We start from the raw sequence: 133,945 nt of genomic DNA, 5'->3' as shown, positions 1-133,945 counted from the left end.
GAAATGATTCAAGGGTGATGTAACGCCTGTTCATTCGAGAGAGAGCACAAAGGCGTTTAGTGACGCTGCTCTACTACACACTCGGCAAGTGACTTTCATCAATAATTGATCAAATGATCTCCTTTGAATTGTGATGTACAAATGTCAGATTGGAGAACACGTGGAAAGGCCACCAGACCGCATGTCCTCTTTTTCCGGGACGTGTCCAATGTTTCTGGATGCGCAAAAAAGAAATAGTCAAATAAGATGCTCAAGTATTTCACTCACTGAGACATTACCTGCGCTCTTCTGCTGTATGAGGCTTGCTTTTCTGTTTAAGTGATTTTCAAGAAAAAAAAAAAAAACATTGCATGAAAGATAGTTTTGTATACTTGTCTATTAGATGGAAAATAATAGATTAAAAGAAAATATTAATCAGAAAGTACATAACTATTAGAAGAAAAAACATTGCAAATTACAAAAAAGATGGATGAAAAAAATATTGGATGAAAAATACGTAAACATTCTATGAAAAATCTACAAATATTGGAATGTATGTAATGTGAAAATAGGAAAATTACAAAAATTACAGTCGTGATGGTGTAGTGGTACACTCGCCTGACTTGGGTGCGGGCAGCCTGAGATCGGTTCCTGCTCAGTGATGGTGTCTGTATGTGCTTTGCAACTGGCTGGCAACCAGTTCAGAGTGTAGTCCGCCTTTCACCTGAGGTCAGCTATAATAGGCTCCAGCACACGACCCTGTACAGGGTTAGTTACAATCATTATTTTGATAAAAATTACAAAATATATTGGACAGATGCATAAAAATGTCAAATTATAAACATATTAAAAATTATTTCAAAAAATAGACAAAAGAATACACAAGTGAAAATATACATCTATGACTGGTGTCGGGCCAAAACCTCGAAGTCACATTTTGGTGAATTTCATTTTTTTTTTTTTAAATTATACTATTGGCCAGGCCACACGTGTGAGTGTTACCTTTAAACATATTGCATATTGAGCAATCTAACGTGTTGAAAATGGCTTGCTCTCTTTCACAATGCAATGCTAATGGCTCAACAAACTTGCCGTGTTTGGGGTCTCCTGAAAAGTGACGAATTTGGAGATGTAAGGTTTTGGCCCGATGGCAGCGATATATATATATATAGTAGACAAAAATATAACTACCGAATGTTGTCAAATGTTGGAAAACAAATATAAAATAAAAAATTAAAAGTTATAGGGAAAAAATTAATGCCATGAAAAAAAATCTGCCTCATGTGGGCTGCCTTCCTCCATGTTTTGTAGCATTGTAAATATGTAAGCTGCGTCTATGATTCCTGTCTTTTTCTCTCTCTATTTGTCAGCTGAGGTATGAAAGTAGTCCAAAACTCCTACTCCCAGTGATGCTAAAAACAGTAGTAACGATAACTGTAATTTGAAATTGTAATACAACAGTATGGAATTGTATCACAGTTTACGGCTAAACCATTTCATATCTACTTTCAAGATGGTTTATTTATATATTTCTTTACATTATTCTATTTCTTCTTCTATTTTTCTATTTCTTCTATTTATTTATATATTATGTACTGGCTGCAGTTCCAATACTGCGATTGAACTGCAATGCCGCGTGGATGGCGAGGTTTCGCTTGTGCGGCGGGGCGTCACGCTATCAGTATTCTTGTAATGTAAACACTGCCTAAGGCATGCTTTACCCCCACCGCTCTGCAGCCTCTCTAATGACCCGAGTCTGCCGGCTGAGCGCTCCGCTACGCTTTGGCGCTAACGCTCCTGTCACACAAAAAGGCAAAAAGAACGTCTCCCCTTAAGACACCTCCTCACCGTAATCTGACTGTTCCTGTCTCAGCACGAGAGATGAAAGGCGGCGACAAGAAATTTGGACTGCAGCCGTGGAGAGACATGGATCTATCCATGGACTAGATAAAGTAAGTGGGAGCAGCTAAAGCAGGGGTACTCCTATTCAAATCTTAAAGGGCCACAGTTATATTTTCAATGAGTCCAAGGTCCATTTGTTGAGGTTGGTCAAGCCACACGCGGTGATACTCTATGACAGCTGTGTACGAAAACAACCACATCACCTTAGAATCCCCTATCTTAATGGCTAGCACATAAAGGGAAATGCAATAGACGGGCTGAAGAATTGCCTCGGTTTTGCAGTTTACCCTTTACACAACGGATATTTGAACACAGACAATGGATCAACACAAGTAGACAGGTACTTTAGCAATACTCAAGGCATAGTCTTTATACTCTGTGAAAACCAACTAATGATGCTGCTGCTTACTGAGGAAATTGCATCCCTCCAGTTCATCAAATAGAGCACGTTGGCCTCTCTCGCTTCAATTTGCACTGCCACCGCCTCACCTTCGGACATCCCTTCCTGTTTCCCTGTCCCCTTCCTCAGGTAACTCATAAATGCTAATGGTTAGCACACACCAAAAGATTTCTCCCTCTCTCATGCTCACCTTTGGACACACTACCACTCCCTTCTCTGATTCTAACCCCAACCCCATATACACCCCAGAACAAACAATTATACCACCGATTACAATGTTTTCCCACGCTACTCTGCCCCATGCAGCACACCTTCAAACAAACCTTTCCCAGACAATTCACACCCACTTGCAACCATACAGAATAATCTCGGCACACCGTAGGAATAAAAATCTCAAGGACATGCTCAGCAGATCCAAATTCTCAAGACTACCACCAACTAAGTAGACCCTTCAGATTTCATCATTTCATAATAATAAATTGTGTCAACACTGGACCAACCCAAAACAAAGGTTGGCACTGTCCTCCTAACCTAAGAAAAGACAACAATCTGTTAAAAAATACACAACAAATTAATGAGGCTAAACAAGAAAAGCTTCAGGATGCTATTCATGCGTGGAGCTGGGCAGCTGTGGAGAAAAACAGACAAAGGTTATACAACGAAAAAAGAATTGGCCTCAACACCAACTTCGTGCCAGGTGGTGGGTGTCTGTGAAAAGAAAAGCACCACTACACTTCTACATCCCTCTTCTATATCTTCTCCTCCCGCTCAGGTCCTGCACCTACTAGGTAGGAAAAGGGGAAGCTCCTTTTGGTGGCCAGAAGAAGTGTCAGTAGACTATCATGGCACATCTAACAGGTCATTAATATTCTGTACCTTCAGTCTAAAGTTAAAGCTATTAAAGAGTTATTATTCATGTGCATTTGTATTTATGTGTATACACAGTATGTATGTAGTAGTGCGGCACGGTGGCCGACTGATTAACACATGGCATCGGTGTGTTTGGAGCTGTTCATAGTGAGACGCATCCTGTCCAAATGCGATATGAAACTACCTCCCAAATGTGGTTTCAATCCGTCTCGCAAAAATCCGATTTCATGTGCTTTGTTACTGTTCAGACTACAAAAGAGCTATCAATTTTCAGTCTGGATGGGATAAAAATTTGATTTTGTCCGGCAATCGGAACATGGCCTTTCGTCTTTTAAATTCGGCAATTCCCATCCCTACTTGTTAATTTACTAACAACTTCCTTTCTTCGGGTTCCTCAATGTGATATATATCATCACATGTAACTCATGCCGTATACAGGACAAAGAAGAAACCAGACACATGATCTAAACACGACTCTATAACACTTCTAGAAATATACTTACCACAAAATTTTCAGATACACACCATAACATACCTTGACATCTGTCGTTTAGAAGCCTATCCAGGCTTGACGCAGTTGCACTGACAGTTAAAGTTCATCATTTCTAAAAAAAAAAAAAAAAAAAAAAAAACATTTTTAAATTCCCTAAATGATACTCCAAATTTAAGACAAACCGTAACAGTGACATTGGCTGATTGACTGGAACACTATCACAAACCAGAATCCCAAAGCCCAAACCCAACACCTCAGCCTTAACCCTATCCCAAAATCAAAATCCAAACCCTACCCCAACATGCAATCTTATGCCAACACCAACCCTAACCTTAAACCTTCTCCAAACCACTAACCCTTACTGCTAATCCTCACCCTAAACCCCTCACCCTTATCCCAAACCTTTCTCTCACCCATCCAACCCCTAAACCTACTCCTCACTTATAATGGAACCACTTTTTTTATTTTTACTAACACAAGTGAACTCAATTAGCATTTTGACTTGGGGCAAGCGGTATTAAAAATACCCTCCCTTCCCAAAAATCAGCCAGTTGATTTTCATACTGCCGCCCTGCGTTTTGATTTCCTCCTTTGGGCCGTCACATTCGGAGCCTCTAAAGGGCATCTGTCACTTCAGTTAAGGTTGTTTTGTTTGAATGCCCGTGTTTCCGAGCCCATCATTTTTCTTCAAGAACAGCCGCTGCTGTGCATAAAAAGCACCAGTGTCAGACTGGGGGCGGGGAACGGCAAACGCAGTGTGATGGGTTCACAAGTCGAGATAGGAGGGACAAGTCCTCTGTTACTACACGTCGCCGCATCTCTAGCACTGTGTATTAAGATCTCTCTGATGAAAAGAGTCCAAATGATCTGATCCTCAGAAAAGCGCTTCATCGCGCGCTCTAGCTATCGCCTCATCACCCTCGTTACTCCCTCTTGAAGTCGTTTGTGCTTGTGCGCTTTGATGCTTGACAGAGGGCCGCGCTCCTTAAATGCAAGACGGCGGAGGAATTTGCATTAATGGCCAACATTTTCATGTACTTAACACCGGTTTTGAATTTTGGGGCGCTTTTCATGTTTTCCAAGACATGATTGAGATTATCATCTGGTACAGACATTACTCGAGGAAAATGAATAATTAAACCAGATTCCTACGTTTACAGTAGCACTGTGGTTTCTGCATCCGTTTGACTGTTTTTATCGCATCATTCTTGTGGAGGGTTGGGGCTTAGGGGGGTCTAATCATCAAAAAATGACGGTGCCCCGCCGAGCGTGGCGAACCGGTGCCGGCGTGAACACGAGTGACAGCTCCGAGGCCAAGAGTCTCTTCTCGCCGCCAGCTGATTAGCATCATCCTTACAGCGAGAGGCCGAGCAGCTGCCCGTGACTCACGGGGACACGTTTAACAAGGTGGCACTGTTCTTCACGGGTGATGATTTGCCATTGGCGACCAATCACCCTTTCCAACCTGCGTCGCCCTCCTCACTATCACAACCTTTTTTTTTGGAGCCAGGGAACCATTGTTTCATGGTGAGTTAACTTGGATAGCACACTTGATGCATTTATTGAATCAGTTGCAGATGAATGGAGGCGTTTATTATGGAGGCATTTATTTCTATGCATTTTTATAGAATAGTAAACAATATTACATTTACCTCAAGTGAAACTGGAGGTTGGCAAATGGTAAATAAAGTTAGTGGCTTGCATCACCGCCCCACCATTCTGAGGTTCTGTATTTGAATCTTGGCTCCTGTCTTCTGCTGTCGACTTTGCATGTTCTCTTTGAGCTCACTTTCTGCAGTGTCCTCTGGGTTCCTCCCACATCACATAAGCATACAGTACATGTTGGAAGTGGCTAAATTGTCCATAGGTGGAATGTGAGTGTGAATGCTTGTTTGTCTACATGGACTCTGTGCACTCTGGCAACCAATCCAAGGTGTACCCTTGCCCCAAACACCGCTTTAGGCTTTTTAGGCATTTTTCAAGCTTTCCGAGACACAATCGAGACACGAGAAAAACTGATTATTAAACCAAACCCCAACATAGGTCAAATAGCGGTTTGGTAGATTGCATGTCTGCCTCACAGTCAGGAGACCCAAGTTTGAATCTCTCTTGGAACAATACATCCCTTTGAGAGGAGTTTACACATCTTTGTAGGTTTTGTCTGGCTACTCAAGTTTTTTTCCCCTGTCCCCAAAACATGCTTGTCAATTGAAGACTCTAAATTGTACATACTGAATGTGTAGATGTGGGTCTGAACCCTGCCTCTCACCCAAAATCAGCTCAAGCTAAGCCTTTGCCCTAATGAGACAAACGCTAGATGGATGGACAATTATACGTTATAACATACACAGATGGAAGATTGTGGAGTGACTTCATATCACAGCCTACTGGATGTCGTTACCATATAATTTAAGATTATCTTTAATACTGCTAGGCACGCTTTAATAAATCATGAGACTTGTTGTCATAGTACATTCTGCTGTTTTTCTTAGCAACAACTAATGGCCTCACCCTCTCTAAAATCTGTGTGTGAACAATAGTCTGTGAACTGAGGTCATCGGGTTAGGAAATGGGAAGTAAATATTTGAGGCAGGTATTTATTTCTCCGTGACAGGTTACCTTATCCATATCAGAATGTTGCTTATTTACTCACTTCCCTTCGAGGTCACTATCATTGAAACTAAACATGGATACACATTAATTCTGACCACTGAACATTTCCTGTATATCATCAACTGTCAGTGTAGTTATTTTTCTTCTTCTAGCATTGATTAATAAAAGGTAATTGGGCTACTTTACCCAAGGGTCCACAAGTGGCTCGGAGCATCAATGTCGTGAGATGATGCAATATAGCATGTTGGCAACAATCAAATATCAGCAATCAATTATTTATCACTTTCCCCACTAGGGGGATTGCCTATATGAATAGTTCAAACCCTAAATAATCCCCAAACAATAATCCCAAAACATTTCAAACTCACTTTATATTACCCTTCATTGAAATGAATTGAAATGCCATTAATCGGTTGCAGACACCCAAAACACATCACCATTGCTTTTTATGTGTTTTATTAATGACTCAGCTTTAGAAAACAGGTCAGCCGTGGTTGGTCGTCACCTGAGCAGTTGTGATGTCATTTTCAGTCGACAGAAGTGACAAAATGGCCGCCCCCGGAGATGGCTGAAAACGGGTGGATTGACTTATTCCACAAACGCAATTTTATCAGAATGCCTTCTTTCAACTAGTGTGCTTGCAACATATTATTGGAAAAAAATATGTTTGGTTGACTTCCCATTCAGAGAGGGCATTATTAGATTTATGTCTGCAGGTTTACCTAAAATGTTAGTTTTAAAGTTATTTAAAGATGTGTTTTCATAAAAAAATAAATAAAAAAAATGCACTCATATATAGGTTGTACATCCCAAAAAACACTGTGGGCAAGGTGCTTGGAACACTCTTTTTGTACATTTTACAGGTACAGATGTGTCATTTTAGTTCCATACCCCCCATTGCTTCCCCTTCCCAGTTCAACTTGTTAAGGCACAGGCAAAGGGACCATTAAAGCTCACCACCATCGCCACATGAAATAAATGAGGACAAACGGATTTCTTTCCGAGCTGTGGGAGGCGAGCAGACAGACTCGCTCTTTTATTTATGAACGCCGTCAGGAGCAGATACACATATGATTCCTTTGACGGGCCAGGGTGTCGGCAATCTCAGCCGAGGCTGATTTGCAATTGGGGTGGAAAGATTTGATGGCGTTGAAGGATAACAGACAAGAGCTGCGATGGTGACACTGAACAGGATTACCATCTGTAGCTGGGGAGCTGATTGTATTAAAATGAGGAGACATGCGATTTGGTTGCGGTCGTGATGAGAAAGCAGATTTTTTTTTTTTTCTGGAGGGGTCAACTTCCTCGCCTGAAGCTAAATTGAAAATACGCATCATGACTTATTCCCTTTAGTTGTTGTGTAAGACATGTATTACAACTCAAGAGGTTATGATTGCGTCATATTTCATCGCACCGCATTGCAATGCATCATATTGCACTACGTCGCATTGTAATGCATTGTATCCCTTCTCTTCGATGATAAACTAATATATCATCCCATTGTCTTACATTATGTCTTCGGCAAGCTAAAATAAAGAGGGAGAAACGAACAGCAATAGTTATAACATATCCCATTGTATTGTCGTACCATAGCTTGCGACATCACATCATTTCACAGTGTTTTGCACCCTCATCGTATCATATTATATTATGAAAAAACGTATCCCATCGTATTGTGTCATTGAAGCTTGAGGCATTGTATTGTATCACACAGTATGGCAGATTGTATCACATTAAATTGCATCATATTATATTATGGATCACATAATATTCGGATCACATTGCCTTTGCTCCGGAATAGAAATCCACACGAGCCTTTTGTCTTATGTTTACGGCATTTCTAGATACAGACAAAGAAACGGTCACAAATCGATTTAGCATATTGTATCGTATTTGTATTGTTTCATTGTATTGTAGGTCATGGCAACATATCGTATGCCTTAGAATATCACGCCGCTTTTTATTGCATCACATGTTATAGCATTTTGTTGTATTGGAAACCATCATATTGCACCGTATCACATCGTCCGCCTCACAGTTCAGAGGTCGTGGGTTCGATCCCGGCTCCGGCCTCCCTGTGTGGAGTTTGCATGTTCTCCCCGTGCCTGCGTGGGTTTCCTCCGGGTACTCCGGTTTCCTCCCACATTCCAAAAACATGCATGGTAAGTTGATTGGACTCTCTAAATTGCCCCTAGGTGTGATTGTGAGTGCGGATGTTTGTCTCTGTGTGCCCTGCGATTGGCTGGCAACCAATTCCGGGTGTCCCCCGCCTACTGCCCAAAGACAGCTGGGATAGGCTCCAGCACGCCCGCGACCCTTGTGAGGATAAGCGGTATGGATAATGAATGAATGAATGAATGTATCGTATTGTAGTATATCACAAGAGATCTCTCTGCTCTTGAATAAAAATGGTATGATCACAAATTCCATACTTTATCGTATTTTATCACATGGTGACACATAGGATTGTATTGTAGAATAACGTCATGTTGTACTCTACCATGTCATATCATTTCACCTCGTTGCATATCATCGTATTGATAGAAATGGTTGTCCCTTATACAGATGGTAAAATACTGATGGAGAAACAACCACATTGTTTCATATTGTATCACGGTGTCATCAAATAGTTTCCCATTGTAATTAATCACATCACATCGTATTATATCGTACTTTTTTTTCCATCATAGTTGAGGGGTCACAACCTGCGTTAGAAAAAGGTTGCTGTCAGTGATGCTTAACACATTTTGCAATGCTTCTTGAAGCCACCTACGGTACGGACTGACGGACATGTTTAGACACGCTCGGCCTATAGATGGAGGTCTTTTATAATTTCCCGGATAATAACCCCAACCTCTTCATGTGTCATGCTCGTCTTACAATACAAAGCAGACAGCCTCCGTCTCGGTATGTCAGCAGTGATATGTGTCACCTTGCTGGAGCCAGTGAATGAAAAGATGTTTACACTTTGACTTGGCTCTGTGTCCCATTTATTGATTTCTACTGTACACCATCGCTAGCCAGCTATCTGCCCTCCTTGCCATTCCTGTACTCATGTGTTGCCAACTAAACACTGTCGATACACTTTTTAATTGTGGAGTTGGGAAAAATGAAATAAGAGGCTCTTATAGACACTGCTTACAATATGCACAGTTCACATGAAAGTACATGGACTTCAATTGAAGTTCAGTTCAAATCCCCAAACGTCAAGACTGCTAACAATACTAACAAACAACAGTGGAGGAAATATTTATTTCCCGTACCTCTTGGTGAGGAGACACATTTTATCCAAAAGGAAACTGAGGGCAGTGAGGAAATGGGCAGCGTCATGCAGATGGTGGAATATAAGAATTGAGCTCAGTAATGACTTGAAATTGTGACCACATGTGTAAAATGCATCAGTCGGTACGAACGGTTAGGACACAAATTTCATCCAAGAGGGGACTTAAGTGCAGCACTGCACCAAAGTGGTGAATTTGGAGCATAAAATAAAGAATTATGTGGCATTGAATCAGTCGGCATGAGATACGGTGTTGACCAGAGTAAGGAGACAAATTTTATCCAAGAAGAGATTGAGGGCAGTAAGAAATTAAACCGCAACAGCAAAATGGAGATGATGGAATACAAAATGAAAAATTCAGATCAGTAGTGACAGAAACCATTGAGCAAGGGGCATTTAACGCATCAATCCCAATGAGACTAAGTTTATCCAAGATGAGATTGTGGGCAGAAAGATAATGGCCCTCTGCAGGAAAGTGGAGATGATGGAAGATGAAAAATTAAGAATTGTGGTGGGATATCGCGACCATGCGGGAGTGAGCACATCAGTTGGAAGGAGACTTGTTGACCATGTTGATAATGGGCCACTGCAACAGAATGGAGACTATGGAGTATAAGACAAACAATTCTAATCAGTCATGACGGGAATCTGTGACTACGCGTCATTGAATGTATCAATTGGAAAGATGCAAAAGGTGTTGAGATGAGATTTTTAGAAGGGGCAGCAGAAAAATGGGCTACTACAGCACAGTGGAGACTGTGGAGTATAAGATGAAGAATTGTGCAACGCTTGAGTCAACTCTAAGAAAGAGCAAACATTGGGGACAATGAGGTTCTCCTGTCTGCATGACCATGGTAAGGCTTAGTGGAGATTGTGACGAAACCCCTGCTAGAGTATACTGCACATCAATCAATACGACATGTTTCTCAGTACTTTTGTCTCCATACACAGTATTGTAGTTTCTTTGCTTCCTCATCTTCACTGTAGTATTCATAAATGCTCTCGAGCAAAGACATAGACACAGATAGACAATCTGAACTTGCGCCCTGGAAAGCAAATAAATAGGCAGAGCATCTTTTGTCAGGAAGTAGATGGCTTCTGAGCATTGTTCTCAAAGGCTCTTCATGCGAGTTGCCAGCCTCTGCTAAAGTCACACTTTTCTTTCCGAGATAATGGCGCGGCAATGGTGACGGGTCAAGGATGATTTATTCTTCATAACCACGCGTCACACTTGAGCTCGGCACCCGCTGCTTTGATTCTCCGGATTCTCTTAGCTCGACTGTAAACATCCCTGAAAGTCGGGAACACCACCGAAGTTTGGGAGCTTTTAATTTCAAGTTTAAAAAGCCGGGAAAGAAGTCAGGGCTCGGTGTTACCATTTTTAGCTGGGGCTCCATTAATATTCAAAGAGTTTTGGAATAAAATGCGGAGCTGCGGATATGGAGGGATCATCATATATACATGCTGATAGTGTTATTTACATTGTTGACTGACAGAAAAGTTTACTCCATCCCAGTGTGACACAGCGTTTGCTTTTGTGTCCTTTGAGAGAATGTAAGAATACATATGTGATCACGTCGCACAAGAACCGCCTCACCTACTGTTTTTCATTTTATTCTTTTATATAACTTTTATATTATAAATACTTTTATATTTATATATATAAAGCGTATGTATGTAACGTGTGAACAAATTCAGGTTTAGTTCATTTTCAAACTACACCTTGCGGCGCCACTATCACATCAAAGTCAAAAGATAAGCAGAGCTGCAATGTTGTTAGATGTGCGCATTAGCAGCATTATCTGCTGACCGACACATATTGGTACAGTAAATTAAGCCCATATTTCACTGAGAGGCGAATACTTGCGAGCATGAGTTAACGTGCCGAATGTTGTTTTTTCATCCGGGTTTGTTAAAGGTTGCAAACAGTTTTTCTTGTCGCCATGACATTTGGAACATTCAGGCCGTGCACAAGCACTCACAAACCTTCGCTGATCATTGACATGGGTTTAAGTTTAGCTTATTTTAGCATGCTAGCCACTAAAACCTGTATCTCCCTGATCGGCAAAGGTTGGCGAGTGTTTGTGCACATTGCGAAAGTTGGTTTTTCGTCAGAGTTCGTTCAAGGTTTAATAAGATTGCAAAGATGTTCGTCAGCCAGTCGTAAACAGTTTTTGAACATGTTCAATATGAAAAACAACGTTCGCTACGTGCACAAACAATCGCAGGCCTTCGCCAGTCAGCGAGATACCACCTTAGGAGATGTACGGCAGAATTTCGTTCCTTTGGCGGAGACGTCACCTGAATTTGTACGCAATTCTCAATATGTCAGAGTCTAACATGAACTTCAGTGGCAGTGGGTTTAAAGAGGCACCTGTGTGTTGGCAGCCTTTAACAAGAGCTCAGCTAAATTTCACTTTTATTTGTATGTTTCCACCCTTTTTTACTATTTAGTGTTTGATTTACGTCCTGCTGAACCATTTTGCACTATTTACAGTGTTTTAGCCATGACATTGTTTGGTGGAGAATATCGGCGCTTGTGCCCACCTTATTTACATCAGCTCTGTTCACTTTATTTGTACTTTCTGCCCAATATTCTTTTTGCATCATTCTAAACCTTTTGCACTTTTCCAACATCTATGCCATGACATTAATTTTAATAGAGGAGAATATTGTCACTATTGAAGGACTTTTGTTGGTTTACGTGAGGGGCTGCGCTCCAACATTGAGAGGGACTACAGCCAGTGCTCAAATTAAGTAAAGTGAAGTGGGAGATAGGAATAAATGGGCTATGATATTTTTTAATTCCGTCTGTTTGTGTGTTACTCGTCAAAAATTGTAGTTGTAGGTTTACATTCAAACTTCATTTTTTAGCAAATGTGGGTGAAATGTTCACTTTGGTTTGCTTTACCACATTTTTTGTGTGCACCATGGGTTTCTTATTTGGGCAGACCTGCAAAACTCTATAAGCCTTTTTCGATGACATCTGGTCTTGACAGATTTTTAGCCACCAAAAGTACTGATTGTGATCTGGGTGAATCTGTTTTTTTTTTTTTCACGCTGCCCCGTGACTCATCTATTTTTGAATAAATATGCAGTGTTGACAGTACATTGTACATACTTTGGAGGACAGCGGAGTTGCACGAGACTCACATTTAATATCACATTAACAGCGATTCATCCCAAAAAGCCTGGGGTATCAAGTACCATAAAAGACATGTCATAAATGAAACTTTCGGCCCTTAAACACCGCCGCAGTCGCTAATGTGCCACTTCCCATTCCGTGGTGGCCACTTCATGCGGCGAGGCCTCAAGCTAAACTGTTAAAGCACCGAAGAGTCTACAATGATTTCGGATTGATGCAGTTTTATAGCATGCGCTTTACGACTAGCAAGTTTGCTGATTCTGTTTGCTCTGAATTCTAAACCAAGTAACTAAAACAAAGTAATACTAGCAACCATCTACTCAGTGTTAAAATCTTGGTTTGTCAGAGTGTTAATACAACTATCAGTCTTTCTGCGGATTTTATAAGGCCATCTTTGGTAGTTGTGTCTCTAGCCTAGAAAACGGAGCTACAGTATGGCCAATAATTTGCTGCAGAACACTATCTGTGAAAGTCATGTTAGCTGGCATTACTAGCTACCAAAAGTTCAAGGTTTAACATATCTATCAAATGATATCCAAAACTGTGAGGAAATAACAACATGTCTGACGCTTACATTGCATGTGAAATATTGAGAATATTGTCGTATTTAAATGGACTTATGTAGCTTGTGGTCAAAAATGTGCAAAAAGTTTTGCGGTTAACTGTGACTTAGTTTGAATATTATGTGTAAAGACTGTGGCTAACCTTTCGGAGATTTCTTGTCTACATTCCCACACTGTGCGCATGGGTGGGCTATTCTTAGTTTTGCTGTTTTCGCAGATTCACACAGATTTGCAACCAATGGATCGGCTCCTTCCCTTTAAAAAAGAGGCGCATAGTCCTTGACATTTATGAGGAACTGCAAGCAGACCTCCGCGGGCAGATGATATAAATTTGGTCAGTTCACCGCTGTGATGTGAGCACTTGGAGACTGCCTTCCACCCCAGTCAGGGGCGGAGCTACATGTTGGTCAGGGGTGGCACTCTCTATGCTCGATGCTAATGTTTATATTTTAGCTACTATGCTAATATGCTAAAACAAACATTTTCTTTCACAGCGGTGTTCACGACTCCAAGAAGTAGATCAGTTTCAAAAAGGTTGATGGCTGCTGCTTTAGAATAGTGCCCTTCTACGATGCAGGGCACTGAGATTCTGTTTTTGTTTTTTTAAGTCAAAAAATGAAAGGGTTTCAGATTATGCTTTTTGTTTGTCATTTTGTATAAAGATTAAGTCATAAAATTTTAAAAACACAGGCTCCAAAATCTGTCTTTCAAAGTTTGACAGTTTGAAGTGGTTTTATTTATGCAAAACGGAAGTTTGTACTCTTAGATCATTCAACTTTTCAAGGACTTAGAAAGTTGCAGCTACACTTTTTTCCCCCCAATTCAAATTAAAACAATGCTAATGACACTCCTGTCTCAAGAAACATAAAACGCTCCACTGAATTAATATCCGATCCTGCTCTGCTTTAAGTGCCTTTTTTTCCATTTTTTTTTCTAAATTGGCTCCTCACAATCATTATTTTAGAATTCCAAAAACAGCCTATTCTGCTCTATTCTTTTGCCGACAATATGATTTAATGAGAGGCACTTACAGTAGACTCCAACACAGTAAGGTGTTTCAAGACAACCCTCGGGAGGGAAATTAATCCCTCAAATAAAATTGGTCTCAGCATTCAATATGCCACCCAATGGGTTGCGACTTCATTTTTATTCATTGACCCTCCGTGAATTAAAGCTAATTTTCCCTCAGCACGTCGCTGACATGAAGGCTCCCGCAGCAGGATGCCGACTTTCCAGCGGATTCCCCCCCTTCTCCCATTTTGATTCAAGGATTAGTCATGATCCCAGATGGAAGCTCGTCACTGACCAATCCTCTTTTGCATTAGAGGTCCTTCTTGGGTCGCATTAACATCCACCGATGGAATTTTTAAATTTATTTTTTAGGCCTGAGGTTCCACCGCTTCCTAACGAGGATGAAGTGCGTCACAGAGCAAAAAAACAACTCCAGTGTCTGAGCAAGAAGATTGTCGTCCACAGCAGAAGCTTGAGTACAGTGAAACCTACAAAATCGAACAACTTAAAACTCATTTCATGAAACGTAGTACACATTTTGGACAACAGTGCACTTCTCCAGACCTTATTTCAGCTAGCTTTGTCATGACGCTGAATGTAGCTTGAAATGATACCAGTCATAACTGATATTGACCAGCGTTTTGTGAAAAACTGTTTTGGCTGTGACGTGTCGTGCATTTGAGTCCATCTTTATGCACTGTTGTTGTTGGCTTTATTTGTTGTCGGTTTGTGCTTAAATTTTTTGCTTCCATTCCTGCTTTTATAGGACTCCCATTTGGGGCCAGTATTGGCCAGTTTATTGTGTACAAAGGGCTTTCTTTTGGCACTTGTGGCAATGGTTTAATTCCATCTGTTTGTGCTGTTTTGGCAAGTATCCGTTGCCTGTTTTTCTTGTGATTGATAGGGCTCTCAGTCACAGCTGGTATTGAACAGCATTTTGTGAACAAAGGAGTTTATTTGGCTCTTATGTGACTGGTGTCTACATTTGAGTCCATCTGTTTGTGCTGTTTGGCAATAAAGAGCATTAAGTGAAGACGTAGATTGCTACGTTAGCTTTGCGAGCTAGCCACACACAAATAAAGTGCTGTGTGTGTTCTTTTATGTCCAATAGGGATGGGTCACGGAATGGAGTGTGGTTGACATTGGAGGTACGACTGTCACTTTGAAAATAAAGCACTTACACATATAACTACACACTCTCAATGTTCAACAACAACAAGACAAGACAGTTTTTCCTTTTTCCCCTTTGGTGGAAGTGTATTCTGTGAGTGTGTAAACAGTTTTTTTCAAAGAGAGCTGTGTGCGCACATAAGCAAACAAACGATACAACCAAACTCGTTACGAAGTCCACGTCTGCCTGCCGCAATAGAAAACAAGCAACACATCTTGGCAAATTCATGAAAATATCTGTTTTTGTACAAAAATTAAATACACTTATTTTATGATACAACTTCTTTAGCCAGCCCCGCACTCTGACATGAATACGAAGTGAAATTAAACACATTATAGATTTTGTCGATGGTCTCCATTGTAGCACGTGTGCAGCACTTGGCAAAAACAATTCAGGGAAATAAAATCACCAGAGTCACCAGAAGCACAGGAAGTAAGGAAGGCAAAGGAGTGAAGAGACAAGAAATGAAAGGAAGCAAGTGAGGCAATATGTTTGAAGATATCCCCGTCCACATATTGAGTTTCTATATATTACTCTCAACCGTTAGCATTTTCCCGGAAGGTGAAAATCACAAGTCTCGAGATAGACATCTAATCGCTTCTTCCGATTTACACGGGTCATACAATTAATGCCCAGTGGGAGTGCGCCATTAGTCCAAAACATACAGTATGCTAGCAAGATCTTGTCTTGCCAGAGAACACATGGAGATGCGAGCAGATAATTCAAGAGGCATTCTGGACTCAGAGGGATCTCTTTTCATGCCAAGCTGGTGCCAGTGCTGGTGGGCTACTGGTTTTAGTACCATTGCTCACTTTAGTTCAGCATTTGGCTTCACACTGGCAGAGAACCAATCCACATAAACATCATTAAGTCACCAATATACAGTAACGTCCATACATGTCACGAAGTTCTTTCTCACAGGCCATCGAATCCGCAGCTTTTACCCTACCCACAACCAGTGTGAAGTTGAACATCCCAAACTGGTTGCCTACACCCCTTTGTGTTGAATGCAAGTGTCTCTGTCACACTGATGTCGCCACACATGTAATTATGTAAATGGAAGTTTTGTCTGAAAGGCACAGGCGATAAAATGACAGCTCTACTTTTACGCCTGTGATATGACAATTTACTGTAAAGGCAGTGTGACAGTGGTTAGCGGCAGAAGGCAAAACCACAGGGGCATCATTGAGTCACTAATATACATAGAGCCCATATGTCACTACTTATCATAAAAGCCGCGACTTTATCCCGTGTCACTGCCTAGTGTGTGTTACGGTACCAGTGTCGGTAGGGCCGATCGACCGCAAACGTGACAGTTTCTGACGTTATATCAAAGGCGGCATAATGCCAGTGTGTAAATCCAATATAAAGTCCATTTCACAGTTGTGTCTCTAGCCCCTTCCACATACATGTACGTATCGAGTCCACCCGTGAATTTAATGCCTCACGACGTATTATGGCGTGCTCTGTCTGGCTCTACTGTTATGCCAATTTGCTGGGAAAAGTGTAAAAGGGGCTTCTATTTACAAAACAATTGGAGTTTGCTGGCTTCTTGCTGTAAATTGGCAGTTGAAAGTTTTCACTTGGGACCTGTGTGTAAAAACAAAGAACAGGAGCTAATTTTATTTTGTTTTTCTTTTTAAACATCAGTGGTTATTGTGGTGGTGTCTTCTGGCTCTTTCCTGTGGGGTTTTTTCTGGACTTAATCTGCGTTACTTCCAAGGTCTGAAAGGCATATAATCTGATTCAAATTGTCTTGCATTATGTCATGGTTGTTTAACTATAACGGCGGAGGGACAAGCTTTAAGAAGGTGGGCAATTGAGAGCTTTGTCTGTTGCCATGACAGACATATGAGGTGTGTCAGAAAAGGTCAAGGACTGACATCACCGCCTGGAGTCGAAGGCACTTTCCCAGCGTTCTCTGCCATGCCTTCAAGCACTCGTGGAAGGATCAGCTATCCTCCGAAGCTCCATCTTAACCGCAATCTTGATGTCATCCAAACATGTCTCTTTGATGACAATGATAGATTTCTGACTGACTATACAGTATTTGTAAGTGTGGCATAGTTATTGTTTGATCTGTAATAGAGGACCATCTTCTGGGATGTTACAAGACATTGGTAGTCAAAATGGTGACAACGACACAGTTGCGGAGGATCATGGAAGAATCTTTCCAGGAGTGCAGGAACACATGGAAGAGAAGACTGGGAAAGCATGTTAGATTCCAGGAGTATTACTTCTATGGGGACAACTTAATTTTTAATTGACTATCATTGTCACCGTAACCTTTCTGACACACCACCTAATATCACCCACTTATTTTCATCCAGTCATTTTAACTCTAACATGGCTCATTTGAAGGAGCTACCTTAAAATAAAGTCCATATTTTGGCTGAGGCACTGACACCAGCTCGTGAAAGGGAAATTAAACCTCCATAACATGAAGATTTGCAGATTTTCATCTTACTGTGCACTTGGGGAAAATAGAGGGTTGGCACCTCTTTACAGTATTAGTTCTGATAATTCTAAGAAATGTGTAGCTTTATACAGTTTGCAGGTAGTTCTGACTGGTCTCTTCATCAAAGTATCCACCAATTACCTCATATAACAGTTTCCTGTGTGAGATTACAAGACAGCAGTGAAGTTTCATCAGTCCATCTAGCATACTATTCCGCGACGGCGTCTTGAGACGTACAAAAGAGTCGCTAGGTTGCTGAGGTCCACGCTGTCCAGAGGTCCGCCTCATTGTGCGCATGTCCTTTTCAGGAGTTTTGGTTACTCAGCAAAGAGAAACAATCAATAACAGTGAGGCAAGAACAAAACGGTGAGCGGCGAGATGGCAGCGGGTGGCCCGTCCCGACAGTTGGTCGTCACACTCGCCGGGGCCCTGGCAGCGGGCCCTCTCACATAGGACACCGGTGAAGCCTGGGGAGCAGTGGCAGCGTTGGTGGTGGTGGCACGTGCCACCGTTCTGACAGCGTAGCATTGCGTTGTCACACACGCGGGCTGTGGACACACACACACACGCACACCGACACACACACACACACACACACACACACACACACACACAAGATAGGGCGTGTCAGTCGAGAATTTGTCAACATTGAGGGTCCGCAGGGTCATGAGCTGCCTCTTCTCGTCTTGTCTTGTGTCATCCGCACTCTTGAGGGAGGTCGGGCCAAGGACATTTACGAGACATTTTTAGAGTGGCAAAGCGGGAACAAATAAACCTAGCAACACAAAAGAGCAGCAAAGCAGGGCAGCCATGAGGTGAAATTAATGAATCAAACAGTGTGTGTACTGTGAGGCAGCCCTTTGTGTTCATTTTAAGCGCTGGGAGGTGGAAAAGACAAAAATACTCATTCTGAACAACCCCCTAAAACGACTGCCTTTTAATCAGAAGTGGGGAAAATACTATATATATATATATACTGTATATATATATATACATACACACAGTATATATACCATTTATACACACACACATATTGTATAACAACCGTGTAACTGTTTTTGAAAACTTGGCAAAATGAAATAAAAATATCCACACAAAATAATTGATCTATTTCACATAGTGCTCCTACTGAGAAGAAGGGGGAAAAAAGTCATGTTAAATTTTGCCTGTCATTCTTTACGCGCTATCGAGCTAGCTTCAGCTTGACTTTCATGCTATCAAACAACTTGTTCCCATACCTTTGTTGACGTAATGTAGTGAGTAACAAAAAATGCGAAATCAGCTGATGATAAGCACTGAAAAAATTTTCGAGATTAGATGGGAAATTTTTCAACACCTAAAGCTGCTGGCAAAAGACACAACGCATTCACCACAAATCATTCTTATGGCCAACAACATCAAACGATTCTCTTTAATATGGCCATGGATGGGAAATCCAAACTCTGAATTTGTTGCTGCCGTAGCTAATCTTGGCTGCTTCATCTGCCTCTATGTCACTGATGTCCCTGGTTTCTCTTCCATATAGCTACCAATAACTCAATCAATCTTTTCATCAATATCTCAACTGTGGTTGACTTTAGTACTTTCAAATTATTTCTTTTTCGCTGTGTTGTCTTATGAAGAGGTTGCTAAAAGTAAAAAACCTATTTTGACAAAGTAAGTTCTAGAAATTGAAGATTTGTTTACAAATGTTGGGAGTAAAAATAAAGTGTAAAAAAAATACTCAAGTAAAGTACAGACACCTGAGAAATCTACTTGAGTACAATAACAAAGCATTTGGCCTTAATTATCTCCTGATAAAATTTTCTAGCATTGAATGTTTTCTCACTGACAGATGAGGAGCACATAAAGCTACGATTCACCATTCTGCAGCTAATCAACTCACAAGTTCACTATCCTCGAGCAGCCTTGCTGTTGGCAGAAGTGCAAATCCTATAAAAGGTAATATTTACCCAGATATTTCCAAGTAATTGGATAGCCCCCACGGCATAATCACTTTTTTTTCAGGGGTGCACTAACATGGCCCATGCCTCAGCTTTTTGTAAACTGAACAAATAAGACATCGCTCCTGACAAAAGCAATTTAAAAAGGTAGTTAACATGAGCGTTTTTATCCATCCATCCATTATCCGAAGCGCTTGTCCTCAAGAGGGACGGACACGGGCGTGCTGGAGCCTTTCTCAGCTGCCTTCGTGCAGTAGGCGTGTACGCGATCAACTGGTTGTAAAACCAATCGCAGAGCGAGTTTATCATTTGTCTTAATTGATTTTGAAGGAGGTACATTGTTTTGGCAATGTATTGTGAATACAAAAATCTGCCCTTACGTGGTAGATTGGAACAGGTAACTGACAAAAAGACAGGTTTTAGTGTGTCACAGTATGTATTTTATGCTCATATCAATGCCACGTTTACGCCGAATGGTCCAGTTCCATTCGATACACCATGGCACAGTTCCTCCTGACCAGATTGATAATGTTAGCTGCATTGACTAACTTTCTGGTAATCTGTGAGTCTCCACCAAACACAGGAGTGCTATAATATCACACTTTTAGAATTGGCTACTCACGTATTTCAAGTTGGAACACTTACATTTGTATTTACAAATTCCCTAGCAATGTCTCGGATCCCATAGCCTACCATCACATCCGGTATTGTGTTTGAGTTTTATTCTTCTAAAGAGCTGTATATCCTTAAACTATCATATATTCACTAAATAAGTACTCTTTATTTGTGTTTCTGTCTGGAATGTGTTTAACCCATTAAGGCCGGGAGCGCATAACCACATTTCTGCCACTAGAGCCGGTAGCATTGTTGTGTTTTTCTCCTTTTAAAGCCGGGAGAGCGGATACTTCTTTTTCTTTTTTTTTTTAATCCAATTACCTGTCTCTTAGCCAATGAAATGCATCAGAATATACATGTGACGGTGTCGTGAGACCGCGGAGGATGTTCGGGAATTTTTTCGGGCATTAATGGCGATGCAGACGATTGCGGGATCTCTGAAATAAGTGACGGCAGTGAAAAAGACGACGCACTTGTGGACTTTGAACCAGTGGAACCAGTCGAACGTGATGTATGATAAATGTATATGTTTGTAGGCAATGACGATAGCAACGTCTTTGTAACAGAATACAGGATAGTAATCACCACTCAATTTTTTAAAATTAAAAATAGTGCTTCTCTTGCACTGACACTTTATTTTTAAATCTTCGATTGAAACAGTAAATAATAATAAACTCGGGCCTGTGTGAAAGCCACATGTCTAAGATCTCAAATTCTTTTGGAATTATGTTTCTTTCTGATACAGGGTCTGAAATATCAACTATTTTGTAGGTGTTCAATTTCTGGGAGAACCTCAGGATTCTATAGTCGCGTTTAGGTTTGTTGAGCCAGGTGTTTTAGGCCTTAATGGGTTAAAAGGTCTGGAAGGGTATAAGCTATAGAAATTAGATTTTCAGTTTTTGTAGCAGTTTTTGGAACATATTTGCAGGAGATTACTGTATTATTGCGTACCTCAACAAAAGTATACTGAAAACTGGTACAGAGGTAGTCAGATATGTTAAGACACTACGAAGGGAACTGAACCAGAAAGTACCACTACTGTCGGTAAAAACAAGACTGTAGGTTGCGTTGTGCTAGACATACTGCAGTACTCTGATTAGTCGGTAATGGGATACAAATAAGACAAAATGGTGGAAAGAGGATTTGAAAGCATTTGTGTGTCTTCCCCTTAAATACCAGCGAACCGGGTCAAGTTCCTCATAGTTGAATTTATGGTATGATGCTATTTCTGGAGCACGATCAAGAGTGTAGCTTTCCAAACCCTACAGTGGCTAACTGAAGCTAACCATATCCCTTGATAGCTAAAGTCGTAGCCAGACACTGTCTTGAAATCTTCTAGTTACATGTTTTTTCTACCATGAAAGTCAGATGAGTTCCATCTTAGAGCTTACTATATTACCAGGCCTATCTTAAATGCTTCTGTTATTCCTCTTAAAGGCATATCAATGCTAACATGATCATTTTCACTCTGGACCCATCAGGGTGCCCTTGGGGAAAATTTAGATCAGGCAGACTATATATAAACCACTGGGTGTATTTGCAGAGTGGGAGGAGCATCCTCCCTACCGATTCTCTTACTTATGTTAGGATTTTCCGCTCATGCTTTGGTAAAGATCTGATATAAGAATTTACATTTTCAAAGTCATGAAAAAACGCAACTGATAACCTGTCACAGCCCTGTCAGGAGTCGCGTAGTTAAAACCCAAGCTATAATCTTTCCTCTTACCATTTTATTTGTCGTGCTCTGGCTTTGACAGGTACACCAGTTAGGGTTTAATTAATGAACACCTGTCGTTTTTCACAACATCCACAGATTTTGATTTTTGCAGCCAGGAATAATACGGGAGTTCACAATGTGTTTTTGCAATTCCTGACAGCAAGTGAGAAACCGCCCTTAATGTTTTGCCGTGCATATGGTTCCATTGTTCTTTGGTGTCTGCTACAAGAATAATTTGTCCTCTCCTCATCCTCTTTGGGCGACATATGTCCACCTTCCACGGCGAGATGTGCGACAGTTTTACTGGTAAAACTGTTTGGACAGATCTGTCCTTCAGGCTACGAGGAGCAAAGTCGCCACATTAACACAACAAGGATAGAAAGGACAACAAGCAAGTTGTGTCGCAGTAAAAAAGATGCTATACTGAAATGAATACATCAATGTTTCACTGTGCTAACAGCTTTGAACATTTCAGGTCAACTAAAAGGTGCCCTTTCCTAACGATGGAGTTTTGTTCCTAACGATGGCAACACTACACCAGTGTGTCTGAAAATCAGAACACCATTCCAAATCTGCGCAGTCGTGACATAATCACAAACAATGAACCGGTTTGCACAGAGGCGTAAGAATATATCATCATGCAGAGATACAATGCCCGGTATTCATGATTCGCTATTCACAACCTCACTTCTTCATGTTCTTTGTGCTCTTTTTGTAATGTAAATGTGTAACGTGTCCTGTGTAAGTAAATAATGAGAGACAGTTTTCAGATACAGGATCTTCTAATTGTATGCCGTTTGCTTCAATTCCGTCAGATCGATAACTTTCGCCATGATGGCAGGGTAAGCCGAGACCCCGGGCTCTCGGCTGCGCCTCCCCTGTTATCATATTAACATGAAAGCGTCGCCATTAATCACGCCTGCTGGGACCGACATTGATTATTAATTGCACGCTCCACCCCTCGCAGTGAGTCCTGACAGCTACCGTTCAACAACATTCAAAGGCAAACAACGGTGCTACTCGTTTGTTAAACAATTCATTTTTTTCATGGGAGAAGTTCTCTCAATATTTTAAATTCCTTTCGTGGTTATTGGTGTTGTATTGAGCGTACTACCGTACGGGCGTAGTGCAACTTCCCGTTGCTATTGTCACGTTGGGCTTCTGGAGATAACATAGTTGAGCACGCTTATACTGATCACAGCCAATTAGTGCACTCCACTGAATGCGTGACGATAAATGAAGTGTTACTCGGTTTACAACTGAGTTACATTCATAAGGAAGCAATGTTATACATATATTTTTATGTGTAAATCGGAACGTGTTGTGATCGAATGCTAATCCAAGCTAACACAGTTGTAATGTCAATATTATTTACCGGTATATGAAAAGCACTTCTAGGCCACAGAGTACAGTATTGGGTGAATTTCATCAAAAATGATTTCAAACTCATCTAACAACATTCGAAGAAATGTGATTTAACGTTGAACGGCATCATGCATAAATGTTTTACCAGTAACTTCACTCATCATGTTATTTATGCACTGAATCTGTGGCCTAATCTAAACATACATTTGTTAGGTTTTTTTTCTGTTATAAAGTTATTAAACAAATACGAAAGGATAAAATTTTGTAAGGCAGTCAAATGTTCTACCTGCAATTCATCTTTGTTTTTGTAAGTGTTAAGTGACAAAAAAATAACAAATTTTAGAAATGATATATTTATGTGATATATTAAATCGGCCTGACTAATCAGTTATCAGAATTTGTTTCTGCAGAATATCAGAAGATCTATATCGGTCGGGCAGTACATAAAACCCTGCCTGAAATCACAAACTCTAACTTAAAACCCAAATTCCTGTTTAAAAGCCTAACTCAGGCTTGGAACTATGGAAGGGAATCAAAAAACAGTTCTTGTTGAGAACCGATTCCCATTAATTTGATTCTTAGGAATCGTCCGTCTGCTTGCCTGATGATGCCGCTTATTGATTCCTCTTAGACCGGAACTCGGCCGCTGGTGAGAGCACTTAAAGCATCCCTGTTCTCAGCCATGATTGAGCTCACAGCAAGAATGAGTGAAGAGCAAGGAGAACAAATTGTTGAGAAGCGACCATCACGCTGCTGGTGAGACTGATGCTCATCTCTCTCCTGTGAGCCTCTGGGGAGGCTCCCCCGACTCTCTCTGGAAGTGGCGGTTTCTAAAAAGTGGGATTTTGTACTTGTTCGGAAAGTATTTTTGCTAAATGTTGTTTTGACAGAACAATTGTTTTTGTCTGAATTACTTTAGGACCAAGTTGGAACGGAGCTGTGCAGCCAAAGTGTCACATTGGGAAGCTTGTTATCCTAAAAAAAAAAAAAAAAAAAAATCTATATCAAGTGGATTAAAAGATATCTGGTATCCTGGCAGGAATAATGAATTGTTCTCCTTTGGCTGATTTCAGTTTCAATGTTAAAAATGTTGTATGAGTTAGTCTTAAAACATCAAATATTTCATTTTCTCTGGACAAGTAACAGTTAAACTGGACAATTTCCGCAATCACTCTGTTGGCTTGTTAAGTACACAAAATGCTTTTTTGGGCTCTCGTCACACTTTGAGAAGTAGATCACTTACTTATTTTCCCCTTCAGGATACATTACAGATTATGAGTGCATACTGGATCAAATGTACCTTCTGTCCAAAGTTGAAGATATAAAAGAGTAAACAAAGCCATTTGTATTATTTCATTCCCTCACCCAATGAGAATTGATAACCGGATCAACAAAGAATCGGATCAATAAGCAGTATCAATAATGGACTTTGTATTGCTAAATTGCCATCCTATATTGAAACCATGCTTTGAAACACTAATCCTGGTTTGAAATTAAAAGTGTTATTTTCTATCAAACAGTTAATGAATCTTAAGGATAAAACATTAAAAAAAACAAAAAACAATCAATCTTTTATACGGCATTGTTATCCAATATGTATATAACTGTATGTATTCTTCCTAATCCACGAATCGGTGTGCTGCCGCCATGGTTGCAAGTGTGTCAAGGTTTGCTTTACATCGAGCTCATATGGAGCAGATATGACTTAGCACACGATGCACAGGATATGTGAACCCGAGGACTAAGGCTAGATCTATCCAGGCTCGTCTACATAATAACCTCACGCCCACGGGGTCTCGGCTCTCCTTTCGTCACCTTCCCCCTCTTGTACGTGGTTGTCCCGTAGAGAGCATTGTGGGTAATTAACCAGAGGGCGTAGCTGCGGAGGTGTTGAAGGCTACGGACGAACACGCTCATGCGTCCGTTGCGGTAACAGAAGGCCGCGCCTTTTCACCAGCTGCGGGAGTTGCACGTGTGATGAAAGCAGCCAGGCAACACAGTCTCCTGCACGCTGAAAGCTTCTTTCACACAAGGATCACACGCAACTGACAGGCATCTATGCAATCAGCGTGGCTTGAAACCCTAACTCTTAATAGAAACTCTTGCCTGAATCCATATTTTGAAACCCTAACTGTGGCTTGAAACCCTAACTTGAAACTCAAACTCTGGCTTGACCCCTTAACTCTGTCTTGAAACTGTAATTTGAAACTCTAATCACATTTGAAACACTAACTCATACTAAAAACTTTAAACTAACAAGTCTTGAAACATTACTTTAAAACCCTAACCATGTCTTGACACCACAACCAACACTTGAAACCATAATTTGAAACACTAACTAATGTTTAAAAACTTAAACCTGGCTGAAAACCCTATTTTTAAACCTTAACCCTGGCTTGAAACCCCAATTTGAAACACTAATTCACCATGTTTAAAACCTTAACCTTGACTTGACACCCTACCTTGAAACCCTAACACTGGCTTGAAACCCTACCTTGAAACAATAACCATGGCTTGAAACCGTAATTTGAAACCCGAATCAAGGTATAAAACCTCAATCCTAGTTTGAAACCCAATTTTGAGACCCTATTCCTACCTTGAAACCCTACTTCCAACCCCTAACCATAGCTGGAATCCATAAACCTGGTTGGAAACTTTAACCCAGTGCCAAAACTGTAACCCAGTCCCAAAACCCTACTTCAAAACAGTCAAACCTTAAACCAAGCTTGAAACGCTACTATGCTACTAATATGGGGGAAGTCAACAACACGGTCCTGGTTCACCTGTACTGTTAAAAGTGGAAAATTGCCAGGCCACCCTTTCCAAGTCGATACCATTTATACAATACGGGCAAGCTGAAATTGAATTAATTTTCCGCCCTCAGATACAGAAAAAGGCGTGAAATACCAACATTACAGGCAAGGGGGCGTTGCAGGTTTTTTTGGTCATCGGCATGCTGAAGTCACAAAGCCTCTAAGCCTACCTTGGTTACGATTCGCGACGCCAAGCGATGACGCATTTGCTCGATCTGCGTAAAGACGGGGGAAATGTTACGCATCACTCTGAGTCGTCACAATAGTCATGCCAGTTGAAGCACAGGGACAGCATGCATGTTCCCATGGACGTGAATCAAGAACATTTGCATAGCGCTTTGGAGTAGAATGATGTGATTTAGTCACGTCCGCATGCGTTGTAGATGAATAACAAAGTTAAAGCCATCTCCATGTGGCGGCTGCTCTGTCACCCGCTACAAAAGAGTCACCTTCAGGCATCAGCATGCAAGGTGGGGAATGCATGGTAGGAGCCACATCCTTAAAAAAATAGACTTCTCTTCTCTGGCTGCGGGCAAATATTAGTCTGTGCTCTAGTGTGGGAGGCAGAAAAGATTTTCTCTACTAACTGCTGATAGAACAACCCAAACGTACCAGAAACTAGTATATCTGATACTAGTGTATCTTTCTATCTTGACACTAGTGTGTCTATCTATCTATCTATCTATCTATCTATCTATCTATCTATCTATCTATCTATCTATCTATCTATCTATCTATCTATCTATCTATCTATCTATCAGTATGAACTTTTGCTCCATGGCAAAAATAACAAGCATGAGAGGAAGGAAGCGCATCTGGCATGCTGACATCACTAGCATCACAAATGATGAAGGGGTCAGTCCCAATCATGCGGATTGATAAGGAAATGCTCAACTTACGCGCAGGTCCGTGACTGCTGGGAATACCTGTGAAAAGAATGCAAGAGCAACGTTTCAGTATAAAACATGCAACATGCACAATTTATTGAAAAGTGGTTCTATTAAGTTAAAGAGGGGCCAATCTAATCATGAAGTGTTGGTTCGTAAAGGCTACAGTACTCTAGGTACCGGCCTCAATTCCAACAAGCAGGTGTGGTTTGTTTATGTTGGTAGCACTTTTTTTTTTCCACTTTTGTGCACTTTTTTTCAGGGTTTCCAATAGGTTGACCCATGCCACCCCACGTTTCAGTGCGCTTTTGCTCAGACACTGGTCGCTTTCGTGTGGAACAGTTCAAGTCCAGCTGCTGTACTTTGATTGGTCATTTCTTTAGCTCGTTTTAAACTGTTGTTCAGTCTCTGTGCCATCTATACAACAGCAACGCGGATGGGAGTTAGGAGAGGGGGGAGACAATGTTGACCCGGCAATTTTCTGTCTTTGGAGGTAGCATCAGAACCGTAACAGACAACACCTCTCCACTGTGATAGTGAAGATATTCTGCAATGCATGGAACAGAGTGTGGAATCTAACACGCGACACTTGATTCTCCCGTCTTGTTGTGTTGAAAGCAATTGTCGGAAAAATGTTCATCACCCTGCCTTTGCTGAGTTCTGTGTTAAAGGCACAGGTGAGTAAACATTCGCTTTTCGAATGCGACTGATGTGGCAATTTTGAGGGATCCTATGCAAAACAGGCTTGTGTGAAACTGTAAAAACTGAAAGAAAATGTGCATTTAAAAATACCATTGGTTATCATGAAGAATAGAATTTACACTATCAGTACTAGCCTATGGTATCACGGCCTGATCAAGTATTGCAGACATTTGAACCGACCCTCTTGGTGGAAACGTGGGTAGTTTTTCAAGATTCCCCTTTAACAACCATTTGTTCTGGTTACTTACCATCAGTGTTTGGCTGCTGGATGTCATTATCATCAGGGAAAGCGCAAAAAAACCCTACCTTCTGTGATTATTTTTCTATGCCATTTGATTTACACGCCATCATCTTCACTGTAAGTGTAGCAAGCGAAATGAAGCCCAAATGCATTCAGCGGCGCCCATCAAACTCCTCCTAACCTGTGAACCTCTTTTGCAACAAACAGATGAGACGGCGCTCTCCACAAACTGGACTGTCAAAGTCATTCTTGAAGCCATTCTTCAAGAATCCTCTGTTGTCTTTTAGGCAAAACTGAGTTGAAATTTTAGGATTTTTTTCCCCCCTATGTGTCTAAATATGTTTCTGTGACATTCTTTAAACAAAATACCCCAATAATCAAGAATTATAGTATGTATAGCATGTTTGAGGGGTTGGTCCTGTGTCTTGCAAATGAACAACAGTTTTCCCCATCCCACATATTGCTGCGCGGGTGGTGTGTTCAGATGTTCTTGCAAAGTACTAGGGGTGGTTCAGTCCAATTCACTGGATCGGTATCAAGTCCGATACAGGTCAAAAGGCAGACAGAGCTCTAACAGGGTGTCCAGTAATTATTGAGCAGTTTTTTGTGATAATAAGTAGGTGAGTCATATTGCACCTATTAATACTGTAAGCCTAATGGTCCCCAAAATACGGTACACAACTTCTGTGTATTTTCCTTCTTCCTTTAGAGGACCAGAATAGTTGTTGTACAGTGAACGTGGTGTTTTTAATTGTCAGTATCAAGCAAATTACATCCACATATTATTAACAACTTTTAGAGTGACAAAACGTATCGGATCAGTATAGAATTGGTATCCGCCGATCCTTGAGGCTGCATTATTGGTATTAAATATGAAAAAGTGGTGTTGAGCCACTTCCTTACCATGAGGACTAGGTTAATGCCTTTTTTTAAACTAATGCCTTATGATTTTGGTACAAGAAATGTTAAGTTTAAACTGAAATGTACAGTATATTCGTGTTTGAAATAGCCCCATGGAAAATGTTTCTAGACAAGAAAATAGTTTGTTCCTGACAGAGCTGGGCATTCCGTCTATGTGACACACCGGTCCGTTTATCCGCCTATGACGGACTCCCGTTTTGCTGACGGTAGACTAATGACGGGTAATATTTTAAAATATTTAAACAATTTTCAGTAGGATACTCGTATACTAAATTATTCTATAGCTGCAGTCGTACAGCTCTCCCGTTATATTGTCACATTTTTATTGTTTAGTAAAAAACCTCCTTCAGGTCCCCATTATTTTGAAAAAGATTGCACCTCAAAATTGCAAATGTACTCCACAAATGAAATGATTGATTATTATAAGTGCCCTCAAAGAAAAAAAAGTATTTCAAGACCTGAACTTGATGGGTGGGCAGCCATTCCAGAGACACAAACATTTTATACAAGCTATTAAAAAGTGACACTCCTCACAAAATGTCCCTTTTTAAAAGCTAAAGAGTCACGTACATTCTAATAATTGAATCAAATAACCCCCATTGCGTAACCCACCTCCAAGACGAACAACGGCTGTGGTTAAAGAGGAAGACCTTAATGACAAATGAGAGCTATTAAAGCCTAATTATATTCTGCACGCTCAGCGTATTTGTCTTCATACGAGGCCACTATATGTTTAATATTCCGGTCAGAAACACTAACGAGTAAAGGCATGGGGAATAAGAATAATCCTAGACAAAAATAAGTTCATTCGGCACCTCAGGGGGAGCAATATTGTTTCGTCACTTCCATGTGTGACATTATTTCATTTTATGCGGCTGCCAAATAAGCACTAATATTGCTTTTGAAGCAGCTAGACCCGGGTTTCATCAGTTCACTACAGATGTGGCCATGCATTGGGATTTTTTTTTTTTTTTTTTTTTAATAACGGCCTGTCAATCCATGGTGCAGTGAGTGCAAGGTGAACCCGGCAATATCTCCTCATATTTCCACTGGTGCATCACATGATGTCGCATGTACAACAACAAAGAGACGTGATCTCATTGAGAGAAAACTGCAGCAGAGGACGTGCTTGCATTTCCTTCCATTAAAACTGCAGATCGATTGGGAATGCGATATGACCAAGCGAGGATGATCAAACAGTGTCTGGCGTCGCCATGAGTGTCATGATGGCAAGGCTGAGTCAGTGTGAACACATGAGAAGAGGGCTGGATCTTCCCTCCATCTGGCCTTGCCTGCCTGTCCACCAGCAGCACATCCCTGAGTGACTGTATTAGATTTATAGAGGCAATGAGACCCCCCGCTGAAGGCATGGAATTTGATGAATGTGACTCAACTCCCATCCAAGATCATAATGTGGATAATGCAAAAAAGCACCTTCTGCCTGCGAACGGGCAGAAAAATAGACAGCATTTCAAGTGGACTCTTGACAGTGAAATTGGCGTTCAATTGCTCGTGAACGAATGAAAGAATGAAGATTAATGAATTCAACAGGCAGAATGGCAGGTATGGGAATTAAGTTACAGCTAAACCAAAATGCCTAATGGCGATTTTTGAGAGGGAGAACTCAACAAATGAATATGACAACAACAAAAAACACATTTTTTTCAAAGGATATGTGTCTCAGTGGTGGGATAATGAATGGTGGTAGAGTGATTAGCACATCTGCCTCACACTGCGTCATTGATGCCAATGCAATAGCCTTAGCAGACTCTTACTTTGAAGTTGACCTCCGTGGTGGCCTAACAGCTAATTTGACTTTTCTAGTCTCATCTTGCCACCTACATCAACACAACGCCATACCGAAGTCATATTCAGTCGCTAATTTAAGATGCTAACAAACCGCTAGTTAATTACGCTGTCATTGTATGTTATGGTACAAGTCTCTGGCGTTAGTGGCTAGCAGCTGTTCTTACAGTACTTTTTTTTTTTTTTAACTTTTTCAATATTGTTGACCAAGATTACTTTGTATTGCGTTGTTCATGTTGAAAGGAAGGTGCCTTAAATTGCACTTCAAGGTCTTTTTCCTTATGAAAAAAAAATCAAACAAAAATCTAACTTTGTCTTCATTTATTTTATAGAAACACTTTTGCTCAGTAAATAATTCAAAGAAAACATTCAGCTCAAAATGTCTGGCAGGATACTTTGGAATTCATACACTGTACACCTTGCAAAATAAGAACGTATCCTGCCTTATATTGCGTTAAGTTGTGTTCGTAAATCCTAAATGGCCATTTTAGACATTAGGAGTTGATTTTTTTTATGGGAAAAACCTTTCATAGAATAAATGAAGACAAAGTTATATTTATCTTTTATTTATTTATTTATTTTTCTGATCCAAAAAAAACGGTCCGATACGTGACTCAAAATCCGTGACCGATCCGAACCGTGATCCGTTGGATCACTAGTGAGTACCAAAGACTATTTCCTGGTACTCATGTGAGAACCCCATGAAAAAAATTATGTGCACCCCTGAACATTAAGCAACAAGCAGTTCATATTTGGTTCTGTGGCACAAACCTATCTTAAAAACTTAAGCACAAACCACAACATATACATCATAAATGTCCGAAAACTGAGCAACTTTTAGCCTTTCATTTGGTCTCATGCCCAGCCATGAGTTGGTTCCTGTTGAACAGCACATGCTTGTCGGCGTCACCACGACCCACTAGGGGGTAAGGCAGGAGGTTACTTGGACATGACTAGATGGCCCATATTGGTTGTGACTCAGCACAACAACAACAACAGCAACAAGAATGACTAAACAGGGATTTGAAACCCAGATCAGATGGTTATGCTTTCCACAAAGATTGCCATGGTAACGCCAGGAACAGCTGCTAGCTGTAACCAGACAGTATCCACCGTGAAGGATGGCAATGCACTCACATATATTTGCGGTTCCTTTGGGTATTGGGAGGTAGGAGCCCACGCTCCAGGCTCGGCCGTGGTAGTGCCTCTTGCAGCGGCTGCAGTCGGGACCTGTGGTGTTGTGTTCACACTCGCAGCCCAGCTTCCCCTTGTCAAACACGCAGCTGTTGGCGTGCAGGTTGCACTTGCACCTGAGACGGAGAGAGAAAGCACAGCACACAAGATGGTCGCCCGAGGAATCCAAGGCAAAAGGCTGTTTTGTTTTGACATTGGTAAATTGAAATCCTGGTTGTGTGGTTTGAGTCCGATCAAAGCTTGATTATTCTTCCCTTTGGAGAGAAAAAAAGACAAGGCCTCATTTGTCAGTGCCTCTGCGAAGAGAACAGGGACAGCTAAATGAAAGGCACTCTTTTGCTAAGGGAGCATGAAACAGGCGTCTGATTGAGTGGCGATAGCTTGAAGATAAGCTCGAGTTACCCGATTTTGACGAAGACGTTAAGAGGTTACAAATGGCGCAAAGGAAACGGTCTAAGGGCGGATGACCATCCAGTCGATTTCACACCCTACCCTTCCCCAGAGCGTTTTTACAAAGGGCTTTAGAGCAAAGACTTCCATCATTCGAGACGAGCTGGCTATGTGATGCCGGCGAACACGAGATGGAGAAATGACAGCAGCAGTCCAAAATACATCCATTCTAATTGACTTCCTGGCCTTGCGGTGACATCTCACGTTAATGATAGATCACTGAAGGGAGAAGGGGAAAGTATACCCTGCAGCATGGGAAGGAGATTGCCGGTAAATGACCGTCAACAGTAAACAGCAGACTGCAGGTGTGTGGCTACAGCCACCGAGATGTTCACAACACACCAAAGTATATCAAAATAACAATTTACGTTTTACCGCTTTGTAAAATTTGACGTAAATGCATCAGCGTTTTTTTTCAGGTCAACTGGCATTGGTGCGATCCTAATTTATAAGACATGATCCTAAATTGTTTGTGAGATGGTATTTTACATTGTAGGAGATTATTCTATTTTCTCTTTTTTACTTCAAACCATGACTTGGGTATGAAAAACTTAAATGAATTAAAACTTGGAAGATCAATTAAAGGCAAAGTACACAATGTTAAAACAGTGTTCCCTCACTTTTCATGGGTGATACATTCCATGATCCCTGCGATAGGTGAATTTCTGCAAAGTAGAGGTAGACTTTTTTTCTCAACCCGCCCCCTTCTTATCTTAAAATGACTTATCTTAACAAGAATCCAGCGTCACATTGTAGCTAAAGACACCATCTTGGTGGATTTATGCACGGTTTTCAGCACTTCTTTTGCAACAACTATTGATCGACAAATCTGGGTGATATTTGACAAACAACTCTGCTGGCTGCAAATAGATGACTGTAAAGCATAAGTAGACAAATGACAGGCTTCTGGGCGTTCTAGTGTTATAAATGCTTGTTTTGGAAACAAAAACCAAGTTGCAATGACAACTTCTTCTTGGTTTCGGTTTCCACAACAAGGATTTACAAGGCGCATTAATCCACCTGGATTGTACCTTTGGCTACAATGCGACGTCGAATTTGAAGATAAAAAGAAAAACTTTAACACAGCCTACGTTCCATCATCCTCGTGTGCTCTAAGAGGTACAGTAGAACGCACTCCACTCCCATTAATTTCTGAACAAAACTGTTTACTTTCCTTGTGCCTGTCTTTTTTATATATATTTTTTTGCGAAATTAATGTTGAGTGTAATACCATCTTGAAACAACTGAGGTAAAATGGAGTGCACCACTTCGGTGTAACCAACATAGATGCTGGTGAGTCAGCATGACATAGAACATGACTTGCGCATAGCGTATCAAGGAAATTTTGTGAAAATTTTGGTCATAGAACAACTCAGAATTTGACCTAAAAAAAGAAGTCTAGAACCCCTCGAACACTTAAACAGTTGACACTTAAACAGTTGTAAACAATTCAATCCACTCAAGATACTCCCAGCCCGTAAGTGGATGTGAATAGGAAATTAGCCAGCTAATGAGCTTGAAATCAGGTTTATGAATTATGAAACCGCTGCCATTAGCATCTTGGCATCATGCATGAACGCTTTTTTGGGGGGAGGGTGACTGACGGAATGTAAGGACGGACGCTCTGTAAAAGGATGAGGATGGACGGGGTTGGAGGACGATTATTTTTCTGAGTAAGGATGGAGGGAGGGTGCCAAGGTCGCAGATTGAGGATGGTCCGGCAAAAGAGGGTGAAGTGCCCATCTCTGCCATTAATGTTTCTTGTATAATTACTGCTTACCTGCCGGTTGATTTTAACGTGGTGTTTAAACCATATTATACATTAAATTACAACATTAAACCCAGGTTAAGTACTCAAATGTTTCATTTGATGTCATAAAACACTGTTTTTGACATCAGCGTGTGTATTGACAACCAGAATGCAGTGACTATAGTCCATCTCATACCATATATTTCCCCAAAGTCCATAACCTTTTAATCAGCGAAAGCCCCACAACCCACCACTACTACCATGCTCTATGAAATTAATGACTGGGTGTCACCCTCCTGACACGCAGACAGCAGTCGCTCCCTGAAGTCAAGAGTGATTAGATTTGACCTTCCATTTAATTAAAAAATCCAGCAAAATCTGGATCATGTGGCTTCAACTGGCGCAGTGAGAGAATGTGGAGTCTATTGGTCGGGGATTGCAGCGACTGGATGCTTTTGCCGCTGGCATTGTCATTAAAAGAAAAAAAAAGAAAAATCCTGACTTTTTCTGATCCCCAATTTGACACATGGGAGCAAGTACAGTCCTTTTGATTACGACAACATTTATATAGTTAAGGTGACCTTATAGCCACTCTCATCCCAAAGACAACTACTATTCCTCAACATCCAAACAAATGACCATCATTAAAGAGCCATTAGATGTACAATTGACCACAGCATACTCGCGGTTCAGGTCTCGTCCAATACACCGATTCGCAGATTAAAAAAATACTAACTTAAAAACATTTTTTATACTGACTTGTCTACAGCTGTTGGAATGTCAATCAAAACAGCATTTAGCAGCCGAATTAATAACACAAAAACTGGTCAGCATATTGATAAGCGACGTTCAAACTTTATTTAAACTGCTCTTCTACGCTTGAAGCTAGTCTGGTCTGAACCTGATAGTAATCATTGCCTCCGTACTGTACATGAGATAAAAAATTTCAAAGCTAACCTAAGATTGACACGGCTAATGTGTCTCTTACAAATATATGTATATGTACAATACATATCAACAATCTTCCCTCAGAGGTATACACGAGTTATTCAAATTCAATTTAAACAAAAATGAATAGTTTTATAAGAGCTACAAAGCATTTGCGTGTTATTTTATGCTCCCCAATGTTCCCCCGAAGCCATCAACTAACTCTGCGTACCCCTCTGCTGCTGCCTCCTCCGGTGGGAACTGCGAGCTCATAAAAGTGCCGCTTTGCACACACTTCAGCTACAACGAGACACTTAAAAGAAGTCTAAATTTGTAAGCACCTCCGCAACCGCCTTCGCGACAAGCATGGCGCCCCGTTGCAAAAACACACACAGGAAAGATCTAAACCCGCAGGATGACGGAGACGCCGCTTCAGTGGTCGTGGCAAGATTTCCCGGCAAAACAGCGTAATGATCATCTTGCGTTTCATCTTCTGATGTGCAGATATCCTTTTAAACCTCTCAGTGTCTTTCTCCACCTGCAAGCTTGAAAACATTCTCAGTTTTCATACAATTCTGGGAGGATTACCCACTGTGCCCTGCGAAAAAAGTGGCAGGATTACACAGGATTTGGCCATGACGTCCGTGTAGGTTTATTGTCAACCCTCAACTTAAGTCACAAATCTTTATCATTTTCTTAAGGATTCTGTCCAAAAGATGGTGACGCAACCATGGCTGGCATGGTTGATGTTTTTTTTCAGGCCTAAAATTAAAATCATCTCTTTAAAAAGTTCAAAAGGTTTTCTTCCTGTGATTTTAAAAGATCTAAAATTTGTGTTTTAAATATCAAACCAGTGAACTGCTACTTTGCGTCGGCTACTAGCTAGGATTTTATACAAATTTAATTTAGCTGCCCGATTGCCTGTGTGAATCAGGACCTGTATTGTAAATTCTCATCTTGAAATGATCCTAGTTTGTCAGTATTTACTATGTCATGAAGATGCAGTATTATTAAAGCAAAGTAACAGTGTTTAGCTCATTTTCATTTCACAAATCATGTCACAAAACTTTATGTTGTGACTATTTTTATGTGCTATTGGCGACAATTTTTGACCAGTTTTATTCAAATGTTGACAAATTATTGTCCTATAGTGAACCCCTTTTCACAAATGTACCTATTAACATTTTTTTTAATCTGTAGAACCTCTCAGCTATCTGCTACATACTGTTGAGCTCTTTCTGTATTGCCGTAAGATGCTACAAGATGGCGCCAAAGCCTAATAGGAAAGTAGTAATTGATGTCAGGAACCTTTGTTGTAGTGGCACATTTGGACTGAGACAATAACATCTTTGTATGTTGGGGAGGTGTTAAATTTAGACAGTTAGCAGTTATGGAGTCCAGTTGTATGTGCTTGCATAGGTGCACTTTTTTTTCCTCTAAATAAATTCATCTATAATTTTTAAGAGTAGTATTGTAAGATGTGTTTGAAATTATATTGGTGTTTGTGTTACAGTTTGTGATATATTTACGGTTTAATATATTAATGTACTTGTTTATCATCATGGTTACGTTCTCGAGCAACCCCGTAATAAACAAAATGTGCGGAGTAGCAACCAATGCTTATTGTACTGTTTATATTCAGTATATTTTGAAGTTTTCATGCATACACTGTATTACAAACAATCATATTCATATGTATGCTCGTATTCATATGAGGTGCAGGTATTATTTTTGTCCACCTGGGATCACCATCCACATATTCTACACCGTAGTAACTGTGACGTTCAATGTGTGCCTGCCACAGATACAATAGATATACCAGTACGCTGTAGCAGCCCGGCCAACTGACGTGCCTACGTGGCAGCCATGTTGGGAGGGACAACATTCCCAACAAAGGCAATGTACTAACATGAAATGAAGTAATAACTTGCTCATTTCTCAACCGTTTATCATGTGATTTCCTTTTTTTGTCAATGCCAAAATATGTGTTATCAATACAGCAAAGAAAAAAAAATGCCCATGTTTAGTTTTACCTGTGAAATTTGATTGCCAGTTCGCTTGTCACAAAAATATCCATTGTGCTGGCATCCTTGGTTCTCAGTTTTTTTGTGTCCATGCACACATGCATTGACGACTTTATCCCTCATTGGTTAGCTTTGTCACACAGCTCAAAACTGGTGTGTCGTATTTACCTACTGTATGTTCATATCTATGGTACCTGCCTTTTGGCTTGGTGAGTGACATGGAAGTCAGCAAATGTGGACGTACAAAGGGCTGGCTATTTACTGGCTTTAGCTTTAGCCGCTTTGTGACAGCATCCGTTGAGGCCATCATCAGGTGTGCAAGAATATGCTTTTGTTTACTGTATTTTTTAAATGTTTGCTGAATTCAATCAATTGAAAGAGTACCAGTGGCTGTTTCCGTCCTCCCTTCATCCAAACCACCTGTTATGATTACAATTCATTCTAACAAGTGGTGGTAAGCTATATTCAATTAATGAACAATGTTTACTTTACCAGGCGGCACGGTGGTCGACTGGTTAGCACGTCCGCCTCACAGTTCAGAGGTCGTGGGTTCGATCCCGGCTCTGGCCTCCCTGTGTGGAGTTTGCATGTTCTCCCCGTGCCTGCGTGGGTTTTCTCCGGGCACTCCGGTTTCCTCCCACATTCCAAAAACATGCATGGTAAGTTGATTGGACACTCCAAATTGGCCCTAGGTGTGATTGTGAGTGCGGATGTTTGTCTCTGTGTGCCCTGCGATTGGCTGGCAACCAGTTCAGGGTATCCCCCGCCTACTGCCCAAAGACAGCTGGGATAGGCTCCAGCACGCCCCGCGACCCTTGTGAGGAGAAGCGGTACAGATAATGGATGGATGGATGGATGTTTACTTTACCAGAGACATGCAGTGGAGTAATTTAAACCAGTTGTACTCCTTCCACCTGGCTCATGCTCATTGCTGTGTGAGTCAGCAGTAGCAGTCCGCGCAGAAAGAAAATCACCGCAAAATCTTGCAATATAGTGAATAATTGGTGATATTAGTACTATCAAAAAACCTGCAATAGGGCTGCTCAATTATGAAAAAAAATATTAATCATGATTATTTTGGTAATAATTGAAATCACGATTATTCAAACAATCAGTTATTTTTTGGTACAAAACGAAAATGTTTGAATGTAAGAAATATAAAGACAATGCATTTCTTTGAAATACTATAATTATGTAAGTTATTTTTGGACCAAACAAACGTTATAAAATTAGTTATTATAATTTCTTTTTTAAAAAGCTGCTCATGTATAAATTCAAGTATGATATCCTTGTGTAAACAAATGGTGCATTGGATATAAAGGTGTATTAATAATGTTTTTTTTTGCAATTTTGTCATCTTTGAGTGTAATAATCATAATTGTAATTGCATTTAAATAGATTGCAGATCCCTAACCTGCAATACACTTAACCCACAAAAAGTGAACCGTGCCACTGCGAGGGACAACTGCATAGGCAGTTACAAACATTTTGAGGGGGATTGCGTCAATTACTCCAATGGTTTGCTCTTTGGTTGACATTGGACTGCCGTGATATTTATTGTTAGCGCTCTGCTATTCATGTACTTTCAGGGAGTTACTTGCTCGCATTTCAATTGCACACGTGTCGATCAACAGCTAACCAAGCAAAGCATTTATTTATCTTCCTTCTGCTCACAATAAGCCAACAAACTCATAACAGAAATGGTTGCTACTGGTTGTAATCGACACACGTGAGCCCGTTAATCCCAAATGCTCACATGCAGTTCACGCGCGGATACACACACACATGCACACATTTACACTCACGCACACACAATCCTCTGAATGCATGCCTGGTGAACCACGGCAGCTGTTGCTGGCATGATTGACGGAATTCAGTCAGGTTCAAGTGTGGGTCCACACAACCAGGGTGCGTTACTCGGGTTGGGAGGGGTACACGTTTTTCCCCCTCCTCCTACTACAGATGCCTGTCATATGCTGCGATGTTTACTGCCAGTCACTCGGGGGTCTCCAGCGTTTAATTAGCGCTCGTCAAAGGCCGCACTGCTTTTGTAAATAATACATGCGGAAAATGTATATCACACAAACTGATCTCTGGAGGGACGGCTAGCCGTAGTCGACACTGCTACACGAGGTGTATGATCACGCCCTACAAGTAGGGCGGCAAACATGTTAGGGTTTTTTTTGAATTCTCACGTTGTGCTTTCCGCAATTGCACATTCACGCCCGAGTAATGGTGCCGCAAGGTGTGTTTGTTGTTCTTGTTAAGAAGACGGGAGCGCAGAACCGATATCTGAATGCTCGCCTCTCAATCTATGCAAGGTGAATGCGAAGGCATGGTAGTAGTCCTCTAACGTCTGCATTCATATTCATCCCCATTACTGATTGCTTCACAGCTTCTTCTGCGTTGTTTTTTTTTTTTTATAAATAAATATCAAGATAGGAAGGAGAGTGTTGGGAGCTATGATGTATGCACAGCAGGGGTCACCAACCTTTTTTTAAACAGAGAGCTAATTCTTTGGTAGTCCTGATTAAAGTGAAGGGCTACCAGATTGATACACCCTCTGAAACAATACATTTGCCCAAATGACATTTTTATAACGTTATTCTATGTTATTATTAATAATTGTTGATATTGCTTCATGTGAAGACAGAAATCATGTTAAGGATTTCTTACAATAATAAGGAAATGTCCATTTCTCTGCTAGTGTTTATATTTTCAAATTATCTGCAACTTTCCTAGAAAATCACAATGCCCCGTCACTGGTATGCTACGCTTGTAGTGCCTCGGGGCTAGCTGGTACCCGTTGGTACCATGTTGATGACCCCTGATGTACATGGTAGAGCTTTTGGTTCCCCAAAAAATATATTCTTTAATCTTTTTTTTTGCCTTTCATTTCAAATGACAATGGCATTAGTCATTATTCACCATTCAGGCTCCAAGATGAATGAATGCCTTGCAAATGTAAATCAAAGTGGCTAACTTTGTAGAAATGTTTAAATCTCACCTTAACACTCATTTCGACACTCTTGCAACTAGCCTCTTGCCCCGCCTCACCCCCTAACATATAGATTTCAGGCTGTTTTATTACCACTTCTCCTCTCTACGCCTATCCTGCTTGGAAAGATGACAAGATAGTGATGAGTGAGGTGAGGCTTTTGCTGTGGAGGATTCTGACCGATCGGGACCCGAGGAAGACCATTTCACCGAAGGCGTTGGTGTGGAGAAGTCTACACCGATAAACCGGTCCTGAGGAGAACCATTTCGTCAGAGGCCTTTACCTGCCACATTTCTTGTCATTAAATCAACTCTCATGATGTTCAAAGTTACCAACATTGTATAGCATCATATAGAGGAGATTAAGGTTGCCACTCTGCATTACAGCCTGGTCATCCTGGAAGGAGATCTCTCCATCTGAGATCCCTTTTCAATGTTTATTTCTTTTTTTCTCCCCAAATGGGTTTGCTGCAGAGATGGGGAGGGGCTCTAGAAAGGATGTTGTTGATTTTTGTGAACTCTGGGCCCGTGAAGCCCCTTTGAGGCTCTTTTATTATTAAGGGCTATATTATTAAACCTAACTTGACTTGGCTTTATTTCCCCTGATACCAAAAAAGCTTAGAAGCATTTTTTAAGCATTAAGTACCTCAACTTCCACAGATAATAGAAGTGAATATTATTTTCATACGGATAATGTTGGAAAAATATTAATTTAGTGGAAACCCATAATCAAACACAAGACTTCATAAATAGACATTTTAAAGGGGAAATCAAGCCAAACAGCAGGCCCACTAGTTGAATCAAGGCATTCTGATTAATATTGCGTTTGTGGAATAAGAGTTAAGCAGCAAAATCCACTCCTTTTTAGCCATCTCAGGGGCTGGCCATTTGTCACTTTTGTCGACTGAAAATGACATCACAACTGTTCAGGGCTCAGGTCACGACCAATCACGGCTCAGCTTCAGAAAACAGGTCAGCCGTGATTGGTCGTAACCCGAGCCCTGAGCAATTGAGATGTTATTTTCAGTGGACAGAAGTGACAAAATGCCCCCCCAGAGATGGTTAAAAATAGGTGGATTAACTCTCATTCCCCAAATGCAATATTTATCAAGAATACCTTGTTTTAACTAGTGGGCTTATATGCGAACTTATTCTTGAAAAAAACACGTACCCTTCCGGCCATAACCCTCTGGCCATATTCATAAACATTGTCGGCCCCCGCCCCATTACGCCCCTCCGACAAAATTTTTAAAAAAAGCATCCGTGATTGACGTCACCGCGGGAGAGATGCTAACGGCAGAGCTTTTTAAAGCTTTTTAAAGATCATTAGCTGGCTAATTCACATTTCAAACCCGCTGTGGACACGCTTCAAATGCACCAGTAGTACTTACCCAACTGCGTGTGCTTACTTGCATTGCAAGCCCCGGGGTTGGTTTTGCCGTATTGTATGTGTAATAATTTGGGTCCAACAGACGGCCAGAAGTCACAGTCAACCTTACTACAAATTACTTATTTTCCACACTTCCCCTCCTTCACACTTCCCGGCCTTCAAAATAAAAGCATACCAGCAAACCGCTATACACAGCAGGTTTGCTACGGCGTATTTACGGAAGTAGGGAAGACGAGACAGAAGAAGTGCATGAACTCCACCTTGATGTGCCGGCGTCATCCTTGAGTGCTGCGCGCAGCTTGACTATACTCGTGTACACAAGTTGTTTTAAAACAGTTCCGTTCCAAGTCGGGGGGCGTCGTTTCAAAAAGACAGCGACAACAATGGATATCGTGCCTGCTACCACCATAAAGGGACCGAGATGACTAGACGATGCATCTAATTTTATTGCGAAATCGATCTGGAAGGTGGCGGCTAAGGGGGAACGTGGGTGAGTAGCTTCTTTTTACACATACGCCGCTGCCAAACTAGTTTGCTTTGCAGCAGCAAAGAGCTGTGTGGTGCATTCTCTCCTCCGTGTGGGAAACTGTATGTCTTCCCAACATGTGACATAATGGACCGATCAGAGCAGCAACAATTCCTGATGTGTGCGTGGCATGTGTTGCAGACCTGTCGCCAACAGCACAATACGTCGGCCATGTGAATCAATGCGGTAGTTGTCGCTCGCGCCGACGCAGGAGTAGAAAGAAGCCTAAAAGAAGCCTTTCACTGAGTGGGCTGAGATGAAATTTGGCCGCCTCGTGACCAAGTCACACGCATGAGGGCCGGACTAAAATCCACCTCCGGCCATGCTTAATCCAGCCCTTTTTTAAAAATTTGTCTACCCCGACCCCCCGCCCCAAAAATGGGCATCTGGCCGGGTCCGAGAGTCCGACTGGTCCGGCCCAGGGACGGACTGCCCAGCTCTGACTATTTGTTATTGTTGCAGATTTTCTTAAGCGTGATATTATCTGCCTTTGAAACAAATCACAAGGTTCGAGTGGCACTGCGCAAGGAAATTCAAGTTGTATTTCCATACTACCCAAAATTTGGAATGCGTTCAATTAACTTGCGATCCGTCTTCAATATTTCTTTAACAATTTGAGAAACCGCGGCGGGTCGGGACACAAACAATCATCTCGAGATATATTACATCAGACGTGGAAGAATGACAAAAATTGGGCACGGCGCAGCGCGACGGAAACAAGCCTAATCGGACTGCTCAATTTCACGGTGATGCATCCTGGTATAATGAGGTGACTTTGTCGTTCTCCCTTTTCCCCAAGATGAATCTCAACGGCGTTTGCAAATGTAGAGGGAGGTGACGTGATGTGAGCGGTGTCGTCAAACCCGTTATTTCGGTTCTGCTGTGTCGTGTTAATTTTGTGGCATCTCAAGGTCACGTTTCATCTTGATTGATACGTCTCCTTAAGATACATTCAGCAGATGATTGCAATTTCAATACGCACTTCAACCAACTTAAGTTAGATTGTTTAAGCGCGGCTCGGATCCCAAACGTAGCTCAGGGAGCGACTGACCTACCGTGTCATGTGGCTGTGACCTGGTCGACTCCTAGCATGTTTGAGCTCATTAAAGCTAACGTCATTGCTATTTTAACTCTCCAAAACAGTCATGTGTTTATACGTTTGACCTCAAGTCCAGCACCACTTTTTCATTTTTTAATGAAATCCGTGTATAAATTAAACGCCTTTTGCATATTTATAATAGTGCCTTAGAACCTTAGAGGTCAAAAACAATATATTCTAGGGGACGCTGGCGGACCTTTTATATGAGAAACAATAAGAATTAAAGCAAGCAGCAATGCAAAGGCCCTAGATCCAGGTTTTTTTTGTAATGGCTAATTCTTGAAATGATCTTCAAATTTTAATGCCATGCTCCGCCCACATTAGATCGCATAGGCAAGAAACCTCACAAAAAGTGTCGCTCATCTGTATAGGATACCTGCTTCTGATTTGGGTGAAATCCATTTGGCTGAAAAGTGTGTCAAAGTATGAGCCGTGGAGTTACCGGTAGCTTAAAATGACCACTTCAAATTAAAATAGCCAACACTCAATTCGGTGTCAGGCACGGATCCTTGAGACTTTTGTCACAACCTGTGTCATTTCTTTTGACAGATTTTATGGTGTTAGGTCAAAGTGGTGTCTGAGTATAATTCATTGTAACTTTCCTGGGGGGTGATGTTGGGGACCTGTAAAATAAATTACAATTTATATTACAAACTTGCAAAATTCTAAGTTTTCAGGCGTGTGGCAAACCCCCCAAAAGGTGACTCATTTGTTGAAAAAAGAATAATAGGGCTGCAACTAACAATTATTGTAATACTTGATTAATCAATTGATAATTTTTGCGATGAAGCGCATTTTTTATTATTCATTTTTTATTTCCAGTGTTGTTTTCGTCCATGATGTTAATGACAAAATGATTTTGTCGATGCCCCTTTTTGTCATGACAACGTGACAATTTAAGCATGGCTTTTGGATAACGAAATCATGACAAGATAAGATGCGACTGGACGAAGATGTTAGTCGCTGTTCTGTAAGACGTTGAAAATGTAAGCTCCCCTCACGCCGTTTGTCCGTTGAGCATGAATGATTGACAACCCACAGCCCAGTCGCCTCGTCACACGTGCCCCCAGCTGTCCCCTGCGCTGTATTGTGCTGTGAGGAGTTTATTTTGTTGCAGATTTATGCTATGTGCACTAATGTCTGTAATCATTTTTTGTTGCACACCTTAGCGCTGTGCAGTTGGAGTATTTTAACTCCATCCATTATCCAAACCGCTTTTCCTCACAAGGGTCGCGGGCGTGCTGGAGCCTATCCCAGCAGTCTTCGGGCAGTAGGCGGGGGACACCCTGAATTGGTCGCCAGCCAATCGCAGGGCACACAGAGACAAACAAACATCCGCACTCACAATCACACCTAGGGGCAATTTAGAGTGTCCAATCAACTTACCAATGTGGGAGGAAACCGGAGTTCCCGGAGAAAACCCACGCAGGCACGGGGAGAACATGCAAACTCCACACAGGGAGGCCGGAGCCGGGATCGAACCCACGACCTCTGAACTGTGAGGTGGACGTGCTGACCAGTCGACCACCCGCCCGTGTTTTAACTCTTACTTGCTGAATTCACCTAGTATTACATGACGTGCTTATGGAGTGTTTGCTATTATTGAGTGTTTGCCTAGAGGCCTTGTTAGCACTTGTTTTCTGTAACACTATTTGCCACTGCTGTATAAGGTGTATGTGATAACTGACATTTGACACTAGTGCTTGTATTATGTGTAACTTTTATGTTGTATAGTGCATGAACTCTTTTATGGCTTGTCTGTTATCACCATTATATAACCACAATGTTCTTTGTATATTCTGGTAGATGTGCTGTATATGGTGATGAGGAATAAAATCTTACAGTACAGTTTACAGTACATCTTGTCTTTCATTGGATAACTGCAGTGTTTCTGACAAGCCCGTTTACAGGGAGTAACGGGTGAGGGTTATATAGTGAAATCTTCTTTTTTTCCTTCAGGGATCGCCACAGCGAATCAAATGCCTCCATCTAACCGTGTCCTCTGCATCCTCTTCTCTCACACCAACTACCTTCATGTCCTCCTTCATTACATCCATAACCCTCCTCCTTGGTCTTCCCCTAGGTGAGTTACAATAATTAAGTCTTACCAATATCCAAAGTCATATAAGTCATTATGTCCCCTTGACAGTCCTTATATGAGCCTAACTGTATAGGCTATACTGTTACTCAATCGGCTTCTAATAAATTTCATAGTAAGTTTGAAGTTTTCCGCGTAACACCTGGCGCAAATTGGCTACTAGTTACCTTCAGGTTTAAGTTAACCTAAGTATTTTACTTCTTCCTACTGCTTTTCTAGCATTTAATGATGTTGGATGCATTGTTTTCTTACTTACCTTCATTTTTTATTGATTTGTATTATTATTATTGTTATTTATTTCATCTTTTTTTTTCTCTCTCATTATTCTCGTTTAACATGTTCAAAATAAAGATTTCAATCAATCAATCAATCAACCTGTTTGTGATATCGTCAATTCGTTAGCTTATGTGTGTGTTAGCTACTGTTATGTTGTGAAGACGCAACGATTCTTGGTTGGACAGAAATGGCAGGGATCTCTTGCGTTTACATATAGACAGGGATGCATCAATGATGGATGGCTCTGTGTCAAAGAAAAAGATGGATAACAAGTCAGCTCTGATGCAATTTTCCAGGGTTTCTGTGTGAAAGAGGCTAAAAAACCCTTAAGCCCCCCCAGAGGTATTTTTAAAATCAGATTTCGCCATTTGGATGTCTGGATGACAGAGCTACAAAAGATGTCAAACAACCTTCTTTTCCCTGGAAAGAAAACTTGTCAGTTATTCCAGTTTGTCCCGGTAACACACGGACATTTTTCTTAACTTTCAGCGAGGCCAAAGTTTCTCCTCGGCCGCCTTGATCCTTCCTCTCCACCTCCCTTCCTGTATCTGTCAGATCTATCACTGCTCAGAACATGTGAGGCTTTCCGTGTGTCATGTCTGGGAACGTTTCTTCCAGAGGCCTTCACTATGCATTTATACAGCATGGAGACGCATTAAAGCTTCTGACCATGGCCGGCTTGAGAGAGAATAGGTGAGGATGCGAGCCAAGGGAGGCTGCTTTGCTCAGTAAGAGTGTCTGCTAGCCGTGGCTTACATACATCAATCTCTCGCTGTAGAAGAAAGACAAGGGCTTTCCCTTCATATTAAAGTTACTTTCTGACAGATCTGCTAACACAGCTCTTCAAAGGACCTACAAGCCAATCTTTCGAAATGGTAACTAACTAAGGATAAGATTTTTTTGGGATCCCCTAAATCTACATAAAACAGTAACCCCCTCTGTGGTAATGCACTTGTGGCTAACACTTTAAACATTTCTGTTTTAGTTCTATCATCATCATTTACTACAATACTTTTCACTCTGGTGCATGAATTTGGACTCAGATTTTTTCAGTCCGATCCAGTGGCGGTTAGATGAATGCATTGTGAATGCAGTGTGAAACCCAGTAGTCACACCCAGTCTCAATCTTCCACCTCTGTTATGGCTGAAATTGCAATATCGACTTTATTCCCCTCATTCCGTATCAGTGCAGTTTGTACATAACAACAGTTATACAAAAAAAAAAGGGTTGGTCCGATGTCCTAGTGGTACATTCACCCGCCTTTGGTGCAAGCAGCATGGGTTCAGAAAAACAAAAAAAAAGGTGTGTTGAATTTACTCAATTTTATTTTGTCAGGTTTTTGCACAAAATAAAATCATCTGAATACAGATACATTTTAAATAGACTATACATCTATTTAAAAAAAATATCGAAATCCAGATGATTGTATTGTGTGCAATGACTTGACAAAATCAAATTGAGTAAATTTAAAACACCATTTTTTTCAGTGTATATATTACATGCTCTGCAAGTGACAGGCGACCAGTCCATGGTGTCGCTTGCCTTTTGCCCAGAATCAGCAGAGAGGAGGTATGGATGGAGCTCAATTACTTCTTTAGACAGCAATGCAGTTTAGAGAAAATAGAGAGTGCCTCTGCTGGTCACAGGCGAGTAGTACGCTTGACCTTTAAATGAATTTCTTCTCAACACTAGTCTCAAATGTTGGATATTCCATTGAGATATAGAGATACTTTACTTCCTATCCAAGAGGCTTCTTGACAGGTTTTTTAATCATTTCATACTTGAGTGTAAAACGACAACGCCCTGGAGAGCAATGTTCGCTATTTTAAATATCCATTTGGGTTGAAATGACTCCTCTAATGTGACCAACCCCCAGAGAGATGTCGCCAGCAAAAATGCGCAGACGGTGAAAATTTGCACATCGGGGCCTTCTGATTTGGCCTTGTCCTGTTCAATAATGAGGGGCCTTATGGTTTAATGACTGAACACGCCAGAACTTCAACTCACTCTCACTCCCTCTCTTGCTTGCCTTCCAAATGCAAGTGTGTCATCATTTGCTCGCCGTACAGGAGTAATTCAATTTCACTTCAGCCTTTGGTGGAGCCGCAGAGACCTGCACACAGTCGTCATTTTCAATCACTGTCAACTCACTTTTTCGATTAAGGAGATCTAAGGCCCCCACGTTAACTTTTTTTTTTTTTTAATTAAACTTGAATTGTCAGACCACAAAAGCCGCCAAAAAGTTGCACAAGTTAAACAAAGTCTGCACAGGTTAAAAGAGGGCTGGGCGATAAATGTATTTTAATGACTAATTTGAGTTTAGTTAGTTAATTAGTTAGTTAGCTAGTTTGAGTTTAGCTATTTTACAAAAGGAGTCAGTATTTTCGCTAAGACACAGACAACGGCAGTTGACCGAAAATGAGCAGGATTAGTTTTACATTGTGTTCAGTCTGACAAGAAAAGATGCCAGTGAAAGGCAAGTCCTGAGTCAATCGAGCTGAAAGTTGCCAAAGACATGGTGTTCATCTAAGCATTGCAAAAGCAGTGCTTTATCTGCATTGTTGGAGACTTTTGACCTGAGGTATGTGCTTCAAAAATATTTTGCCGAGGTCACCTTTACCACCTAACCTGTAAAACTCTACATAAGAAAGGAGCGTAAAAGAGCTCGATTGAGTGGGGCATGACTCTTTAACAGAAATATGGACCAGCCGAGCTATGGATCATTTTATTAGGTTAAAATGTTGGAAAGCTTTATACACTACCTTAATTAACTAAGGATCGTGTTTACAAAAGTGACCGTATGTCACTGTGTATTTCATTGTTTTACTTTCTTTATGTAATAGCATATCGTGTCTAGCAAGGGGCTTTCATCTTGGGAATTGTGGGGAAAAGAGGCACAGACTTTTTGTGTGTGTGTATGTGTTGAGATACAGATACACACGGTTCTCTTAGCTGTGTCTTACTGTATCTTTATTGTCTGTTTGATTGTTAGTGATTAACAAAGGCGGTCTTCAAAAGCATGAACAGACTCAAGTGGATTATTCAGCAATCTGTACTAATGGTGACATTTTTCCAAGACAACACACTTATCCTCGCAATATCTGAGAAGAAAAAAATATTTACTTCTATTATTTGTGTTGACATTGCTACATGTTTGATGTATGCTTGTTTGGTGTCAGGTGGAAAACTGTCATGCAAATACCAGAAGGGGGGAAGCAAAACTTTCAAATAATGATTCAAATCATGTCATTTTAATGTCTTAATGTATTTTAATGTCTTTCTATAAGTCAAGGGAAAATTCGATTCACATCATAAATTCTTTTTCTGTAAGTCAAGGAAAAATTCGATTCACATCATAAATTTGATTTTTTTGGGGGGAAAATCTGAGATTTTATTTTAAGGCCATATGACCCAGGTTTAAATTAAAATAAGACTACTGTAAAATTACTACTACTGTAAAAACACAGATTAAAATAAAAGAACCATAAAAACCTTTAAGGTTGCACAGGTTAAAACTAAACCACAATAAAAATCCAAGAGTTATGCAAGTTACAAAGAAATTAAAGCAACACCCCCCTAAATTGTGGAGTTTAAATAAAATTGAAAAGTTCTAATAAAAGTTGCAAAGGTTATGATTAAAGTAATGTATGGTATGGAGATTAAAGTAACCAGGTTAAAATAAAATTCTCTTAAAATGCTTCATCGTTGCGGGGAATAACACTAAACTACAATAAAACATAAGTAAGACTACGCAAGAAAATAAAAAAATAATATTGGTTGAAATCAGAGTACCATCCTGATGGTTGTGCAGGTACAAATTAAAACTACTGTAAAATCCCTAAAGGTTGTTCAGGTAAAAATGAATACTGTACTCAAAAATGTCTGCAGGTAAAAAAACAAACCAATAAGAAAACCTCAAAATGTATGCATGTAAAAATAAAACTACCATAAATGCCCAGAAATTGCGCAGATTATAATAAGACTACCATAAAACCCACCAAAGTTGGGCAGGATCAAGTTACATTACAAATGAAAACAAGTTTGTGAAGAATCTTGCACATTGTGAGTTTGAGGATGTTAGTGAGTTGCCCTTGAACTGCACGTCAAATAATGAAGGCTTACATTGAACAGCTGTTGTTTTCTTTGTAACGTCACATTGAATAGGATGGGTGAGGGCTGAGGACGAAAAAACAAAACAGGAGGTCAAAAGAGACGGGGAATAAAACAAGACAATGTTGGGAATGACACGGAGGAGATGAGTGCAATCGCGCATTAGCAGCTTATGGATTTAGCTGCTTCCACGGTTCCCAGGCCCTCCGACCAGCCTCCCTTTGCACATGTGCAGCTCTGACCACGCGGCCGGCCGCTAGCGGTTGCGTCTTAATTAGCCAACAGACATGTGATCAATAAATGAGGAAAGGTGGGACAAGTGTGCCTGGTTCAAGGTTTTCCTGTATGCTGCTGTAGCGTGCGATCAATAGTCGCACTAATCTCGCCACACAACTTGGTGAAGGTGAAGGAAAACACTCACTGCCTTTTCTATAAAGGCTTACATAACAGAATGTCAGCGGTGTACGACTCGACTCGGGAATGAACAAGGAGATCTCAGTCGCTCAGGTTCCTCCATTTTGTCATCTCGAGTTGAATTCTTCAGTTTTTATTGGGAGTGCCTTCTGTGGGCTTGTTTATGATGGCATTATTACAGTAAATATCAGAGCTGGGCATTCCACCAACGCAGCGGACGGTCTGCCTATCTGCACATGACGGACACCCATTTTGTAGGCGATTGTTGGTAGTCGGAAATGCTAACGGAAGCCCATTTAAAATGATAGTCAGACTGGCCTATAGGAGATCAATATTTGGTCCGGCCGGACAAAATGGCGGATAAACAGACGGTGGAAGGGTACCCCGGCTGTAGGTGGAAGGCGGACTGGAACAATAATGAGTTGTAGTTGCCTGGGGGACAGATTTGAATGATGGACCAGGCTGTGAACAACAGGCTTCCATGGCGCAGTAAGACACTCTTTCACTCTTTCTATTCAAATATCGGCCAGCGAGGGGAATGAAAGTTTAGTCGGAATCGCCGACGAAAGCCCGTTTAAAATTAGAGATGGACCGGCCTGTAGACAGGTATTAATTTTTCCTCCTGGAAAAAAAGGTGAATGATGGACGACGGAAGGATACACACGCTGCAGGAGGATGACATATAACGGACGCCAAATTTTTAGTAAGATGCCCAGCTCTGCAAATAACCATTAAATTTAGTAAGCCGAATGCATTCTGAGACATGGTATGGAGGGGATGTATTCAAAATTGGTCTAAGGTACTTCAGCCAATCAGGATGCAAAATACAATGCAGGGTTTGTACGCTGTAAAAAACAGCATGCTGGATTGCATTGTAAAAAATACAGACAGTCAATTAGGACACAATATGGGTCCGTACGCTGTAAAAAACAGCATGCACAATACAGAAGCACTGTAAAAAAAAATCTGCAATGAAGCGAGTCCGAAAATGGTGAACCGCGATATAGCAGGGACCACTGTAAGACGGGAAAAAAGTATTTATGCAATATACAGAGGCCAATTCATTCCATTCATGTCCATGTCTACAGGTTTCCTGGTTCTGGGAAGCCTTCCATGCCTGATGGAGAGTTTATCAGCACATACAAGGATTTCTTGCAAGGCGCTGACACACAGTGATAAGGCTTTCACCTTCGCTTCTGGCCGGAGGGCTGTCGACGTTGCTGGGAAGTCTAATCAGCCTCTCGCTACTGACTTGTTGATCCACCTCTGGACACAAGCGGTCTATTCATTTTATTTCAATTTACACCGCAAAGTTTTTGGTGAGAAAATTGCATTTGATGCCCAGGAGCAGAGAAGTTGGTAGAATTGGATGAATAACTTGTTTTTCCTACCCATCCAAGCTTTTTCTAATGAAAGGGAAAATAAGATATTTTTGGGAGATGCTATTCCATGCTTGCTAGGCGTCTTTGTATTTTACAAGGCATTTATCCGTGTTGGAGTGTATCTATGGAGAGTCTTACTACCCAACATGGACTGTAAGTCCCTGCAGAGGGCTGAGGTGGGAGTAGAACACTGTCTTTAAGAGCAGTATAAGGTGATTCAAGCAACATTTTGTATGTATTTTATATATATATATATATATATATATATATATATATATATATATATATATATATATATATATATATATATATATATATATATATATGGAAAGCTTGTCTTAAGCTGAACAATATCAAATTAGTATCACATTTTCGGCTAAAACGGTTAGCGAGCATGGAAGTGTGATCATGCTACTGTGTATTACTCTGACAAACGTATAACATTGGTTTAGTGTGTTGTTTAGTATGTAGCATGTGACAAATAGTTAAAGTTAGTTAGGGTTGGGTACCTTTCACATTTGAACCGGTACCTGGGAATCGAAACCGGTACCCAGCAGTACAAATTTTTGCTATTTAACATTAACATTAATTAACTGCACCTTTCAGAGTAGACAGTCCAAGGCACACCTGTGCGCTGATCATGATGTCTAATCAGCATCTTCATATGGCACACCTGTGAGGTGGGATGGATTATCTCAGCAAAGGAGAAGTGCTCACTACCACAGATTTATACTGGTTTGTGAACAATATTTGAAAGAAATGGTGATATTGTTTACATGGAAAAAATTTTATACCTTTGCGTTCATCTCATAAAAGATGGGAGCAAAACAAAAGTGTTGCATTTATATTTTTGTTGAGTATGTGTATACATATACAGGAAGTCCTCGAATTACGACGCCCGTCCCTCTTCCTCCATTTTGTCCCCAGCACCATAGTGACTACGTTTACATGCAGTCAATATTCGGGTAAGGTCAAAATTCAGATTTCTGAAACAATCTGAATATCCCGTTTACATGAATGAGAGGACAGAGTTGTTCCGGCATTTCAATAACCCTCTGTGACGGCGACGCGCGGCGTCATGACTCAAATGGACGCCTTTTCTGCGCATTATTTTCAACTGTCAAGAAAACACTTGTCTAACATAATATCACTTAAATCGTCATCATCCGACTTTGAATGTTTCTTAGACAAGGAAGCAAGCAGTATTTTTAGCCAAAAACAAAGTACAACAGCTCTGTTCTTCGTTCTCCGCTGCTTCTCTCGCAAGCCGTACGATACATTCATGAACCTCGGAAACATCACAACTCAGCAAAACACAAATCCGACCACAACACAGATATCCTAATTCGTTACAATATGCTGTTGAACATTCAAAGATTTCAATGTTTAAAAAGTGTAAATAATTTCATAAAGACTATAAAGTTACTGTATTTCATTATAAAGAGTTTTAATACAGTTAGCAATAATTGTAACTGTTATTGTAAGTATTTTTTTTTCATCACAAAAAGTGTACATGTACTGTAATGACAACTTGTCTTTAACTTGAATACTTAGATGTGTCATAGGCTGTTGCTGCTGAGTGTTTAAAGATTTCAGTGTCTTAATAATTTACAAAACTAAGAGATCTTTATTGTTATTGTATTTTTTATTCTGGTGTCATTTCTTAGAACCCGAATGGTTCGCTTTTATTTTATTTTTTCTAAAAAAAAAAACATGTACCATTTACTTGTCATCTTTTCTATAATAAACATATATTTTTTTAAAAATCTGTTTTTGTACTGAAAATATACCGAACCAAACTTTCCAAGAAACCGAACCGAACCGAAATGTGATTTAGCGTACCGTTACACCCCTAATATAAACAGTTGAAAGTTTGTGGCTAAACCCTTTTATTAGGACAAAATGAATATGATATCCACCAGTTGAAGATGATGAATATGATGAATATTAGTAACAATCCAAATTTAGGTTAAAACCTTGTGCTGCTAAATCAGGCATAACATTATGAATTTATGTGATATTTTGATCTTTGTGTAAATGTGATGTTCTACCTTGCTATCCATCATTACAAGCGCATAGGCAATAGACATTTACAAGTAGTTGTCATTGATGTTTCTGGTGCCAAAGCTAAGTAATAACTTAATTGTGACTAACTTGTGTATTATCAAGAGTAGCTTGCTCCAATGAAACATCTCTTAACGCGAAGCACACATCTCATTTGTTGAATGGGCTGAGCTCAAATTTGGAATAACCTGGCAAACTCGGCAGCATCCCCACTTTCCGCTGACACATCCCCGGTGATTGCCATTTAATCAGCCGAAACTCTCTCAATTACAAAATTAGTCTCATGCCAATTTGCCAATGTGCTAATGGATCTCGTCTGCCAACCGAATAGCAATTAGGGACTAACCGTTTCAATTCACCTCGGGGCCCCTCTGATTGGTCATTACTAGCCTAGTTATCCTCACATAAACCAACCGCCAGGCTGGCAGCACCGCTCCTGTGTGGAGAGCAGCTGCCGGTGCTTTATGACCATCTTGAGGGCCCTTTTCCTGCGCCGTGAAGACAATGTTTCCATTCCCCTGAAAAGCAACCCAGAGCAGCAGAGGCGTTTTACCTTGTCCTAATTAAATGTCTCTTAATGTTCTGTAAATGTACATTTTATGGCTAGAACTATAGCGTAGAGGGAGTCATAGCTCTGTTGACAGAAGGTAAGTGAATCGTTTGTATGGGAGTGCTAGGTGATTGGTGTTACATCGAGGCAAATTAAAAAAGCATTTACGGCCACGATTAAGAACGATCTCTATTGTGTGGAGTTGATTGTAGATTAATGGCATCTTAAAACAACTCGCAGAGACGCTGTTGATTTCAACTAGTTTTCTGTCTAAAGAAAGTCAGCACAACGACTGTGCGATATTGTCTTGGAAACAGAAGTTCAGAAAATTCAAAAAGGACATATATAGAGGAATTGATCATTGATTTTCTCCATTGTACACCAAGGTGAATGCCTATCCCTTATATTAATAAAATACGATATAATATTAATGCAAGGGATGGGCACTTCTTTTGCTGGTCCGTCCTCTGTCCTCTGTCCGTGACCTGGGCACCCTTCCGTCGTCGTCCTCCGACCTCCGACCCCCTCCGTCCTTGTCCTTTTAAAGCGCTTGCATCCTTACATTCCGTCAGTCTGTACATAAGATTGCGTTATAACGTAATACTATTGTGTTTTATTGCAAAACTTTTGCGTTAAAACACAATAGGTTTTTCAGTTTTATTATGTTAGTTTGCAATAAAATAATTATTGCAATATAACACAATGTTATCTTAGGAGGAGAACGAAAGACTTCCACATCCGGGTCGTTGCTTTAAGTGTACGGCGGCGCTGCATGAGCATGAATGACGGTTTGGAGAGATTTTTACGCTCTAGATATGTCCCGGACAAGGACATACTTTGCATGAAAAGGGATAAGGTATGTACTAAATCTTAAAAAGTAATTAATAAAACAAAATTGCTATCCACCTTTTTCCTCATCAGTGAAATGGATGTCCACTAGAGGGCAGACTATGCCTGTGAGTACAATGTTACTGCAGGGAATGTGCATGAAAAATTCAAAAAGTACTCTACAGTGTTGTGCAGGCCTTTAAAGGCGGCTCTGTGGTAACAGAGAAGAGAACAGTGGTCTTTCTTTTAAAAGAACCCAACACAACACGTCAGTCGGTACTTGACCCAGTTATGAACGATTACAGGGACGGACGAAAACCCACTTCTGTTCTTGCTTAGTCCGTCCTTTTCAAAATAACTTCTTGTACCTCGTCTCCAAAATAGGCGCCTGTCCGAGACGGACGCACGTACCGTTCCATCCCTTGGACGGTCCCAATGCCAATCTCTGACTAATACAATACACTTACTCGCTGGTCATCTAAACTGTTGTGAACGAGGATGAGGAATGAGGGCTCAGCCGAGTCCAGCACCCATAGCTGCTAATAAGCGCTGGCCCTGGCATTTCCCTGACCCCTTGAAACTGCAGTGTTTGTGACACTGCTTGGCCTTGGCACCAAATCTGGTGTGGTAGAAATGCGGGCCATCACCGTGGGTGTGGTGTTTATTGTGTCCTCTGGGAGTGGTGGCAGGGCCCAGGTGTTCTGGTTGGGTCTTGGCACATGGACCACCTGTTGGTGACTGGCCAACAGCATCCTCACCTGTATCTGACCATTCACACAGCAAGCAACAAGCTACTGCCCTACCGCAATTGTCTCTGTAAATTTGCCACACTTAATATCTTAATAGGACAAACCGCAGTGGCTAATGTCCTGCTTCAGTGAGCTCCATCTTGAAAGGTACAGAGGAATAAATTCCAGCTCTACTGTTATGCCCAGCCATGCAAAGCAGTCAGAAGAAAGTCGATTACATGCTGTTAGTACATTTCAGAATCTGAAAGCAATAAAATAAACATGGAACCCGCATTAAGAAATTCCACTCACAACGCACACAAGGCAATCGTAGCCTCGCGTCCATGCTGAGTTCAAATATAATCATTGATTTAGAAGACGAAGGGCCTTATTTACTAAAAGTACAAACAGTGGGTACTGGGGCTGTTTGATTATGCCTAATAAGAAAATCCCGATTATTTTCTCTCAAACCCGATTTTACGATTACGATTCCTTTGTAAAATAAAAAAGAATGAAAAATGAAGTATTTTGAATGTCTTTTATTTAAACTTAATTTTTCTTTCTTTGAACTCAAAATGCCAGTCAATTTAAGTTCAATGAAGGGGATCGGCTGGCTAAAATGCAGCCTCCTACCAGCCTGACCAGAGCAGGGATGATTCAGAATGGTTCAGTTCTATTCCAGGCAATTTCCAAGTTTCAATCCTGGGCTTCTTGCTCACCATCGACCTGGCCAATTCCGTCAGTTGAGCATACGCTCCACTTCACTTCCTCACTCACTCGACAGTCGGCTCAGCTAGTCGGCTACTGCAGCAAACAATCCTCCACATGTGTCACTTGTGGACAATCGCTTCCGCATTTCAGCAATTGGATTGAACGCGCTACTCACGTGACCCCATGACAAACACGGAAGTAACCGCCGGAAAACAGAGATCTTAATACGAAGAAAAGAGTAACAGAAAGTACAAATACGAAGAGAATGTACAAACAGAACACAATACCGAAAGTACAAATGGCCTACACTTAAATACACCAAAATTAACAAAATCGAACGTGCCAATTTGAACGTTTTTAACATCGTTTTATCCAGAAAATTCGGTAACGGTTCAAAATCGCTTAATCGAGCAGCCCTAGTGGGTACTTAATTGTGTGTACATTCTTACCAAATTGAGCGCACTGTTGGTGGGTATGTCCTCGATTATTTAGGTTCTTTTACTATGATCCTAAAAAGTGAGTGTTAAATCGCATGCTCACACAATAACAGAGTGTGCACTGTTGTCAGCAGTAGTAAAAGTGGTAGGGACTGCTGTATTTGAAAGAGTGATTTGTGCTTAAGTAGCTTTGAAGGTCTTCACCATATATATGAACCTAGGCAGATACAACACTTTCCTTTTGAGCTGCGTTCCTACAACGATGCTAAGCTAGGATGTGCAGTGAATTCCAAGTGCGTGAACGTCAAGATAACCAAAAGAATAAGGATACTGGCACATTGCACTGTACTACATATGCTTGTGCACAATCAAGAGAGTGGTAATCGATAGCAAGAAATGATAGATTTTTTGTCTTTTCTTTGCTTGTGAACTAAAATGTCTGTTGATTTTAGTCCAGTTTTTATTTAATGAACTACATTTTCATCGCTTAATTTTTTTAAATTAGTCAACGAAAACACATACTGATTTAGTCATATTTAATGTTTATTAATGGCCGTTGGAGGTTTTAGTCTCATGTTGTCTAGTTTTCGTCCATTGAAAAATGCGCGTTGACGAAAATATTTTCGTCTAGTTTTCATTAACGAAATTAACACTAGCTAGCACCAATTGTCACAGTGTGCTGAAATGATCCAGATACAAAGGAAATGAAGAGTTGAAAAGAGTTCTGTCATAGGTGCCAACAGGTGCCGTCCCGGTCCCTTCCCCCGCGAATAGCAGGGGTCGAGTGCACTACCACTGGTTTTCCATTTGATTGTTTTATATTTATGGCCGAGAAGTGTTTTGCATACAAATCTTTACTATAATTATGAAAGCACTACTTAATTATCGACGTACTATGGCACATTCTGAAAAGTTCAAGTAACATCATCTCCATAAGAACGGAACTCTGTTGTAAACCGAGGGCCTCCAGACCACTTAAAATGAGGCTAAATGGATTCAATAGGACCTTGTCAAAGTTTAAAAAAACGTTTCTCACCTTCCTTGTACTTTGATGTCGGAGATGGCGTAGAAGTATCTGGACAGGTTATTTTCGTCCACCATGGTGGCACCAGTGGCTGGCTTCAGCAGCTTAATCCTTAGGTCGGTTATGGTGAAGAAGTCCCTCAGGTTCTTGGTGGTGTCCAGCTGGCCATACAAGGAGGCCATGTTGTGCAGGCGTGGCCCGGCGAACAGGGCAAAGCGGTCCTTGATCTCAAAGCGAACTGTCTTATCGTTCTTCCACACGTAGCCTCGCGAGTAGTCCTCGGTGCAGATGATGTCCAGCAGGGTGCGCTGGGTGAGGTCGCCAACTGTCTTTGGCTCCATGGTGAAGCCGTCCAAACAGTCGGTGGCATAGAACTGGTAGGGCGTCCACGTTCGGCCGTAATCCAGCGACTTCTCCAGGACCATCTGCTCCGGTCGGCCCGACTCAAAGGTGAGTATGATGTCATCGGTCAGCTCGATGGTCTTGTTCCACGATAGTGTGATGTTGACTTGCAGAGGCTTGGGGTATTTCTTCCATGAGGTGGACTGCCAGAAGGTAGTGGGGTTGCGACCTTCAAAGTCAAACATCAGCTCGGGCGGATGAGCCAATTCCTCAGTGCTTGCATCACACTCGTTGTTACACATGTAAGGGTTCTCCTGAAAAGACAACAAAAAAGGTGCGATCCTGTCAGTTCATGTAACCCGAACCACATGCCAGGTTTCTGCATAGAGGACAAAAGAAATGGTGCGATCATTTGAATATATATTGTCTAACACTAATGTAAGCCTAATTCTTAACACACTGATAACGGTAGGATTCTCCTGGAAATATAAGTACAATAAAAATGGTGTGTTTGTGTATGCTCATGGAACCATAACCCCTAACCTTATCCCAACCACATGTAAAGAAAACCTACACATACCCGAAACATACCATAACGCTTAACCCTAACCCCCAAGCGAAGCATAATAGTACCACAGCTCTTCGCAGCCTTCACAGAATCCCACATTGGGATAATTTGATAATCATCGGAATAACATTGTAGAGCCACTTCAATGCCATTTTATAGCAAGAATTAAGAAATACAAGTGGGATGTATTTATGTGAAGTGAAAATCTCAGTGCACTTCAAAAATGCCATTCTTGGTTCCCCACTTTCACCATTAAAAACCAAGCATTGTCTTCCTTCCGCCAGTGTCCACTAAAACTCTTCTATCACATTCAGATCCATGTGTACTTTATTAGGCACGCACACTGGATACATAGTGCAGCTCATTAAGATGTCGCTGCGGATTCTCGCATAATACCCTTCCGCCGCCACCGCCCAAACTGCCGCTGTAATTGATATTCCTGTGTGGTATTTCAGCCCCGAGACGGGACTGGAATCCAAATGAGATGTTTCTTATAAAACACCGGGGTCACATGTATTTTTCATGGGGTCCCACAGTCTGCTGTGTGAACCAGAGGCATCCACCCAGTCTATTTGTGTGTGTCATCTCAATGCAATTGCCTATGAGTGGGATATAGCACTCAAGTGTGTGTATGAGAGATCAGAAGGCACACTCCCATTGACATTCTGCTCACCCCTAGCCCCCCCCCGGAACATTGAGGTTAAGTGCTGATGAGATTCACATCCACTGTAAAGCGGCTCGATAATCAGCAATCATCTGACACCCTACACGCTGGAATTATCTAAAGGTGAGAACAATCATTTCGGCTACGCCCAGTCGCTTATCGCTTGCTCTCTCTTTCGCTCTCTATGAGCGAGATTGACACGGGTGGCAAGGATCGCCGCAAAAGAATACTGATAAGAATTTGCCGTTAAATTTTTATTTTACAGCGCTGCTCGCTGCTTTTTTTCTTTCCATTATTCAACTTGAGAGGCATTTATTTAATGCTTTGTGGAGCTCAAAGAATGTCTAAAATGTGCATGAGATTTTAAGCAACAAAGCCTCCATTACCAAGATTTGTTACGGCCGCACACGTGAAAAAAGTTAACCGCTCCATAACCCTACAATTTAAGACTAAGGATAATACTCATCCATTGATGACTTGCGTTGCTCATTTTCTCACAAGTTTTTTGTGTGAATTTTAAATTTTAATAATGATTATTCTTTTGTGCCACTATTATTGTACACATTTTTTCCATAAACATAAAAAGAAGTTACCCACTCTATGGTAAAAACTGTATGAAACTAAGTAAAAATACTTATCCAGTGATGACTCGCCCCGTAGTAGTTTAACGAAGCAGAAGTGGAGGCGAGTTGACATCCTGCATCATATTTTTTCATGTTCTTAACTGTCAGAGGAGCTAACGTTAGAGCTGAATGTTTCTAACATAATGAAAATGTTAAGGTATATTTTTCTTAACCACAAAAAGGTATTAATTCTATTTACTCTTGAGTTGCTGGAGTTTCAAGTACACTTCGAATTTAAAGTTATAGTGCAAATTTTAAAGGCATGTTTTTCGTTGCCATTAAAAGAAGTTAACCAGAAGTTAACTTTTTAACAATAATAAAAAAAAAAAAAAAAACATAAAAACAATACTCTTCTTTTGATGGGTAAGAGACGCAGGAACATTTTTCCTCTTTTTTTTCCTCCTACATGGTGACGCGCAGCAACTTTGCGGTCTCCTAGCTAGCACTCTGAGGCGGACTGACCAACGTGAATTCACGGCTCGCAGCTGGTTCTCAGTTGTACTCAGATTTTTTTTTTTTTTTTAACTCCACCCCCACGGTGATGCTGCAAGACCTTGAAGCCATCAGAAAGGACTGACCTATGGGTGTGCATGTGTGGCTGTGTTGCTTAAAACAGAAATGTATTTGTGGTGTGTGTGAACCTTATGTTGATGAAGCTATCCTCCATGAAATGTGCCCGCACGCAGCACAATTCTGGTCCTGAAATGCTTAGGTGTTTCTTCAAAAGTAAATTGAAGCAGTTTATTCCTCAACTCCTGTGAGGTTGTTGGCTAATTTAACGCAGTACTGGGCAAGAATTCGACCTTAATAAAACATTTTGACAACTCTTTTGATGAAACATTGACTTACAAGTACTTGAATCGGACTTTTGTCATGCCCTGGGGGGGGGGGGGTCGGTCTGTGTCATTTTTACCGGCACTAAGCAACTTTGAGGAGGATGGGAGCAACCCTGGCACACAAAAAAAATACACAAATGTCCTGAATTGCTTTACGGCATACTCACTTCCTCCTTTCGCTATAAGGAAGGGAGTCGATTAGAATCTCTACACGCTATTACTGGTGTCATGGCAGAAGCCCCAAAAACAAACAAAAAAACAAAAGTATTGTTTAAGGAAAATTAGATTCATTACCTCGTGGCTATTCGTCTTTCACACACCCACTGGAAATAGAAATGTAATTCAGTCCAACTTGCAGGCCAGCGAGAGCTCAGGATTTCACGACACTATGGGCTGGCGCGCATGGGAAATGCAGTTGACTTTTGTCAAAACACTACCGCTTTTGTCCACATGGCGTCGCCATAATCAACAAAAACTGACACGACACAGTGTTGCTTTAAAGTTGTAGCTTTGCACAAGGTGCAGGAGCGTTGTTGACGTCAGCCAATTTTGCTGAAATGAGTTCTAACCTTTGTAGTTGTTAGACGAACAGCAGCTAGCAAGTGGGTGGGTCGCTATAGCTACCAACTAATGTTAGCAGTTGATGACACTGTCAATCAGAACTAAGCTCCAGTGAAATGTTGCGAGAGTTGTTTAAGTTTCGCATAATTGTTTCGATCTTGATCTAGCTATCAAGTAGCTAACAGTAATAGCAAATAGCAACTAGTAGCACATCAGAAGTTGGCAGCACTGCGCTGACTTTGCCATCTGAAATCTAGCATAATGTTGTTTTAATCTTCTAAGAGTTTGTGCTAATTTTACAGCAGCGCCACAGTCGGCAGCTAGCAAGCTAGCGGCTATAGTGTGCAGCTAATGTTAGCAGTTTACACTGCTGCCTTGATCTCGCCATTTCTTCAGTCACAACTGCAAATCAGAGCATTAGCGTGGTCTTGGTAGAGTTGCTGTAGTCTCGTTATGTTGTTTCGATCTCAAGCAATCGCTAGCGGCTGGCGCTAGAATATAACGTTAGCAGTTGACACCACTGCCTGGACTTTGCTATCTTTTTAGCCTGAACTGAGCTCTTGTGAGAAGTTTTCGTGCACCTTGTCTGGCACATTTTCTTAGTCACTTGCTGCTTTTATCTCCTTCCATTCATCTGAAGAGGTGAAGAGGTTCGATATATGACCCCACTCCCGTTCCCCTGATACAGATCTCCTCACTTCATTTTTATTTCCTTTTGTAGCCACCCCACACTATCAGCCACTTGCTCTTCAGCAGGGAGTCAATAACAAAGCCACGCAGCGGCAAGATTGCGTCGCGAGCTGGCTCAAAGGCGCGTGGCGTAATCCAATTAGGAGGCTAATAAGGGTGACACAGCCAAGACAGGAGAGGGAGGAATGTAAAAGGAGACCTTTTCCGCTCGCTGGGTTGCCAAGGAAGCTGCTAAAAGTGTTCTCTTCTTGAGACGCCAACGCACCAGCACAGAGGCCAAGAAGGCAGAAAACAGAGAGCGTGTTATGGAGGATGTCGGGATGATAAATTAGAGCTAGGTTGATTAATCTGTTGTTGCATTGTTGCTATTTTTTTTGTTTGTTAGTTTTTAAAATGTTGATTTGATCCTGTTTCTGTTAGCTGGAGTCGGTATTGTCCAACCTTTAGTGAAGTGAAGTGACTTATATAAAAATATTAAGATTTAAATCTCCTGAGACAGGTGTTTAGCCTTTAAGACAATCTGTTAGTCCTGCTTTTGGTTTTATTTTGGCAGGTTTCTACATTCTGTTTTCGTTCCCTTTCCATAGGACTCTCATTGTGAGCCATTATTGTACAACTCTTTGAGAACAAAATACGTGATTTGGATTTTCTGTGACCTGGGTGGTGCAATTCAGTCCATCGGTGCTGTGGCTGGTTTTATTTTGGTAGGTTTCTACTTCCTGACTCAACTACAGTGGGTATAGACAAGCCTTTTCTGAGCAAAATACTTCTTTTTGAGTTTTGTAACTGGTGTCGTGCATTTCACTCCATCCATTCCCACTCTTGGTTTGATAAGACTGTCAGCCAGAGCCGATATTGTCAAGTCGTCAAATTTATTTGAATAGTTCTTAATCACTCAATCACTCAATCAATCAATAAAGAGTCTCAAAGGGCTTCACAAGCCCACAGTTGACAAATATGAACAAAATCCCTGATCTAAACCCCCAAATGGACAAGGAAAAACTCAAAAATCTATTTTGGGGAAAAAAAAAAGGAAGAACCTTTGTGAAGGGACCCCAGGTGGAGGAATCCCTCTTCCAGGATGACCAGGCTACAATGGATGTCAAGTGGGAAACATTTATCATGCAGTATGGTGCTGTACAATATTAGTTATGACAGCATGAGAATCCATTTAATGAGATGAAGCACCACAGCTAGATGCTTATGGGAAAGTTTTTCTTCCTATTGACCATCTTTGTGTGAACAAGGGACTTCGATTTTGTTCTTCTGTTCCCAGTGACATACATTTGAGTCCATCTGTTTGCGCTATTACTAGTTTTGGTTGGCCATGTTTCTACGTCTTGTATTTCTACCAACTTGCCCTGATAAGATTCAACTAGAGATGTTAATGTCCAACTGTTGGTAAACAACTGGTGTCATGCATTTAAGTCCATCTATTTGTGTTGCTACTGATTTTATTTGAGTGGGTTTAAACTCCCTGCTCCTGGTGTGATAACATTCAGCCATAGCTGGTGCAAACCCATTTTTTGTGGGCAAGGAACTTTGTTTTGGATCTTCTATGAACAGTGTGAATTTGTGCTGATTGACAAGACAGGGCACTAAGTAAAGATGTAATCTGCTACCTTAGCTTCTTACCCAGGCAGCAAGCTAGCTAGCCACAAGCTTGTCACCTATGATCAAAAGATAGTGTTTTTTTAGGTCTTATACTTGAACATTTTGCAGAACCTGTGATTTCCCCAAGGTCTTTCTGCTGCTTCTTTCATTTGTTGTTCTCTCTGAGACCGACACGTCTGTGGCTAACGACGAGTAATTTCCCCACCGAACAGCAAGGCACAAATAAGGTAAATAAGGGAGACATTTGCATTGCTGCGCAGGCAGAAGAAACTGGGGGAGTGGTCATAAATTCAATCCATAATCATCCTCTGGTCGCCCGCCTCCACTTTGGGCCTTCGGGGAAGCGATCGGTCTATTCGAGGAAGCCCGTTCAGCATCAGCAGGGGATTCGTTCCTTTCACGAAAGTCTCTTCCATCATTAATAACGCTCAATAAAGCGGAGGCACTTTTCCCATCCAACAGTAAGTGACACTATTTACTCTGGGCTACAAAACGCCCACCACGCTAGAATTCTTTCAGATGGCTCGTGCGCGGAAAAAAAGGTCAGCACCTTCCATCGGATGGTGGTTACTTAACAACGAAAACACCTCCTTCTGGCCGATCGATAGCCTCGGCGGTCATTGTAGACTCAGGGAGGCTTCAGCGCTTTGCCGGAGGCCACCTATTGGAAAACAATAAGTCCCCTCACCTTGATCCTTCACCTGCAGTCAGACCAGCGGCACCGGAGATGAAAAATATCCCCTCACCTTTTTGCACGGATGATTGTCAAGCTCAATCAAACGTGATCATATAGCTGCCATGGATCATTTTATATGACGATCTAATTGAATTGCTTATTGGATTTTTATTGTGGTGCTTTGACTACATTTTTCATTTGATGATATTGGTAAACAAAATAATTGTATTCTCTTTCGAAAAAAATAATTAAATGGTGTGTTTAGGGATGAAACAGTAAATGGTTACCTGCAAAAACAATGAGTTGGTTAGCATTACCCTTTTGATATTTAATTATCGTGACTACTTTGTTAAGTGTGTTGGAATCTAGTGCGCAATTGAGGCTTGCTGAACAACTGCACAACAGAAGAGGGCAGATGATGAAAACAAAGGAGGAAGAAGACAAAAACGAGCAAGTCGATGAAGAAGATGACAAATAAGAACAAGATGACATAAATTGACAACAAGACATTTAAAAGGCTGAAGACAAGGCCGACGACAAAGGCGAAAATGGCGAAGACCAAGAAGGTAAGAGATAGCATGAAGTAAAAAAACATAAAGGTGATAATGAAGATGCCAATGAAGATGACTACGGTAGATGCACCTATAGCTATAGCCTCTTATAACCTATCTCTCATGTACTATATTTACACAATTAAGCCTTCATATTATAGCTGTATGTATAACATGTTCATAGCTTCTATAGCAATAATATATATTCATGTGTATAGTCCCCACACTGTGTGTATCTGTAATATATCTAGAATTGCCAAAGCAATTGCTAAAGCAATTCTAGATGAGTGCAAACTGCATTTTGTTGCTCTTAACCTGTGTTGTATGCAATGACAATGTCATGTCATGTCATGTCATGTCATGTCATCATGTCATGTCATCTTCCAAACCGCTTATCCTATATAGGGTCGCGGGGAGTTGCTGGAGCCTATCCCAGCCGTCAATGGGCGAAGGCAGACTACACCCCGAACTGGTCGCCAGCCAGTCGCAGGGCACACATAGACACTGTCACTGAGCGGGAATCGATCCCACGCTGCCCGCACACAACTCAGGCGTGTGTACCACTACACTATCAGCGGACACAATAAAGTTGAATTATATTCTATTCTAAAGAAGATGAAGGCCAAGACGACGATAAACATACAGTATAGACAACGGCCATGAAGTAGAAGACCACTAAGAAGACAAAGGCTGCGAAGACTATGGCAAAGAAGACGACGATGAATAAGACAACGAAGAGTTAAATGGAGAAGAAAAAGACCACGAATAAGAAGACAATATTGTAGATAACGATGCCAACAAAGAAGATGACGACAAAACACGGCCGAAGAAAATTCATCATCAAATATCATCATCATCATCATCATCTCCATTAAGATAATAAAGACCCATTCCCTTCTGATCTAACGACATTTGGACTAAAATATTCACAGCTCAAATCTCTCCTCCTGTCTTTCCTCTCCAATAACATATGGTTGACCTTAAGGGGGCTGCCTAGTGCAAGACGTTATTAGCCGTGACCAGCCGCAGTCTCACGATCGCATAGTAGCTGTTTAACGTAGTTCAAATGGCGATGTGTGCGATGGTAGTGAGGGTCTGATCATTAGCATGGGGGAGAAATTGTACTAAATGTCAGTGGATGTGGAATTAAGGAGCTGCTCTAAATCATTTTAATAATCAAATATGAAATGAAATCTACATATTCATAATGGTAATGAAATGGAGGGTGTACTTAAAATAAATGATCAGCCCAAAGTGAATGGAAATTATGAATGCAAATTTACCCAACACAATAGTTGTAGTAGTCCAATAATTCTAATGAGGCAGGTCAGAAAAGCAGTGGTCATCAAGCTTTATACACGCACACACACACACACCGGCACGCACCCATACACACATCTCTCTCTCTCTCTCTCTCTCTCTCTCTCTCTCTCTCTCTCTCTCTCTCTCTCTCTCTCTCTATATATATATATATATATATATATATATATATATATATATATATATAGGTAGTATGTAATTTAATGATAATTTAATATATAAATAATCTGTGAATACATATATATATATGAATATATGTGTATATATATATATATATATATATATATATATATATATATATATATATATATATATATATATATATATATATATGTTTATGTAATTCGTACACATACATATTTTTAGCAAATGCCCAGCAGCTGGTTTGATATTTAATGTAACTTACTGTATATATATGTACAGTTGAATCTGGTATATTGCATTTTTTCCCCTTCAATATTTCTAATATTTTTAGGGGTTGTGAGTTTTTGTTGTATTCATTTGCCCATCATTTTCTTTGGACAATGCATATTAAATGTTTATCAGCGGTTTTGCGAATACCGGGAGTCCACTGTATACTGTACAGGGAGTCCACTGTATACTGTACAATACTGAATACAGACATAACTCAGTAAGCTGCAGTATTTTTTGTTTTTTAATAGGATGAAGGATACATGCCTCTTAGTATCATCATATTATTTATCTACATGTTTTGCTCCACCATTTATGATCAAATATTCGTAGCTTAAAGAGTTAACTACTTTGTATGTTCTTCTAGTTCATAGAGATACACTGTTTAATCATAAAAAAAACACACATTAAAAGGAGTGCACTTATATAGATTTATCTAAAAAAACGATAATGAATACATTCCAATAACAGTAGTATTGTATAGTGTTCAGGGGTCTAATTCAGGAAGCAGGCTTAGTAAAAACTCAGAGTCTGCTAATGCCGAAATAAGGGAAACTTTTTCATTTTCCATTTCAAAAAGGGAGGTAACTCAAACCAGAGAAATAGGGGTAACGAGCCGGTTTCAGAGTGAGAGGTTACTCAAGCTCTCGGTCAATTACCGTACTAACCGGACTCTCTGAAACTAACCTGGTGGTTTATCTCAAAGAACCTCGAGTTTCTCTCCGGCTCCGCCCTCTTTCAGAGCCACACACTCCATTTCATTTGCTCATTTATTCAGTTCGCAGGCGAGTTTTGTTATAGCGTAGTTCTACCGTCTGTCATTAAAAAAAAACAAAGCGGAGTCAGTATATGAGAAGTCCATTAGGCACAGCATCACTGAAAAAGGTTTCTGTTCAATTTACTCAATTTCATTTTTTCAAGCGTTTGCGTGAAATATAATCATCTGGATCCAGATGATTTTCGTAAAGATCCCGTGGATGAAGGTGCAGTATTACTACACAGAGAATGAAATATTTGCCAGGCGGTACCGTTTCACGTAGACAACCTAATCTGTCCTTACATTTGCAACAACCACCTGATGAAATCAAATTGAGTAAATTCAACACACCATTTTTTTCAGTGTAGTGGGGTGAAAAATGCAGCCCTCCTATTCCCAGTTGCCATAGTGACTCATTGAATTGGGGCTCCATTGATGCTGTCTTTTCATGGTTGTGGTGCACGCACTTAACTCCAGGTGAAGACACCCCGAGTTGAGTAAACTCATTCGAAACAGCTATTCTGGAACCAGAAATTCAGAGTTTCCTATCTCAGAGTGGATCAACTCAGACTTCAGGATTAGACTCAAAGTTTGTTGAACCTGCTTTGTGAAACAGACCCCTGATGTTTTTTGTTTTTCTAGAATTTTAAAAAAAACATGTCAAATAGCAGGAGGTTGAAAATACTTTGAGAAATGGATTGGTATTACACCTAATGACTTTGACATCATGTTTACTTCTTTACAGCTATTAGCATCTGAAGACAGAGACAGAATCAACAAACAGCCAAGTTGTACCACTCATTTTTTTTGCCTCAATTGCATCAAGATTATATTAAGCAACAATAACAATTCATTGCAATCGACAGAATGCTTAACGGGCGATTAATAAATAATTAGACCCAAGAAACATCCCCAACATACAAAAATAATTGTCTGTTTTCCACCAATTGCAGTGTAATTATTTATATTTATTAAATGTTTTCTTGTAAACAATCAATAACAAAACTCAGGGTTGAAATGCATACACATAGTATCCATAAAATGACTAGATGATGGACATAAAAATGACAGCTGCTCAGATAAATTCACCGCTCAGCGATGCTTCCCTCTTGAAGGATGAGGGCAGAGCACACGATAATGCAAGCGATCCATTTTGCCGGCACATTTTGAGATTTAAATTGACAACTACTTGAGATGTCACCTTTAACACTTCTGTTGTTTGTTTTCTTTGGTACACCAACAAAGTTCATGGGTCAGTGTGACCCGCTGTATATTTAATCATAAACAAATTTGACATTTATGCATTCCTTTTAGCCCATAAGTGTCAAACTCTTGACTTCTCATTTCAAAACTAGTTATCCACCAATATGTAATTCTATGATGAAGCCATTATAAATCCATATGGTTTCACAGTGATAACCCTCTGAGGGAGATTATAACGTGGCCCATAACAAAAAGGAATTTGACACCCCTGTTTTGGCACCTTGTGGCATAGCTGAGCCACTATATTTAATATAACGCATTTAAAAAAAAATAGACTAAAAAGAAGAAAAGAACAATGCCAACAATAATTAATGAACTTTGCACGAATCTTAGTCTTGAATCTTAATCTTTTTCATCAACATGTCCCATGGTTCAAGAATTCTCACACACTTTTCACATCGTATTAATTTTCCTCTGGAAGTTTACTCGTTTTTTAGGGGCAGCAAGTAAGAGCTTGCATACCCCTACTCCGCATACTACTGGGTCAATGGTGAGTCTGACTTTCATTGTCATCGATTCATTTGTCGGAAATGGGGGTGAGGGGAATGTCCATAAAGACAATTAAATATTTTTCACTCATGGAGGCAGCAAGTCATTCATTACACTGTATGTATGTGGCATAAAGACCCGTGACCAAGCACAAATACCCGCCTCACTTTCGGTTGCGCTACTGGTGGAAATGAAGGGATGAGTGTAGAAATGTAATGTGGGTGAGCGGTGCGCGCAGAGAGGGTGAAAGAAGCGCGATTGCTAACACGTGCAGCTTAGAGGGAACAATGGTGGTGAATAGCCTTTTTTCATTGGCGTCCATTTGAAAGTCCTCAGAAAGTAATAAATTCCTGAAGAAAAAAAAAGTGTTTATTATTATATATTGTGATCATTTGTAAGATACAATGTATTGGGGCTTTGCTTTTGATCGTAGACCATAGCCCTCAAGCAGCAGGCGGCAAAGTGTCAAAACGACACAATCTTTAAATTGAGCGCAACTCTTTTTGCAAAATCTCCCGGGCTATATGGAAAAAAAAATCTTCCATTGGATGTGATAGCAGAGGTGTTGCTGGATTAATCAGCCCACCGTCCTAACACCTCTCAACCTGCCACATGACACCTGTGTATGTGCACATGCACCCCGTCACACTTCTGCCATGAATCCCATACCACAAGGACTTTGACAAATGGTGTCTCTCTCTCTCTCTCTCTCTCTATTATATTTCTCCAAGTGAGAATTGATCCCTGGATAACAGACATGGCAAACGGATGAAACACCACTTGATGAAATCACAAGGTGGCAATCAGCGGGCACAATAAACTCCTCATCAGTTGAAAAGGCAAGCTCCATTTGCACCACACTCCAAAAAGCAACTCCACAAAAGTCAAGATGCTTCCAAAACGGATGATATCCACCCAGATCAGCCTTTTAGAGGACAGGTGTATTGCAATCTCCCAGACCTGTTGATCCGACGGGAATAGGCGTCAAGATATTGCTAACGTTTGCGGCTTAGAAATTCCATACAGGTTTAGTGACCACTATATCTGTCACAAGTTCACATACTATGGCAAAGCTTGGAAAGTTCTTGTATGTGTCTTATTTCCGGGAGAGTATCTTGTTTGTGGAATGTAATCCAAAAAGTCCCGAAGGCCTCAATTTTCTCCACTGATTTATTCTTTTTTTAAAAGTTTTTAAGCAAAATAGCAGGGCGATATGGCCCAAAATTCATATCTCTGTGTAAATTGCTACCCTTCACAGTGTACTATATTGATATAAAATTAAACTGTAAAAAATATTTGTAATTTAATAATAATTCAATATAAAAATAATCTCTGAATGGGTTATATAGTCTCGTAAAGAAAAAGGTCAACCCATTTTTTTTTTCAAGAATATATTCTATGCAGCCCCACTAGTTGAAACAAGGCATTCTGATAAATATTTCGTTTATGGAACAAGAGTTAATCCACCTCATTTTTAGCCATCTCAGGTAATGACCAATCAAAGCTCACCTGTTTTCTGAAGCTGAGCAATGATTTGTCCTCAGCAGAGCCCTGAGCAATTGATATCATTTTCAGTCGACAGAGGTGACAAAATGGCCTGAGACGGCTAAAAACGGCAAAATTGTGTTTTTTAACTCATATTCCACAAACGCAATATTAATCAGAATGCCTTCTTTCAACTAGTGGGCCTGCATATACTTTCGCTCAATAAATGTTTGATATACCAACTAATTTACTAATTCATCTCTTGTTCGAAAATGTGTAGAGCCTTTTTTCACATGCATCTTTTTCTCTCTCTCTCAAACTTGCACAGTCAGTGTTCAACATTAAGCGTTATAACCAGGTATGCCACGGTGGGCATGGCGGGTAAATTAAACACATGGCTTAACTTTAGGAGAGTTGCAGATGTGACATGCCGGGGGAATAGTATGCCTCGCGTCACACTGCGGACGGCCTCCAAGTTGTGTTACATACTGTCTGGTTTAGTTGCGTACGTCCCGTTTTACTACGGCTGACTAGCTGTCTCAAATGTTTTGACGGTTTAAAGATCTGAGTGTAGTGAGAGTTTCTATTGAGACTTCCGTCGAAGCCAGTAAAAGCATGACTATCAGTATTTGTATTTTTGTTTGAATAGCCAAATACAAAGCTAAAGACTCAAAAGAGAAGACGCTTCAGGTTTGTCGTGATGATTCAGTTTTTCATGCCAATGCTCTGCACCCATTAAGACTTTCGTAGAAGCGGTATATTGTAATTTGTTGTAGGAGAATCCAGAGAGCAACACAAAAAGGCAAGTTTCATGAGGTGTGCTAACAGATCTGTCAGCATATTGCACCAAACCTTAACGTACATGTGACTGTATAAGTGTTTATTTGTTTGTCATTTGTTCCAAAAAAGAAAAAGCCACAGAAGAAGTTAAATGCAGTGAGTAATTCCCCTAATGGAGGTTCATGACGTATACTGTTTGGCATGATAAAGTACTGTATGTTGACATCTTGTGTTTTGGACTTAGAAATTAAATAAATGATGCCGGCTTTGATGTAGTCCATCCTACACATCAAAGAATGTATCTTCAAAATAAAATCAAGTTAACGCTGAGTCAGTTGAATGTTAAATAAGTTTTGGGCCTCCCTCTGTATACAAATGCAACATGAAAAGATAAGCAGATAAGTGTCGGGTGCAGAGGCGACATCGGTAACTCGCTATTGGCGTCACCATTTCAATCAACACACAAATAACACACACGTCTCGTGGCATGTTCATGTTTTCCATTTGCCGCACATCAAGCACTCTATGCCCTTTTTTTACGTAAATGTAGACCTCACTGAGACAGTCCCTTTGAGGACGCCACCGCTTCCAAGTCTGCTCCTTTGAAGTCAACGCCTAGCCAAATGAGAAAACCCCCGCCGCTGCCCCATGAATCCAAATCGAGGTCTGCGACTGCAGACAAAAGGGAAATAGCGCCGCGTGTTAATTAACACCTGGCCTGATTATCTGTCTCGTGTGGCACAGTCCCACTGGGATGCATTTAACACTGCTTATCATGATCATAGCAGCATTAACTGCTGTGTGTACGGACAAACATCTTTATGTATGCAAGCATCACAGTGTGTGTGTGTGTGTGTATGAGAGTGTGTGTATATGAGATTAGAGTCTCTCTGATGTTGCGGTTTAATAAAATGTTTCAACATTACTCTAATGAGCGACTCTTTAATTCTCTTTGCTAGATCTCGATGCAATGTACATTACTTGATAAACCGCTGCCTGTTAAGTGTCTAGCTAGTCCGGGTCAAATTTATAGCCAAGCACTAAATGTATAACACATAAAGGGGACAACCATCCATCCACTTTCTATCTAGTAATCCTCTTATACCATTATTTGCAGAGTATATGGCCCAAGCCCTGCCATGAAGACCGAAATATATAACTGCCTCAACCTTGTCTTGAGATATGAGTTTTCCAGATACGAGCCATTGACGGGCCGATTTATTTACTTCTTTGGCTTGTGAATGCAAACTTCAGATACGAGCACAGTATGTTGACGAGTCACTCAACCCATTTCACAACAAGTGGTGGTTTGGCAGGTCTAATTAGTAAATATTCTAAAAAGAGGCTTCAAGCTGTTAATTGCCACTCTCAGCTGAAGGTTACTGTTAGACGGAACTCAAAACTAGTGTTGTAACACTCGAGACCGGTATCTCGAGACCACATTTTGAAGGTGGTCTTGTCTCGTCTCAGACTTGAGTCCCAAAAGTCTTGGTCTTGTCTCGGTTAAGGAGTGGCCGAACTCTGTTTTTTTAGCAGTAGGCTGCGATTCATTAATGTGGTCAAGAGGCCAAGCGCTTGGTAAAAACAACAAATGCAGTGAAACCTCAAGTTACGAACTTAATTAGTTCTATGAGCCTGTTTGTAACCTGTATCTTTCATAAATTGCTGTAATGTTTCTTTTTTAAATGAATGGGAATGCACTTAATCTGTTCCAGCTCCATACTTATCTTTTTCTGACTTTTTTTACTATTGCGTGGTCAAAGGTAAATATAATGCAATATAGAATTAAGTGAGAATACAGTATTAAAAAGAAACAAATACTCAAAAATAGATAACTATTTATTGCTCATGAACTTTAACTAAGGAGGAAAAAAGGGGAGGAGCTCCTCCATGGAAAAAGAGTCTTCTTCCACAATAGTATGGGAAATTTCTGGTTCGAGTGTTTATTTTAATTTTAATATCTGTTTCTTTTCTAACTGAGGATAAGAGGTTCAGTAAATGAATGGCTGGATGGATGGATGGATGGATGGATGGTTGAATTTGGCATACCGACCCAGGAAAACTTGTCCTTTTCTGTCCCAAAATAAACTCCTGAAGGGGGACTTGACATTGTCATTTAAAAGATTAATTCGGGACATAGTTCCTTCTTGTCATGGGGCGGAGGAGTTGTCCTCAGAAGGCAGCGCTTCTTTGGAGTGGACGCTGCTTCTGGCACCGTTGATTGGGTGAATGTATTATACGTAGGTGAAACTTCCACCTCGCTACAACATGCACGAATAACTATTTTGACGTGATTACACCACCGACATTAACCGTTCATTGCTTTAAAAGAGATGCTACAATTCAATAATTAACATACATACTGTAGATACTATTTTCTCACGAAAATATAATGATTTTCAGACATCATCAGCTGCCACATCAATCATTTGTGATTGGATGATCAACGATGTGGAGGCGGACCTTCTTCAGGATGATGTAGTGGGCTGTGCATGTGACGTGGACAACTGGAGACTGCCTTGCACCCCTGATGGTTCGTACGAGTGTGGCCACCCATCTCCTCCCAGTAGTGACAGGGGTGCTATCAAAATATTCTTAATATGATTAAAAGTTGTTCAATGAATTGATTTCTACACCGATTCAGAGGGATTGTCCCACATTGGTGTCATACTTATCAGTGAAATACCGTGACATCCACCATACACGTCCGCGGGGCCCCGAATGCGTCTGCCTGCGCCTCAATCAAATACACCAAAATCGTGTTAGACCACCTGCACTGCACAATATTTTTTGCTCATCTAAAACTTAATCTACTTTTGTCACCAAATTGCGAGATGTGCCGGGTGCGCGGCAGGAACGCCAAGTGAGGCGTAGCACATCTACGCTGCTCCTTTGCATCGAGAGGAGCCAGATAAGGTGGCTCGGCATCTTATCAGGATATCTCCTGGACGCCTCCCTGGTGCGGTGTTCCGGGCTTGTCCCACTGGAAGGAGGCCCTGAGGATGACTCAGGGCACGCTGGGGCGACTATGTCTCCCAGTTGGCTTGGGAACGCCTTGGCATCTCCCAGCACGAACTGGATGAAGAGACTAGGGAGAGGGATTAGGCTAGGCAGGTTTATTTTTGACAAGATTGAAAACAAATTCAGCTTTGAGATTTTCATTTTTTTTTTTAAACGTAGCTCTGCTGTATATAGGACACAGGCATCTCTGTTGTTGCCATGGCGACCGCTGATAGTTCTGTCACGTGGTTGTGTTCGAGTAATTGAGCCGACATGTATTCCTCTCGACGCCTCATGTTACTTTTCTGTGTTGTGTGGAGAGCTTGCAAAGATTTTACCATGGATAATGTCCAATATATGACACTACATTACCGTGGGTGAAAACAATTCTGAATTGCTGTCAATTTAAGTCGGGTTTCTTTCACATGATATTGCTTGCAGGGTTGTCGCTGAACAGCTGTCGCGTCTCCAGAGACTCAAAGCGCTAAGTAACACCAAAGCCGCGCTGATGCTCATGTGCCGCTCATGTAGACGGAGGTGACAAGTTCACCTCTGTCAAGGTTGGGGAGGAGGGGGAGTCTCATTTTTTGATTTTCATCCAAAAATACGTCCTCTACAAATGAGTTATTTTGCCGTCGCATGTCACAACTGGTCATTGATAACATTATTATTATTTTTTTTTTTTATTGCTAGTAGTGCTTTCACAAAGGCAAGATAATCATAACTGTCGTCGCCGTCGAAGAGATGAAATTGAGAGCAAGAGTGGGAAATAGCGCAGCTATTGTGCAAGCTCGCCATGTCAATCTGCACAGTTATTAGAGCCGTCTATTAATTTCAAATGCCAGCTGGCTTGCGGAATAAAGCAGCGCTCAAATGTCAGCCTTTCATTCAGTATTATATAAAAATCATGCCAAAAAAAGCCAGTTCTCCTGTTCTTTCCTTGCCTGCGCACACACACACACACACACACACGCACACGCACACACATACACACAGACTTTTTGGTTTTCTCAGATCAATGTGGCTTGACAACGTGATGGCTGAGGGGGAGAGCGAGCTCCCAACAGTTGCCTGTCATTCTGCCACTGTTTCTGGCTTCAAACCTTTCCATGCGCTGCAGGATTTTTCTCTTGGGAAAATACATCATAGTGAATGCAAACATCTAAAACCTTGTCCTGCTTGACCTTTTTTTCTCCCCATCATCACCAAAAACACAGCAAGGACTTTTGTGACGAGTTGACAAAAAAAAAAAAAAAACTTTAATATAACACACAACTTATGTGAGTTTTTACATGATGGGCCATGGTTACCTTTACGGTGGACAAACACAAGCAGAAATATCCGAAGTTGGCTTCCTACATGACACCAGAATTTCACATATTCATGGAGATTCCTCGAAATAATCATCAAACTTTGACGCCATGCTCTGCCCTCATTGGAGGGTGTAGGCAAAAATCTTCACAGCTTCACTCATTTGTCTAGAATTCCTGCTTGCTATTTGGTGCTCACTTCGAGTGAATTTCAAAGTCTGGATTTCGCCAAAGCATGTCAGAGCCCTGGAAGTCTCCCAAAATGGCTGCTTCAAACCAAAATGGTTGAATTTCAGATCAATTTAGGGCATCAGTCTTTGAGACCTGTCAGAATAGACTTGTACACCCATTCTGGTGCGCATCGCTGAAATTGGTGTTGATGGCTAATATCTTTCACCCCTTTTTTTAAGGTTAAGACTTCAAATGCTCATCAAACTTTGAAGGCACACTTCAACATTAAAAGGCGCAGGCATTTCTTTTTTTTTTTGCATTTTAGAGTCACTTATCTGTCAATATGTATGCTTCTGATTGGGCCTAATTATCGAGTGGGAGCTTGTCTACGTTGAGTTTGTCATAATCCTAATTCCTCCAAAATTATCACTTTTCAAGAGACCCCCAAAAGGCATGTTTTTTTCAACCAGCAACGTTGTATCTTCATAGTAAGACAGCCATTTTTTATAATTAAGATTATAGTTTAAGAGTATAGTATAGATAATTTGTAAAAAAAACCCCAAAAAAACAGAATTAAGGCAGGGTTTTTCCTGCATTCAAAATTGGGAGGTGCCTTCTCCAGTTAATTTTGTGGGCGATTGATATTGCGGCCTCAACATATTTCAACTGCAATTGCAGCGTTCGCAACTATGGAGGCGCTACATCAGGTTCAATAACCCGCTCTTTGCCTGGTTTCATGCGGCTCTTAAAGCCCTTTTAACTGTGAACTTGCAGTGCGCCGTTGTCAAGCCATTTCATTGTGTACGTGGTGAGGGGCGGCACCACAGAAAGTAGCGTTGCTGGACAATGCTGCACGTACTTGGACATCTGTCCATCTGTCCGAAACATATTCTACTTCACGACGGTGCCGTCGTGACATCAGAAAGCCTTTCCAATAGGAGAGGGGCTGTCAAGCCATTTACTGATATTTTGGCTGACTTTCTTACAAGTAATGGCATGAGGCCAATGGATAAATAAAGGGCATTTACTGTAACATTGACAAGATACATCTTGTCTCGTCTTGATTTTCCTTTTTAAAATGAGCAAAGACTGCACACCCTTTTGTAACAATGAAAGATACATTTCTAATCTAAACCAGTGGGAACAGCCTCACTTTTTACTTCCTGGTCAGCTGCTACTTCAGCACTTCCAAATATGGGATCGCTGTTGCGCATTTGATAAAGGGCTTGTCCGAACGGGGCGATTGAACAGATTACATTCGGCAAGCGAGGTACCAGGTACGTGCATCTCAGGCATGTAGTTTGACATAAATGAAATGGAGGGGAAAAAAACGTTGTGTAGTGTTGCCTAGCAAGTTCACTATCAAAATGGGAGGGGAAAAAAATCAGAGCATAACAAAAATATAAAGTTCAACACAGGAAATGAACACAGCTTTTGTTGAATGTGATGGCAACCCCACTAAAAAACAACAACAACAAAAACAAAATAGCAACACCAGCACAAAAGCAAAACTAGCTTGTGAGCTCATATGCTGGACTATGCTCGGAGGTTTTCTGCAGGGTCATTCTGACACATAAGTTTAGCATCATTTGAGCAAGGCTTCACATCTTCAGAGGTACTTCTGTTCCCTGGATGCAAACATCAACCAGGAATTTTCCAAAGGGGACTAAACTTCGCAAGCACAAGTTGCTCTCTTTGAAAGGTCAGGCAGAAAAGTAGACACAGTTGTTCCATAAATTTATGAAGCACTTGTTTCAACTTGCTTGGAAGTTTGAACACTGCATAAAGCTAAAAAGCCATACAAAGAAGGGGATTGTGTTTAAATATGCAGGAGAGCTAGCGAATGAAGGGATGGGGCAGTTTATGTGCGCTCTTTGCAGTAACACTTTCAAAATTGTGTCTCTAGTTTTAATGAATGAATGCTTTAACATGATAATATTCATTCTTATTGGAACTCTTAACTTACAGTGTCTTCCCTGGAAAAGATAGTGAGTCAGCTAAATTTACAGATACATGCGTTGATTGTCAGGATGGTACCACCTCTGCCTCAATTTGAGCCAGGAAAAACCCTGGTTTAAGGTTTAACTACTAAAATGATTGATTATTGTAGAACGGTTAATTAATTATCTGTGGAAAAACACTTTTCTGTTCCATTAATGAATGAGTTGATGGGTTCATTTTACCCATTGTCGATCATAAAACAAGGGGAAAAAAATAATGTCATGAAATCCTAATTTGCCATTTAAACTTTGCCATTTAAACTGAACGTTGCCTTAAACGGGAAGGTCTGGGATTAATTTGCAAAGTATCACAAATGCAACACGCTCTGCTTGACGTGTGTGAATAATGGCGACTGTCGAGGAACGTCTGTCTCATCACTGAAATGTCAAATTAGCCAAGTGTGAGAAGCACGATTCAGCTGCGTCGCACTCATGCCAGGCTTTTTCCCCGCCAGACGATGCGAGTGTTTTGAGACAAACGGCAAGGCGTCTGAGTCATGGTGAAGTAAGAGGATTGCCTTTGAATAATTGCGCAAAGCTGGGAATGCGGGTGAGATGTGTGTTTGCTTAATCTAAAATTCAAGCCTCACGGATAGGGTTGGGTGTCTTTTGAATTCCGGTTCCCATTAAGATTCTTTGATACGATTATGGTTACTAACAATTCTCGATTCCGATTCTTATCAAAGAAATAAAAGAAGAGTTATTTTTGGACAAATTGTATGAACTTCTCTGTTCTTGAATTTCATCAACTTTTTACTGTTTGTGAACTTAACTGTGAATGACTCAAATGGCCATTTTTAACCAGTATATTTATTTTTATATTTTTTGTATTTTTCACAAAATCTTTATTTTTGAGAAGCTCAAGAAAGTACAACAATGCAGCAGTTATTTAAAGCATGCTACTGAACACCAACTGATGGGCTAACCCAGGGGTCGGCAACCTTTTACACTCAGAGCCATTTCGACCCGCTTTCCACAGAAAAGAAAACTGTGGGAGCCACAAACATTTTTTGACATCTAAAATACAGTTGAGTTAGGCTATATGCTATATTTCACTCCAATCATCATACCACCATTTGTTACCATGCACTCAAATTATTCACTCCAATATGGTAGGCTTCACACCTATTACTCTATTCACTCTAATATGATATAATTCACTCCAGTTATGACATGATTCATTTGAATTCCATTTCAGTTGGAATGCAGCACAATAAGATTCACTCCGATTACGAGGGCTGTGGTATGGTACAATACGATTCATCCCAATTGCGCTAGAATGCACTCCATTTATGATGATGACGTGATCTAATTACTCACTGAAGTTATTAATTGTAGTTACAAGGCTGTCCACAAATCGGTGGTGACTCGAACCGAGATGCAAATTGGAAGTTAAAAACGAATGCTCGATCAGAATTTTCGGATTCAAGTCTGAACTTGTCCCCTGTATTGTCACAGTGGTATGTTTGGACGGCGCTCATGCCTCAGGCCTTGTCTAGACGTAGCCGGGGTTTTTGAAAACGCCGGATATAAGCCTGCGGTTAACCCTATCACCCACACGTCCCCGGAGTTTTTTCAGTGAAAACGCAAAACTCCAGCCCCGGTGGAGATTTGCGGATATCTTCGGATTCACGTTTTGCTGTGGACGGTTACACCCGAAGATTTCCGTCGTCTCCGTGCGACAACAATGCTTTGACGTCATTGCTGGACTTGTGTTTTCATGCGAGCCAATATGGATTCTCGCGGCGCTGCGTTGGTTATAGCCATTTTCGATGCGCTTTTTGCTTACTTATTTGTCCGCAACCAACCACTGCTTCTCGTTGAAAGGTTTAAAAGCGATTCTGACCTCTTGTCGGTTCTCCCTGTATAGTCAACATTTTTTTTTCCAGAAATTTCAACAGTGTGCAGTTAAGATACTGATTTGAATATAAACTGTTAAGAAAATTGTTTGAACATATCCACTTTCTGTCAGCCATTTTGGAAATTACATCATCATTGCATGTCCATCAGAAGCAACGAGCTGTGTTTGAATTCCTTGTTTGGGAAGGGGAAGCACCAATAACAGAGAAACAACTACAGAATACACATGCAAATCAGACATTTATACACGTTGTTAGCTACTCTTTGACACCAGTTAGCAAAATAGTAATCCACAGAGACATTTTAAAAAGTAAAACCTATGGAAGTGGAGCAAAGCAGTGTGTCAAACAGTCCACAAAGCACATACACACACACACTCACCCCCCCCCCCCCCCCCACACACACACACAATCATCACTTTCCTCTCTCTGCTATCTCCATGCATAATTCATCCATCTTAGTATTTACAACGTGCCAAGAATTAACCTGTCACGCGTACCTGCGAATAATGGCGACATATCGCCTGTCAAGCTGCTCACCTCATCCACAGTGCCCAACCTCGGGCCGGGATATTATGCATCATCAGTTGACAGAAAACAAGGCACAAGGAAATTAAAAAGCGGGGCAGCAGACAAAAGCGGTGGCAGGCGAGTGAAAGCGTAAATGATGGTTCCCTTTGCCTCCCCCTGTTGGCGTCGGGGGACATGTCACATTTCACTGCGACGTCTCAGCGGGCAGCGGTGCGGCGATGATGCACCGGGCAGTGCCAGTTCACGACAGAGTCAAGGGCGGCGGGGTGACGGCACACTAAACGCTCCAACTGTTCCCCGTCTTGAAACAAACCCACGGATGAGTGAATTTCGCCTTGTCCCCCCTCCGTAAATGGTCAAAGGGGGGGGGGGGCATCGCTAACTGATTTAGCGAGCACTTATAAGTGTGACATTCTGGAGCAAGGATGCGACCCCGTCACCATAAAAATAACAGTGGAAGGGGTTCCATTTTTTTCTTTGATTTGTCTGCTGCGATGAGCATTGACATCACTTTGAGACCTATCTGTACAACGACAACAATACATTTAACAATACTGTACATCAAAATCGTAATACGATATAAAACAGGTTACTACATTTACGATGCAAAGAGGTACAATGAAATTCACCCTGATTACATTGTCATACAAGTACATAAGGTTACGATACTAAATTACTCAAATTATGATACGATACGCGACGGTTCACTCCATCCAGGATACGATACAATACGATGAGATCCAATAAGGATGCAATAAGATATGATATAAACTATGATACATTACAAAACAATGCACCCTAATTACGATTAATATTTACGATGACTCGCCATACAATACGTTCTGGTACAATAGGATTCCTTAAATTCTGATACAAGTATAATTCACTTCAATTATCAAACGATACAATTCATAGCAATCACGCAATTAAATAATGTTATCGTACAATTGATACAATACAATTCACGATACTATTTACTCCAATTACAAAACATCACAGTACAATATGATTATAATACGATTCACTCACACTAGAATAAGATGTGATTCATTCCAATTTGGATAGAATTATTCATTACAAATATGAAACTGTAGGTTGTGGTTTAAGATGCAGAGATAATCTGATTTACTACAAGTATGATAAAATATGGTCCAATAATATTTACAATTTTAACAATAAACTATATAGAAAGGATATAATATATTTTCCAGAAAGTTATGAGCAAAATGTAAAGCATTTTCCTGAATGAAATTGAATTTTTCAAGAAAAACGTTGAAGAATTTCAAGAATGACATATTTACATTTTTGAGCAAAATGTCTTAGCGAGAAAAATGTGAATAGACAATTAGAGTTTGTGGATTTTTAAAAAATAATATTTATTTCCAAAAAAGGACAACGGAGAATTAAAATTGTAAGTATTTCCAGAATAGAATTGTATGTTTTTTTAGAAAAAGAGTTGGAATCTTATGAGAATCAATCAATGAAGTTTTCATTCATTTCATACATTTTCGAGGGAAAACGTCATCTTACAAGAAATAAGATGAAAAAGTTACACTTTAGAAAAAAGCTGTACATTTTTGTGAAAACGTCATACTTCTGCAAAAAATGTGCCCTACCACTGAAGGAATATTTTCCAACTCTGACTCTGATTTTCCAACTCTTAATTGCACAAATGATTTAAATCAAAACGTTTGTGGACAACTTATCACCTCGCAGTAAACAGTTGCTTATTGATGCTCCCAGCAGGCACGGATCAACATTTATTTGGATGGTCGCCTCTGGCCACCTGATTAACGTTATTTTGGTCTCTGCTTAATCCCAGAGGAAATATGCCTCTTTTATTTTTCTTTTGAGAGGAGAGACATCAAAGTAGGCCGATAAATATCTGCGATCATGTAAACACTTCTCACCACCAGCATGAGCCGCCTCACAACCCCGACTGAGGCGAGTTGATGCAGAAAACAATCAACCTTAAAGAGTTTATTTGCAAAAAGCAGATAAAAGCCATTTTCCAAGTGGATGAACAATAAATATGTGGCAGTCTCCCAGCGGCTTAGTGGCGGTTCTCATCTCGTGTTTCTATTCCTAAGCCTCTGTGGGGGGACTTTGTGACCAACTGGCAGCCTCCCCTCTTTCATCCATTCTTAGAGAATGGAATAAAGTTCAGAAGTATTACAAGGATCCACCCAGCTTGACTCAAAGGGCGCCGGAAGAGAAGAGCCCGACACAGAAACGCGTAGGCCAACGGCGCACTAACTCAAAGCCGTCGTTTCTTGGTTTATCTCCACTGACGGATCTTCAGAAGTGAGAAGCTTGTATCCTTATTTGCCCTTTTGTCAACCACCAACCTGATACTTCGCTATAATGTCAGGGAGTCAACCTGCTTGTCATTAAAGACTGTAGAACTGCCTATGTAGGTTTGGTAAACTCAAGACGTTCCTGCCCTGGTCATTACTAAGATAAGATAACATATCGTTTATTGATGGCCTGAGGTACAGCAGTAATGTAAGTAAACAAACACACAAATAAATAAATAAATATATATATATATATATATATATATATATATATATATATATATATATATATATATATACATAAACAGCATAAAACCAGTAATCAGTTATGGAAACATTTGAGTAAGCAATTAAACATTTACAGAAATTTATCTGTTTTCAACCCAATGCGCCACAATTCGTTTCTGCATGAACATTTTTTTATATATTTTCCAGAAAACAGAGTAAATTTGAGGACAAGCTCGTGTATTTTCCACATCAAAAGTTGCATACCGTCGCTGTAGGGCAGAATCCTCGTCGTGTCAAAATGACAAGTTTACAGGAGGTTAAAAAACAAAACAAAACAAAACAAAACAAAGCAAAACACCAGCTTGTTTGAGTTTCCATCCACCGCTTCATTCAAGTTGTATTATACTTTATATTGCTATTTCACACTCACGTCCACTTAATAATACCTAAAAATTGCATTCAATCGCTAATTCAACACTTGCATTGATTAAGATTACAAACACGAAGCTGGCGGCAGCCGAGTACTTCAAAGTCTGCGATCATGGGAGAGTCCTTTTTATAAAAAGTAATCATTTACAGACATCACATTTATGTGAATTTTTTTTCTCCAAAATTGGACATATGTGATTTTCACAGGACAGCGATGATATTCTTGCCATAGATTTGTGTATGTTGGCTAAAAAATTAGTGGAGGAAAATAATGTTTTGGCTTTCCAAGAAAAAAGATTAATAATTTTCCACAAAAAGTTGCAATTGTATGAGAATGTTTATTTGTTAGGGTTAGGGTTAGGGTTCAGGTTAAGGTTAGGGTTAGGGTGAGGTTTGAGGTTAGGGTTACAGCTGAGTGAAAACAGTTGATGAAGATGTAATATAGTTTCAAATTGTTTAAGTACTTTAATAATCTTCAGAGAATAAGTTGTATATTTTCAAGAAAAAAAAAACTATTTAATGAGGAAAACATTTTATTTTCTATAATTGTAAAAATATATTTTCCTCCAAAAAAAGTAAAGTTGTATATTTTCACGAAAAAAACGTAACTTTAGGAGGATAATTCAAGTTTTGTCAACAAAGTTTTATATATATTTTCTAGAAAAAATCTTACAAAAAGTGTGTATATAATAGAAAAAAAGATGAAGTCTGACAAAAACAAGTGTGTATATTTGTCAGAAAAGCCATATTTTATTTTCCCCAAAAAGCCTGTGGGGAGAAGCAGTCTTTTGTCAAATCTTTTGTCTAAGCCATTCAGGGGAAATTAGTGACGAACCAACACCAAAAAGTCTCCACTTGCATTGAAAAATGTGTTCGTTTGATAGCTTCATTTGTTTGAGATCAGCACTGTTGCATTATTAAACAGTCCTTCCATGGCAGGCTCCATCCCTCATGACTATTTCAAGCAGCAGACACACACACACGCGCAGCAACCCCCCCCCCCCCCCCACACACACACACACACACAATAGACAAGTCCACTGTAAATGAAGACAAGGCAGGGTGACGATCCATCCAAGATTATCTGACTGCACGTTAAGAATCATTAAGTGAGGGAAAGCAACTCCTGGGCTGGGAAATAAAAAAAGACTTGGATATTCGTGACAGGTGTTGTGCATCTGAGTCAGTTTGTGTTGTGAATGTTTTTATTTTGCTTAGGTTCATACCTCCTGTTTTGTTTCCTTCTGGAGTTGATCAACTTTTTCCGAACAAAGGAGCTTGAATGGCATCATCTGTGACTGCTGTCGTGCATTTGAGTGTGTGCTGTTACTGGTTTAATGTTGCTAGATTTTGAGTTTTTGTGCCATTGATTGGACTGTCAGACGGACCTTTTTTGTGACCGAAAGACTTTGATTTGGATCTGCTCCGCCGACAGGTGTCATGCACGTGAGTTCATTTGCTTCTCCCGTAACTGGTTTCATTTTGGCTAGGACCGACAGAATGCAAGGATGGAAGAACTTTAAAAGGACGAGGACGGATGGGATCGGGGGGGGCAATAAATTTTATGAATAAGGACGGAGGGACGAGGCCGGAAGTGAACCCAAGTCGCGGATGGAGGACTGACTGGCAAAAAAGGGTCAAGTGCGCAGCCCTGCTGGTTTTATATTGTTAGATTCCTAACTCCTTTTTTCTTAATAGTATGTAATAATAATAATAATAATAATTTGTTGACCTGGTTTTGTGAGCAAATGACTTTTAATTGGTTCTTCTGCATTGGAGTCCATCTGTCTGTGCTGTTTATGCTTTTATTTTGGTGGGTTTCCACTTTGTGCTCTTGTTCCCCTGACAGGACTTCCACTGTGTCTTCATCATTATGCAGCACCACAAGCTGCCTCCTCTATCCCCGCTAAAGCTCGGAGCTACTTAAATTTTGTCTGCCGTTTGTTTTGATGTAAAGCTCAGCACGTCCCTTTTCTCTCCCTCGCTCCATCCGACGGTGGCATTAAACGTCTCAGCGCCATCTGGAGCCACCAGCGCCAATGCGCTGCTTTTTAAACGCTTTTAATTGGTAAATATTTACGAGTGGGAGCTCTCAGCGGGGCTTCGCTCGGAGCGTGTTTTAAGCGCCTCTGCGCTCGCTGACGCTGATGCCGTCTTTGATTGGGAGTGAAGATAAACGTAACCTGTGGCTCCGCTGTTGACAATAACCACTAAATAACCAATGAGACTCTCTTAAGGTCAAGCACTTTATTAGCAATGCTCCCTGTGATGCGCAGCAGCGCAGTCCTTCATCACGTTTTTTTGTGTGTTGTATCAGAGAAAAAAAGAACAATAAAAATCCACATCATGGGTCCACGTAAGTTTTGGTAGAAAAATGCTGTCAGCATGCTAGCTTTCAGCATTAAAGGTTTTCTTTCTGTCGAGGCCTAAGTTGTAATAGTAAATGAAAATTTAGAGATGTGGCTATATGCACCTCTTAGCATGTTAGCAATTCTTATTTTTCTCATAAGAATTATTTAAGAGTTAATGGATATGAAATACAGAGGCTACCTTTGTACACTGAAAAAAAATGTTGCGCATCATTTACTCAATTTTATTTCATCAAGTGGTTGCACGAAATAAAATCATCTGCATCCAGATAGATTTTTTAAGCAGTTTATACATGTAATTTAGATGATTTTGTTTTTCATTTTTTTCAGTGTACATTCTCTATACAGTCTCTACTCTACTGTCTTGCTGTATGTTAGCGTACCAACTGTTAGCATGCAAGCAAGACATTTAAAACCTTTACGATTCCAACAATGTGCATGGATTTCTATCACCCTATATGATGGCATTCCAATTCTTTGTGTGACATAAGTGTACAGTCCGTAAATATTATATGAGCGCAACACTTTGACTTGGGAATATAGTACTATTTCTATCATCTGGAAATGTAGCTATTTGCGGGGGTAAGAAGCCCAGAAATGAATAGCAAAAGTTATGGTTATTATGATTGCCTAAATAATTGTTTTAAAGTCTATGTATACACAACACAGTATGATCCCATATTTTTGTGGCCAATGCACGTCTAGCGCGAAGTGTGGTCTAACTGCGCTTGGGTGAGTTCTCTTTCTTTTAGTATTTTCACAGATGTGCATAGTTAGAAACGTGAGTTTCCGCCTTTGTGAGCGTGAACACATGTGAACTTGCTTTCCGGCCAATAGAAGGGGCTCCTATCCATCACTTTAAATTCAGCGCAGGCGAGGTGCACAGTCTACATGGCTGGAGTCCAAGCAGATCAACGTGCGCAAGGTAGGTTTATAAGGAACCGCATGAAGATCTCGCATTTACGGATGATGTAAAGTTGGCCAGGGTGATGATCACAGATCACCGTTGTGGATCGGGCATTTGGAGAACGCCTTCCACCCCGATTGTTTGTGTCTATGTGTGACAGAACCCGCCAAACACAAATAATTAAGTTTCTACTACCCATTTTGTTCCGTTTTAAACTCAGTGGCACATAGATATTCATCTTTTAAATGTATACACTACTGTTGAAAGGTTTTGGGGTCACTTCGAAATGTCCTTTTTTTTTTAAAGGAAGCATAGTTTGTTAGTTTTTTTTTTTTTTAACCACATTAACGTCTACTCTTTTTAATGTAATCTGATCAGCTGGTAACTTTCACCACTGCCACTAATGATCCAGACCTCATCTTGAAAAGTTTTCCACTTGGCTTTCTCTATGGCATCAGGCCTAAAAGGAGCCTCGCCCACCTGTCTGACCTCTTCTGGAATCTTCTATTACACTTTTGTTCCCTAACGCTATACTCCTTCACTAACGTGTCACCTTTGACATAGCAGAATGTTTGGGTGGCATCTCATGGCGTGACTGTACGCTTGAATAAGGGAGTTACTCTTCAAATACGTGTAAATAAGGCTGTCGGGCTGTTCCATTCCGCCTAATAAGAAAATACCAATTATTTTCTCTCAATCCCGATTTTACGATTACTATTGCTTTGTAAAATAAAAAATAATGAAAAATGAAGTATTTTGAATGTCTTTTATTTAAACTTAATTATTCTTTCTTTGAACTCAAAATGCCAGTCAATTTAACTTTTTAACACAGAACAATCCATTGGGATTAAAAGCATTTTACTGACACAATAGGTTTCAGATTTGTTCTTAATTAAACCAATAATGAAAGAAGAAAGTGCATATACCATCTGAAACGAAATCATCAACATGAGAGAAGGTAGACAGTCAAGTCTGTAAACCAAACAGTCTGTCAGCAAGTCATTTTGCCAACCAGCTAGTGACTAGCCTTTCACCTTCCTCCCTCGTCTTACTTAAACATAAGACATGCGCGGTACACACTACATTTCAGATCTATTTTTGCCCGATTTATTAACTAAACGGACACTTGCCTGAGCAAATAGCAGAATCGCCGGTATAGCCATGGATGTTGCCGTTGTTTCGGACAGCGCGCTCGTGCGAGGAAGCGGAAATGCAGAGGAAACTATGGTGGCTCAGATACACCAAAAATAACAAATAGAACATGCCGATTTGAACGTTTTTAACATCGTTCTATCCAGAAAATTCGGTTACGGTTCAAAATCACTTAATCGAGCAGCCCTATAAGGCTGTGCTGAAAATTGTGCATTTCCTGACTTTGTCTAACTCATGTGCACCCGCGATGTGCAATTCGGGGCATCCGCATGTTCATTAATCTCCGTTACGAGAAACAATACTTCGCCTGGTGTACCCCTGACCTGCCGCGCCGGCATCCTCATTCGTCTCCATCAGGACCATGTGCGAGTTCGTCACTCACCAGAGCGCAGTAGGTTTCCGGCGGATCCCCGCATGTGATGTTGGGCGGGTCGAGGGCTACCCGCAGGTACTTTGTCATGTCGGTGGCTTCGGGCTGACAGGCCATGTAGTCCCACGCCAGGCCTTCCTCCGTATAGATCTGCGACTTGCACACGTCATAGTGTCCCCAGGCCGCGGGGTAATGTTGCATGGCGTAGGCCACGCCGCCATAGACGGCGTGCAGGGCAAGCAGGACGCTCAAGATCATCTTTGAGGTGAATTCTCCTGCTCTTTTTTTTGTTGTTGAAAGTCACAAAAATGAGTGTCAGGATGTATTAGACGAGACACAATGCTGTCAACCGCCGCAGCATCCTTTCCGTGATTAGCCTCCGCGTGGCCGCTCGAGGTGTGACCAACAAGTGTGTCGGCGGGTTGGTCGCTCAGCGGTCAGATGTGACGTGCAATGAGGCCGTCAGATGTGGCGGTTTGAGCTCACCGCACTGGTGTTTGGGCCCACGGGCAGCGCCGTCCTAAGGGACAAAAGAAAAAAACACTTCAATTACAAGATGCTCAGGGCCGGACCATTATAGAAATAAAAATAATCACGATTATTTTGATTGAGATTGAAATCATGATTAATAAAACAATTATTGATTAACTAAAAACTTTGTATTGATTCAACTACTAAAACTCAATTACTCAAAATGATCACCATAGCCTCACACCCATTCATGCCTGCACGTCAATTACTTTATTCTAATTCTCTTTACTAACTCTCTATTGTTTTTGTCAAGTACAGAATGAACTTGTAAATATGATGTGGAATTCAAGTCTCTTGCATTTTCACTGTGCTGCATCCATACCTTTGATGTCCTGCATATTTGCACACATTCAAACTGTTACCAGCAACTCCTTTATTTAATTATTAATTAATTATTTTGTCCTATGTTATTGCTCTGTCTTTATTTTCACAAGCCTTTGGACTTACTGGGCTAACCCGGGACCTCGGATATGGTATTTCGTGCCATATCAAGGGGACATTTGTGTTGTCATAACAAAAAGTCCTTGGATCTTTGTACCCTTGAATTTTGAGGAAAGTACAATTCCTTGAATCCTTGACAGCCCAACTTTAAATATAACTTCAAAGTAGGTCAGTAGAGGAAAGTTGTGATTGAGATTGTTAATATACTTCGGTTTTCACAAATTGGGAATAATTTGTGCCTTTGAGTGTTATGTTAACTGTATATGTGTTCCTGCAGCGTTTGTGCGTGATTATTACTTATTTGAAAGAATATCACTTCCGAAATCAAAGTAAATTTCCCGTTAGCATGTCTCTATGATTTTACATTGACTTTAGCATTAGCGTTAGCGGTGATTTAAAAATGAAGGATGTATTTTATCTAAATATACAGTGTTATATTATGTATATTTTTTTGTTGTTGAGTGTTAAGTTTTACAGTAACCTCCAAATGGGGTGTCAATAAACAGCTTAAAGCACGCTCAGGGATGGCAGAATCACATACGCTACACGCTTGCTACGCAAACATGTCTTTTCACAGTCCAGCTATTCATGCAGGGACTTCTTTACAATTTTTTTGTAAGGTAAAAGATGGTCTGAAAATGTCTGGTACTGAATGAGTTAAACATTTATTTAATTAATAAATTAATTATTTGATTTGTATTAATTTATTTTGGCTTTTTTACTGCATTCATCTGCTTGTGCTGTCACTGTGACCTTGGGGGAGTCCAATGTTGCATTTTTATTACAACATACATGTTACACATCCACACATTTACACACACAGGCTCCACATGTAGACAAATCTGACAAAGTAAATTGATTTGATGTCCACCCTCCATGGCTTCACGCGTTTACGCCTCTGTAATAACCTGGTTTCAAATCAGAATATACAATTCACGTGGAGCCCAAGAGCCGCAAAGCCCAATCTCCCTGTGGTTTTCATACAACGGGGCTTATTTCCATCTGCCCAAGTCACTGCATTTAACTTATTGCTTTTCCAAACTGCTGCCTCGTCGCCATCCGCCGCCGCCCTCCGAGCCTCGCGAGGCATTTGGGGAAATATTAAAGTCAAATAGCGAGACAGAAATGGTCTCTTTGAGGGATTGTACTTTTGGCGGTGGAACCATCACAAGTCATCAATCAAGACGACTAACCGCTAACGGCGCCTGGCAGCAGTCGGCCACAAAGTCAAGACGGCGGCTAACATACAAAAAAATGTGGTGACGAACATGATGAGATGTTGATGACCAATATGTTAATATTCGCCTTAAAAAAGTTGTAAATGTCAGCCTCTGATCTGAGGAGGCATCATGGGAAGGCATCCCCTGCCTTTCATAACGCCTGACTTTCATTACAAAGACAGCCATATTAAGTACCGGCAGCAGGGTGGCGGGTGGTGGCACCCCGCTTCCTCCATCCCACCACCCCCCATCTTATTTTTTATTTAATAGGGAACACGACAAGCTAATAAGCAGCAGCAAATGGAGCTAACCAAGGCAATATGTGAGATTGAAATGGGAGATGAAAGACAGGTGTCAGCATATGAGAAACCAAGTATTCAACGTGATTCTGCAAAGTGGTCCGACACAGATTCGTTGATGAGATGATCTACTTTCATGGCTGTGTGTAAGCATTTCTGAATGTAGAATTCCACTTTCATTGGTAATGTGCACATGGCATGTGGCTATTTAAAGAAAAAAAGGCTAATTATAAATAAATAAAAGCTGAAAGCTTATAGCCACAAATTCTGACAGACACTTAAGTTTCCTCAAAATCATTAGTGGTCCATTTAGGCATACAGATGCCGATGCTCACTGAACACAGTATGTAAAAGTTAAAATACAAACACAACAACATCAAAACACCCTCAAAAAACAACAACAACAAGCAGTATTGGTAGCAAAGTCTGATCAGTGTTTCTCAATATTGTTATAAAGGTTTGATGTACATTTGATGATTTTCCCTATGTATGTTTGCTGTTAAAAACATAAAGCTAACATTCACTGTTTAAAAAAACATCAACTAGCAGCAATTGACGCAAATTATGGAACTTTTTGTTTGCCAATATCAGCTGAGATGCAATATGTACTGTACACGCTTTCCTCAAAAACGGGGATTGGCAAGTAAACAAAAAAAACAAAAAATTAAAAAAAAAAAAAATCTAATAATATTAAACCAAATATATGATTTTTTTTCATTAATGTAGTTAGAGACAAGTTATAATTTTAAATAATTATCAGGGATGCACAAAAATATCGTCAGCGTGATAATGGCCTGTGCCATATGCATATCGCAAACTTGTAATAAGTGTCATATGGAATTGTATGCTTTGATCTGACTTTGACCAATCAGATGCAACATTAATGGGAAGTCAACCCAAACATATATATTTATAAGAATATAAGAATATGTTCTATGCAGGCCCAGTAATTTAAACACGACATTCTGATTAATATTGCGTTCGTGGAATATGAGAAATCCACCCGTTTTAGCTAGCTCAGGTCGCGGCCATTTTGTCACTTGTCAACTGAAGATGACATCGAAGTTGCTCAGGGCTCAGATAACGACTAGTCATTGCTCAGCTTCAGAAAACAGGTGAGCTGTGATTGGTGGTTACCTGAGCCCTGAGCATTTGTGATGTCATTTTCAGTTGACAAAAGTGACAAAATGGCTGCCCCCTGAGAGAGCTAAAAAGGGGTGGATTTTGCTGCTTAACTCATATTCCACAAATGCAATATTAACTAGAATACCGTGTTTCAACTAGAACATCCATCCATCCATTATCGATGCCGGTTATCCTCACAAGGGTCGCAGGTCGTGCTGGAGCCTATCAGGCAGTAGGCGGGGGACACCCCGAATTGGTTGCCAGCCAATCGCAGGGCACATAGAGACAAACAAACATCCGCACTCACAATCACACCTGTGAGGCGGACGTGCTAACCAGTCGACCACGGTGCCGCCCTTCAACTAGAACATATTCTTGAAAAAAATATGTTTGGGTTGACTTTCGCTTTAAATGCGCATATCTGTCCAATAGGAGAAAAGTAGCAACGGGCATTACTAACATTAAGTAACTTTAAAAATATATATATATACATATAAAAATTGTAAGTTATTACAATTAATTAGCTAAGAATATATTGAGCCTACTTATTTTGCCATTTATTTTCTTTCATTAGATAGTAAAAATGTCTTTTTTTTTAGTTAAGTTAAATATTGCAATAATATTGCTATCGCAATATTCAACACCCATATCACATATGGCAGGGATCCCCAATCACCGGGTGGCGTACCGGTACCGGGCAGCGGCGGGCTGCAAAGGTGAAAGAAAAAACAAAAAACCCCCAAAAAAACCCTACAGTACTTCCATTTTTGAAAAGTGACCGGATTCTCTCCATTACAGCCATCTATGACTGACTCTTAACGTATGTCAAGTTGTCTCCGTTGCATAACGCTAATATTAAATGCACAAGCTAGCAAATGAGTAAAATAAAGTGATGTATTTGGAAAGTCCAGTTTACAAAAGACAAATAACTTTTTGGGACAATGGATTATTTGTAGTACCTGTATGATTTCGATTGTGCCCAGTGGTAGTTATCATTGATGACAGGTTAAAGATAAAATAGCAAGACTGAGTGAACTCTGGATTATTTCTAGTTCTCTCTTATTTCTAGTTTATTTCTATTGTGCAAGTTATTGTCGCAGTTATCATGATTAACTGGCGTAAGGAGAAATCATACCACTTCCACTTATACTCAGCGGCAAATCCAATCTCATGAAAAGTAATTTGACAGTGGAAAAAGATGCGGTCAGATTTTATATTTAAAAAAGCCATCAATATTAGAGCAGCTGTCAGTATGCAAGGAGGGTAGAGATGTTCGATGACCACCTCACCCCGTGAGCACCCCCACCCCACCCCTCAGTCTCTTTCATGCGTTTTTTTTCTTCCCAAGCGAGTGAAACAGCACCTTGTGTTGGCTTGTGTTGGGGGGCTTCACACAGCCTCAAAATGTGGACGTGTTTTCAAAGTCAGTGGGCGACTAAAATTCCCCCTGTGTGCCTTTGATTTTTTTGGGGTTCTAAATCCATGCCAGTGACAACCCGTCTGATCATTGGGTTCCACATAATTTAAGATGCAATATGTTGGAGGTTTACCCTACAAATAACACATCTAACATTACAGTTTTTAAACAGTGGATAAAAGGCACTTTTATTCACTCAACCGCTGATTGATTTGATTGTGGAATATTGCTTGTGTAAAGATTACTTTTACTGTTTAAATGTCACCCAATATAGCACTTAACGAGGAGACATAAGAATATTTTAGATTGCGTTACAATGCAATACTAATTCGTTTTATTGCAAAACGTTTGCATTACAACGCAATACGTTTTCTGTTTATATTGCATTATTTTGCAAGAAAAATAATTATTGCAAAATAATGCATTGTTATTTTGGGAGGAGAATGAAAGACTTTGACTTCCCGGGTTGTAGCTTTAAGTGTACGGCAGACCTGGCTTGAGCATCAACCGTCAGGTATGAAGAGTTTTTTTTATACTCTCGAGATCCCTGGGACGTAATGTCCATCTCTGGTAAACTGAAAATGGAGTTTAAAGACCCGGTAAAGTGAATTCAGAGATATGTTCCTAAAATACATTATACATGTTTGAAAATAATCACTGAAAACATCCAAACACTGAAAACTATGAAGTAGTTGTGGCGACATAGCGTCAATCTTTTTTGTCACCATTTCAGGCTTCCTGACTTGGGTGTGGCTAAAAGAGCATGAGTCAGCCCTCCTACACGATATAATGCTACATTCAGACCAAATGCGAGTTGAGCTATTCTTACTTGTTAACTCACTAATCTCATAACTAGGGCTGTCGCTATCAAATATATCTAAAATTGATTACTGTATCGATCATTCCATCATTTAATCGGATAAAACTTCATTTTGCATTAAAGTCTATTACAAAACGATTCTATATTCAATACGATATACTGTATTTTCTATACTATATGCTATACTCTATTAACCAATTATTGTTGTTTATTTCGTCAAAATCAAAAGCTGTATTGCACTGATTTCGTTGCTGGATATCATAGTTCCACTTCACACCTCCAGGGGGAGTTTGAGAGCCCAAACATCTGAATGATTGAAACACCTGTGTCACAAATTGAATCAATCTCAAAACAAATTAAGCGCTCCCATTGTGCGGCCATTCCAACCGTGACTCATCTTTGTATGGAACACCTGCTCGGCTCGACAATCGACGCGTCTGTGCCGCCGCCGGGGACGTCGGAGCCAACAGGCGCCCTCGGCCCCCATCGTCCAATATGAGTCACGGCGGGATCAATTGGCAGGCACGAGCATGTCTGCATTGGCACATGTTTGTGATTGTCTTTCTCCTTCTGTAGCCTTCCCACACATCACACTGCCACCTCCTCCTCTTCCATGTCTCCTTGTTAGTTTGAGCAGCAACCTTGCTGAAATATATCTATGTAAGCACTAAAAATAATACAAATGTTTTGTACATTAGCTCACTTTCCACTTTCCAAGGAAGGGGTGACAACGTGAGGGACCCTGTTACCGCCCTGCATTATTCACGCACTAATTCTCTCCGATGACAGCAAAAATTGCAGAGCGCATCGCCTGCATTCATGTAACATTCATGCAACCACACAGACAGACAGCACAAATAGTAAATAACTCAAGAGACCCTTTCACACTGGACATAAGCAGGCTTTTCCCCCGGCTCTTTGTGCGGGATTGTTGGCGGTTGTGGGCCAATATTGCGATATCGATATTTTTTCGATATATTGTGCAGCCCTACTGTGAAGGGTCCTAACTAGCATGTGAAGTTAAACAGGTTCGCAAATGTCCGCCCCTCAGTGGGATGCCAATACATTGTGTACCGGCATAAAATAGTTGGCCCCCGAACTTCAGGTTGGGAAACATTTCACTCAGTGCTAGGTGATAAATCAACAACAATATATATGGAGATAGACGCGTGATCAATATCAAAAGAAAGTATTTTCGATAAAATGTTTCATAGAAAAAAATAAGGAAGAAAACCCCGGCGGGACAAGCAACTCGCAGGGAGGCGATGGTGGCTAAGGCCAGAGAGTCTGCCAATGAGCTGCCGTGTCCGCTCTGTCTCACTATTTAGCAGCTAACGAGCTCAAAATAACGTTTCCTCGACAGATATGCACCATGAGATGGAGTCAATACTTTGATAAGTAGCATTTGTCCATGTTTTGACAAGCAATACAAATAGCCAGTAATAAATTGAGTTGCTCTCCGCTGAACCAATCCCGTGGTGTCAAATTCATGAATAGAACCATACCAAGTTAGGTTGATGCACACCGCATATTAGCAGCCAAATGCAACAGGCGCTAAAGTTTGTTCTGCTGCAGTTGTGTAGCTAATCAGCGGGGATGCGCTGATGAAACAGTAAAAGAAAAAGAGTGTTCCCTCGGAAGAAATGACGGGAGACACAGGTGACAAGAAAGGCCCAAAAAGTCCGGCACTGTGCATGTTGAATTTGTAAAGTCTGACAAGAATTTAGAAGCACTCTAACCCGCACTGTAAATTATGTTGAATGTATGTTCACACAGAGAATCTTTCTTTTTTTTTACCACCTTAAAATAAATAGAAACAAATATTTCATTCAAAAAGTAAGAGTAACAGGCAACATTGGACAAGATTGGAAAAAAATAGTGTTTTGTTTTTTATCGGCAAATGAAGCTCTGAAAAAATACAAATTAAAAAATTAAAAAACGATTTTCATGGCGAATCCTCAAACCGATTATCAAATTTAACACTCTTCACCACCGATATTAGATGTTGGAAGAAAACAAGTTTTCTTAAACATCACCTCTCTGTCTAGGATACCTTTCATCTTAGGGGTTTATGAGCTTTGGAATTGCACTGTATTTCTGGTTCAAACCAAAATTGCAGAGCAGTTCTAGACATGAGTCCTTGAGACTTTTTCATGCATCCTGTCCACCCAGTTTCATGTCATTTGGCAAAACTGGCGTCAGAGGGTCTTTATTTTCAACCTCTTTTTGTATAGCAAATCCTCAAAATGATCATTACATTTTTAAATCATGCTCCACCCACATTAGATGACATAAGCAAAAAATGAAAAACATCTTCTGATTGGGGCTCATTTGTGAATTCCCAAGTAGGAGTTCTTCAAAGTTCATCAGATCCCTGGAATTCTCTCAAATGGCCCACTTCCTTGTGAATTTAGGGCATGTATCCTTGAGACTTTTTTGCATCCTGTTATGATGTACACGTGCGCTCATGGCAATCTGAGTGAGTGAGTGAGTGAGTGAGTGAGTGAGTGAGTGAGTGAGTGAGTGAGTGATTTTTTATTTATTTTTTGGCAAGTCCGGTGGGTGGTGTCCTGATGAGGACCCCGAAACTACATACATTTTTACCAGGATACGCAAAATGTTCAGGCACATTTTGAAACATAAAATCTGAAATGGTAACTGAAAGTGGAAAAAAAAATGTTCCCCACTCTTGACGAGACGCAATCTCTGGTAAAAGAAGTGTTACATGCCCAATCAGACGCTGTGAACAAACACGTTCATTTCAATTCTCCTCAATTAATCCACCCTGCGTAAAACACGAGCATCATTATTTGGGATGCACCTTAAGTCACAACGAGGAGAAAATACTCACGTTCAACAAGTTATCCAAAGCCGTGAGGGCAGATTAAGTCTTCTTTTTTGCAACTTTTCCAGCAATTCTGGCGCGCGTCACCGTGCTGAGAAGAGCACGCCGACTAGAAGGCACTTATGCTGCGAGAATGCTGTTGCATGTATCGGCGTTACAAGAACACTTTAAATGTCAAAGTCCATCATTTCTTGTTGAGACGAGACTCGGTACAATTACTAAGCTTGTTGCACTGCAGAACAGAATCAAGCGAGACAAGTTCAATCGGTGGTCCTAAATACTGAAGAAGACTGAGGCTCCGTCTTTTTTTCCCCCTTTTCTATTTATTTATTTATTTATTTATTGTGCCTGTCGGGTCCTTTGGTAAAACCTGCCGCAATTTTCGCGAGAAATGAGCTTGAAACTTATATAAACTCATAAAAGAGACGCGCGTGTCATTTTAAAAAGATCATTTATTGCCTAATTACGCAGCTATCGACGCCGTGTGCACAACTTTACTGCGGCCGAGGCGTTATTAAAGTTAACGAGGCAAAGATGATTTTGCACTCAAGACCTGGAATTGAGGTTTAACTGCATAAAAATGGACGAGTGAACAGAAGAAGGTGAGGTTGCAAATACACGTGTACGAGAAAAAAAGCGTCTTACCTTCCATTAGTATGAATGTGAAACCCGTTAAATAATCCGGGTACAAGAGGGTGTAATCACCGGCCAACCGCGTTGCAGCGCACACTGTCGGGGTGCAGCAGTCAATGCTGGCTGGGTGGGCTTCATCCCCCACCACCAACCCCCTCCCTCCCGGCGAGGAGTCGTGGATGCCTCACCACCTCCTACTTCTCCTCCTCTCTTCTTCTTCCGCGGGCGCCAAAGCATCACCGGACAGGTCGCTAATAATGCCACAGTGGGTGCGAGAGGGTCGGTGTGTAGGGTGGGGGTCGCTGTCCAAAAGCTTGATGGTCAACCAGCTGTGATTGGGTTTTATATGAATGTGATGTCTGCCTAAATGTTTGAGAGACACACAATTAGGCTCAAGATGCTCAAGCCGTGATTATTTGTTCATGTTCATTGGCACCAAGTACTGTACCTGTATATTTGACTGAAGTGCACGGCAAATGAAAATGTGCCATTAAAAATAATATTCAGTTCTTCGTCATAATGATGGCAGTATATTTTACAGTGGTGCCTTGTGGTACAAGTGACACAAGTTAGGATTTTTTTCAGCCGCACTTTGACTTGCGGCCAAAATTTGAATTGTGAGTGCTGCATGGTGCCAGTGAACTAAACTCAGCTCTTGTTTGGCATAGCGAACAAATATTTAAAAAGAGGCTCCAGGCTGCATGTTACTACCAATTAAAGTTTACAGTCAAACAGATCACATAACCGCTTTAAAATCCACATAGTGGGAAACGCCATAGACAGGCTAAAAATAGATCTATGTGCCAATGTTCTCACGCAAAGGTGTCAAACTGAAGGCTCGGGAGCTAGATCTGGACCACCGCATAATTTATTGTGGCCAGTGAAAGAAAATCATGTGCATCAACTTTCATGATACTTTGTAAAATCTGTACCAAATTTCAAATTGTCATATGTAATGAGTAGTAATTTTGAGATAACCAAACACATTTTTAATAGTAACTCGAACAATAGTTGAACAAACATTTATCATCAACTTCTAATTTCAAAACTATGTGTTTACATGTAATGATTTGATACGGTACCTAAACATTTACATGGTTTCACAGTCACAACGGCCCTCTGAGAGAAACCGGAACAACAATGTGGCCCACGACAGCCCTGTTCAAACGCTTTTGGGAATGTATGTTTAATCACAAATGTAGCAGCAAAACATGTAGACAGACAAAACAATAAAACGTTCACACATTTGTTACCCTCTGTGGAAAAACGACTAATATTAGTAAAGAAAAATGTGTCACTTACAATAGTTGTGAAATGATTCATTGTTTGTCTGTGTTACTGTATTATACTGCCTCCCGGTGGCCAAATTCAAGTTGTGAACACCAGAAGGAGCTATAACGAATTAATCATTGTCCAGGAACTGTTTGATTGTTTATATTTCACTATGTTATTCCTATATGCTTTTATAATTTATGTAAAAAGCTGGACAGACACATGGAAATGGAAATAAAAACATGGAGTAGAAATCAAACAAAATTAAAGCAGTAACAGCACCAATAAATGGATGTAAATGCAATGCATGAGTGACCACAGTGTCAGGAGTTTGAGGTAGAGGACCCAAATGCAGGAGGCAAAATGAAGTTCAATATAAAGTATTTAATTTAAAGAAACAAAAAGGCAAAGAAAGGTACTGGGATAATACTAAAACAACAAGGACCAACACAAACTAAACAAACGCTAGGACTAGGACTTGACTTCGACAAATAACAAACCACAACAAACCAACAAGGACTGAAAGAAAGCGGGGAACTAAATACAGACAAGTTGACAATACGAGGAACACCTGGAAAAAACATAGAGGGTAGGAGGGAGCTGGTTGGCTAACACAAGGGACCGGGATGACAAGCACAGGTGGACTCAATCACTTAACGAGAGGCAGACAAAGGAACAAAAGAAAAAACATGAAACTAAAGTCAAAAACTCAACTCAAAAGACAGACTATGACACAGAGGTGTGCATTCCGTCAGTACCGACGGAACGTCCGTCAGCCTTTCCCTGACTGACTCCAGTTTTGCTGGCGAATTATGAAGGACGGAAACCGTGAAACACTGATGGACTAAGCACCGTCGGAAGCGGGTTTTTTTATCCGTCACCTGAAACGTCACTAACCCCAGTGGTGTACAGTCTGTCAGTGCCGATGGAAGGTCTGTTAGTGACAGACTCTGGTTTTACTGGCAAAAACACACACTGTGTGTCATGCATGTGTTTGTTCGCGGGGGTGGCTAAACCTGGGTTGCTTTGAGTGAAATGCGGCAGAGGCTCCTCGCCTCTGACAGAAACAAAAAGTTTGAACATCGCTAGTCAATCTGGTGACCTGTTGTTTTGTTGGCTGCTAAATCTTGGTTCTTGGGCGGTAAAGGAAGCCGGCTGTGTTGTATACCTTTCAGTCCCACAGACCGCAATAACATTCTCCCATGTTGTATTATTTGACCAATCTTTAATTTATTTATTTTATCTGCTTGTGCTGCACCTGCATGAGATGGACTATGAAGTACGCTCTCGACACCAATTGGCTGTCACGGACGCGCCACCAGCAAAAGACTGACGAGTTACTGATGGTCCTAAAACTGTAATTTAGCGATGACAGAAGCATGGTTAAAATGACGATGACAGAGTGACGGACGGGTGGCCTGGCCGCTGGCGAATGACGGACCGGCAGAATGTACTGACGCGCCCACCTCTGCTGGTGACATACTATATGAATCAAAGTCACTTTAACAAAAACTCTGGTTGAGTATACATGAGGGAAAAAAAATACAGGAAGTAGAAACCTAACAAATTAAAAGCAGTACATGCCCAACAAATGCACAACACTGGTGGGGCTACCAAGTTCTAGCAGCGTTCACCTGCTCAACAGGTATTAGCTCTTATTTTGAAATGGCTTGAAGTAGAATACTCAGAAGGAGACAAAATGCGACTTGGAGTTTCGGACTTAGTTCGCATTGCAAAAAAAAATCCTATAGGTATCCAATATAGGACCACATATGAAAGTGGCCCAAAACTTTGACTTAATAAGAAGACATGATGGACATTTTTGAGACAAATAACATGTACTTCAATAGGACACTTGTAATTAATTTTCCCAAGCCACATAGAGCTGCAACATAAAAATGAAAGAGCCGGGTTGCCGACCCCTGGACTAAGCAAGGACAGAATTGGGTTTTCGTCCACCCCTGTAAGCGTCCCTACCCGGGTCAATTACCGACTGATCTCTTGTGTTGGGTTATTTTTAAAAGAAAGACCACTGTCTCTTCTGCGATATCACATGCACAGGCTTAGTCTGCCCTCACAGGCATACTCACAGGCAGAGCTGGGCATTCCGCCGATGTGACGGACCGGTCCGCCTATGATGGACACCCATTTTGTAGGCGATAAACGACAGACTGAGTGATATTTGAAACAAAACAAAGAATAACTATGGACATGGACTAACCGGCATGGAAGTCTCACTGCGCATTGGGAAGCTCCATGCTGTCCGGCCGGACTCAATGTGTCTCCTTTTAGGACTCTGAAACTGCAAACCTCAGCCACGGCCAATGGGAAACGGAACAAACAGGAATGAAAACAAATACAGGAAGTAGAAACCTACCAAAATAAAGCCAGTAGTCTTTAATAGTCCAATAGGATTCTAATGAAAGACCTTTGATCATAAAAAGCTAGTCAAGAGCAGCAAGGATGTATTTCATTTGTTATTATGTCATCACAGTGCTTATTATGGGATGCTATCACACCTTGCACAGTGAATGAGTCGAATGCATAGCAAGCATTTTCCCGATCTTTATTGATTAGCCAATTCAAATGTAGCAAAAGACTTGTATGCTTATCAAAATAAGTCACAATGACATTTTTTTTTCTTTTTTGTTGTTTTTTGGGGGGGTGGAGTCAGGAATGCTGCTTTGAATGACGAGACGCGTCTTCTGAGAAAAAGTGCTTGGGCTCCGAGCGACTGCTGCTTTTGACATTTCCATTAACTCCTTCCTCCTGTAGACGTCCTCCACGGAGACTTACGCATGACTCAGCTCACTCCTGTCGCTTGGTTGCATGCACAGAGGTATACCTACCACTGATGAAAAACAAAAATGTATACAATAGGCCAAAGGTTTACTGCTTGTCAACATTCATTGCTTTACAATAACGAATTGTGAACTTGCAAAGTAATTGTTGTCAGATTACTCAAGTCCAACTCACGTTTCGAAACCTACTGTTCGAAAGCTTCTTATTGACTGCATAGGCGACGTGGCTCGAACGTAATGTGCTCTTTTCACCCCCAGGCGTCGGCCTGAACACAAGGAGCGAAGATATGGTTTCGGCAGTTTATTATCTTTCAGTGCAAAATACACCAACACTGCGACAACAACTACATGTCTTCAAAACGCAAGCGTGATGATACAGATTAATCTATGGTGCGCACAAGGAAGTATGCGTCCTATAGCGCATATTGCACTTCTCGCGAGAGTTAGGCACAATGACGCAACTCTACTAATAACATTAATACATAACATATTATCAAACATCAATTTAAGGAACCTTTATAACACCTAAAGAGATAAAACCAGTCACAGCTCAAACAGATTAGACTAGAATGCACAATCGGAGGCTAGGAAGATCAAAGGTGTTTGTTCACAAAAAGCTAATAAATAATGGATCAGTCTGACAGCTCAATCAAGGCAACAAAAACGGCCCAAAAACCCCTACCAAAATGAAACTACTAACAGCATAAATAGATCGACTCAAACGCAGAACACCAGTGATAGAAGATCCAGTCATTTGTTCACAAAAAGCTGGTCGATACTAGCTCCAGTTTATCAAGGAAACAAAAACAATGTAGAAAACAAACAAAATAAAACCATTAACCGCACAAACAGAGTCAAAAATGCAAGTCTTCTGCCGCAAAAGATCCATATCAAAGCCCTTGTTCACAAAAGATAGTTGATACCAGCTCCAGCTGAGAGACATATTAGGGGAACGAAACAGGAAGTCAAAACCTACCAAAATTAAATTAGTAAAAGCGTTTTTAACATAACCTTGGAAAATGAACCGCATGCTGCTTTACCATGTCATAAGACTGATAACATTTTACAAGTTGTTTCTGCTTGATGAATTTAAGCGTGTATGATGACTGTGAGGGAATTAATCCGTTGTGAAGACCGCACCGCTATTATCTCTTAAGCCAAACGTATAATTGCTGGTTTGCATGCCAAGGAGAAAAAGAAGGATTGTTGATGGGGATTTCATAAACACTAATTAAACAGCCCCATAAACAATTTAGGAGCTATTAGAGCATCACAAGGAGGATGTGTTGTGAAAATGCAGCTCATAATAAACAATTAAATGCTGGCAGTGGCAGTTCCAGACCAATTTTACTGACGAGGCCTGGCTGGGGTTTTGTCAGTGAGGCACATTCAACCCGCTTCTATTGTTTGTTAAATTCACCACAACACAAAACAAGCCCACAACAGTAGCGTATTATAATAAGTGTTATTTGTGAGGGACTGGGTTGCTGAAATGTTGCATAGTCCTCTCCATTTCTTTTTGAGTATAGTTCAAAATGAATAGGAAACAAAATGATATTACATCCCTTTTCTGCACCATAAAGACAAATAACAATGAGGCACACCAGGGGTGATCCTAGGATCAGAGGTTTAAGGATTCCAAGCTCTCAGCCAGGCTGGGTAAATTTCACTCTTCTGTACATTTTAATGCGGCTTTATTCTTGCATTTGTGACAAGGAAACAACACTTTTTGGAGAGTTAAACCATCAAATATGACAAAGCTTATTTATATGTCTGTGGTATTTATAAGCCACGGCAAAAAGAGGAACGAAAAGAGGAGTTCATAAACCCAACTTATTGTAGCCCTACTCATTTCTAGGGGAGGACCACTCATTTTGATGCAACAGCACCTGTACATACACACTGTAACACATTTCTGTGTATAATATAATAATTGTAAAATACTGTTAAATATTAATCATTACCATTAATTAACTGTTAAATCAGTCAGTTAACAAGAAGGGCAGATAACTGTAGTTTAACAGCATAAAACTATGTATTGCTGTCGATTTCTGGTTGTAGCAGTACTCTACTGTACAGTATTTTATTTTTATTTTTTTATTGTTAAATGCCATTAAATAGGAGTCGCTGATGGTGTAGTGGTACACTCGCCCGACTTGTGTGCAGGGAGCGTGGGATTTGTTCCGGCTCAATGACAGTGTGGATGGTTGGGTTGTTTTTGTTTCTGTGTGTGCCCTATTTAATATTTCTGTGGCTGGCAACCAGTTTAGATGTAGTCCGCCTTTCGCTCAAAGTCAGCTGGGATAGGCTCCAACACCCCATATCCAAACACCCTCCCCGCCCCCACGCAGCACACACCGTATCCCTGTACAGGATAAGCAGTGTTTAAAATGTCATGACAATGCCATTAACTATTCACCCTACATTTAAATTAACAATTAATGCTAGGTGAAGAAAAACAAACTAATTAAATAGTATAAAACTGTCTTTTCTGTCAAGTGTGGAGGGAGGAATGTGGTGCCAATTATTTATTAATCGCCTTTCATTCAAATTAACCACGGGGACTGCGGGCATGTGTTTTGACAAATGTAAGTCTAGACATTGCTCAGTTTCTCCATCAATACCTCGAAATGGGCAAACAAAGGTACACTTTAACCTACTACTTTTTTCCAGTTGGCACAGACAGTGCTGCATGCATGTTGTTGGATGTGCGATAGGCTTTAGGTAGAAGAACAAGAAGGTACACAATGTTAGTAAAAAACAAGACATGTCAAAATACAGGGTGGCTGTGGCTGAGGAGGTACAGTGGCTTATCCAGTAAGTGAAGGGTGCCCTGTTTGAATCCCGCTCTGTTTGAGCCATGCATAGTTGTGTCCTTGCGCAAGACATTTCACCCACCTTGCCTCCAGTGCCATTCAAACTGGTGTACGGCTGGGTGGTAATCTTTGTTGGTGGTCAGAGGCACAATGGCAGCCGCGCTTCTGTTGGACCCCCCCTGGGCAGCTGTGGCGACATATATTCATATATATATATATATACATAACCCACGTAACTAAATGAATAATGTCTATCCATTGTGAAGTACTTTGAGTGTACATAAAAACGGCATATAAATCGTATGAATTATTAGTATTAAATAGCAGTTTAAAACTGGCGTGTACTGTAAAAATGCAAGTGGTAGTTTTTCGAAGTTGGTAGTCGGAAACGCTAACGGAAGCCCGTTTAAAATGAGACCAAATAGTAATCGCCTATAGGCAAGTCCTTGCCTATAGGCGATTTGGTCTGGTCGGACAAAATGGTGGATAGAAGAACGGTGGAAGGGTACCCCGGCTGTAGGCTGAAGGCGATAAACGCACCGCATTTTTGAAAATTAAAAAGCCCATTTCAGTATCAGAGTTCTATATTAATTTCTTCCATTGGCCTCTCGTAGCGGTAACCTGCATTTCCAGTGTCCAATGCCAAAGGCAAGGTGAAGAGATGACAGTGAATCTGCTGCAAATCCTGTTGCAAGAATTACTTTTTGTCTTCTATATCCGCCGTGACCGGCTCATGCCTTCTCTTTAGTCATTTCTCTTTGGGTGGGGGGCTGAGGGTTTTGGGATTATAGACATGAAAAGACCCCATCACCATGACATCATTCGTCTGCCAGCACCTCAAAACACAAAATCTCACCATGACTGTTTTCTGACGGTTTCGATCAGCTTTATGTTAACAATGGACTTTGGTTTGGATCTTCAGTGCCTGATGTTGTGGGTTGAAGCTCATCTATTGTTTCATTTTCGTAGGGTTCGGACTGTCCGTCACAGCCAGTTTTTAGTAACAAAGAGAATTTCTTGGACTGTCAATGTGCTGTCGCAATTATTTTGGAAGGTTTCTGCTTCCTGTTTTGTTCCCTTGATTGGACTGTCAGATCCACAAGCTTTTTGTGAACAAAGGACAGTGATTTGGTTTTCCTATGACTGATTTTTTGTATTTTAGTCCATCTTTTTGTGCTGTTACCAGTTGTATTTTTTTGGTGAGTTTCCTCTTTTTTCCTCTTTTGATTCTTGTTCCCGTTGGCTTGCTATGAGTCTGAGTTGGAGCTAATTTGGAACATTTGTTTGTGAACAAAATACTGTGACTTCTGTAACTGGTGTGCTCTTTGACAAGGAGCACTGAGTTAAGAAAAACACCGCAATATATGTTGTTTCAACATTCACTAATTAGGCTCATACTGTATAAGCATTCAGTGTGAATAACAATTGACAACCATCACAGCAAATAGCTTTTTAGCTTGCCAAGATCAAAGCCTTTTAACACAGTGTTGCATTTTTTCACGTTTTAATATTATGACAGTCGACCCTGCAATCTTCAGCACCAGGGTTTGTATCGGAGCCGTAACAGAGGCAGGAAGGCATCTGTGACTGTAAGGAGTGTGCAATTTAACATCCTTTCACTCCCTCCCCCTTTCTCTTATTGCTGTCCAATGACAACATTAGTTTGGTTCGTGACGACAAATCTTTACATGTTTGATGGCTCGTTTTAACATAACTTTAGCATTCAGGAACAATATTTAATTGTAGTTAAGATTCACGGATGTGTACAAAACGTACTGTGAGCTTAGTGGTGATCTACACTTTCACTAGTTGCTTTTCTTCCTATCTGAGCTGCTGTTTTCTTATCTGGATCCTGATAAAAACAACTTTAGCTTTCATGCTCAACACACTTGTGGAAGATAAGCAACCGAAGAGCCTAAATGTTTAGCTCCGTCTTATCGGAATTGGTCCAGCACCCTTGTTCATTTCACGGCAAACCTGGTGCCCCAAATTCTGTGTCCGTTTCCAACACAACAGAAGTGAACAGAAGTGAGTGTCAGGAGCTTCGACTCAATTGCTGGCACCTGTGGCTAAAGCCAAACTGTGGCCGGGTTTTTACTTCTTGGACGTGGATTTGACACACCTGAATTTAACACCTTACATCGGTATCATCCTGGCTGCGTTACTGTCTTCAACGCGTGGCAATACTTGTTTCGACTATTCTGTGTCTGCTCTTATCACAACATGGAGGGGGAAGTAAGGTATTAAAATTCACACCCTTGTCCCACAATCCAGGCATTCCTAATTTACACCAGCATCTTCCCAGTTCAGTTGCCTTCATACCATTGTCCTACGATTTTCGAAGACGGATTAATGGCGGAACTACTTGGTTGTCCATTGGGTGTTCATAAAGGTGTTTATCTTCATACCTTAGTCATACTTCCGTGCATTTATCCTGTATGGTTGTGTTGTCCCAGCACCGTTATCTTCAAATGCAAAATTCTGGTAAAAACCGGGTATCACCATTCCATGTCCAGTTTTAAGGTGTTGGACTTTATACCTTAGTCCCGCAAATCCAGCATTAACCATTTACACAGGTTTTGTGCTGGCTCTGTTACCATCTTCGAAGACGCTATACTGGTGGAACTATTTTGTCCCATTTCAAGGTGTTAAACTTGATACCTTAATCCCCATACCCATCATAAACCATTTTACACATCCCAGATGTTAACCACTCATGCTGTGTCTAGAGCATGGAGCGTGCAGTGTAAACTGTTACAAGGACTTATGTCACTTGGGGTAGCTGTCATACTTTCTAAAGTATCAAAGTGAACACTAGAGCGTAGGGATGTTTTTTTTAGCCGCATGCATTAATTGTGAGGGAGGATGTGAATCAACACACCAATACGACACGCTGAGAATGATAAACAGTATAAATAAATTTAGAAGTAGCGTAAACAGGTATGGTAGCCAAAGTGAAATGCCAAACATCAGTTGTTTTTTTTTCTTTTTACTCATTTGTAAACGTAATGCAAACTTTATTTTTATCCGAGCCATGCAACTCAATCCTCATGCTGGTTGTCCACTCAATCAATTAATCGATTTTGCCGCCATCCGCCGCTTCACTCTCCTCTGTGAACTCTCGATTGCAGCCGCCCTATGGCGAGGGTCCGGCAGGTATTTAGGCTTTCAACGGCTCGGGGCAATGTGTTTCATAGTGCTCCAAGATAAAAACCTGAAGCTACTCAGGCCTCCCTAATTCGTTTATCCAAGCCCAAGGAGGGAGAGGGCGCTGCATCTGCGAAATCCATCAGCCACTCAGACGAGACAAGGCTGGTTATGCAATCCTGTGTCCCCCCCCATGCTCACAATCCGATTGATTGTGAGTGTACCGTTTTATTTATTCGTTGAAGTAGGAATAATTGGGATTAAGGATGCAGCTGGATGGTGTGGGGGGGTCATATTTATATTGTATCACATGGCAATTGGAGTGAACGATAATGCACCATAATTGGAGTAAATCATATACCGTATCGGATAGGAGGTAATGGTATTGTGTCGCATAATTGAAGTGAATCATATATCGTATCGTAATTGGAGGTAATGGTATTGTGTCGCATAATTGGATTCACTCTTATCGGGGAATTTTGAAGCATGGTAATTGTATGGAAAGATATCGTAATTGTAGTGAACTTCATTATTTTGTAGTGCATTTTTTATTGCAGCTGGGCATTTTACTAAAAATTGAGCATCCGTTATTCGTCATATGTCTCCTGCGTGGGTACCCTTCCGTCATCCGTCATTTGTCTTTTTTTCCAGGAAAATAGTACCCGTCTATAGGCCGGTCCGCCTCTAATTTTAAACATGTGTCACTCAAATCCGTCCCCCAAGCAACAACAACTCACTATTTTACTCCCCGCGCCCGCCGCGGCCAACGAAGCCTAACGGTGAAAAATAGACGAATGACGTACTGCAGACGGATGGCGGACTAAATAAAGGGGTTTCTGTCTATGCTTAAACCGTCTATTTTAAATTTGTTCCTGTCGTTCGTCAACTGTCAGCTAAATTGTATTGCATCGTATCGTAGTAGCAGTTAACATCAAATCAAACTTTATTCATCAACCGCTTTACATACAAAGACTGCAACTCAAAGTGTTGTACAGATTAAAATCATTCCCAAGTGGCCCCATCCAGCTCCCAGGCCGCACCCCCTGCAAGGTCAAACACATGGTCAACGTAACTGTATATCCACCCCATGCCCCTCCCTAAGATCACACATGCATAATAACAGAGTATCGTGTTTGGAGTGCATTGTGTCATATCACATAATTGGAGTGATTCGTATCGCATGAGTCATATAGTATTGTGAATCATGATATTGTAACAGGTCATCTTTCAAACCGCTTATCCTATACAGGGTCGCGGGGAGTTGCTGGAGCCTATCCCAGCCGTCAATGGGCGAAGGCAGACTACACCCCGAACTGGTCGCCAGCCAGTTGCAGGGCACACACAGACTATTGTAACAGGTGTAGCTCTTAAAAGTATTGTCAATGTGTAATATCATTATGAGTCATCTGCATCAGTAATGGAGATCCGCACACCCCTCATGTTTGGAATTTTCGTTCCATGCTTATTGTTTAATGTGACATTGCCTGGAAGCTTTTCCTGCATTTTGTTTGAGCAAGGAGTGCTCCTCTTTCTCACCAAGGAAAGCATTCAAAGCCCCTTGTAACAAGTCCCTCGACTCCGCCGATTTATGGAGCTACACAGCAAACACATGTATGTACATGCTAGCAAGTCAACACGTTCCTGCAGGAGTTGACAGACAAATGACTCAACACGAGCAAAGTGCATGAGATGAGAATGTTTACCTTGTGTTTCATGTTTGTCAATCACATACTGATAGGAAAAGGCTTCCCCACGCTTCCTAAAAAATATTCAAGGAAAATGTACTAGGTCAAGGTCAAGGTGAACTTTGCTTTCTCAGAGGGGCAATTTCTTTTGCAGCCAGCAGTCAAAATAAAAAGACATTAATAATCCACCCACACATGAACCATATGCAAGATGTACATTATTATGCCATGTTATTTGAAAGGGCAATGGAAACTGGTATGAATGAGTTTTTAAATCTGTTTGTCCTGCACCTGGTTATACGGTATCTGCACTCTGATGGCAACTGTTTATATTCAGCAGACAGAGGATGACGGCAGTCTGTCATGATGGAATGGGCCTTTGCTGCTACTCTTGCTCTGTAAAGCGTGGGAAGATCCTGGAAATTCAGGCCTCCAATCTTACTGAACACCTTAACAATATGTTGCAAGCACTTTTTGTTTTTACAAGTTAGGGATCCAAACCAACAGATAAAAGAAATGGTTGAAACTGAGTCAATAAAACAAGAATAAAACATTTTCATGAAAATACAGCCAACTTCAAAACCTCTCAGCTGTACAATACAATACAATAACAACTAGCAATATTGTAACTATTAAACTCTTACCGCAGTGATTTAGCCCTTACCTACACACACTCATGCACACGCATGCATACACGCACACACACTGATAGTGTAGCCCATAAAACAATACAAGCTAAAGTGTTGTGTATTACAGTATCAAAGTAAGTATTTAGTTAAAGCGGAAGTCAACACAAATATTTTCTTTCCAAGAATATGTTCTATGCAGGTCCTCTAGTTGAAATAAGGCATTCTGATTAATATTGCATTTGTGGAACATGAGTTAAACAGCAAAATCCACCCGTTTTTAGCCATCTCAGGGGGCGGCCATTTTGTTACTTCTGTCGACTGAAAATTACACAGTTGCTCATCGCTCAGATAATGACTAATCATGGCTCACCTTCAGATAACAGGTGAGTTGCGATTGGTCGTTCCTTGAAGTAATTACCTGAAAGTTAATTAAAGTATGTACAAACAATACAAATGAAAGGTACAACAGCAAGAATTTAAGTAAACAGTATGAATTAAAGCAAAGGCAGAGAGAATGCAACATTTTCTTTATTTATGTTTTTAGTAAAGGTTACATTTTTCTGATTAAAAACTAAAAACACACAGTAAACACACTATTTGTTGGTTCAGTTTTCACACTCCTGGTATAACTTTTTTTTATTTATAAGTGCTATTACAGTTGTTCTTTAAAAAAATAAAATAATAAATAATAATAGTCTCTCTCTCTTAGTATATTATGTTTAAATGTGTTTGTATTGTTTTAAAAGTGTTTGTCTGATTAAAAAATATAAACACAGTAAACACACTAGATCGTGGTTCAGCCGGTATATCGCTTTATATCTTTTTTATTTTTTTTTATTTATAAGTGTTATTACAGTTGTTCTTTAAAATATATTGTCGTGGACTTATTTGTACTGGCGCGTGTTGTAGGCGAGTGGGAGGACAATAATGCCATGACAAGGATTTCGGCAGTCAGGTGCAATTACTGGCAGAATGGTAAACGTTTCACAGGACGGGACGGCATACAAGAAGGCTCGTTGTAACTCACTCGTTGCGGTAACGGCAGTCTGTGATCTTCAGTCTTTGATCGGTCTTTGATCCCTGGTATAGGCGGAGAATATACCACTCGACATCCATACTCTGCGGGATCCAGAAGACAACTGACTAACTGACAAAATCACAACAGAACCCGCGAAGCCCGAGAACCAATAGGAGCATGTTCACTGAGTCGTCTCACACACACACACACACCCACACACACACCCACACACCCCCACACACACACCCACCCACACACACACACACACCATAGATGCCATACAACAGGTAGGAATAGGCTGATGTGACGCCCCGTTACACTACTCCACTTCTAGAACGCCGAGTCCCTTCAGCATCTTCAGGCTGAGTTATTCAGAACAAAACATTAAGTCACATAACAACAGAACACATGGAAGCATGCAATATTTAATAGGCTAAACCATAACCGAAAAACTGCTTCAATTAATTCAAAACAATTACTTACTCCAAACCAATTCAAACCTTCAGAGTAAAACGTTTCAATTTAGTTCGTTGTCTGGGTAATATCTTCTTGAGAAAGAATAACGCGTCCTCTTGCATTGCTAGCCAGGCCCAGGCCATTGGACCTGACCAGGTCTAGTTTTCCGGAGTGTTGGGGCTGGGTGACCGCGAACATTCCCTCTTGAAGTGCCCAGGATATGCGCCGAGCCTTCACTCCCCCTTCTATTTCACGACCCAGGGTCGCCCTATAGTTGTATTCATGAGTTTCCACAAGCTTTTGGGCCTCTGTGAGTGTCGGGGATCCTGGTTCATAACTTCAAAGGCGACCCGCTGGATTACAAGTCCCTTCAGAAATGCATCAGCCGCCAGCTGGTCCTGCATCACAAGGTCGACCCCGGGGTAAGCCAGAGTGACCAGTTGGCGGACCTCTGCAGCAAATTCAACGGTGGATTCTTTCTGCTGATGGAGTTTGCTGAGACGGCGGCGAACAGCGGAGGGCGGGTCTGATCGACCATAGCATTGTTTTAGTTGTTCTGTGAGCAGCAGGTAGTCTTCTCTTTGAAGTTCCGGGAGAGAACAAATGAAGCTCATGGCCGGGCCCCTCAATCGCTCATGGAGCTTATCCAACCTTTCCATGTGGTTCCACCCGTGTCTCTTTCAAAGGTCATAAAGAATGTGTTCCAGCTCTCAGTTCTATCAAAGGGGGCAAGGAGCTTTGCGCTGGAGCAACATGGCGAGGGTCTTCTGTGGACCTGTGGGCCACTGGAGCCATCTGGCTGGGGATTGAGAGTTCCTGGAGCAAGGCATGTCCCTCTGTTGTTGATTGTGGGATTAATGGAGGGGCTTTGACTAGGAGAGAATGTGTCTGTGTCCGGCAGCGCAGTCCCACCTCCCCTGAAATGATGTCGGCGGATGACTGGATCTATTTTGGTGTGTCCCATATTCCACGGCCCAGAAGGGGCTGAGGTAAGTGAGCGCTGGCGAATGACATCTAGCTCTGGGGTGAAGTCTGGGCTTCCCTCATTTTTCAGGGTCGATGCATCTTGCCTGTCAATGGTCACCATATTGTGAGGGTCATCTGAGTAGGGAGTAGATGATCGAGCGGGAGTAGCGGAAGTTTCTCCCGCATTTTGGCTACTGCCTGCCTCGTTTAAGCCCTTTGATTGATGTTGCAATGCTTCCTCCATCCTCTGCAGTTGCTGCAGTATCTGCAGATTTTGCTGCTGCATCTGTTGTAAGATGCCAAGCCAAGCTGGGGCCTGTTCTTGGCCGGCACCTGCCCCCCAACACCTTTTGATGACATCTCCTCTTCTTTGTTTTTTACTCTAAGACTTTTATTTTTTGCCATCCACCTATCCTTGCATAGACTGCTGATTTGGGGAGAACTTAGCAACCAGAATACTTTGTGCTGATTTTGGGAGAATCTGGCAACCAGTGCGACGTGATTCCGCTACTTGCCGGCGTGAAATGTAACGTCTCTGGACAGCGACAACAGAGCACGGCAGGTAGCTGGCACAATTAGCAGACAGAGTACGGTCCAGTCTGCAAGCCACTTCTTCCTTCTTTCTCTCTCTCTCTCGCTCTCTCTCTCTCTCTCTCTTCTTCACATTATCCCGCTTCTGACACCATTTGTCGTGGGCTTATTTGTACTTGTTGGAGGCGAGTGGGAGGGCAATAATGCCACGACAAGGATTTCGGCAGTCAGGTGAGTTTACTGGCAGAACGGCAAATGTTTCACAGGCCGGGACGGCATACAAGTAGGCTCCTTGTAACTCACTCGTTGCGGTAATGGCAGTCTGTGTTATTCAGTCTTTGATCGGTCTTTGATCCCTGGTATAGGTGGAGGATATATCACTCGATGTACTCTGCGGGAGTGTTTACTGTTATGCCAAGCAGTTACTGTTGTTTTTTTTATGGCACTCGATTGTGTTGCCTGCCATCAACACGTCCTGGAAGTGAGGTGAAATCTCAGATGCTTCCCCGGTGACTGGAAACACGGGCTAATGGCATTGCTCGAGGGCTGCCCGGGCCAAGCTTGTCAATACTATTTCCCTTACGCTTCTCCCGCTTGCCACTTCCCATCTGGAGCCAATTCGTGAGCTGCTAGGTCAACGGCTGCCTCCGCATAACACTTAGCCCCGCTCGTCCCCATTCCTCTGCTCCTTCCGTCCTTTCGCTCCGCTGAGCCTTGCGCCGTTGTGACAGCTTCGTAGTGCACTACATCACCCGCAACACTTTATTTACTGTAAGCCACCAGCATATTTAAATTTCTTCTTTCTTTAATACAGTTTATTGAAAATGGTCACTAGGCTCGAGAGCAACACACACTCGAACATTATACACCAGAGCTGGGCATTTTACTACAAATTGAGCATCTGTCATTCATCATCCGTCAGCAGTGAGTGTACCCTTCCCTCGTCCGTCATTCGCCTTTTTTCCCGAGGATAAAAAAAAAAAAAGTTCCTGTCTATATTCCTGTCTATAGGCCGGTCCGGCTCTAATTTTAAACAACTATACTTTCACTAGGGTTGATGTCCACTTTAAGAACCTGGCAGCACATTGCATGTGTGTGTGAATGAGTGAATGTGAGGCATTGTAATTTGGAAAATGCTTTATGAACAGGGGTCACCAACCTTTTTAAAACTGAGAGCTACTTGTTGGGTACTGATTAATGCGAAGGCCTACCAGTTTGATACAGACTTTTGAAATAACAAATTTGATCAAATTAGCTTTACAAGTTATTAATAATAATAATGTTCGTTTATGTAAAGGCACTGGCACATGTTAATGATTTCTCAATAACTAGGAAACTAGCTACTGGCACCATGTTGGTGACCCATGGTATACAGTACATTCATTTACCATAAGTCATGCTACCGACAGGCGGCATGGTGGTCGACTGGTTAGCACATCCGCCTCACAGTTCAGAGGTCGTGGGTTCGATCCCGGCCCCGGCCTTTGCATGTTCTCCCCGTGCCTGCGTGGGTTTTCTCTGGGTACTGCGGTTTCCTCCCACATTAAAAAAAAAACATGCATGGTAAGTTGATTGGACTCTCTAAATTGCCCCTAGGTGTGATTGTGAGTGCGGATGTTTGTCTCTGTGTGCCCTGCGATTGACTGGCAACCAATTCAGGGTGTCCTCTGCCTACTGCCCAAAGACAGCTGGGATAGGCTCCAGCACGCCCCGCAACCCTTGTGAGGATAAGCGGTATCAATAATGTATGGATGGATGGATGCTACCGACAACTGTCGTGAATGCTGGCTTGTTATAGTGCTAATGCTAGCTTAGTATTAACGGTGTTATTTTGATGAAGCTGGATACTCTATGTGTTCTGTATTACTATTTATCACAACTGTGCACTTTCAGAGTGGCATGCCAAAAAGAATTGCCATCCTTGAGAATCCAACTCTTTGGTCAGACTTGTGGGCTTTTTTTTTTTAAAGAAACACCATGGATGAAAGGCCATGAAGATAAAAACGAAAGGAATTGATGTACAAACGTTAATAATCAAAATAAAGCTACAAATGGTATGACTAGTGGCAGGTATTAAAGGCTACATTTCCGCCATTACATTTACTCAAGTAACTTTTGGGATAAATTTACTTGTCAAAGTAATTTTATAGTTTTTACTTTTACTTGAGTATATATTTTAAGAGGAAAGGGCACTTTTGTTCATTACGTTGACCTGTATTTAGTGTGCTAGATTTGTTTTTAATCTATTAATTAATTTATTGCTTGGCTGCGCTCTTTTTTATTTATTCTTTTTTTCTTGTGGCTTGTCTCTGGACTTCCTGCTCAAAGGCTTTTAAGGTGCAAGCAGTAGGAATTAAAGTTAACAGCTGTATGAGTTACAGTACAGGTAAAACACTATGAATTAAAGTTTAAAATTGTATGAATTAAGGTGTAAAAACAGTATTAATGAAAATAAAGGGACAAACATTTCAAATAAAAGAAAAAAGAGATGGATTTGTTTTGACTCTATAGACACAGTTTTCTCCCAAAATTGTGAAATAAATGCAATGGATGAAAGGTGATTAAAAAGAGACAGAACTCTATATTTTGGGATTCAAACAGTATGAATCAGGGGTGGAGCCACGGGTGGACCTGGGTGTGTACGGGCCCACCCAGATTGACAGACTGCCCACCCAGTGAGATTCATGAACAAATATCTACTTTTACATTTTGTGTAAATTACGATTAAATTATTTTTGAATTTGTGTTTCGTTGTGTTTTAAAAAAAATATATATATATTGAATATTTATAATGGCATAATCTTGGTTGTCTAAGGAAGACCTGAACTTCATATTATTCAGTTTGTCATTTTATTTGAATATACGATGTCTCGGTACCGGAGGATTGTGCTCAGTGAGAGAAATATTCAGGCCCACCCGGATTTTTCCAGGCCCATCCATTAGCCACATTCTGGCTCCGCCCCTGGTATGAATTAATTTAATTTAAACAAAAAAGAAATAGGAGCTTTAAAAAAGAAAAGTTGAAATACTCGGCCCAAATTTAACTTGACCATGGTTCAGTTCATTTCATAAAATGGTCACGAAGGCCAAGCCATCGCAAAAATTGTCCGTCATTTCTAAACCCAACCCAAGTCAACTTAGTGACCCACAAACACACACCAAAGCCAAAGCCAAAGATACTTTGTCACGTAGCAGGCAGCCAATTGCAGGAGGCTGTCACCGCCCGGCTTGAGTGGCTTATACCTTGAATGACCCCCAGTGCCCCTTTTACAGTCAAGAGCGCATATTCATGGCGCTCTTTTGTACTGCTTCACCACTGAACTGTTCAACCGACTCCCAAAGGATGAGCTCAGCACCAGACACCATGAATTCCAAGTACTCTGATTGGTCCATGCCTTCCCTTAAGGCGCTCTCACACTGAGACAACGCTCATGTTTGTGGATTATTTCAAGGTGCTGCGTTTATTTTATTGTGCAAGGTGGTGGTTTTGATTAACTATTTAACTTCCATTTACATATATATATATATATATATATATATATATATATATATATATATATATATATATATATATATATATATATATATATATATATATATATGTGTTGTGGCTAAGATGAACTGTGGCTAAAGTTCAAAACAGCTAACATTAGAAGTAGTAAACACAAGCTAACGACAGCAAATAACAGCACCATTGTCGTTGATGTTACTTGTGGCTAAAATAGATAGGTGAAGTTGGTGCTTGGCTAACTGTGGCAAAGATGAACTGTGGCTAACATTAGCAGTAGCAGTTTATACAATGCTGTTACTGAAAAAGGAATTCTGAGCATCACTAAAATTGATTTAGGCAAACCTTAACTGCAGCTGACATTAGTGGTACCAAAATATGACCTGTCACCAGCATTAGCAGTGGCTAGTATTTATGGTAATTATAACTAACACTTGCCCTGCGATTGGCTGGCAACCAATTCAGGGTGTCCCCCGCCTACTGCCCGAAGACAGCTGGGATAGGCTCCAGCACGCCCCGCGACCCTTGTGAGGATAAGCGGTATTGATAATGGATGGATGGATGGATAACTAACACTGACTAACATAAAAATAAAAAAATGAATAAAAAACACTTATAGATGTGACCACTGCAGTGATTATATCTATTATCCATCCATTATCGATACCGCTTATCCTCACAAGGGTCGCGGGGCGTGCTGGAGCCTATCCCAGCTGTCTTCGGGCAGTAGGCGGGGGACACCCTGAATTGGTTGCCAGCCAATCGCAGGGTACACAGAGACAAACAAACATCCGCACTCACAATCACACCTAGGGGCAATTTATAGTGTCCAATTAACCTACCAAGTATGTTTTTTTTGGAATGTGGGAGGAAACCGGAGTACCCGGAGAAAAACTACTCAGGCACGGGGAGAACTATTATCTATTAGTGGCGCTAAAATAAATTGCATCTAACGGTAGCAATAGGAGCCACCTGGTGTTTCACCCAAGACATGCTCTGGAAACAAAGTTGATCAGCAGATGATGCTTAACATGCAGGTGGAAGAAGATAAAAAGACGCAGGAGGGAGGGCGGGATGCTAATCTTGTAATTTCACTAAGTGACTCATCAAAGATAGCCATTTAATCCCCAAAAACAAAAACAGGAATACACACACACACACAACACCCCCCCTCCCCCGCCCCACACACACACACACAAACTCTTTTGATCAGAAAAATGAGGCCAGTGCCGGGAGAGCCTCCAGAGGAACACTGAAATCCATTTTGGGGGATTTGAAGTCAATTGCGGGAATGAAAGGATCAAACTTATTTGTCAGACGCGAAGCCCCTGTGGTGATCTCATTCAATGAGATACGCACACAAATAAAAAACAGGGACTATTGCTGGCCAAGTCTCAGATTTCCCCACCTTCGCATTTCCGTCCATCCCAAGCCTATGCTCAAAGCCCGAAGAGGCGTTATTCATTTTCCATAGCATCAATGTCACATGAAAATATCAATCAATCAACAGAGGGGAAGAAATACTGAATAATAGATGGCCACTTCCCTGTGGATTATTTTGAGTTATTTCCATTGTGCAAAGTGGCATTTAACGTCAACATTGCAGCCACTCATGCTTGCACCCAAATGAACATACCATGATTTTGGGTTGGTGGTTTGAGTATTTGTTTATTTCTATTGTGCAACGTGGTTATCGTGAAAACATAATGAGTCCGAAAGATCACTTTTACTTTGTGGCACGTCTATATTGTAGACTCACATTTTTTTCCTGTGTAATTTTGTTTATTTCTATTGTGCAAGGTGGCTATTGTCAGGGTTGCGTGGCAGGGAACCCAAATGCAGGGAGGCAGGAATGCAAGGTGTTCAATAAAATAAAAAACACAACAAAACACAAATTCAAAAATAATTTAATAATAATCTACAAATTATTTAAAAGTATAGATTTTGTTCATGAATTTCACTGGGTGTGCAGTCTGTCAATCTGGGTGGGCCTGTACACACCCAGGTCCACCCGTGGCTCCGCCCCGGGTGCACATGCTCATGACTGAAAGAGCGTACCACAACCATACCCCTCGTTCTCTCCTTGCACCAAAACACTTCATCGTCATGCTTTATTCATTTCCAACAGCATCAACATCACATTCAAGACCGTTATTCTTGGATTGTGGGATTAATGTAAAGTCCGCACAAACAACGCCTTCTGGAATGATAATGGGCGGCCGCTCTTTGCATGTAATACGGACGTGTTTATACGCTGGAGACGGGCGTCAATTTATGTCCCCGATTTCACCTTTTTAAGGAAAACAAGGAGCCGATAGGCCGGAGATGGAGGTGTCCCTGTTCATCACATGGGATATTTATCACGATTCCTCGCCAATTCCCCCATCAGCATTTAGGGAGAACGTGCAGGACCGCCCGCGGGAACGAGCCAACATCTAATGACACGAAATGAAAAGCGGCGTGGTGAGGCCGCTCTCTGATTGCTCCACTGCGGTTACGACGGCTCTCGCTCTCCACTTCCCGGTGCCGATCACTTGCAGCTCGGCCTGCCTCGTCATAAATAATGCAGCCTCCTCCACCACCGCCCAACAAAACACCTCCACCGAGGAGAGGCAGCCTGCATTGCAGATTCAGAATGACAAAGGTGACTTCAAGGAGCCAGAATGAGGGGGAAGTAAAAATAAATAAAAAACAGAGGAAGCTCTTCGTTTGAGGCTGGTGTTTACAAGTCTGGATGAAGTGACGGGCACATGTTGGGATGCTGTTGGAATACACAAACAAGTCCTCGGATTTCAGGGTGGAAAAATACAGTAGATAGGTGGTGACAAGTTGTTGATAAACACTCTGGAAAACTCCAGACATACCAAACAACGTCCCCCCCCCCCCAAAAAAAAATGTTTGCGTCCTACTTTTCACAACTTTTCCGACATCAGCATGGAAGCACTTACGGTGATCCCCCGCATTCACAGTTGACTGTTACTGAAATCACAATTTGGGGTACGAGAGCTGTTTGGTCGTAGTGAACTCATCTCTACTCACTTCACAGTATGCAGCAGTTTGGCAGAAAGTAAACAATTCTTCATGAAATGGCTTTAAGTTGTTTAGTTCCACTCCCAGTTTAAGTGTACTGTCCAACTAAACCTGAAACAAAGAGAATTAATTGCCCATTGTGTATTCAAAACAAACACACTAGCTTCATGCTAACACAATGGGAAGTACCGTAGACAGGCTAAGGAATAGCATCAGTGTCGCAGCGCTAACACTTTAAGATATTTGAACATGAAGAGTGGAGCAACCCATATTGACTGTTGATGACAACACTCCAGACGTATGTTCTTTACCCTCTGCAAAGAATGAGTAATATAACTGCAGCTAGCAGAGGCGTAAGATGTGACCTTCTTCATGTATAGCCATCTCTCTGTATTATATGTATTATAGTGTCTGCTGTTGCCAATATGAACTGCTGCTATTGTTAGCAGGTCTAAACATAACTGCAGCCTTTGCAAGACAAAGACAGTACAATTGATAGATAATTGGTTCCGGGACTTCGTCCATTTAAATGTCCCTTCTGGGTTGAGCAGCGGGGGAAAAACTCCCAAGTTGTGAATGTTGCAATCCAAGAGCCGATTCATTTTCCTGGAATGAATTTTCTTTTCATTCGTCACCGCTCACAGTGAGCTACTTCATAAACATTTACAATGTGCTCTGAAGAGGTGAAGTGGAGTGTAAAGTCCTCCACCAGGAAAAAAAAAGTCATGCTGAACAGTGGGTAATTAGCGGCTAACGATTAGCTATTACACATTTACGGCCCCACGTATAAACACTGCCGTGTAGTGGACTCGCAGCTGTTTATTGGTTTTTCTGTTCATCAGAAACCAGATGAGGAAATTCCATCATATTTAAAGTCAGAGTTCTGAGTAACAATGATTATTCTGCGAGCCCTAGCTAATTTTAATAATACTCCTAATGCAGTTACTTGGTTATAATAACCCAGGTGCCAACAATTTTATAATTGAGTCAACGTCAGACTCAGGTAGGGCTAAATTATTTATTCCCGATAGCTAATGTTGTAACTATAAATGTTGAGAAAATGAGTTGAGTGGAGACAACCTCTGATAATGGACTAATGCATTGGGTCATGATGAGAATTGGCTAAATCATTCAAATATGAAGACGAGCAAACAAGGCAATTGCTGTCTTTACTCGTCTTAAAAAAATAGACACCCAATTTTGACCTGTAGTCACTTTATTAATTTACTTTGTATTATCAAAGTTTCTTTTGAGTGGCTCATAAAAAAAAAAAAAAAGTACCGTAGTTGTGTTGTGTATTGATTCTTTGCTCTGTACTGTTTAACAAATAATTTAGCCAGATGATTTTGACCTGGGCTCGGTTTATTATTTGATTATCAAAGGTTGTCTACGCTTGGTTTATTAAACCAACGTAACAGTGTTTTTTTTAGTCTTTGCTTGTTGTCGTATAAAAAAGGCAAATGATTTTGACCTTAACGAGGTTTATTAATTATGAAAGGTTTTATTAATTAACTACCCAAGGTTGTCCACCCTTGGATTATTAGAACAAGTAAGAGTAAGCATCTTTTGAGCCCGAGCTCATCTTCCTAGTATAACTCATCTTTATGTTAAAAGATTTAATTTAGCCGATTTTCATCATGACTCAGTTTATTAACAGATGATACAAGGTTGTAGCAACTTTGGTTATTAAAAAAAAGTGACAACGATTGTCTTGTATGTCATTGCACGTCTTCTTATTCTAAAATAATTTAGTCACACCATTTTGACCCTGACTTGGTTTCCTGCTCGATCATCAAAAGCTGTAAGCAATTAGTTTATACAAACAAAGTAACAGCAATTGCTCTGTGAGTCCTTGCTTAATTCGTGATGTGATAAATGATGTAACCACCTGATTTTGTCCTTGACTCACTACTCAATTATTTAAGGTTTTGGGCACTTGGTTTTTTAAAACAAAGTGACTGCGGTTTTCTTGTATGGGGAAAATCACAATCCTATGCTACTTCACAGGCATGTTATTTGCTCAAATCGTCCACAGAAGCCTAGACTGTGTCATCTGTTAGCATATTTTATTTTAACTCTCTCTAGCTCTCTTAATTATGTAAATCAGTAACTATTTTAAACACACAACAACTTGTGGGTTAACTTTGATTATTGGGCACCAGGGAGCTATCTAATATTAATAATAGCCTCAATAATAGCCTCTAATTAGATGCCGTAATTAGGGAGCTTGTGCAGAATAAATTGAATTAATGTGGCAGCTGAACCTTGTGCTGTCACGCCGACTTTCTTGTAAAAAGCCAAACAATGTATTTTCATTTAAAAGGAGCCAAATTAGTATGATCTCTTCATAATGTCTGGTGAATGAAGCAAGCATGTGGCATGTTACCAAATGTTCCAAGTAAGTGTCGTTAATTGCATGTTTTGCAAAGGACTTTAACTTGAATCACCTGCGACTATCATCTTGCATTTGAGTCCATCTGTGGTTTTAATTTCGTAGTTCTCTACTTCCTGTTTTTTTGTTCCTTTGATAGGACCCTCAGCCAGTGTCGTTTATTGACTGGCTTTTTCGTAAACAAAAAAAATTGATTTGGAGCTCTAGTGTTGTGCATTTTAGGCCATTTATAGTTTTGGTAGGTTTTTACTTCACTTTTTTTAGGTTTTTACTTCCCTTTTTTGTTCTCTTTCGTGAACAAATAACCTTGGTTCAGATCTTCTGTGGTTTTATTTTGGTAGGTTTCTACTTCCTAATTTTGATTGGTGTCTTTTATTGGGCTTTTATTAGGCTCTTCTGTGACTGGTGACTGGCCGTGCATTTAAGTCCATGTGCAGTTTTATTTTGCTAGGTTCCTGTTTTTGTTCCCTTGCCCTTTTAGCCGGGCCGGTATTGACCACTCCCCCTACCCCCCTACCCCCCATCTGCTCTGAAAAGTAATTCCTCTTTCCTTACTTTTTTCATGATTTCTCTCCCTGTAAAATCTCAATACTTATTATTTATATTGTTTATATGTAGTATACCTCTCGGATTGGTGCGCTATGCAAGCAAGAGGTGACACATGATGAAAGCAGTGGCAGGTGGACTCCATTTTAAAGCCCTCAATATACCCACCGGGAGGCGAATCAAACGGCCGAGCCTCCATTTCCTCCACGCCATTGAAGGAGGGGATGCCGGCGGGTTATGGCTTGTCAGCCACCGAGGAATTCCCGCCTCTCTGATGTGATTTGAAGGTGGGGAGATGAGGGGCCCGGTGGAATTCCTCCAGCTGAACCTACAGCCTCTCAACTGCTGGGGTGTGAAAGGATGGAGTGCTGGCTGCATAGTAGACTGTTTGTATTAGCATCACCACTGCTACTACAACTACTCTATTCTCTAATGAATGAAATCGTGGTAAGTTTGCACTTTGAACAACATTTTCGGGTAAAATGTAAAAATGTTAGTCATACGTCATATTGCACAACTCATTAGAGCTCATTTCAGCCAGCATCAAAGATTTAAGTCACTCTTTTTGTTAAACAGAAACATCGATTTGGATTTTCTGTAACTGTTGCTGTGCATTTGAATCAATATGTTTGTGTTGTTATTCATTTTATTTTGGTAAGTTCATGCCTCCTGTTTTTGACCCATTCCCTTGATAGCACTATCAACCAGAGCCGGCAACACAGTTTAACCAGATTTGGATCCACCCCATGATTTAGATCTTCTGTGTGCTGTTGTGCATCTGAGGACATCTGTTTGGACTGTTACTGATTTTATTTTGGATTGCAATCGTGATTACAGACAACATGATGACGTGATCATAAAGCTTTGGTTTTTTTTGCAGCACTTCTGGCTGACTCAGAACCTGTTATATCAACAATCTCATACATAAATGACATCCCCCTCCCCTCCCAGAAAGCTTAACAATCAGAAGTGGCATGCTATTCGGGACAGGTCATGCATACCAATCAGCTCCAAACTGTTGCTCGTGAACTGGGGGGAAATACTACATGCAGCGCAGAGGCTACCAGCTATGCTTGCTAGCTGGCGCAACTTGGCTAAACATTATCCTCCCGCGTGCAGATACTCTCCTCTAAGAAACTATTACTGCACTCCTAATGAGCATTGTTATCACTAAAGATGGCCGAAGAGTAGGAACACCGACAGAGAGCACAAGAAGCAAAGTGCAAATCACTAAGATAACATTGTGACTCTGACTCTTTTAACAGGAAATATTTGCTTTTCACAGTTAAGGAACTTGATTATAATTTTTTACATTTACATGACATCATGGCTTAGCTTCAGAAAACAGGTGAGCTGTGATTGGTCGATACCTGAGCAACTGTGATGTCATTTTCAGTCGACAGAAGTGACAAAATGGCTGCCCCCGGCGATGGCTAAAAACGGATGGATTAACTCTTTATTCCACAAACGCAATATTTATCAGAATGCCTTGTTTCAACTATTGGGGCTGCATATGTTTGGGTTGACTTCCGCTTTAAGTGCTTATCAGTTTTTATTTTGGGAGGTTCTACTTTCTTTTTTCGTTTTCATTCTCGTTGGCTTGATTGACCAATTTCTGGTTAACAAATTACATCGATTTGGATCTTCTTTGACTGCTGTCGTCAAATGAAGCCCATCTGTTGGCCCTTTTGCTGGTCTTATTTTAGGAAGTTTCTACCTGTTTTTTCTCCCTTGACAGAACTGTTGAATCTGGTATCAATCAACTTTTTTGTGGTCAAAGGATTGTAACTTCTTGTTCAGTCATAGGATCACACACAGAAGCAAAGTTTCAAGTGACTGATTTACATGAAGCGTGGTAGAACCAATGGAGGTTTTCCTCAACATGCAATTCAGTCAGAAGAAGCAGAACACTAAAGACTAAAAAGAACAGATAAGTCATTAGCTGTCACCTGCCTCAAAATGTCAACTTTCAGCCTACAAGAATTCCACTTCGACCCTATTCCCCTTTTCTCTGTAATCTCTGTTTTTGGTTAGTTTATTGTTCTGTTTCACAATTGTGAATGAAGAAACTTAATTAAAGAGAATTTTTTTGTGGCAGGTTTTCCCTAATTTATTTTATGAAGAGTTAATGTGTTGTTTAAGTGTGATTGTTCGCCAATGTCGGAATTTTTACATTACTATTTTATATTTCTGTCTATTTGACATTCATGCAATCATTAAAAAAATCACAAGTTGCTCACCAGTTACTCAGTAACAGCAGTCTTACTTGAGTACACATTTTGGCTACAATGTCCACCTCTGGATACTAGGACTCTCAACCCTAACTGATATTGATCAACTTTTTGTGTTTAAAGTGCTTGGATCTGCATCTTTTGTGACTGCTGTCCTGCATTTAAGTTCAAATGTGTGTGATATTTCAAAAAGATGAGTGAAGGTCCAGACTCATATGTTAGCTTCTCAACATTAGCTTTATTCTGTGTGGCTGATTAACATTTTACATGACATTATTGCTATTAAAGTTCAGATAGTATTCATAATAGACTGGTTAACTGGTGTATAAAATGTCAATTAAAACATTCAAGTGTGTATAGTTACTACAGTTTTTACAAGTTTTACAGTGATGACAGCTTGGAACAAATAGGTCCAAATGTAACTCAGTGACATCCATCTTTCAATGATGGAGGCACAGTGGTTGGTTAAACATCATCGGCAATATTTTATCAAGTCAGCGGTGACGTGAGACTTTTGGCGGAAGTCTTCATCGTTGGAGCGTGGGGCGGACTGACTGTGTGTCGCACCGGAGCCTGAATGATTTATGCCTTTGTCATTTCTCATTTGCCCAAGCAAGGTGTCGTCGCGTGTGTGTTTGTGTGTTCGGGGGTGTGTGGGCGTGTGTGTGTGTGTGTGTGTGTATGTGTTGTGTACGCCAGTCAAGTCTGCAGAGACAAAGAGTTAAGGATGCAGAGGATACCCTTGAAGGAAATGGCAAAGTCAAGCAGGTTTTTTTTGGGGGGGGCTATTTTTATTGTACATGATCATCATGTGACACAATGTTTGAACAGGAGGATCTCCTATACATGTTTAGGGTTGTAAATGTGATGTGTTAAATACAAAATATGATTGTTGCATTGTTTTTCACCTCGACGGTTCAGAGGAAAAGCAGGACTACAGCAGTGGCGATGTTTTAAAGATGAATGTTCACTCAAATGAATTAAACATTGTAGACGAGCTCAGTTGATTAGAAGCACCTGTGGCTAAAGCCAAACTGTATAGTGGACTATTGACATGTCAAGATAGAAGTGCTTTAAAATCATAAGGACGGACGGGGATGAGGGACAATTATTTTTATGAATAAGGACGGAGCGACGATGACGCAAGGGTGCCCAGGTCGCGGGCAGAGGACGAACCGGCAAAATAGGGTAAAGTGCCCATCTCTGCCGATTGTGTTATACTGCCAGCTATCTTATAATGAAAGATAAAAACTAATTTGAGCGATGTGATACTAATGTATACCTACCTTTGCACCCCCCTGTATAAACCAAACAATGTGTAAATTCTTCTTGTGCTGTGTCAAAAATAAGAAGGACATTTCCACCGATTGATTACAAAGGCTACAATTAAAACTGATGTAAATAAATACAATTTTACAATTTTTGTATTGACTTTTCATTTTTATTGACTGTATTGACTCTTCCAATGATGCAGAATAATAAATGCGATGCCTACAAATAATAATGATGTGTTATACATCTGTGCAATTAGGTGCTCATCATTTTGTCAAGTACTTGGATTTGTATGTTGTGATTAGACTTTTCTCGCAGCTCTTTTCCAGTTTCCTCATTCACAGACTCCCCCGAGTTAGATGGTCGAGCTGAGGCCATGTACTCGTCATCAATCTCATCCAGGCTGTCATCATCACATATCCGACTCTGCGGCCACTCCTGAAAGTACGATTACCTGAAAAATATTTATCATGCCAAGTATATTGTTTGAGATGATGGTAACTTATATAACATGTAAGTCACAAAATCAAATTATTAAAATAAATAAATGATAACATTGATAAATGTGGCTCTGAATAAAAACAACAAACTCTAAGTATTGTTGGCTGCATATACATCGAGAAAAGAAAATGAATTAGTGTGACCCTTACTATGTCCTTTTGATCGAATCAAGACTTGAGTCTTGACACAAAGCATTTTGTTTTTTTTATAACAGAAAAAAAAACCTAGTAATTCAAAAACCAAGGGTGTTGAAATGCAATAATATTTAAAAATAAAATCCAGGGCCATATGCAGGCGCCTTCTGCAATTTAATTATTAAAAATGTACCTGTCAAATTACATGTATGTCATACATTTTAACACAAGGTAGGGGGTGAATTATATTTTACAAATCTGTTAAAACCTTCAAAACAGAAATACTGACAGTCAATGAAAATAGTTTGGTACGCTTCAACATTGTAAACTGGTACATTTTCATTGACTGTCAGGCAGAGTAGCCTATATTAATTTTGCAACAGCAGTTATATGCTACAACGACTGTATACGTTCTCTCTTGGAGGATGGTGACTAGGAGTGGGCGGCTTTTCTGTGGCTCTGTGTGTGTTACCAGATTTGAACTTGTTACCTCTTTTCTTTCTCTTTTCTGAATGGCTTTTGATTGATGCTTCTTTTCAGCAGGTGCAATGACAACATCTCCGTCTTTTGCATGTAAAACTGCATCTTTGGGGATCCGAAACAGGCTCAACCCATCCTCCCGTCGGTTCAAACAAAAGCCAGCAATGCTACGTGGCAGCAGAATCCAAGTGAATCAAAAAATGAAATGAATCTGAAGAAAAACGACGAAGAGCGCACTTCACAGCCAGCAAGTCAGAGATGTGACTCGATTAAGTCATCCACCTTTTTCACGATTTCGCCGTGGCGCTGGCCCCGCCCGGAGGATTTTCAAAGCGTAATGCTAAATCCATGAAATACTTGGTTAACAAGTATCAATTCGAAAAAACGTTTGTTGCGTCATGGATATTTTATTGTTTAATACAACATATTAAAATTTGTAAAAATCATGTCCCGTAAGCCTTTAGGAAGTATCTTGAAGTGAGAGACACGCTTTGTAGGTTGGGGAGGACCCAAGTTTAGCCTGGACTGTCATTGGAAGTTAGAGAGAATCTTTGCTGCATGATATTGTGGTATATTTACGGTTCAAGTTATTATTAGGCAAATGGAAAAATTGTTTAGGGGGCATTAGTTACACACGTTCTGCCACTGTTTGCATCAGGGATCCTATCGGCCGCGAATAACCGATATTATTGTTCTGCCATGGCGGGAGTCCACACTTATCTTTTGCTCCTGCTCGTTTTTTGGCTTTGTGGCTGTGTGCATGACCGCGCAAGAGAGTCGTGTGCCGAAAGCCAAATAAGCTTTTGACTCGCTCTCACGTACGCAACTTTTGGGGGCAAACTTGGCCTCATCCTGTCAGTGGTGTCGCAGGCAGTCAGACAGACGTGCTCCTGTGTGTGTGTGGGTGTGTGTGTGTGTGTGTGGGGTGGGGTGCGTGTGTGTGTCAAAGAAAGTGGTCCTCCATCGACTTGAGGGATTCGCTGAACGGGGGAAGAAAGGAAGTGAGGCAAACAAAGAAAGTGAATGACAGACACGGCGACAGAAAGGCATGTTTTTTTGTTTTTTTTTAGGGTTGTGGGGGCGTGGAGAAAGTGGAAAAGTGCCTCGGGTGAAAACCCAGTGTGAGGATGGGTAGCCGAGTCAATGCTGTTGGAAACCGGACACACAAGATGACAACAAGTAGAAGCCCAAATGCCTTCACACCTTGGCCCACCTCGCAAATGCAACCCCCTATTCGGCTCGGGATGTCGTAATGCAGCCTCAATACTTGTCTTCCTTAAAGTCCTAAAATGGAAAAGATTTTTAGGGTTGTAGACAAGCAATGCTACCTATGTGCAATAATAATCATAGAACAAGAAATGGCACTTGCTCAACCTATGCAGTGGATATAAAAAGCCTACACACCCGCATTCAAATGCTAGATTTTTGTGCTACAAAAAATGAGACCAAGATAAATGATTTCCAAACTTTTGCCACCATCAATGTGACCCGTACAACTGAATCTCAGTTACTTCTACTTTGACTCTTGAAAAGTTTTTTTTTCTTGTGTGTTATGTCACATTTTGAAGTTATTTAATTAGTTGGTCTACTTTTTTTCATATCACTGGCATTTCATCAGGGGTGTGCAGACTTTTAACATCCCCTGCGTGCTGATTGATTTCCATCAAGACCTAAAACATGCCACTTGGTGAAAATCCCAACAAATTGAAGGTCAGGGAGCACTTTGGAAGTCAAAAGGCTGCGGGCGAACTATGCGGCACAATAGAAGTCAGCTCGATGTCCAATTATTGCTGATGAAAGGCACATTCTGTGTGGCTCACATCAGAGTGCCGGATTAGGTAAAGTGATTTCTTCCTTTTCCTCCTTGGCTTGTTTGACATAGTCTGCGGCTAATCCTCTTGAAAACTTTGAGGTTCTGCCTTTTCCTGACTGATGGCGCACACACACCGATGGAAAAAAAAACAAAACCAAAAAACACATGCGGAAGTGGAATGAGTCCGTTTTCATGTAATTGCTGTGTTGTAATATTACTGTCGGGAAAATAAGTTACCCGCATCATTCCCTCACTCTCGTATACAGGTGGAACAGATTTCGATTCCTGCTTGAAAGTTGCTAGAACATTTGAACGAATCAGACCAGCATCATTGTTTGTCAGAATGAGCAACATTGTTTTGTTTGTACTTTTCATAATGTTTTTTAAACTATGCCCAACAAGGAGGTTTCAAACATTAAAAAAAAAAAAAAAAAGTACAGTAAATTAATAGAAGAAAAAAAAAGAAATACACAAAATGTCTGCTTTTTGTTTTATCTCACAAACTGCTCCCCGTTTGAAGTAAATGCTTGACATACGCTTTAGAGGAACGTTTTTTTTACTGACAGATTATTTCCGTTTTTGCCAATACTTTTTCTTTTTCAAAATCCGACCAAATTTACAGTCAATTATGCTACATTAATAAACCATAAATAAAAGAAAAACTAAAATTTGAGCTGTATTTGTAATTGTCATGTTTCAAGTACAGGGCACCCTCAACACCACTCTGCTGCGAAGTTTAGAAACAAAAAGTTGCCAACTCAAACTTTCAATGTCCAGAACATTTTATTGTTTTGTTATTTTGATCTTAACTGTAGTTATTTTTCGTAAAACGGAAAAATATTTTCGAAATCTGAACAAATTGAGGATGCCAAATTTGAACGAGCATTGCACATTCAAAGCTGAGTGTTTTATTGATTTTTACCTTTAAATGATTAACATACTTTTCCTGTTACATTATACATTTTTATGAAGATGAGAGTGAACCTATAAATTATGTTTAAAAAAATCATCTATCAATTACAGCACTTTTCTTTCCGTTAGATCTCCGACGAGCTATTTTCCGTTTGAAGGAACATCTCGATGAGACATGTCGACATTTTGCCCTCGGGTACGAGAAATGCCACCTCAGAGGGCCAAAGTGCTTCACTCTGAAGCTCTCTGTCACCAAGATCCGCGTTTATTTTTTATTTTTTTCAAATTTCCCATTAAAAAAAGTGATTTAGTGTTGATTAGCAATGCAGATCAGACAAGTTGATTAACTATCATAAAACGTTCTGTATTAAGATGATCAAAAGCCTCAATAAAGCTAACACGCTGTAGTGGACGTGCCAAATGATTGACAATGAAGGTGGATTAGGCCTTTAATCTCCACACTGGATTAAAATGCCAGGGACGTTGCTAGTAAATCCATTGCTTGCTATTCATCGAGGTACGTGTGCATACATCTGTGCTTTGGTTAGTATTCTCAGGCAGGCCAGTCACATTTTCATCCTATTTCACTGCTTCCATTGAATTGTAATGTCATATTTAAGTTAAAGGAGAGCCGTGTTAGGGGGAGCGATTCCCCGTGGTGGTTGTTACTCATTACTGACAAACACACAGCAGCAGCACACTCTGGATGTTTGTATTATGGGTTGGCATTTTTACATGATGGCAGACAGGGGAAAAAAAACGCACATTTACACCGCAAAGCATGTTTTATGTTGTTCTACCCGAATAAGACAGTATTGAACTGATTGCATTTGAATCTGAATACACGATGCCTTCACATACCTACGGAATTTATAAATGCACAACACTGTGAATCGGTCAAACACATAAGTACTAGCGCAAATTCTCTTCAAATTGCAGTTGAAGGTCTGAACCAAAAACTCAGCAATTTTGGCAGGTGCGTGTATCCTGGTAAAGATTTACTCTATGTATGTGTGTGGAACTGAACGTCAAAAAGTAGCGCACATTGAACACATTGAAAAGTCTTAAGCATCCATGACCTTTATAGGTGAGGACGTCTGACATTTTGGTTTGAAGCAGGTGTTTCTTCGTTTTCCGGTGATTTCTAGGACTCGGACATACTTTGTACGTAATTCCCCCAAATCAGCTCCAGTCGGATGTAGATGTCCAGGACAGATTGGCAATATTAGATGGCAAAGTTTTCTTAACCACGCCTTGTAATGTGGACATAGAATGGCGTCAAAGGTTGATGGTCATTTTGAGGACTGGCCATGAAAAAAAAGGTGAATGCTTGGAAAATTCAGCCCCCGAACCAGGAAACCATAACGGGACGCGCGGAAAAGTATTATAAGGACCCATGTGTTCAATCAAATGGCCGTTTTGCTTTGAAGGATACAGCTCTTCATTTTCACTCAATTTTCAGGCGTCTGATTTCCTTTAACAATTCATACTCGAAAGTAGATATCCTTGTTAAATGACTGACGTTAACGCTTTATTGCCCATACCATCTAATATGAGCAGAGCATAGTGTCGAAGTTTAACCGTTTTCAGTGACAACCGTGAAAACTTTCCAGGGCTATGACATAGTTTAACTAAATCTTACCAGGTAATTCACCAGAATGATCCTAAATGAGGAGCAGGTATCCTAGACAGACGGGTGACTCTAAATTAAGAGATTTTTTTTGTTCACGTCATTGAATCTGTCATGTTTTGCTCTGTGCGCACTCTCTCTCTTTCTTTCTCTCTCTCTCTTTCTCTCTCTCACTCTCCCTCTCTCTCTGTTTTTTTGCTGCCCAGCTGGAGTGGGGGGGGGGGCGTTCCCAACAACTGCGCACCTGTGGCTGATCATAATCAGTTAGGTTTAAGAGTACACTGTTCACCACCGCGTCTTGTCGGATTATTGACCTTGCTCGCGTCACAGCCCGAGCTCTGTTTTCTAGACCTCTCGTTCTCGTATCTTGTTCTCGATTTTTCTGGTAACGATTTGTACTATAAAGTTTTTCCTTGTCACTTTGACTGAGCGCTTTGTGTTTCGTGTTATTGGAGTTTTTTGCAATCTCGTTTTTGTCTTTCGGTTAATCAATTTTTTCTTGCCTTGTGCAAGCGTTTTGTGTTTCCTATTTGATGTGCCCTGGCTTTGTATTCGCCGGCGTCCTTTGTTCATACTTTGTCAATCATTTTTTAATTTTGTAATTAAAGATTTTTATATTCTACGATTTTGTCCTATTCTGCGTTTTTGTGAGCCACATTTTCTCCTGTCCATTTTTGTTGGACCTGACTGAATCTGGGCAGAGCATTGTATCAAAATTGATCTTTTCAAGGACTTGCTATATCTATCATAATAGGACACACAAAAAAGTGTTTGTATCGGCAGTTGGTCATTTTGGTTTGAGGCAATATATTTCGGGCAAATGTGAGGACACTTAACGTATTTTAACAAACTCCTACCAGGGGATTTACCCAAATAAGACCTAATCCGACGCAGGTTTCTGAGACAGAGCGGTAACAGTTGTTTTTTTGTTTTTTTTCCTATGTCATCTCATGTGCCAGGAGCAAGGCACCAGTGTTGGATAATTTTAGGAGCATTGAAAGCAACCTCCTAAATCTTACTAGGTCACCACCTTCCGTTTTCAAGGGGTCTTACTTCAACACGACATCTGCTCTTTAACTACCACTGAGACGCCTTGTGTTCACAAAAATAGAACTGTTTACAGTTACAATAACTGTGGATAATGAGCCACATGCTGCTTCACCACGTGTGAAGACAACATGTAGCCTGTTCTGGTGAATTTCTATTCCATTCCGTTATACTGTCCACTTATCGTCTTGTGATGTCAGAGTCCTTCAATGATTTCAATTTCTACAATTTATTGGCAGAAAGTGAAATAGCTGCTGAAAGAAATCGAAAAAGTTGAACAATCGCTCATCTCAGCCGCTCCAAATATGTCATCACCGGAAAAAAAAAAACATCAGGGATCCTTCATCGCATCTCTCTCCCACACAGGAGTCAACTTCAGGGACACTTTGTATGTTCTGCAATGCATGAGAGATGAGATTTTTCACAGTGGATGATAAATGACATGCATAAAAAAAGATAGGGAAATATTTGCCCAAGATGCTGATCATTGCTAAAACCAGTTTAAACAAAAATGGTTACATAAGTTTAGACATAAAACCTCACTAGTTCTGTGTTTTGTTTTGTTGCAAAAAATGCCTCATTCAAAGAGAAGCCTCACTTTTCCCATCAGAAAAAAACAGGGGGTAAAGTGTAAGCTATACAGTAATTTTCTGTCTTCTTCACACAGACATTAGAGTTAACTCAGAACCTATTTGTTGCTTAACCAAAACAGCAGCACTTATGAAGCCACGTAAAACGGACAATTGTTTTAAATGAGTACCTTGTTCCGAATTAACTAGGGAAGGGTTAGTACCAATACCAGGTATCGGGCCAGTACCAGCCTCATTTGCGTGTACTACGTTCTCGCGACAGCAACAGATACCACTGGTGGCCGATACAATGACTGAACATTTGCATCATCAAGTGCATCGTATCCATGTCATTCCTCTCTTATTCCCATTAAGATGTAATTTCCATAAGTATATGTATGTTTATAAGATTTATATTCATGCTTAGTATGCATCATTAGTGTGTTACCTCCAAAACAAATGTTTATTTAATTACGTTTCTGCACGGCTGACAGAGCGTTTTTCTCTTTGAATTGCATCCAAGTCCATCCTCTCATATCCCCAATAAGATCTATATTCTATAAGTTTGTGTGTGGTTATAACGTTTATATTAAAGATGGTTAGAGTGCATTATTAGTGTGCCATTACCAACATTTTATGTTTATTTGCTAATTCAGTTTGGGTGGTATGATGACTTTCTCCATTACGGCATTTGATACATATACTTATTTTACAAACTTACCTTCTTTCGTTGACTGCGAAAAATATTTATGATCTTGCTGCTTAACTCATATTCCACAAACGCAATATTAATCAGAATGCTGTGTTTCAACTACTGGACCTGCTGGGAACTTATTCTTGAAAAAAATATGTTTGGATTGATTTCCTCTTTAACAACAATTCACATTCCAGTCGGATCTATGTGGTCACTCCACAACGTTGCATGTCCATATCCATATGACCGCCGTTCTACAGCCGCAAAAAACGTCCGCCCTCAAGATCTGCTCGAATTGTCAATGTACTGTACATTAACCAGTAGTCACAACTACTTCATAGTCCACTTGCTTGTTGGCTGAGCAGTTGTTAAAAACTAATGAGCGTCCTGTTTGTCAAATGGCCCA

At 40.7% G+C, this 133,945-nt stretch overlaps 1 protein-coding gene and 1 long non-coding RNA gene across 3 annotated transcripts; one reads left to right on the top strand and one right to left on the bottom strand.

Annotated features, from left to right (window-relative positions):
• Positions 1-15,234: 15,234 nt before the first annotated feature.
• Positions 15,235-97,570, bottom strand: LOC147140808 (netrin-G1-like). Of its 2 annotated transcripts, XM_086043952.1 has the most exons (7): positions 97,472-97,570; positions 88,141-88,648; positions 57,888-58,531; positions 32,033-32,205; positions 27,238-27,264; positions 26,509-26,553; positions 15,235-18,433 (listed from the first exon to the last, which is right to left on the bottom strand). In XM_086043952.1, exons 2-7 carry the CDS (start codon positions 88,384-88,386, stop codon positions 18,207-18,209), a joined length of 1,362 nt encoding a protein of 453 aa, XP_085900078.1. In that variant the 5' UTR covers positions 88,387-88,648; positions 97,472-97,570; the 3' UTR covers positions 15,235-18,206. The 2 variants fall into 2 exon arrangements, with proteins under 2 accessions (XP_085900078.1, XP_085900079.1); XM_086043953.1 differs by lacking the exon at positions 26,509-26,553.
• A 24,675-nt stretch (positions 97,571-122,245) lies between these two features.
• LOC147140807 (uncharacterized) lies at positions 122,246-124,350 on the top strand. The gene is made up of 2 exons (XR_015088435.1): positions 122,246-122,703; positions 122,952-124,350. It is a non-coding gene; the product is annotated as an uncharacterized LOC147140807 (long non-coding RNA).
• The last annotated feature ends 9,595 nt before the right edge of the window (positions 124,351-133,945 follow it).

Source organism: Filicampus tigris, chromosome 10, assembly GCF_054856515.1.
Source record: "Filicampus tigris isolate MCC_2025a chromosome 10, RoL_Ftig_1.0, whole genome shotgun sequence".
Lineage (NCBI taxonomy): Eukaryota > Metazoa > Chordata > Actinopteri > Syngnathiformes > Syngnathidae > Filicampus > Filicampus tigris.
This window is presented reverse-complemented; position numbering and strand designations above follow the sequence as displayed.

Excerpts from the sequence above, each read along its gene's own strand:
- LOC147140808 (XM_086043952.1), bottom strand. The coding sequence starts at position 88,386 with ATGATCTTGAGCGTCCTGCTTGCCCTGCACGCCGTCTATGGCGGCGTG. Across the intron at positions 58,532-88,140 it reads CGGAAACCTACTGCGCTCTG|GAGAACCCTTACATGTGTAA; the intron begins GTGAGTGACGAA and ends TTGTCTTTTCAG. Across the intron at positions 26,554-27,237 it reads CAGCAGTCACGGACCTGCGC|ATCGAGCAAATGCGTCATCG; the intron begins GTAAGTTGAGCA and ends GTCTTTACGCAG.